Consider the following 144,179-nt stretch of genomic DNA (forward strand, 5'->3'; position numbering starts at 1 on the left):
AAATTACCTGAGGACAGTTTTCAGAAACTTTTTCAAAAGATTTGAATTTCAGAATCTTTTTCAGATATTTGACTACTTTTTTCCTCTTCTTACTGACTAATAAATGAGGTAATGAAATGTAACTATTTGATATTTGGCCTCTGTGTATCTGTCTCTCTTAGAAGAAAATTTGGGGAAATGTTGACTATGTGGGGAGGACACCAGGAGTAGTAATTCTTCTATGGACTTTGTGTTTTTCTCTCTCCTTCACATGTCTGTGTATAAGCAGGTGGTCATCCAGCATTTCTTAGATGTAAAAAGGCATTCTCTCTGAAGCTTCCTGCTCCACAACCCTACTCACTTTGACCCCATATGGCTCTCTAGTGGAAAATATCTACATAGAGAATAATGTTCTGTTAGAGCGCTTAAAACAAAATGGCAGCCAGGTTTTTAAATACGCATATCAGCTTGGATTTGGAATGAATAGATGCTCCAATTATACTTGCAATATAAGTAGAAATTGCAGAAATTCATGGTTTTCCTAAACAAAGAAAACTGTAGGTACGTTGTTTGGTTTTAGTAATTAAATAATTTTAAAAAATAATTGCACATTCCTTTCTCTTCTTCAACTAGAAAAATTGGGATATGTTTCATGTTGGGGAATGAAACCCACTTAACAAATGTGTAGTCCACTCGTTCCTCAGGGATATATGTACTGAATTACATTTCCACTTGCACTACTTAATTTAGGAATTGATTGAATGCAGTCAGGTAAAGCGTGAGGCTTTTTCTTCCCCCTACACGTGAATGTGAGTGATAGAAAATATCAGCAAAGGAAATATTGGTATACAGATAATACCTGGTTGTAATACCTATTAAAAGAAAATGCACTTCTGTATTATTAAGGTAAAGCCTTAATGCTATGCATGCCCTTTGACCCAGCAATTTCACTTCTGGGAAACCATTACAAGGAAATAATTAAGAGCGTGGATAAAGCTCTTGGAGCCCTACAGTTGCCATGCAAACAAGGCTAGGCTGGCCTCGCCAAGGATGAGAAGTCAACTGGTCATCCAGCTGTCACAGTTGTCCTTGCTGTCCTAGTCAATATCAGCCACCAGATTTGCAAGTGAAGCCATCTGAGACTTTCCAGCCAAAGATGAGTCCCTAAAACTGAAGTCACATGAGTGATCCTATAAGACCAGCCGCAAAATACCCAACTGAGCCTTTCCCAAATTTCTGACCCACAGTATCACCATTCCAAACCTTTATGTGTAGTCTATTTCATTTGCCTTTAGAGGTAACCTTGATAGTAAAGATTCTGTTACCTACATCTCCAAAGATCCTATTAAGCAACCAGTGGGTATATTGGAAGGCACCAATGGAATGACCTGAGATGTCATAAATGCCATAGGTAATTATATTAGTTTGCTAGAGCTGCCATAATGAAGTACCACAAACTGGGTGGCTTAAACAACACAAATGTATTGTCTCACAGTTTCAGAGGCTAGAAGTTCAAAATTCAAGATGTTGGCAGGGTTAGTTCCTTCTGAGGGCTGTGAAGGAAGGATCTGTTCTAGGCCACTCTACTTGGCTTGTAGATGGCCATCTTTTCTCTGTGTCTCTTTCCATCATCTTCCCTTTAGGAATGTCTGTCTTTGTGTCCAAGTTTCCACTTTTAATAAGAACACCAATCGTATTGAATTAAGAACCACCCTAATGAACTCTTTAACTCAATTACCTCTAGTTTCAGTAAATACAGACAACTGTAAATAAATAGTTATGTGTTGAATACTATATAGGTACCAAGGTAGGGAGACAGACGGTGCACAGAAAACAAACTTTCTGTCTCTTCTGCTTCATCCCTTATCTCTGTTCCAGAAAAACTTGTCAGTTGGTGCTCACGCATCACAATTGCAGAAGCAGATTTCTCCCACAGCAAAAGAGTCTGGCTGCTTGGACCTCCCTCTATGGGGGCTCAAATGGCAAAAACCATATGCCAGCCTTCTGGGCCAGTAGAAGGGACAATAATTGAGGGCATCAGGTACTCAAGATCCAAGCTCTGTCACTCACCAGTTCTGACTCTGTACAAATGGGATGGAAAGTAATTCAAGACCCTTGTCTCTTCTTCCCCATTGGATTCTGCTGGGAAGGGCTCCAGTGTCTTCTTCCCATCACCATTCTGTTCATTCTTGCTCTTCCTCTCAGCTATGGCACCCATGGCTTTTCTTTTACTTCTCCATCCATCTTTGCTTGTGGAGAACTCAGATGACTCCATGAAGATAAATGGTTTTGGCAATAACAACAACACAACTACAACAGCAAACAACAACAACACAACTACAACAGCACAACAATGAAACTACTACAACACAACACAACTACAACAGCACAACACAATACAATAGCACAACACAACTACAACAGCGCAACACAATACAATAGCACAACAACACAACTACAACAGCACAACACAATACAATAGCACAACAACACAACTACAACAGCACAACTACAACAGCACAACAAAACTACTACACGACAACAACACAACTATAGCAGCATAACAACAACAATACAACTACAACAGCACAACACAATACAACAGCACAACAACACAACTACAACAGCACAACTACAACAGCACAACAAAACTACTACACGACAACAACACAACTATAGCAGCATAACAACAACAACAATACAACTACAACAGCACAACAGCATGACAACATCACAACTACAATGGCACAATACAACAGAACAACAACACTTGCTGAATGCTTTCTAGTGCCAAGCACTGTTCTGCCTGTTGTAAATGTATTACGTTTTCTAATTCTCACTGTCATACTAAGAAATAGGCATTCTGTTTATACTCATTACATACATGAAGAAACTGAGTCACGAGTTCAAGTGACTCTTCACAGTCACACGACTGTTAAGTGGGAGAGCTGAGATTTAAGCCCAACTCACACTATTACCCTATATAACAAAGAAAGAAAAGAGCTAACACTGTAGTAAACATCTCTTTCCTGGCAATGAAATGGGTGATATCCCCCCATGCTCCATGTGTCTTTTTCCACATCTATTACCACCAGATGTCCCTTTCTGAAGGGGGAAAACTATTTCACTGGAAAGCAAAAACATCTCGTGGCTTCCATGGTTCCCCAGGATTTCCAACCTTTTTCTTCAGTATTTTCCAACCTTTTTCTTCAGTATTTTCCAACCTTTTTTCCAAGACCCACTGTAAATGAGCACATGAAGATGTCACAGAGGCAACGGCCCAGGGACTGCAGCAACCCACACGTGGTTGACCTGAGCCCAATCGAGGCACTGTACCTGCAGTTTTGAAACCTGTGGGCAGACATTTCCCATCTTCCCAGGAGGGCTGTTCCCAATTCCTTCAGCCAACAAGAACCCTGAGGGTGCTTCCTCCATCAGCTGGCGAGGCTGCTCTTCTCATGCACCCAACACCACTTACGACAAATGATGGGTGAAAATGACCCAACCCTGACCATCAGTGATAAGGAGTAGACCCCAACAAACAAGAAGATTGTTTTCTCCACTCAGTCCCTTAAAGGAAGAAAAGGGCGCTTAGGATCAATGATACATCTACTAAATAATGATTGAACAATGCATGCTTATCCTAAGAAGAACCATGAATCTTCCTTTTTCTTAGTAGATACCACCAGTTCTGACTCCTAACCATTCAGCAGCCACATCACCTTCCCAATGAAAGTGAACAAGAGAGGCAACATGGACTTATCTTTGGTTTGCAGAATATTCAAGTGTCTCCCACATCACCAGCTTTCTAACCATCTCATCTGCCAGCCATTAGTGGCTGAATATGGGGTCCCATAAATGCAAAACTTAAAAGGACTGACTGCCCTGAATTGCAACTTGTTGCTTCTTTTCTTTAAAATTCTAGCAACTCAAGGCTGAACTCTTTACTAGGAAAACTATCCCAGGACTCTTCCCTGTCTTGGACCCCTAGACTAGACCAAGAAGGTGAGCACACCATGGTATTTCATGCAGTGTCTATCTTCTGAACGTGGGAATAGGAGAAACATGCTGTTCTGAGAGAAGAAAGCCACCAGACAATACAAGAGGCTTCCTCCCACGCTGGGCCATCTTTTTTATTAGATTTGGGAAGTTAGTACAAGGAGATAAGTTAGGTTCAGGCTATTGTAGCTGCCCCAGACAGCCAATTAGGAAGGGTCAACTTAAGGATTACTATGTACCAGAGACTTAGAACCCTATTGCCCAAGAACTTATGATTCCACAAATGAAGAGAAGACAAGCAACACACACACACACACACACACACACACACACACACACACACACACACAAGTGATTTGATAGTAATTCAAGGCAAACGTCCTTCCAGGTTGACTCTGATCCAGCCAGCTGCACAGCCAAGTGTTTGTCAAGGGGTTGAATCTCTTCCAATGTTTGTTTTCTCTTGTTGTTTCTCTCTCCTACGTCATCTCTTGAATTCTGGTCTCTGTCATGCAACCGCACTTTGTCCCCAACATTACTTGTTTCCTCTTTCGACAAGTACAAATTTAACATTTCACATTTTTAAAGCAAATATTTTCTCCATATCAAAAAATGACAACATCATTCTTCTGATTGCTCCAGCCAAAACTTGGGTGTCATCTTCCTTTCCTCTTATGTTTTCGTCATAGCTGCATCCAATTCCATATTTTAAAAATATATCACAATCTGACAACTTCTTCCCTCCCCCTCCCCTCTTTGGTGTCAAACTCCTCCTTTCCCTCCTCCTCTCCCCCCATCGCATCCATCTCACCTCGGCTAAATGGTCTCTCTACTTCCCTGTGGCACCCCACCTACACTGTCTGTTCTTATACCAAGGAGTCATCATCAATAATACCAGAGAGATGCAAAGTCCTTCCAACTCTCCATGATCTGGTTCCCATTACCTCTCTGACTATATCCTGCCTCCCATAGTGCAAAAGAATTTCATTCAATCAAGCAAGTAACTGAGGAGCAAATGGAGAGGCAAAGGAGAGACACAGCGTAATCACCAAGAAGGCTGGACAGTGAGGAGGCTGATAGATAAGAGTAGGACTTCTGTTTGCAGAAGAGAGAAGAAACATCATAGAGAGTGGCATATAAGCCTGTCTCTTTCCCTTTACTCCTCCGCATGAAAATGAAATCCTGCAGTAATCATATTCATTGTGTCAATTTACATGTACGCCATGTTTCATAAGATCCCTTGAGTAAGGTAATTAACACGCCCTGTTCTTCAATTGTTTGTCCCTTTCTTGCCTTCCTGTGAGTACTGCAGCCAGCAGCATCTCTGCCGTGGCTGGGACCTGCGTCACTCTGTCCGAGGTGTGCAATGGGTAGGTTCCTGAGGCTCTTGACTAGTGTCACCAAGACCGTGCCTGATACACTTATTTTTGTCCCTGCCCCCTCTCTTGTACAACTTCCCCCTACTTTAATAGAAAACCCTTCACCATTATAACTCTTCTGTTTCTCTCGGCATTCTCAGCGGGAGTGGAGGGATACCTTTACAAGCACAGGCAAATAAATGGTCCTAGGCTTTACTAAATTGATTAAATGAATTGCTTGTCATCCACACACTTCTATAAGGCAAATCATCCAAGCTGATGAGACAGATGAAGGGTTAAGGGGGTCATAAGGACAGGTTGGGTCCTGGGGAGAGGGGTCCTGTGTAAAAAAAATGAGTAAAACAAAAACAAATAGATAACACAGACCCAGTGAAATAAAATACCAAAAGCCAACATTTGCCCAGAACTTTACAGTTGCAGAGCACTTCCACAGACAAAGACTATTCTCACACTTTGCTAGCCCATTTATGGATCATGATTAGCAACTTGACTGTGGTTGCATAGGTTTCAAATCCTGAATTTTTCTTCAGGACAAATTTTGGGAGGCAGCTTTACCTTAAATACATCTATCAAAATTAGATATGCTAAATTTCCAAGATTTTGAAATCAGCCTTTGTTTTCCACTTTTTGGCATTTCTGAAACTGGGATGTACCCTACAATTGATGTGTAAGTTTAATCTGGCAGTGATTCTTTCTTCTTCTTCTTCTTCTTCTTTTTTTTTCCCCTTGGAGGGCTATTATTGGATCAATGGTGTGTGTTACAGTCAGCAGCATCTTAGGATCAAGGAAACAGAGTGTGCACACTTGTGGGAAATATGAGCATGGATGTGTGTACTTGCTTGTCTGGGTATTTCCACTCATTAGCTCCTTTTTACTACTAAATGCACACCAACACAGCCCTAGGGTCCTGGTAGGGCCCATGGTCCAGACTCCACTAGCCAGCCTACAGTCTTCAAGGAAAGCTACAGCCCTACACGATCAGTTTCTATTCTAAAGGGAGAAGCCTCCATAAGCTCCCAGCATCATCAATAAGCCAAGAAAACCCTGCGATTATCATTGTTGCTATATCCCTTGGTGCTCAGAGGATACCCTCAGAAGAGTTCAAACTCTTAGAGGTCCACGTTCCTCTCTGTGCCTTGTCCCTCTCTCTGTCAGCTCAGAGGGACAACCTCTCTGATCTGGCACAGAAACTCTCTCTTATCTGGCACAGAGGGGGACAGAGTCTGAGCCAGCACAGAGAGGGACAAGGACACAGGCCACATGCCTCTGTTCTGGGTTCCTATTGGAGACACCAAGGCCAGGTACTAAACTTATGCAAGAGGGAGCCGTCTTCTGCAAGTGAGGAAAAGGCTTCAGCATTTAAGCAGGATTTCTTTACAAATTCCTTAATTTCACCTTCCTGAATTTTACACTGAATTTTGTCAGTTTATAAATTTGCACTATAGCTCGGCACTGGGAAGAGGAGGGGGGCAGATAATCAAACCTACGGGCGTTTTACACACAGACACTGAAAAATAAAGACCATTAGCAAAAAGTATAATTAAATTAAAATGCCAACTTGCCAAGGAAGCTCAGTAAATGGGAAATATATCAAACTGTGATAATACAAATGGGCTATTTCTCAAGATGTGAGAATGTCAATGGAATAAACTCTGATAATTTGCTGACTTTTTATGCTGAAGGTAGAGTAATACCTTAAAAATAAATGACCACAATAACACACACACACACACACACACACACACACACAAAACCGTGCAGTATGTGCACAACTGTTTAACCATGCTAATATCACAAGCCTAGGAGCCCCCAGGGCTGGAAGATCTAGAAAAATCACTTAAAGCCCAATTTCTCCTTTTGGGTGAGTTGGCCAGACTCCAAATCCCAGCAGAAATTTTTTATTAGTCACTGGATCTACTTTCTTAGGTCCACTCAGCCTAATTTATTTTGAATGCGTGTTTGCCAGTTAAGTTTAACATATCCAGTTAACGATAGCTGAATATTCTCTAAAAACAATCTTATAATGAAGCTACGGTTCTTTGTAGAATATTGAAAATTACTTTTGGCATGCAAGTTCGTTTCCTTAATTCCTCTTTTAGTGTGCAAATAACCTTTGAAAACCTGCTTCTAGGTGTTTATGTGTCAGGACAGTATCAAAAATTATTCAATTGCCAAGTCACATGTCAACACTTCTACTACAAAGCCTCTGAGAACCCTGATTCTCACTACTCTGCTGCCCTCTAGTGGAAACCTGACAAATCCTCGCCTTCATTTCAATTTATTTATTTCAATGGAAGCATCGAATGGAAAACTCTTTGCATCACACCTTGATGGTAAGAGGCACTTTAGAAGTAGCAAACTTTAAATGACCTGAAAACTGGAGACTCAATTGAAATCCCTTGGAAGAACATTTAACGGAGGTGAGGCTGTCAAATATTTTCTAGTTATTTATCTAAGAATCACCTGCAGCTACAGCCATGCCTTGGAAAAAAAAGACGGGGGGCAACCCCTATGTTCATGTGATGGGCTCAATAGACTGTCTGCTCACGGGATGTTTGGGAATGGCTCAGTCTCTCAATTCTAGAATCACAGTGCACAGGCCAGAGTGTCAGGGGGAGAAGGGACATTTAAAGTTCAGTCATCCTACTGCTGGATGATTTCAAGCAACATAACTGAAATATTCAAATTCTTAGTTGAATTAAAGAAAAATCACTACATATATAACAGTACAGCAGGTATGCAGTTATCACAATGACGTGCAATTGATGAGTCATTTCATTTCCTTCCGTCATCTGATGAGAAGACAGACGCCCAAAGAGGGGAAGGGACTTGCCTAGCACCCACAACTAATAGGTGGCATAGCTGTCACCAGAACCCGTGTCCTGTGATTCATAGTTCAGGTATTTCCCTGTTACAACATTACAACAGGTGCCTTCAAAATTTATTTTTTACTTCTATGTTCGCAGCATGTGTGAAACACATTTTCATAATGTTGCAATGGACATTAACAAGTAACCTGACAAATAAGAACTGAATTATGGAACCTTATGGAACAATTACTTTTAGGAATAAATTAGAGTGGATTCCAGTTTATTCCCATAACTGCATCACTCTTGGAATCCATGAGTGGTTTGCAAGTGGTGCAAATACAGCCACGAGGAACTGTTCATGTGAGAAATAGAAATTTCGATTCATAAATACTGATGTGTGAGAAATGTAACTTTCTTTAAAAACTCAGTTTCTATTTAGACTCCCATCTCACTGAGTGATGGAAGCTTACTTTCAGTTGATTCAGTGTTGGTCTGTCTTCCCACTTTATCTGGATTTGAGTAGAGGGACCAATGTAGTAGGAAAGCACCAGAGAGACAGGTGCAGCCCTAGTCCCCAGTGTCATCATTTCTTCAAGGTGGCACCCGTGAGATTTCCTCATCCCTGTCAGGCGCTCCGTCAACAGTCTTGAGGCCTGCCAACCCCATCAGCTCCTGAATTAAACCCAGCATGCCCCCAGTGCCTAGGAAACTTCCACTGCTTCCCCACCATGAGCTGCCCTGTTGACCCAGGCATGGCACGTGGTTGTGTACACCCTGGAAGTTTTGTCCCCACCCCCAGTCTCTACTTGAGAAGAAGCATGATATTTTTGCTCTTGGATCTCCTCACTGATGTGAGGTTTCCATTGCCAGCACACCCACCATACACCCCACCCACCTAAAAACTGCATTTATGTGGCAAAAGGCAAGGCCATTCCTCAAAGACCCACCAGCATCAAACACACCTCATTCATTAATTCGGTCAATATTTGTTGAGCTTCTTCCCTTTGCACTGAAGATAACCCCATGAGTAGACTGACCAGGTACCAGCCCCAAAGGGGCTCACAACTTAGTGATGAGCATACCATTAAACAAGCAAAATGTACACACAATGACCTCAAGAAAGAGTGGGAAGAAAGTGATGAGGGGTGGTGAGGAAGGATCTGACTTCAAGCTGAGTGGGTGAGAAAAAGCCTTTCCAAGGAAGGGACATTTGAGCAGAGGTTTGCATAAACGTCCAAGCAGGTTCATTTCTAGTCTTGGAGCATGGAATCTCTCCTGGAACTTATCTATTCTTACAAAGAGGAAAAGCAAAAACATTTTATTATTGTGTGTTAGCCTTCTTGTGATCCATGAAAGTGGAGTTCTTAGCAGATAGAGTACACAGGGTCTCACAGAAAGTACAGAGAAAAATACCAGCTCATATTTCAAAATATTATTTCAGGACACATCCACTCTGGGCAGGCTTTGGGAGGGACATCCCTCGTGACAAATTATCTGCCATGTGTGATGAGGAGGCGAAAATAAGGCTGATAAATTGTGTAAAACAGCGTGGAGTTTCCTCAAAAAACTAAAAAGAGAACTGCCCTATAGTCCAGCCATCCCACTTCTGGGTTTAGATCCAAAAGAACTGAAATCAGTGTATCAAAGAGATATCTACACTTTCATGTTTATTGCAGAACTATTCACGATAGCCAAGATATGGAATCAACTTAAGTGCCCATCAACAGATGAATGAATGAAGAAAATGTGGCATATGCACTGTTGAATGTTATGCAGCCATAAAAAGAATGAAATCCTGTCATTCTCAGCAATATGGATGAGGCTGGAGGGCATTATGGTAAGTAAAATAAACCAGGCACAGAAAGACAAACACTGCCTGTTCTCACCCATATGTGGGAGCTAAAAAAGTTGATCTCATAGAAGCAGAGAGTAGAATAGTGGTCACAGGAGCATGGGGAAAGGAGGCGGGGAGACAGTAGATGTTGGTTAACTGATAAAAAATGACAGCAAGGCAGGAGGAATAAGTTATAATGTTCTATAGCATTGTAGGATGACTATAGTTAACAATTTACTTTATGTTTTCCAGTAGCCAGAAGGAAGGATTTTGAAGGTACTGAACAGAAAAAAATAATAAATGTTTCAGGTGAGAAATACACTAATTACCCTGATTTGAATACTACACATTGTTTACATGTGTTGAAATACTATTCTGTATCCCATAAATATGTACAATTACTACATGTCAACTAAAAATTAAAAAAATAAGGCTGATAGGATCACTATTTAGTCAGACCCCTGGTGGCTCAAGCCTTCCTTGAGGTTTATTTTTTGCCTCTGGAGAGTAGAGACCTCAGTCACTGTTGCACCCTCATGCCCATGCCCACCCAGTCCTCTGGCATGGTGGCATGGCCACAGTAGGCACCCATCCGAGAGGCCAACCTGAAGGAATGGATCATACCACACTCACGCAAGCAAGAGTCTGAGTAAGGCACCTCTAACTCAGGATAGAACTCCTGACTCCAATCAGGAATAGCCTCCAGAAAAGAAAAGTGCTTTTATGGGGACCTCCGCCCATTTGTTAGTCATTTATCCACATGAATCCTTAGGCCAGGAGTCCAAAATGCACATACTTTTGGAGGCTTAGACAGGTGACATAAATAAGAGAAGTGGGATGGCTGAGGGATGATTCTTCACTTTCCCAAAGAAATATCTTCTTTGCCATTTTCTTTGACTTGTTCTTCGCTCTTGTTGGTTCATTATTCTGTATGTTATAGGGACAAGGGAAAAAGAAAAATTTATATTCCTCTTTACTATTGGGCCATGAAAGAATTACAAATGACAACTAATTCTATGCCTCGATGGCAGAAAACCACCAGGGTGAAGAGAAGACCCTGGTGAACTGAACAGCATAGGTCTCATCTAAATAAGGAGGAGCTAGAGCTAATCATCCCCTCATGGGAATATGGACTCAGTGTTGCCTGCTGTTTTTTTCAAAAGAAGCTGGAACCTAACTATTCTTGTGAAATAGCCTAATATATTTACATGCACAATTCATACATACTCTTTTAAAACCCTGTGCAGGAAACAGGGGATACATTTTTGGTCCAGATTCAGGGTATGAATCAGCAATTTAGATCCTGAATTTTCATCATATTGTTCAGCTCTTGGGGTATCAACCAGATGTAGTAGCAGAAGTCTTGGCCTGTGAATCCAGAGGCTGGGGTGGGCATTCTCCTCTGTAAAAATGTGGACAACTTGTACTCCTCCCTGATCATCTCCTTAACTTCTCCAAACAAGGAGAGATTAGATGACCAAATTTATTTTTATATGCACATCTAGAGTGTAAACAGCTATCATAAATAGACTTTAAAATGCATGTGGCTTAAAAAATAAACAAATGAACAGAAGTTTCACTCTCCGTCACAGAACAGTCCAGGGTGTGACAGCTGGAGCTTTCCTCCACCCTGTGATTCCAAGATCTACTCTCCTGTGATTATGTTGGCTCCCATGGCCTTGCCATCGTCTACCTCTTGCTGCTCTCACAGAAGAGGTATGGTAGAGGAAATGAACACCTGCTTCTTGAAAATCATGGCCCAAGATCTATACAAATCATTTTTACTTACATTCAGTTGGTGAGAACTGGACACACAGCCACACCCAGGTGCAGGGTGTGACATGACTACACTGTGGAAGGGAAGAACAGATTTTAGTGGATGTCTAGCATTCTTTGCCACCTATCCTTCCAGAAAACGTTGCACATGAATCCAATATATAAAACGGTTCATCATGTAGCTGTACAAGATGAAGACAGAATAAGGAATTCCTAAACTCCATAATGAAAGTTGCATCACTGCTCAAAATATTTTTTGGTCATGGAGAAAGAAGATGTCTCTTTGTTGCACTGACATCAGGCTTGGCCATGTGACTCACTCTTGCCCAGTGAATGTAGCTAGAAGTGATGGGTGCTATTGTTAAACAGAAGCTTTGAAAGCCATGGTCCACCACTCTTCTATTTTCCTTCTGAAGGGGGACCAGTATGTCACAGAAAAGAGCTTCTTTTTCAGTAGAATTAGAATGAAGAAGATAGGAAACAAAATCAGAGCTGCTTTATGATAGTCATGTCATATGAATGAAAAATGCATCTTTAATTTTGCAGGTCATTAAGATTTGGTGCCATTTGTTACTGCAGTATAACTTGGCTTAAGCTGACTGATACACTCTCATGTCCGGTGTCCTCTTGTCTCATTAGGGGCCTGGGAAGCATCTCCTTATAACTTCTAGGACTTGGCAAAGTATTGGACCCAATCATTGCTGAGATCTCTCAAAGTCCCAGCATTCCTTGATTCTGTCTTCATGTGGTAGGGTCTCTATATTCCTAGAGGCTTTGAAGGACCTTTGTATTCCTAGAGCCTAACACTATGCAAGGTATAAAGTAGGTGCTCAGTAAGATTGCTGAACATGCAACATATTGTTTTGGCAATCTCCTGCAGCATGAAATTTTCTAATCAATGTCCCTCCCCACAGGCCATTCCTAGAGCGCCCTTCTCTCCCTCCCTCCACATGGTAGACTTCATATTTCAAGCCAAACTCAGGTGTTCTCTTCCCTATGACAGCCTCAGACCAGAGTCCGAAGAAGTGTGTCCCATCTCTGGATTCCAATAACTCTGAAATTTCTCTAGGCTCTTCCATGCTATATTCTTTTGGAAGCAATGCTTGGTTTAGTGATTTTTCATTCTCTCAGTTTCTAGGATATTGTCTGATTCAATAATAAGTCTCAAAATGTGCTTATTAAATAAATGAATCAATATAGTATTTCCAAATTTGTCATGATATAAAAACTTGAAAGAATTTGCTGTCAAATATGTATATTAAAATATAACCTTTATGTGATTTGAAGACTTTAATATGGGAAAAGTAATACCTTTTGTGTGAGATAAATTGTCCTTCTCAAGAACCTGCCACTGTATTATATTGTAAGGTACGTGTTATATATAAATTATAGCATTTGCCATGCATCTCCTCAGGCTAAATACTGCCCTTCCAGTCATATTTAAACAAATGTTTTTAAAGAAACTTTTCTCTGGGAGCAAAAGTACACCAAATCATTTACACTCTAGTATAAATTAGTTAATCAGTTCACAAGTTTTCTTCTCTCTCTCTCTGTCTCTCTCTCTATATATATACACACACACATATGTGTTTGCTATCATTTTAAATCTATTTGAATCTTTAGTTCTTAAAATTTCTGCCTTTTTACAAACGATGCATTCCTGAGAATGTCTTCCCAAGATTGTGCTTAAGTTTGGACTTTGGAAGCCATGTGGATTGCTGTGCTGTGGGGTTTGAATCTGTCTCCACCATCTACTGGTTGGTAAAGCTGGCCAAGACAGTCAAATTTCCTAGCTCTCATTTTCTCAAAATGAGATAATTGGTGGCTAATAAATGGTACATCAATCCACATGTATTAATCACTATGAAGGAAGAAAATGCATTTAGAATTTAGATTGATATAAATCATGGCATAAAATACAAGTTTTGGAGGCTTCTCCTTATATTGAACCCACCTGGATGAACTAAACAAAGACACCCTTACTCAAGAGGCTGAGGAATAAGGATCACTAAAGTCCAGGAGTTTTATACCAGCCTGGACAACATGGCAAAATCTCATCTCTACAACAACAACAACAACAACAACAACAACAACAATAATAATAATAAACAGGCATTGTGGTGTACTTGTGATCCCAGCTACTTGGGAAACTGAAGCAGGAGGATCTCTTGAGCTCAGGAGCTCAAGGTTGCAGTGACTTATGATGGTGCTAGTTCACTCCAGCCTGGGCAACAGAGCAAGACTTCCTCCCCACCTACCCCCAGAAGAAAAGGAAAAGAAGATGTTCTGAATGAGAGAGGAAGGTCTGAAACAAAGGTAATGAAAGCCTCTAGAACTTTCATTTACAAATCCAAGCCACCTTTTCTTCTGTAACTAAAACAACAGAAATATTTTCTTCTTTTTATTCAACTCCACCATCTTTAAATTGGAGACTCAATGAAACTGAAACTCCTGCCCTTCCAGAACTTAACCTGTTAAATGACTGTGCTTTCTTGCTACAACAAAAAACAATGTGGTACAAAGAAAACCAACCCTGGTTGGAGCACATATTTTTTTCTAAGGAGATTGATGAATTGCTTCACTGCATCCAGCAGAAACTGGAAATGATAACTCTTTCCCCCAGTCATAATGACTAACTGTTAAACTTGAAAGGATAAAACAAAGGAAGAATCTTGTTGCCTCCCCTAAGTTACAAGCACTACAAGTGGGACTGACACCTTTCATCTTCTCACTCACAACAGCTGGCTTCTGAGGAATAGCCTCCGGGGATGACAGGGTGGCTGGGGTGTGCTGGGGGTATCGTGCGGAGAAACAGCTGTTTCTCAGATTTGCTAGAAGGAAATTTTAATCAGGGTCAGGCTGAAATTGGTTTGTGCAGACTTGGGCCTAGTCATTCCTTTATGGGAGGCAAATGGCAAGGTGCTTTCTGGGTTACAAAAACTCCAAACTCCAAAGTCATGCTGGGACCTGCTTCATTCCTCCCCTAAGGCATCCGTGGACTGGCTTAGGTCCTTCTGCTAACTTAGGTTACCTGGCAGCTTTATCGTGTATATAGCAAAAGAACCTCTAGGCACACATGTTTTGCTGGCCCTTCTATTGAAAGGTGATGCTACTAGCCTCGAACAAAGAGATAGGCAGTGAGCACAGTTTAGACTCTGAATCTCCCAGTTCCCAAATGCGACGGTTAGTTTTATGTGCCAACGTAGCTAGGCTATAGGACCTAAGTATTTAACCAAACAATAATCTGGGTGTTCCCGTGAAGGTGTTGTGTAGATGTGGTTAACATCTCCAACTAGCTGACTCTAAATAATGGAGATGACCTTCCATAATGTGGGTCAGCATCACCCAATCGGTTGGTGGCCTAAAGAGCAAAAACTGAGGTTTTCCAAAAACGAAGTTGTGCCTCAAGACTCTGGCTTTAATTCTTGCTTGAGTTTCCAGCCTGCCAGCTCGCTCAGTAGATTTCTTTTTTATAATAGCTTTTAGGGTACAAGTGGTTTTATGTAACGTGGATAAATTATATACTGGTGAATTCTGAGATTTGAGTGCAACTATCACCTGAGTAGTGCACATTGCACCCAATGTGTAGTTTAGTGTCCCTAGTCTCCCTCCTACCCTCCATCTCCTGAGTTTCTAAAGTCCATTTATGACTCTGTATGCCTTTGCATACTCATAGTAATAGCTTAGCTCCCACTTATAATTGAGAACATTCAGTTTTTGGTTTTCCACTCCTGTGTTACTTCACTTAGAATAATGGCCTCTGGCTTCATCCAAGTTGCTGCAAAAGACATTATTTCATTCCTTTTGATGGCTGAGTAGTATTCCATGGTGTATATGTGCCACATTTTCTTTATCCACCCTTTAGTTGATGGGCACATAGGTTAGTTCCACATCTTTGCAATTATGTATTGTGCTCAGCACATTTTGGAATTGCCAGACCCCCAGAATCACAAGAGCCAATTTGTTAAAATAATTCTTTTAACATTGACATATATACATAAAACAAACATAGAGTTCTGCAAAACTAAAACATTCTAAGATGATAGTATACTATTTCTAGAACATTGCAAGTTTTTGCCTGATCCTGAGGTCATGAGGAATGGCTAAAGTCAGAGTGGTTAAAGAATTCCTTGATTTTTTTGCATAATTTTAGGGTCTTTTCCTGACTCCTTTTCTGAAAAACACAGAGAAGCCAAGATGGTCTGCCATTTATTGCTCCAAGGAAGAGAATGCATGACAGAGATAAAAACCTGAATCAATACTTAGCTTTTAAGTTTCAAAAGTCCTACCCTATGTGATCAGAGTGGGTTTGTGCATGGAATGGAAAGATTTTAGACTACAAATGGGGAAGAATTAAACACCTCTTTCTGTTAGCCATGCCTGCAGATTAGCTAATGATGCTTTGGCCCGAGTGGGGAGTTGGAGATGAAGAAAGTTTTGAGAAGGCAATATGGACTCTGACGAAGATCAGCCCTGTGCTCTAAACTCATCCCCTCCCACCCCTTCTCAGATCCTTTCTAGCTGTAGGGAATTCAAGGACAGAAGGCACAAGAGCCTAGCTTCCAGGTTAGAAGCAGGAAGGCAGTCAACCTTAGAATGAATAGCCATTCATTCATTCATTCATTCATTCAACAAATGTCTACTGAGTCTCTGCTGTGTGCCAACTATTGTCCTAGGTGCTGGAGTAGACAAGAAGGACCAAGTCTTCACCCTATGAGAGCTCACATTCCAATGCAGGCTCACCCTGTAAGAGTTCATATTAAAAGTTCTCACCCTATGAGAGCTCATATTCCATTACAGTGTTCCTCAACCATGGCTCTGTTGATAGCTTGAACTGGATTGTTCTTTGTTGTAGGGGCTGCTTTGTGCATTGTTGGGTGTTTAGAGGCATCCCTGGCCTCTACTCACTAGATACTTGCAGCAATCGCTCAGTTATCACCAACATAAAGGTCTACAATATGCTGAATGGCTGCTAAAGGTGGTGGATGGAATTAATGAACCCCAAGTGAGAAGCACTCTTCCAATGAATAAACACACCATAAATACACAAATAAAATGTTACAATACAGTGTCTAGTAAAGGTAAGTGGACAGGAGATAGCAAGGGATGGGGGCTGGTATGGTCAAAGACGATCTATCTGAGAAAATGGTATTTTAAGACTCCTAAATGAAATGAGAGAGCAAGCCACAAGAATATCCTTCAGAAGAGCTTTCCAGGCAGAAGGAATTGCACATTTATAGGCCCTGAGAAGGGAGTGTGTTTAGTGTGTATGAGGAACCGGTAAGAAGTCCAACCCAGTTTTGTATTACTCTCATTTTTTTCTAATGATTTTATTTAACCTTCCTGGAAACATTCTAGATGCTTAGAGTGTTCCAAGTGCAGAAAGCAAGAGGAAGAGTAGAAGGAGAAGATGTTGCAGAGGCTCCAAGGGCCAAATCAGGTGTGCCACATGAGGACGCTGGGCTTTATTTTAAGTATGATGGAAACCTGATGGAGAATTTTGAGCAAGGGAGCGATATGACCTGACTTGCTTAAAGGGGTTATGGGGGACAGGAAAGGCCTGGGAGCAAGGAGATAGTTTGAAAACCACTATAGGTATCCATCTGAATTATGATGGTGGCCACATTTGGGTGAGAGCAGAGAAGGTCATGAAGAGTAGTTGAATTCCAAGTATGTTCTAAAGGAAGGGATGATAGGATTTATGAGGATTTGGGTGTGATATGTGAGAAAAAGAAAAGGCATTTAGGAATTTTAAGTTTTGGGATGGATGGTGGTGTCATATACCGGGGGGTGGGTGACATTTGGGGAGAAGCATGTTTGAGAGGGTCATAGGAGTTAGGTTTTGATCACATTGATTTCAGAAAGCCTATTGAATATTTCACTGGAGATGTCAGTAGGCAGTTAGACATATAAGTCTAGAACTTAGGGAGTGGGTGGGGCTAGAAATAAAAATTTGCAAGGCATCAGTATACAGCAGAGTTTTCAAGAATAGGGTGAAATGGCTTACAGAGTGAGTAAAAATTGAGGAAAGATACAAGGATGGACACCTGGGGCACTGCAGCATTCTGAAATGACCCAGAGGTGTGGCTAGGAAGATACACTCTTTGATGGCCTCACGTTATTATGGCATGGGAGCGGCATAGTAACCCACACTGTCAAGAGAAGACAAAAGTCCAAGACAGGCCAGGACCAAAAAGGTTCTGTCAGTGGAAAGTACAGGTGACTCAGCTACCACTTTCATGAATTAAAGACAGCAGTCATCAGTGACCAGCACTTTTCAACACTGTCACTGTTGTGTACAGTAAGGAAAGACAGAGGAACAGAGATCAGGGGAAGCTAAGTGAAGACTACACAGAGAATCTATGCACTTTCTTAGCAACTTTTATATAAATCTAAAATTATTCCAAATAAAAGAATTATTATTATTTTTTTTGAGACAGAGGAGTCTCACTCTTGTTGCCAAGGCTGGAGTGCAGTGGCGCAATCTTGGCTCACTGCAACCCCCTGGGTTCAAGCGATTCTCCTGCCTCAGCCTCCTGAGTAGCTAAGATTACAGGCACCTGCCACCATGCCCAGCTAATTTTTGTATTTTTAGTAGAGACGGGGTTTCACCATGTTGGCCAGATAGGTCTCAAACTCCTGACCTCAGGTGATCCACCTGTCCCAGACTCCCAAAGTGCTGGGATTACAGGTGTGAGCCACCACCCCCGGCCAGTTTATTATGTTTTTATAAACAGGAGACAGTGTTTAAAAAATTGAAGAACAAGAAAGACTCCAGCTGCCTGTATCCTAATTAGAATGAGCACTTCTTAAATATCTACAATTTGCTGGGTACTGTGTAAGGCTTATTATCTGCATTTGCTTTAATAATTTCCTAATAACAATCCCCTAATAATCCTCTTGAGTCTGGAACATTTCACATTTATATAAGAATATAGAGCCCTTGGGAGACTAACCAACTTTCCCAAGTTTACAAAATATGGAAAGGGCAGGGCAGAAAATGCAACCCAGATTTGTATGAGTCTCATTTTTCTCTAATGATTTTATTTAACCTTCCTGGAAACATCCTAGATGCTTTGAAGACCAAATAAAAGCAATGGATATCTTGCCAGAAAATATATATGTACAAAGAATGTTAATTACCATATCAGGAGATTCATGGATACCTATACAGTATCCAGTAACCACCAGTTAAAAACCCATGTACCACGCCCCCCTGTATCTGAGATCTCAATTAGACAAAAGAAAAACAGATGAAGTGAAAGAGAAAGAAAACAGAATGGTATTCAAAGCCTTCTTTTGGCAGAGTTTAAAAATTTAAGCTTAGCCGGTGCCAGAATTCTCAATGTATTTACTGTTTCCATGATTTAAAATATAATAGAAAGCTGAGGTCTTACCCTGGTCTCTAACATGATCCTGGGAACATCTGGAAGGAGAAAGCAGCACAGGTGAGTAAAAGTCAGACACCACTGTGCCCTGGGCCATGGCATTTTCTGCTGCCTACATCCGGGGCTCCAGCAGGATACCTGGCCCCAGGCATTATTTGGAGAGGTGGCTAACATTAAACAAATAAGAAAAATCACTAACTAGGCCAGCAACACCTGTATCTGGAGACACACGATCCCAGCACACCTGCATGCCAAGAGCATTAGCTCATTACCGAACATATCTGAGCACCCTCAGAACACGTGGTCCTCGGTGACAAATTCAATTGCACTTGGCACAAAGCCATGGCGTTATTCACATGCCATGTCTCTGGGCCTTTGCCAAGGTTCTGCAGGATGTGGGACTCATTGAACACAAGTTGTAGGCCCTGCCCACAAAAATGAGAGGACAAGTAGGAGAACCAACGGAGGCAAAAACGGGACAGGGGATGAGAAGTAAGAGAGCAAAGTTACTTCTATACCCACATGATTATTTTCATTATTATTATTATCAACTTCCAATAAGTTCCCAAATTATTCCCATCCTCAGTAAAAATTTTCAGATTTTACTCATTTGGTTTATCTTAGTTCTCTTCACACCCAAAGACAAACATACAAGCATTAAATTTTTGGCACTCAAAAAAACACAATCAAACCTTATGAACTGGCACCTGTAAGACAAATTCAGCCCTTTGGAGGTGGTTTGCTCATTCTTCACTTTCATTCCATTTGGGGCAGCGGGCAGTTGTGCATTTCTAATTTGAAACTCTTGAAGCATTTTCTGCCTCCTCAGTTTGCCTCAGTTCCCACCTGGCCCACTGTGCTCCAAAGCCATGTGGATTTGCCACTCCATCTTAGAGAGGGCCAGCCATGCCCCTCTTCTCCTGCCTTTTCCTTTTCGTAAATGTGGAAACCAATCTATTAAGGAATAAAAAGATCACAGAAATTAAAAAGGAGAGGGAGGTGCCAGACCCAAAATCTGTCTTCTGGTGTGCCATCCTGTCAAAAATTGCAACATTAGGGTCCCATTCCTTTGGGTTAAGAATTTGTCTCTCAAGGAGCTGAGCAGAGAGGGGACAGCACAGACTATATCCCCAGAAACCTCTGCTATCTACTCAGAGGTGCTGCTCACTTTGGCATCTTGAAAATATTGTAAATCCTGCGGGCATGGTGGCTCATGCCTGTAATCTGAGCACTTTGGGAGGCCGAGGCGGGTGGATAACCTGAGGTCAGGAGTTCGAGACCAGCCTGGCCAACATGGCGGAACCCCGTCTCTACTAAAAATACAAAAATTAGCCAGGTGTGGTGGCACACGCCTGTAATTCCAGCTACTTGGGAGGCTGAGGCAAGAGAATTGCTTGAACCTGGGGGGCAGAGTTTGCAGTGAACTGAAATCATGTCACTTCACACCAGCCTGGGCGACAGAGCGAGACTCCGTCTCAAAAAAAAAAAAAAAAAAAAAAAAAAAGAAAATACTCTAAATTTGTGATTTAAGATGTGTGTGGGTGTGTGTAAATATGCATGTAAATATATTTTTATATATGTTATACATATACATATATATTTTATATACACGTAAATTCTCTCCATGGTCTCTCTTCCTCTTTGAGGCTTTTTTTCCTGCTTCTCCAAACCTCTCCAGGTTTTTTATTCAGATGTTGCTACTTGTAATCCTAACTCCAAAACATATCTATGTTTACTAATATATATATATATATATATATATGTGTATATGAATATATACTCATATATATTTTTATTTATAGATTAATATATAAGAATATATATTCTTATATATATTTATATATATAAGAATATATATTCTTATATATATTTATATATATAAGAATATTTATTCTTCACATATATATGAAGAATTTTTTTGTTGGAAAGATTTCAGATAGAAGCAGAGCTAGTGATCTGGCTGAAGGGGGTGGCGTAACACAGAGCCCCTCAGATCTGGCCCATCTGGAATCTTCTTCGTGCAGGGCTGTGCACTCACCTGTCTGCTTCCCTGAAAGACACTCCAAGCTCATTATCCCTGAGTGAGCGATTTTCGTGTTTTGAGTGCCATTTAGCTAAGCTCTTTGAGAGACAAATCCTTAACCCAAAGGAATGGGACCCTAATGTTGCAATTTATGACCAGATGGCACACCAGAGGAGGAAAGAGTTTGGGCCTGGTACCCTCCTCCCCCTCTTTAAACCATATGCCTAAGACTGGCAGTGACTCTGGGAAATGAACCAGTAGGGTTATCTTTTCCCTATGATATCAAATTTTACAACCCAGTCTGAAGGATCACTTTATTTCAAGAAACAGATACTCACTTAAGCTAGCTTTGGCAATAAGAAATTTATTGGAAGGATGCAGAAAAATCTCGTGAAACCTGTTTGAAGAACTACAGCTGGCCCTGGAAAGTCACCAGCACCCTCTCTTCTTTATCTCCTTATTTTGGGGACCACTTGAGCTCTCGCAGCTGTTTCTTTTTGCAAGCCTTTTCCATTCTCCCCATGGTCTCTCGTTCTCTCTGAGGCTCTTTTTTCTGCTTCTCCAAACCTCTGTGAATTTTTTTACTCAGATGTTGCTATTTGCCATCCCAACTGTTTATGGCCTCAGTTTCAAGGCCATCATGGCTGGCTGTATTTTTCCAAGCCCTTCATGTTTTTGAAAGAAAGACACTGATTGGTTCAGCTTAGGTCAGGTGACTCTCTCAGTCCAATCAGCTTTGGTAATAGGGCAAGGTCAACTGGAACAAAGAAAGTTACTCAGAGATAAAGGCTTCCATAAGACCACTAGGAGCATTCTGAAGAGAGGGACAGCAAGCTTCCTGAATCCGTGTTTCTCCTCCTTCCTACCTCACAGGGTTGAGGATGGAACATGGCACTCTGGCACAAGAACCACACATGAGATTAGGGGCAATAAGCTTCAACAGTTCCCCACCTACAGCACAGAAAATGCACTCCTCTCCAGTGATGGAATTTCCTCCATCTCTCCCCACCCTGCTGGGGCAAGTGCATGGGATGGACTAATTCAAAGCCTCTAGGGTAGAAAGAGAGGAGAAAGCTACAGGAGGCAGGACCAAGCTCAATCAAAGGAAGTGCAATGTAGCAGTGAAGGTGACTGTGGAGAGGACCATCCCCAAACCTCCAGGCTGGGGCTAGATGAAGAGGAGCTCCCTGCAAGGTGCAGGGCACCATGGCAGCTCCTGTGGCTCCTTCCTTCCCCATGTTGAGAGGTGAAGGCAGCTGGGCTTCTGGGTAGCTGGGGACTGGGAGAACTTTTGTGTCTAGCTAAAGGATTGTAAACGCATCAATCAGCACTCTGTAAAATTGCACCAATCAGCACTCTGTGTCTAACTAAAGGATTGTAAATGCACTAATCAGTACTCTGTAAAATGGACCAATCAGCAGGATGTGGGCAGGGCCAAATAAGGGAATAAAAGCTGGCTACCTGAGCCAGGAGCAGCAACTCCCTGGGGTGCCCTTCCAGGCTGTGGAAGCTTTCTTCTTTTGCTCTTCACAATAAATCTTGCTGCTGCTCACTCTTTGGGTCCACAGTACCTTTATGAGCTGTAACATTCACCGCAAGCATCTGCAGCTTCATTCCTGAAGTCAGTGAGACCACGAACCCACCAGGAGGAACAAACAACTCCGGACATGCCCCCTTTAAGAGCTGTAACACTCACTGCAAAGGTCTGCAGCTTCACTCCTGAAGTCAGCGAGACCACGAACCCACTGGAAGGAAGAAACTCCAGACACATCTGAACATCTGAAGGAGCAAACTCCAGAAACACCATCTTTAAGAGCTGTAACACTCACCGTGAGGGTCCGCAGCTTCATTCTTGAAGTCAGCGAGACCAAGGACACACAAGAAGGAATAAATTCCTAACACAATGGGTCTGTCATCTCATAAGTCACACATTATTTAGCAGGTTAAGAAAGATTCTACATCTTAGCATACCTGCTTCACTTGGCCCATCATTGCTCCATGCTTTATTAGGGGAGGTAGCAGCCTATACAGTACAAGCTAAGAATAGCCAATAGAACCCCCTTCCCCCAAACCCCTTCCTGCCTGCCCTCCTGAGGTAGGAGAGCTCCACACTCCAGCTATACTTTAGCCAAGCTAATGTCCAAGCAGCAAGGGGTGGAGAATACAGAGTGCCCAAGATATGATAGGAGATAAAACACAATCCCACAGGAAATCAGCTATAGGAATTATGAAACATAAATCACAGTTCTCCTTGTTCTGTGACCATGTCAACAGTGCAAATTTTATATCTAAATAGAAATGAAAAGCAAATAACTCATGGGATGATCTACTTCAATCATGCCATAATATCAACCTTTAACGAGAAAGGTGTGCATATGTGTCTGTGCATATGCATGTGGGGAAGAAGGCAACTGGAATGTGGTCAAGCTACTCCCTGAAATTCCACCATGTGTCCATACTGGGGCTAAAACCACAAGCATAAGATTTTGGCACCTGTATATACAATTTGCCTTTTTTAAACACCTTCAATTTCTAGAGTAGGCAATTGCTCAGTTCTCTTTCGGTTCTAAAGAGAACTACTCTGGTGCTAACATGGCATATTCTCATGCCAGCATTCTATTTTCCTTTGCTTTCTGGCTGATGGTGATCTCAGAGGTGAGTCCAGAGTAACCCTTCTGGGAGTGCTCCCCAAAACATGCACTCGGAGTGACATTTCAGGGAACTCTGGATAATGCCTATGAGGTACTTTGGGAAGTATTCTCTTCGTCTCTGGGCCCCTAAGAGCTCAGTCATGGACTGCCATGGGGTGGGCGTTATTGGTTTGAGTTGTGTGGCCCACAGGGCAGCTGTTCTGCAACAAAGAGAGGCTTTTAAAATGCAAACACCATGGTACTCCCCACCTTCATCTGATAACAAACACCCTTCAGTGACTTCCTGTTGGTCCTCTGGGATGGAGATGATGGGTGATGGGTCCATCTTCTGCTAAAGTGCCCTTACCCCTCACTGTGCTTACCCTTACCCTCATGCCCCAGCCTTGTGGCCTTCTCCAAGCTCTCAAACAACCAGACACCCTCCTGTCACCACCACAGCTTTCCCCCTTCCTTCTCCTTGAAATGCCACTGTCCTTCCCTTCCACCTTCAATTCACATCTACTTCTCTTTCACATCTCAGATCAATGTGACTTCCTCACCTACACCCTGATGGGGTCAATCTCTCCTTTTAAGACCCTCAGAGCACTAAGCTTCTTTTCTTCCTCCTACAGTTAGGATTTTCAATCTCTACTTTTCTTTTTTCTTTTAAGAGATAAGGTCTTGCACTGTTGCCCGGGCTGGAGTGCAGTGGCACGATCATAACTCACTGGAGCCTTGAACTTGAGTGATCCTTCTACCTCAGCCCCCTGAGTAGCTAGGATTACAGATTGGAGGGAAAGTTCCCTAGGGTATCATCCATGTCTGTCTTGTTCACTGCTCTACCCGGGGCCAATAACAATGCCTGATGCATAGTAGATCCTTATCAAATATGTGTTGTATGAATGGAATGAGTAAAAGAAAGAATGCTCACATGCCAGCTCTTATAGACAAGGAGAGGCTGGACACAGTGGTTTATGCCTGTAATCCCAGCACTTTGACAGGCCAAGACAGGAGAATCCCTTGAGCCCAGGGATTTGAGACCAGCCTGGGCAAGATGGTGAGACCCCTTATTTATAAAAATTTAAAAATTAGCTGGAAGTGGTGATATGTGCCTGTAGTCCCAGTTACTCCAGAGGCTGAAGCTGGAGGATCACTTGAGCCAAGAGTTGGCTGCAGCCGAGAGGCTGCAATGAGTTATGATAGCACCACTGCACTCCAGCCTGGACAACAGAATGAGACCCCAAATCCAAAAAACAAAGAAACTGAAGAAGTGTAAGGGAGACACAAAGAAGAGCTACATATGCAATCTTAAATCTTGTAGTAGACATATTCCAAACAAAACAGGTGAAATTAACTTTATTTTACTTTTTTACCATACTCAGTCTTTGAAATATGGTGCATATTTTAGACTTAACACAACTTCTCAATTCTAATGGTTACTATAGCAAATAAAACAGCTCTAAATTGATGAGCAACCTTTATCTTGAAGTCAGTGGTCACTCTGAAGACTTAGATGGTGGCTGTACCTTTAGAGGTTTTATAGGGGGCAGCAAATTCAACCCGTGGGCAAAATCTGGCCCGCTGAGTGTTTTTGTACAGACTGCAAGCTCACGAGGTTATATATACATATATATATATATATATATATATATATATATATATATATATATATACACGAGGTTAAGCGATTCTCCTGCCTTAGCCTCCTGAGTAGCTGGGATTACAGGCACGTGCCACCACGCCCAGCTAATTTTTGCATTTTTAGTAGAGATAGGGTTTCACCATTTTGGCCAGGATGGTCTCGATCTCCTGGCCTCATGATCCGCCTGCCTCGGCCTCCCAAAGTGCTGGGATTACAGGCGTGAGCCCCTGCACCCGGCTGGTTTTATATTTTTTAATGATGGGGGAAAAAATCAAAAGAAAAATAGTATTTCGTGACACATGAAAATTTTATGGAATTCACATTTTAGTGTCTGTAAATAAAATTTCATTGAAACAAAGCCATGCCTATTTGTTTGCATATTGTCTACGCTGTTTTGTGCTGCAGCAGCAAAGTGAAGTAGTTACCTATGGCCTGCAAAACCTGAAATATTTACTATCTGGTTCTTTATAGAAAAAGTTTGCCAACCCTTGGGTTTAGGGTTGCCAGATAAAATAGATGATGCTCAATTAAATTATTATATCAGATAAACAGCAAATGATATTTAGCATGTCTCAAATATGCACGGAACATTCTAGTACTAAAAACATATTTGACGTATGTCTGAAGTTCAGAGGTAACTGGGGATCTTGTAGTTTTATTTGCAAATCTGGCAACCCAACTGGGCTAGAATATAATTATTTACTCACCGTAAAGACCTGTCAATATCTCATTGACATAGAAGAGCAAAACGTAGTAATGAAAAAGACTTTCTGCTCTTCAAATCAACCATGAACCTTTTGGAAACCTTCACTTTAGTTTGAACTCAGTTCAAGGGCACTTGGAGTGACTAAGACTCAAAAACAGTTATTAGGACAATGACTTAAACTTTATTTTATTCATGTTCAAGAAGATGAGCTCAGTCAGGCCTAGGTTAGAAAAAAACGCCTAAGAAGCATTCTTGTTTTGTATTAAAATAGTTAGAAATATATTCTAAATACATGTTTTTCAAGCACATATGCCTATATCTTATTAGTAGTAGTATTTCATGCTTTTTATAGTCAATTTTGCACTTTTAAGATAGGAATCAGCATCAAGGAACAGAAATCCGATTCATAACCTTTACACAGGGGGTAAGGGAGTCCACTTCAAAGAGCTTGACTCTCAAATATCCTCCAGGAATAAATTAAACCAAAGTCAAGGGTCACCTACAAAAATTAACTTTGGCTTCTTCTTCGTTTTGCTGAAAGCCAACCCTACAATTGCCTGGAGACGTTGAAAAGAAATGTTCCCTTCAGCCGAACATGAGTAGGCTTATGTAAGACACAGGTAAGTTCTCCATTACCGTCTGGGCCCTGGGCCGTTAATATTTGATGCACTCCTCATCATCTCTGTTTGTGTAATTTGTCAACGCCCAACAGGTCCTCTGCCAGCTATGCATTAAAACTATTTTCAAAATATGTCATTGTCAGCCCTTGGCACACTCATTACTTATTAAGATAAGAGGCCGGATGAGGCAAACAGGAGGTGGCTTGCTTACTTAAACACACTTGACTCAACTGCAGAGGAATCAAGCTATCTAGAGAGTCACAAGATGGAATGGCTTCTAGAGCCCTTCCCCTCTTTATTGGACAGATGGAGAAACTGAGGCCCAGAGAGGGGAAGGGCTTGCCCAAGGCCATACAGAAATTTTATGGCAGAGATGGAAACAGAACCCAGGTTACTTAAGCTCTCAGTCCAGACCCTCCACCACCATTATTACTACATTCTCCTGTGTGCACACATTTTAAAAAGAGGAACAACTTTCCAGCCATTATGTCTTTGAACATCAGGGTCAACCAAAATAGCAATTAAGACAGTGTTTTTCAAGTATTTATTTTCAATACTTGAAAATTAGTTTTTCAAGTATATATTTCAACCCCTAATGATACTTAAGATGATTTAAGATGTCAGACACATAAACTTTTAAAATCAAATATTTTTATTTTATTGCATCACAAAACATACATCAAAGTTATGATTGAGGGGGATGTGCACCAAACCCATGAATTTGTAAGTATTATTGCTGAAGTCAAAGCCAAGGCATGAATAGGGATTTAATTTAAAATCAATTTCAATATCATTATTACACAACACATATTTTCAGTAACATAACACATGCATCTTTTAAAAATTACTTTATATCATCAACTTCAGTATTTTAAAGATAGGTGGGCTGGGCGCAGTGGTTCACACCTGTAATCCCAGCACTTTGGGGAGGCCGAGGCAGGTGGATTGCCTGAGGTCAGGATTTCGAGACCAGTCTGGCCAACATGGTGAAACCCTGTCTCTACTAAAAATACAAAAAATAATTAGTCAGATGTGGTGGCGTGTGCCTGTAATCCCAGCTACTCAGGAGGCTGAGGCAGGGGAATTGCTTGAACCAGGGAGGTGAAGGTTGCAGTCAGCCGAGATGGTGCCACTGCACTCCCAGCATGGGTGACAGAGTGAGACTCTGTCTCAGAAAAGAAAAAAAAAAGTGTCAGCATTCAGGAACTAAAATTAAAACACTCGCACAACTCATGATAGCACAGGTGTTTACAGACAGCAAGAGTAATAAAGGTGATATTGGAAGAACCAATGTTTAAGGAAAACTTAAGTTATAATATTTAATTAAAAATTATTAACATAAACCAGCAATACTTAAAAATTTATAATGTAAAAGGGTGTAGTTATAAGTTACAACTGTAAGTTAAAATATAATACCTAAGCATACTATCACACATGAAAAAGAGAAAGTCCTAGAATATAAACTATTAAAATGGTCCGTGTTTAGGCCCAATGCCTCAGCCTTTGCTTTAACTCCCCATTTCTGAGGTCCCAGTGTTCACATTCTCACCGATTCCCTGTGACATAGCTTACTCTTAGATAATTCAAACTAAGGTGTTCAGACTGTCCTGTATCAATGTACTCACCATTCCTGAAACAACTGCTTTCATATTGGAGGCCCATGGGCCTTCTCCACTCAAGCCAATGAAATGAAGCATTAATGGTGGAAATTCCAGGCCTCATCTAGAAATGGGAAGAGCTACTGGAAGGTTCAGCAGGCCTGCAATATCTGCCTAGATTCCTTTTTGTCAAACCAGTCAACACAAGGCCAACCAATAGAATCTCAGTGTATTATATTTTGGTCAGAAGAGTGATATCTGATAGAGGCCACTTCAGAATCCTAATGTTTTCTTTATAGAAACCTCAAGACCAAGAAAAAGAGTAAGGACTAGTTCTTTGCAGATACAGCAATAATGGATGATTTGAGGTTACATGGAAACAAGATCATTGGAGACTTCCTTACCACAGCCACAGTTTTGCTCAATTTAAGCCTACACAGAGCCTACTTCTGCAGGATGTGCTGCAATTCTTGTGTGCTCTGTGAGGAAAACAACATCATCTATCTTATTCCCCATTGTATGCCCAGCTTAAGAGCACAAAGAGGGCATGCAACAAAAATGTGTTCAATGAATAAATGAATGTTGAATGCTTGCTAATGCATTTTTTAATTAATTAACTCGTTAGTTAATTTGTTAATTGAACAAACCTATTCTCAAAGTGTGGGTCAAGTTCGCTCACTCCATCCACAGCTATTACATGCCTGCTCAAGCCAAGCTAGGGGTGTGTTGAAATAATAAAGGCCTCCAGGCTCTTCCTTTGGGGCTCATTGAATATTTCCCGACACTTGACAGTTTATCAAGCGCTTTCCTGTGGATCATCTCATGGGGCTCATGTCTACAAAGCAAGCATGACTGCCATTTGACATTGGTGACAGTGAATGTCTGATAAATCAGGGATCTTGTTTCAGGTCACTCAGCTAGCAAGTGATACGGGCAAAATGAGGACTTAAGTCTTTGTACTCTAAATCCTGTTCTTTCTTCAGAAACCAGTGCCGCTCACCTTTAACTTCCTTATGAAACACTCGTAGATCTTGTTAACCTGAAGACACTGCTCCAGCAGGTCTGGGGGAAGGGGCCTGAGAATCAGAATTTCTAACAAGCTCCAGGCACTGCTGCTGCAGCTGATCTGTGGACCACACTTTAAGCATCAGGGCTCTTAACGAGACCACTGCTGTCTCACCTGACTCCAATCATCCCATATCTTACAGCTACTGGGGCCCAGAGGAAATAAGTATGTTAAGTTTGGCCCTTAATCTTGTTAGAGATAAAATTCAAAATAAATGCACAAAAACCTAACTGAGCTCAGCCATACACACTGGATCACCAAGGGTCCTGACTTTTAAGATTTCTACCTCTAGAAACCGAGACCACTGTAACTAAAATAGTATGGCATTAGATCATCAGGCTCAAAGTGCAGCATTGCCAATTCCAGCCATGCAACTTTGATAAAGTTATTTACCCTCTCTGAGGCTGGGAAAGGTTCATTTGGAAAATGGAGGATGTGTTAATACCACTAGAAGAGATGGTAGAAAAGTTTAATGAGGTGAGATCTGCTTATTCCTAAAATGGGTCTTTTCGAGGCAGTTAATGCGATCTGCTCTCACTTAAGCTAAAACAGGGTCACCCCTAAGGGGTGCACAGCACCAGACAAATATTTCCTGCAGGGTCTCTGCCTATACAATGAACTTCTTTTTTAAAAAATGTTTTACAAAATTCATAGGCTCATGTGAAATATAGTTACTTATTAATGAAGATTGAGAATAATAGGTGGAAAAGAGGTATTTACATAGTTGTTTTTTAATCAAATCAATGCAGAAGATTCTTCCTAGTGTGTCCAGGCACGATCTCCTCCTATTCAGATTCAAGAACCATCTCTCCATGTTCCTTTTCATCAGGTGAACAATTCCTTGTTAATTTTACATTTCTGCTGCAAGAAAAAAAAATAGCAACAATTATTCCTTACACTGCCATGGCTCCTTCTTAACCTGTTTGCTTTGAAACAATATAGATCTTCACCCAGCTGCTGTCTCCTAACTCTAACTATTAATGCTGATTACAGCATTACTTACACAGCTGCATCACCTTCCAATGACTCTAAGAGGTTGCCACTGAGCTTTGTTAATAATGACCACAAATCCAAGTCTTACCCAATGTATGCAGACCAAGACTATGATGATTAATGTTCTCTGTGTGTTAAATTTACTGTTCCAAATTGAATGGGTTAAAAAGTAGAACAACCCATCTTCCCACCGTGTCTTCTTTTGAACTCTGTAGATTGCAATTGCTGCATTTATAGAATGTGATTGCTTTTAGTGTTGATTGGCCTCTACCTTCCATGTAACTACCACAGGGAGCATAGGTGAGTTTCTATGGCCAGAGGAAGACAAATGAGATGTCCCTTTAGTGCAAGCCATGTTCATCCCTTGCCTCATGTGCCATAGGACTGACCTGGGAGGGCAAGACTATCACATCTCCTGAGGCAGGAGAGGACATGTGAGTCCCTGTGGTGATACAGAGCCGTGGTCTAGGGAGCCCGTGAAGAAGACATGTGTGACCGCTCCTGACACCTGATGTGGAACCTATGGAGGGGATGGGGTAGCCAACCCAGGTGTCGGAGTTGGGGGCCCACCATTCTTAGGAACTGATTCTCTACATGAATGGTAGAGAATACTTGCATGGCTTACATGTGTCGCTAAGCCCAGGGTCTGCAGGGGACTCTCTGTAGCCAGAGCTACACTGTCCTATGTCTGCTGTGAGAATTACCCCAAATCAAGGTGTCAGCACCATTCTGGCTGCAGAACCTCATACAGTTATACCTACAGTGGGAGCAGTCAACTTCTTGGCCACCTTCCTGGAAGCTAGGTGGCAGATTGACCCCACATGTGAATATTTGCAATTAGACATTCAGAAAGTGCCCTGAACAGGAGGAACCTGGACCGGGTCCATGGGAATTCCCACTTGGCTCAAACACCCCACCAGACTCATCCCAGGCACAGATGAAGGTATTTAAAATTTTTCTAGCATGTTGTTTCAAAGCAATGGGGCTTCTGAAGGCAAGGCCAGGGCAGGGGTTCCCTTCTCCGACCCTAATGATTTTAGGGCTGTGTAATGGCAGGAATGGGTTAGAGAGGACAGAGGCTTAGCTCTAGACTTCTCCTAGCATCCTAGGGCAGACTTGGCACCACCTGGGGGTGGTGGGGAGCCCCTCTCCTCTGAATGTCTGTTCTCTGCTAATAGCAAAGTGGACACTTAGAGACCAAAGGGACATGGGCCCCCTTTTAACAGCCTGCTGGGGTCAGGAGTGAGGCAGGCTCTGGGCAGTGATGGATTGATCAGGAAGGGACTTTAGCCTCTGCACAGCCCAGGTGATGGGTGATTCCCTGCACAGGATAGGCTGATGGGAAACCCTTAGCTAGGCCTGCCACACCCAGAAACCACCCCTGGGTGGTGAGCGAGGGCCCACAGACTGCAGGAAAGTAGAATTTCTCCTTAAGCAGAATAAACTTCCTGTCCATTTAGATAACCATCTGATGAACAAGAAGACAGCTTCCATTCTTGAGGAGCTTCAAATTAGATGGGAGTGGCGGAGGGGAGGGAGGGAAAATTTTTAACAACAACAACAATAATAGACCAATGGAATAGAGAGGGAGGGGAGAACTAAGCAAGTATTATTTGGCCGCCACTATTGCCAAGCCTTATGTGACCTCAGTCCTTCATTTAATTCTCCCAATAACCCTGGAGGTGCTTTCACTAGTCCCATTTTGCAGATGAGAAAATTGAGCTCAGCAAAATTTCAGTAACTTCCCCAAAGCCACACAGCTAACAAACGATACAGTCAAAATGAGAATGCAGCTTTGTTTCTTAATCCCTGTCTGTTTACATCTCTTTTTTTATTATTATTATTGTACTTTAAGTTTTTAGGGTACATGTGCACAACGTGCAGATTTGTTACATATGTATACATATGCCATGTTGGTGTGCTGCACCCATTAACTTGTCATTTAACATTCGGTATATCTCCTAATGCTATCCGTCCCCGCTCCCCCCACCCAACAACAGGCCCCAGTGTGTGATGTTCCCCTTCCTGTGTCCATGTGTTCTCATTGTTCAATTCCCACCTATGAGTAAGAACATGCGGTGTTTGGTTTTTTGTCCTTGCAATAGTTTGCTGAGAATGATGGTTTCTAGCTTCATCCATGTCCCTACAAAGGACATGAACTCATCATTTTTATGGCTGCACAGTATTCCATGGTGTATATGTGCCACATTTTCTTAATCCAGTCTATCATTGTTGGACATTTGGGTTGGTTCCAAGTCTTTGCTATTGTGAATAGTGCCGCAATAAACATATGTGTGCATGTGTCTTTATAGCAGCATGATTTATAATCCTTTGGGCATATACCCAGTAATGGGATAGCTGGGTCAAATGGTATTTCTAGTTCCAGATCCCTGAGGAATCGCCACACTGACTTCCATAATGGTTGAACTAGTTTACAGACCCAACAACAATGTAAAAGTGTTCCTATTTCTCCACATCCTCTCCAGCACCTGTTGTTTCCTGACTTTTTAATAATCGCCATTCTAACTGGTGTGAGATGGTATCTCATTGTGGTTTTGATTTGCATTTCTCTAATGGCCAGTGATGATGAACATTTTTCCATGTGTCTTTTGGCTGCATAAATGCCTTCTTTTGAGAAGTGTCTGTTCATATCCTTTGCGCACTTTTTGATGGGGTTGTTTGTTTTTTTCTTGTAAATTTGTTGGAGTTCATTGTAGATTCTGGTTATTAGCCCTTTGTCAGATGAGTAGATTGCAAAAATTTTCTCCCATTCTGTAGGTTGCCTGTTCACTCTGATGGTGGTTTCTTCTGCTGTGCAGAAGCTCTTTAGTTCAATTAGATCCCATTTGTCAATTTTGGCTTTTGTTGCCATTGCTTTTGGTGTTTTAGACATGAAGTCCTTGCCCATGCCTATGTCCTGAATGGTATTACCTAGGTTTTCTTCTAGGGTTTTTATGGTTTTAGGTCTAACATTTAAGTCTTTAATCCATAGTAAATTAATTTTTGTATAAGGTGTAAGGAAGGGATCCAGTTTCAGCTTTCTATATATGGCTAGCCAGTTTTCCCAGCACCATTTATTAAATAGGGAATCCTTTCCCCATTGCTTGTTTTTGTCAGGTTTGTCAAAGATCAGATAGTTGTACATATGCAGCATTATTTCTGAGGGCTCTGTTCTGTTCCATTGGTCTACATCTCTGTTTTGGTACAAGTACCATGCTGTTTTGGTTACTGTAGCCTTGTAGTGTAGTTTGAAGTCAGGTAGCGTGATGCCTCCAGCTTTGTTCTTTTGGCTTAGGATTGACTTGGCAATGCGGGCTCTTTTTTGGTTCCATATGAACTTTAAAGTAGTTTTTTCCAATTATCTGAAGAAAGTCATTAGTAGCTTGATGGGGATGGCATTGAATCTATAAATTACCTTGGGCAGTATGGCCATCTTCACAATATTGATTCTTCCTACCCATGAGCATGGAATGTTCTTCCGTTTGTTTGTATCCTCTTTTATTTCATTGAGCAGTGGTTTGTAGTTCTCCTTGCAGAGGTCCTTCACATCCCTTGTAAGTTGGATTCCTAGGTATTTTATTCTCTTTGAAGCAATTGTGAGTGGGAGTTCACTCACGATTTGGCTCTCTGTTTGTCTGTTATTGGTGTATAGGAATGCTTGTGATTTTTGCACATTGATTTTGTATCCTGAGACTTTGCTGAAGTTGCCTATCAGCTTAAGGAGATTTTAGGTTGAGACAATGGGGTTTTCTAGATATACAATCATGTCAGCTGCAAACAGGGACAATTTGACTTCCTCTTTTCCTAATTGAATGCCCTTTATTTCCTTCTCCTGCCTAATTGCCCTGGCCAGAACTTCCAACACTATGTTGAATATTTGTGGTGAGAGAGGGCATCCCTGTTTTTTGCCAGTTTTCAAAGGGAATGCTTCCAGTTTTTGCCCATTGAGTATGATATTGGCTGTGGGTTTGTCATAGATAGCTCTTATTATTTTGAGATATGTCCCATCAATATCTAATTTATTGAGAGTTTTTATCATAAAGAGTTGTTGAATTTTGTCAAAGGCCTTTTCTGCATCTATTGAGATAGCCGTGTGGTTTTTGTCATTAGTTCTGTCTATATGCTGGATTAGGTTTATTGATTTTCCTATGTTGAACCAGCCTTGCATCCCAGGGATGAAGCCCACTTGATCATGGTGGATAAGCTTTTTGATGTGCTGCTGGATTCAGTTTGCCAGTATTTTATTGAGGATTTTTGCATCGATGTTCATCAGGTATATTGGTCTAAAATTCTCTTTTTTTGTTGTGTCTCTGCCAGACTTTGGTATCAGGATGATGCTGGCCTCATAAAATGAGTTAGGGAGGATTCCCTCTTTTTCTATTGATTAGAATAGTTTCAGAAGGAATAGTACCAGCTCCTCCTTGTACCTCTGGTAGAATTCAGCTGTGAATCCATCTGGTCCTGGACTTTTTTTGGTTGGTAAGCTATTAATTATTGCCTCAATTTCAGAGCCTATTATTGGTCTATTCAGAGATTCAACTTCTTCCTGGTTTAGTCTTGTGAGAGTGTATGTGTCGAGGAATTTATCCATTTCTTCTAGATTTTCTAGTTTATTTGCATAGACGTGTTTATAGTATTCTCTGATGGTAGTTTGTGTTTCTGTGGGATCGTTGGTGATATCCCCTTTATCATTTTTTATTGCATCTATTTGATTCTTCTCTCTTTTCTTCTTTATTAGTCTTGTTTGCTAGTGGTCTATCAATTTTGTTGATCTTTTCAAAAAACCAGCTTCTGGATTTATTGATTTTTTGAAGGGTTTTTTGTGTCTCTATTTCCTTCAGTTCTGCTCTGATCTTAGTTATTTCTTGCCTTCTGCTAGCTTTTGAATGTGTTTGCTCTTGCTTCTCTAGTTATTTTAATTGTGATGTTAGGGTGTCAGTTTTAGATCTTTCCTACTTTCTCTTGTGGGCATTTAGTGCTATAAATTTCCCTCTACACACTGTTTTGAATGTGTCCCAGAGATTTTGGAATGTTTTGTCTTTGTTTTCATTGGTTTCAAAGAACATCTTTATTTCTGCCTTCATTTCATTATGTACCCAGTAGTCATTCAGGAGCAGGTTGTTCAGTTTCTATGTAGTTGAGCGGTTTTGAGTGAGTTTCTTAATCCTGTGGTCTAGTTTGATTGCACTGTGGTCTGAGAGACAGTTTGTTATAATTTTTGTTCTTTTACATTTGCTAAGGAGTGCTTTACTTCCAACTATGTGGCCAATTTTGGAATAGGTGTGGTGTGGTGCTGAGAAGAATGTATATTCTGTTGATTTGGGGTGGAGAGTTCTGTAGATGTCTATTAGGTCTGCTTGGTGCAGAGCTGAGTTCAATTCCTGGATATCCTTGTTAACTTTCTGTCTCTTGATCTGTCTAATGTTGACAGTGGGGTGTTAAAGTCTCCCATTATTATAGTGCGGGAGTCTAAGTCTATTTGTAGGCCTCTAAGGACTTGCTTTATGAATCTGGGTGCTCCTGTATTAGGTGCATATATATTTAGGATAGTTAGCTCTTCTTGTTGAATTGATCCCTTTACCATTATGTAATGGCCTTCTTTTTCTCTTTTGATCTTTGTTGGTTTAAAGTCTGTTTTATCAGAGACTAGAGTTGCAACCCCTGCCTTTTTTTGTTTTCCATTTGCTTGGTAGATCTTCCTCCATCCCTTTATTTTGAGCCTATGTGTGTCTCTGCACGTGAGATGGGTTTCCTGAATACAGCACAGTGATAGGTCTTGACTCTTTATCCAATTTGCCAGTCTGTGTCTTTTAATTGGAGCATTTAGCCCATTTACATTTAAGGTTAATATTGTTATGTATCAATTTGATCCTGTCATGATGGTGTTAGCTGGCAATTTTGCTCATTAGTTGATGCAGTTTCTTCCTAACCTCGATGGTCTTTACAACTCGGCATGTTTTTCCAGTGGCTGGTACTGGCTTTTCCTTTCCATATTTAGTGCTTCCTTCAGGAGCTCTTTTAGGTCAGGCCTGGTGGTGACAAAATCTCTCAGCATTTGCTTGTCTGTAAAGTGTTTTATTTCTCCTTCACTTATGAAGCTTAGTTTGGCTGGATATGAAATTCTGGGTTGAAAATTCTTTTCTTTAAGAATGTTGAATATTGGCCCCCACTCTCTTCTGGCTTGTAGAGTTTCTGCCAAGAGATCCGCTGTTAGTCTAATGGGCTTCCCTTTGTGGGTTACCCGACCTTTCTCTCTGGCTGCCCTTACCATTTTTTCCTTCATTTCAACTTTGGTGAATCTGACAATTATGTGTCTTGGAGTTGCTCTTCTCAAGGAGTATCTTTGTGGTGTTCTCTGTATTTCCTGAATTTCAATATTGGCCTGCCTTGCTAGATTGGGGACATTCTCCTGGATAATATCCTGCAGAGTGTTTTCCATCTTGGTTCCATTCTCCCCATCACTTTCAGGTACACCAGTCAGATGTAGATTTGGTCTTTTCACATAGTCTGGTCTTTTCACATAGTCCCATATTTCTTGGAGGCTTTGTTTTTTTTTATTCTTTTTCTCTAAACTTCTCTTCTCACTTCACTTCATTCATTTGTTCTTCCATCACTGATACCCTTTCTTCCAAATGATTGAGTCAGCTACTGAAGCTTGTGCATTGGTCATGTAGTTCTCGTTCCATGGTTTTCAGCTCCATCAGGTCCTTTAAGGACTTCTCTGCATTGGTTATTCTAGTTAGCCATTCATCTAATTTTTTTTCAAGATTTTTAACTTCTTTGCCATGGGTGCAAACTTCCTCCTTTAGCTCAGAGTAGTTTGATCATCTGAAGCCTTCTCTCAACTTGTCAAAGTCGTTCTCCATCCAGCTTTGTTCCATTGCTGGTGAGGAGCTGCATTCTTTTGGAGGAGGAGAGGTGCTCTGATTTTTAGAGTTTCCAGTTTTTCTGCTCTGTTTTTTCCCCATGTTTGTGGTTTTATCTACCTTTGATCTTTGATGATGGTGACGTACAGACGGGGTTTTGGTGTGGATGTCCTTTCTGTTTGTTAGTTTTCCTTCTAACAGTCAAGACCCTCATCTGCAGGTCTATTGGAGTTTGCTGGAGGTCCACTCCAGACCCTGTTTGCCTGGGTATCAGCAGCGGAGGCTGCAGAACAGCAGATATTGGTGAACAGCAAATGTTGCTGCCTGATCGTTCCTCTGGAAGTTTTGTCTCAGAGGAGTACCCGGCCGTGTGAGGTGTCAGTCTACCCCTACTAGGGAGGGCCTCCCAGTTAGGCTACTCAGGGTTCAGGGACCCACTTGAGGAGACAGTCTGTCCATTCTCAGATCTCAAGCTGTGTGTGGGAGAACCACTGCTCTCTTCAAAACTGTCAGACAGGGACATTTAAGTCTGCAGAGGTTTCTGCTGCCTTTTGTTTGGCTATGCCCTGCCCCCAGAGGTGGAGTCTACAGAGGCAGGCAGGCCTCCTTTAGCTGCGGTGAGCTCCACCCAGTTCGAGCTTCCCAGCCGCTTTATTTACCTACTCAAGCCTCGGCAATGGCAGGCACCCCTCCCCCAGCCTCGCTGCTGTCTTGCAGTTTGATCTCAGACTGCTGTGCTAGCAATGAGTGAGGCTCCGTGGGTGTAGGACCCTCCGAGCCACGCATGGGATATAATCTCCTGGTGTGCCATTTGCTAAGACTGTTGGAAAAGGGCAGTATTAGGGTGGGAGTGACCCAATTTTCCAGGTGCCATCTGTCACCCCTTTCTTTGACTAGGAAAGGGAATTCTCTGACCCCTTGCACTTCCTGGGTGAGGCGATGCCTCGCCCTGCTTCGGCTCATGCTCACTGCGCTGTACCCACTGTCCTGCACCCATTGTCTGACACTCCCCAGTGAGATGAACCCAGTACCTCAGTTGGAAATGAAGAAATCACCCAACTTCTGGGTCACTAACATTGGGAGCTGTAGACTGGAGCTGTTCCTATTCGGCCATCTGGGCTCCACCCCCCTGTTTACATTTCTTATTTGTTTTTGTTTTTTTTTGCTTTTTCCATGCTCCATTGCCTCCCTTACTATACCTGGTCCACCTGAAACATATATTTGGAATGTAATGTTAGTAGAGATTGTATGTATAAGGTAGGAAGAAAAAAGAGGAAGAAAAATAGAAACACATCCAGAAGACAGGGAAGTTGAGCTGTGAGAGAAGGTTGGGGTTTTGGCAAGAAAATATTGGGGAATATTTATAAGAACAAAAAGAAGATGTTTGTCAACCTGTTTGTTTTTTAATGGGTAGTTTCTTTTGCATAGAAAAAAAGACTTTGCATTGCTTCATCAGTTTAGATTATTAGAGGTCTATAAAACATGGACCACATGTGGCAAAATACAAAAGAATAGTGGACATAAAGTCAGAAAGCCAAGCCCAGCCCTCCTTACCTTGGGGAAGTCACTTTACCTCCATTCATTTATAAAATGAGAATAAAAATTATCTGTGTAACTTACATAGAGTTAAGTTGCCTCATGGGGCATAACATCACGTTATTTAAGTGTCAATCTGGCCAGGTGTTGTGGCTCACACCTGTAATCCCAGCACTTTAGGAGATGGAGGTGGGTGGATCACGAGGTCAGGAGTTAGAGAACAGCCTGGCCAACATGGTGAAACCCCATCTCCACTAAAAATACAAAATTAGCCGGGTGTGGTGGCACACACCTGTAGTTTTAGCTACTTGGGAGGCTGAGGCAGGATAATTGCTTGTGCTCAGGAGGCAGAGGTTGCAGTGAGATGAGATTGTGGCACTGCACTCCAGCCTGGGTGACAGAGTGCAACTCTGTCTCAAAAAAAAAAAAAAAAGTAAATCTAACAGCCTAAATATGCTGAAAGGCAACTTTGTTCTTTACTGAAGTTTCATTAAAAGATAAAGAATCCCACTCACACCTTATAAAACTTATAAAATTCTTTCCCAACTTCTCTTTTATTATCCCCACCAAAGAGCAGCTGCCTTCAATCTCTAGTCTTTCCTCCTTCAAAATTCCAACGCTCTCTCAAAACAACCTCCACTCCTCTTCTCTCCTCCCCTCTGCTTCTCTTCTCTCCTCTTCTTTCCTCTCCTGTCCCCTTCTCTGGTTATTCTTCTTTCCTTCCTCCTTCCTTCCCTCCCTCCTACACTTCTCTCCTCCCATCTTACACACATTGTCTACTAAAACAACCTAGGCTGCCAGATTTCTCCAGTTCTCTGCCTCACCTATAATCACAGACATCATAAGAAGAGGGTTAGGCACTGGGCAAGCTAATGGAGACCTCTTTTCAAAAGACCAAGCATAGAGGAGATAGTGAATATACACATGTCACTGTGTTTTATCCCTGTCACATGGTTATCATGCTAGGCTGTTATGAAGGTCAGATGACATTATGCTACCAAATGCTTCCACCAGGAAAGGATATTGATTATTCTTTTCTCCTATGTGATGACCCCTCAGCACACTTTTCTCCATTGTGCTTTAAGAGTTCCATACTTCAATTTGTATTTGGAAATATGCCTATAACTACTATATCCGAGAGGAAAAATATCTTTTCCTCTATCTTCCTATGTTCAGTATCTGCAGGTCAGTGAATTAAATTGAAAACAGGCAGAAGCAGGATAAAAATTTATTGATGTAGCTATATTCATACACATGAGGTGCTCAAGGATTAGTAAGTCAAAGTGGTGGTTAAAATTTGGGGTGGATACACCTAACTTAGTAGGGAAAAGAAGGAGGGGGAAAGGCTCCAATGGGAAGGATATGAGGGTTTCTTTAGGAAAGACAAATGGGTTTTTAAAAGAACAAATGAGAGATAAGAAAGTTTGTGATAATGTTTGCCTATGCAGATACCATTGGTCTTTCTATCCACTTTAGGGCCATAACACTGCTCCAGGAAGAGAACTGGGGTAAGTTTTATTTGCATTTTTCATTCCAAGAGTGGATTCAGTCTGAAGTGGCAATTTATACAAGCTTCATTTTCCAAAAGTTGCTGCTTTTAGTCAAAGAAGGGAAACTCCAAGAAGGCTTCTTTCTGCATCTGTCTTCAAATCTCAGATGTCTTCAGCTTAAAATAGTCATTATATTAATGACATCAAGAGACAGAGTAAAAAGATATTTCTCAACTTATCCTTTTTTTAAAAAAAGTTTGAGTAAATGATAGTACAAGAATATAAAGATGTCAAAATCATGATGATAGTTCGTGAGTTACCAAGTGAGAAATGTCATCCCCAGCCTGTTATGAAACAATGCATTGATAGAACAATCTGAATTAACATCTCGACTCCTGACTGGGGCTGCAACTGAGACAGATGGTGAGGCCTGAGCTGTTGCTCCTTTGCTCTTAAAGAAGAAAAGGCAATCACGAGTCTTCTCTCTAGCAAGCACAACACCCAAGACTACCCTTTTTATATCCTATGAAACTTTCAAGTCTTGCAGCCTCCAGCGTCCCTTCCTCTGAATTAACACAATAACATTTTTGCCTTTATTAGCTTTTCTGACACATTAACTCTCACATCTGAATTACTGGATAGGTAGAATCTGCCATACGTAAGCCAACCATACTGGGTGATTATAAAGCTGTGGGAGATTAGAATTCACCCTGGGATTCTTTGAAGAGATCTCAATGTTGATATGAGCCGTAAACATCCTCCTTTTCTTTCCAGCTAATTACTGAAGTGCTATCACCTCTCTGATAAGATACTAACAGTGATCGTGGCTGTGGACCTAATTAGGAAGCTCCCCAAATATTTCATGTTGTCCAGGGATGCCATAGTATTCTTCTAGACTGTGTCAACACAGCTGGGTATAAAAAGCAATGCTACTACTTCCAAACTCCCTGTTGATGGGGACAACTTGGTTTCATCATCAATAAGAATACAGAAATTGTTCAGTCCTCAATTCTTAAGACCATAACTGTCTTTTAAATGAAACTGTCACATCACCTCTTAGGATTTCTAGGTTTCTTGTTTTCTTTTTTCTTTTGCTGCTTCTGGAAATTTTGCTGAGAGGTTTGTAATTTCTTAAACACAGAGGCCGTAGCAATAAGGACTTTAAGCTCATGATAAAAAAATACATTTAAAATACACACATACTGCCAGATTGTTTTTGTTTGTTTGTTTTGATGCAGTGTCTCACTCTGTCACCCAGGCTGGAGTGCAGTGTCATAATCATGACTCACTGCAGCCTTGGACTTCTGGGCTGAAGCCATCCTGCCTCCTTAGCCTCCCGAGTAACTGGGGGTTACAGTCATGTGCCACCATGCCTGGCTATTTAAAAAAAAAATTTGTAGAGATGGGGTTCCACTATGTTGCCCAGGCTAGTCTCAAACTCCTGGGGTCAATCAATCTTCCCAACTCAGCTTTCCAAAGTGCTGGGATTACAGGTGAGAGCCGTGCTGTGCCTGCCTTTTTTTTTTTCTAATCTTACTTTGGCTTATTTAGAAAACTGATTGTTTTCCAGGCAACAGAAAATATTTTTTTTTCATCATCTTTGACTTAGGGCATTGTCTTTGCTTACCTGTACATTTTTTAGAAAAGTTGCAAGGTTTTATAGTTGACCTAGTTCTTCATAAATACCTTTCAGGCAAAATTCAGAAGTATTAATGAAATACCAAACACTCCATTATCTGAAATTTGGGAAAAAGGATAAAATACATACATTTCTGGGCAACATTTTTGGAAAAGTTGCTCTTGGTGACTGAATTTTAATCACCTGTTTAGAGATTTCAGTTTTCCCATCCCAGTCCTGAAGACCAAGAAAGTATTCCTAGCAAGCTGCACTGCCTCACATTTTTCTGAGTCTTTGTATTTTCTAAAGGACTTCCACATGTATTATAATGTTTAGGTGTCACATAGGCTGACCAAGGTACCAGTTTGTCCAGGACTGTCCTGGTTTTAGCACTGAAAGTCTTGTGATCCAGGAAACCCTTCAGTCCTGGGCAAATTGGGATGGTTTTTACTGTAGCACAGCCACCTCATGAGTTAGAGAGGGAAGAGTTTATGACCATTTTAGACTGCTAGCAAGACTAATAAAGAAGAAAAGAGAGAAGAATCAAATAGACACAATAAAAAATGACAAAGGGGATATCACCACCGATCCCACAGAAATACAAACTACCGTCAGAGAATAGTATAAACACCTCTATGCAAATAAACTAGAAAATCTAGAAGAAATGGATAAATTCCTCAACACATACACTCTCCCAAGAGTAAACCAGGAAGAAGTTGAATCTCTGAATAGACCAATAACAGGCTCTGAAATTGAGGCAATAATTAATAGCTTACTAACCAAACAAAAGTCCAGGATCAGATGGATTCACAGCCGAATTCTACCAGAGGTACAAAGAGGAGCTGGTACTATTCCTTCTGAAACTATTCTAATCAATAGAAAAAGAGGGAATCCTCCCTAACTCATTTTATGAGGCCAGCATCATCCTAATACCAAAGCCTTGCAGAGACACAACAAAAAAAGAGAATTTTAGACCAATATACCTGATGAACATCGATGCAAAAATCCTCAATAAAATACTGGCAAACCGAATACAGCAACACATCAAAAAGCTTCTCCACCATGATAAAGTGGGCTTCATCCCTGGGATGCAAGGCTGGTTCAACATATGAAAATCAATAAACATAATCCAGCATATAAACAGAACCAAAGACAAAAACCACATGATTATCTCAATAGATGCAGAAAAGGCCTTTGACAAAATTCAACAACTCTTCATGCTAAAAACTCTCAATAAATTAGTTATTGATGGGACATATCTCAAAATAATAAGAGCTATCTATGACAAACCCACAGCCAATATCATACTGAATGGACAAAAACTGGAAACATTCCCTTTGAAAACTGGCACAAGACAGGGATGCCCTCTCTCACCACTCCTATTCAACATAGTGTTGGAAGTTCTGGCCAGGGCAATCAGCCAAGAGAAGGAAATAAAGGGCATTCAATTAGGAAAAGAGGAAGTCAAATTGTCCCTGTTTGCAGCTGACATGATTGTATATTTAGAAAATCCCATCGTCTCAGCCCAAAATCTCCTTAATCTGATAAGCAACTTCAGCAAAGTCTCAGGATACAAAATCAATGTGCAAAAATCACAAGCATTCCTATACACCATTAACAGACAGAGAGCCAAATCATGAGTGAACTCCCACTCACAATTGCTTCAAAGAGAATAAAATACCTAGGAATCCAACTTACTGCGATGTGAAGGACCTCTTCAAGGAGAACTACAAACCACTGCTCAATGAAATAAAAGAGGATACAAACAAACGGAAGAACATTCCATGCTCATGGGTAGGAAGAATCAATATTGTGAAAAAGGCCATACTGCCCAAGGTAATTTATAGATTCAATGCCACACCCAATCAAGCTACCAATGACTTTCTTCACAGAATTGGAAAAAACTACTATAAAGTTCATATGGAACCAAAAAAGAGCCCATATTGCAAAGTCAATCCTAAGCCAAAAGAACAAAGCTGGAGGCATCACGCTACCTGACTTCAAACTACACTACAAGGCTACAGTAACCAAAACAGCATGGTACTTGTACCAAAACAGAGATATAGACCAATGGAACAGAACAGAGCCCTCAGAAATAATGCTGCATATGTACAACTATCTGATCTTTGACAAACCTGACAAAAACAAGCAATGGGGAAAGGATTCCCTATTTAATAAATGGTGCCGGGAAAACTGGCTAGCCATGTATAGAAAGCTGAAACTGGATCCCTTCCTTACACCTTATACAAAAATTAATTTAATGTGGATTAAAGACTTACATGTTAGACCGAAAACCATAGAAACCCTAGAAGAAAACCTAGGCAATACCATTCAGGACATAGGCATGGGCAAGGACTTCATGTCTAAAACACCAAAAGCAATGGCAACAAAAGCCAAAATTGACAAATGGGATCTAATTAAACTAAAGAGCTTCTGCACAGCAGAAGAAACCACCATCAGAGTGAACAGGCAACCTACAGAATGGGAGAAAATTTTTGCAATCTACTCATCTGACAAAGGGCTAATATCCAGAATCTACAATGAACTCCAACAAATTTACAAGAAAAAAACAAACAACCCCATCAAAAAGTGGGCAAAGGATATGAACAGACACTTCTCAAAAGAAGACATTTATGCAGCCAAAAGACACATGAAAAAATGCTCATCATCACTGGCCATCAGAGAAATGCAAATCAAAACCACAATGAGATACCATCTCACACCAGTTAGAATGGCGATCATTAAAAGTCAGGAAACAACAGGTGCTGGAGAGGATGTGGAGAAATAGGAACACTTTTACACTGTTGGTGGGACTGTAAACTAGTTCAACCATTATGGAAGTCAATGTGGCGATTCCTCAGGGATCTAGAACTAGAAATACCATTTGACCCAGTCATCCCATTACTGGGTATATACCCAAAGGATTATAAATCATGCTGCTATAAAGACACATGCATACGTATGTTTATTGCGGCACTATTCACAATAGCAAAGACTTGGAACCAACCCAAATGTCCAACAATGATAGACTGGATTAAGAAAATGTGGCACATATACACCATGGAATTCTATGCAGCCATAAAAAATGACAAGTTCATGTCCTTTGTAGGGACATGGATGAAGCTGGAAACCATTATTCTCAGCAAACTATTCCAAGGACAAAAAACCAAACACTCATAGGTGGGAATTGAACAATGAGAACACATGGACACAGGAAGGGGAACATCACACACCGGGGCCTGTTGTGGGGCGGTGGGAGTGGAGAGGGATAGCATTAGGATATATACCTAATGCTAAATGAGGAGTTAATGGGTGCAGCACACCAACATGGCACATATATACATATGTAACAAACCTGCACGTTGCACACATGTACCCTAAAACTTGAAGTATAATAATAATAATAATAATAAAGAAAAAAAATGAAGTAAAGTTGTATTATATCACTTCCCCAAAGTCACAGAATATGTCTTTTTACTATGGTCCAGTTCTTTCTCTACTGAAATCTACACTATTAATCTTTCTTTGGGTCTCTGCGTTCTTCATGGGCAGGAATTTTATTATTTATCTCTGTATTCCTGCCCTGGGACAGCTCCATGGTCTGAGGAGGCTCTCCACAAATGTGTCCACATGTTTGTTGAAAGAAACACACTGTTAAAATATTGGGGATGATGGTTTTTCTTTTTAAGGGCTACAGTATAATTAATGGAGATCAAAGTGAAACACTACAAAAAAACTGAAATGAAGGGAAAAGCTGTTATCCAGTTTGGTCTTCATCTCGCCTCTCCTACCACAGTGCTCCACCATCTGGCTGCTACATTTCTTATAAGAGTTATCATCAACCTCTTCTAGATGTTGTTTTTATAATTATCCATGTTAAATATATCAAATCCAGTCACCTGTATCTTGAGAACTTCTCTCATTTCACATCCACATCTCCATTCTTACAGCTGAATTCTTATATGAGACCTTACTTCCCACCCTCCCTCCATTTCTGCCTTCATTTTCTCTCCTTTCCAGACTCATCTTCCTAAAATCTTCCTCTGCTATGTCACTCTCGTACTCATGAACTCACAATGGCTCCCTATTGCTTACCAACCAGTTGACATTGTCTTCTTATCACCCAAACTCCCTAAAAATCTCTTCCTGACCTACTTGATCTTATTTCTCACTCCTTCTGAAGTAAGCCTTCTATCTAAATCAAGAATCTTCCTCTCAATACTCTTATCCTGCCTCTGAGCTTGAAATATTTATGAAGCATCTGACAGATAGTTGGAAAAATAGATATAAGACCAGAGAGAGTAGGAGCTGGCTCTATTCTGAGTGGTGAGTACTTGGGGTCATTGGAGTAGATGAGGTCACCCAGGTCACGTATCTAAACCACAGCTCACAAAGAGGTGGCCTTTGTTCTGAGTTCAATTTTTATTAGGCCCCCCAGATAATTTTAAAAAGAAACATTGAAGTAGTTGGTAATATTTTCAAACACGGCCTTTTATATAAAAAAACACATTTCCAACTTCGTTTGAAAGGGTTTTAGACCTGGTCACCTGCGGCCAGTCCCCTCACCTGGCCACAATTAGCTGGACATGGTTTGTATTTGAAGTGAAATCCATGATCATCGAGTTCACACGAAGTCTCCTTTCCCCTTCATCTTCTCTACTTGGAATCTGTGACCCTTTGTGTAAAAGAAGTATAAGAGAGAAGAAAGGTGGAAAGAGAAGTCAAAGAGAAAGGGGAAGGAAGAGAGAGAAAAGGAGAAAATGGGAATGGAGAAGCACAGACAGAAGTGAAGAAACCCAAGAAAAGTGGGGTGTACAGGCTTTACTGCAAAGCTCAGAGTCTGAAGGAAGGAATCAGATGCTTAAGCTGGGCCAGGAGTAAAATTCCACCAAAAAAGAAAAAGAATGATCACATCCAAGATGACATTGAAACACATGGTCAAAGACTGAGAAGCTATGAAATCAGAGCCCATCTGAAATACACACTTCCCATTACCTTTGTCTGTCTCCACCTGTGAAGGCTTCAGGCATGTCGGGCATCAATTTGCATATAAGTGCCTGCCATTAGCAGTATGCTCTGTCTTTCATTTCTGTACATAACGCTCACTCACTGTCAAAACTAACACCTTCACACCAGGCGTTTCCCTTTGTCCACATGCTGGCCTGCTGTGACCACAGCCAGAAAATCAGATCTGCTTAGATGAGGGTAAAAATCACATCTGCAATGGAAATATTGTCCCCTCCACTATCCACTCAGGTGGCTCATCCAATTATGTCAGTATCTTTCCTTCCCAGGAGGTGACCTTCAGAGCATCATGGCTGCCATAGCCATGCCCACACATACAATGCAATATTTCAAGATGCTCACAGCCTCCAAATCTAGGTTTTCTGTAACACTGCAGGCTGTTTGGAAGTTTCAGAAAAGTGTCAAGAAGGCGAGTGATTTGGACTATAGAATGTACAGGTGCAACAAGGCGATGCTATCAGACAAGCCAAGAGTTAAGACATAAAATAAATCCTGCTTCAAGATAAAGTGGAAGAGTGGCTGGGCTCTCTAACTCGTGTTTCTCGGCACAAGGCCTTCATTAAATAAATCCCGATGAAGTGATGGATTGGATGAATAGAATTGCAAACTGGATACGCTGCCTACTGTTGAAGAGATAAACAGAGTTTTCATCACCTATTTTATCCTCTAAATGTTATAGTTCGCCATTTCCAACAACCTCTGACAAGCTCTCTTATTAGCCTAACAGGAAAAATCTTGATAAACAAGTAAATATGGTTAGATCCTTTTGGGCTGTTTGCCTAAAATCTGGATTCATTGATCCATGCTCACGCTTAGATGGGAGGCACTGACTGTTGTAATCTACATGTAATAGGCATTATGAGATTTAAGAAAAATAGCTCAGCTGCAGTTGAGTCAGTTTAGGACACATCATTATAAAATTCCATTATCGCCGCTACAAGTTGGACTATTTGTCATCACAGAAGAGATGACAAGCTCAGAAATACTACATTTGTTATTATCAGATGATAAATGATATTCCATTAAAGCTGCAATACATCATCAGCAAAACTGCAAAGAAGATATCAAACCTATCAGGACTTGACTTATCATTTAATTTTCAAAAGCTGTCAACTAAAATTCCAAAGGCTAAGCATTTTCATTTTTAAAGTTCATCTTATTTATTTTCCTCATCTGTTAGTCTAATTTCTGTGATATGGCAAAAGTAACTGATTATGTGCAATGTATAATTCTCTTCTTTTGATTAGGTAATATATCAGGTGTCACTTAGGTATTAAAAATTAAATGACAGATAATAAAACAAGAGAGTTCCATAAAACACATCTTATTTTGATTTACTCACGTTTTGAAATATAACAGCAAAGGACAGGTCAATATTTGTTAAAGGCACACACATGCGGCAAAAAGCATATTTACCCATTATTAAGCACTCTTTCATGCCATCTATAGGGGAGCTGAACATGCTTTTCTATCTGGTGTTTATAAAATCTTTTCCCAGATGGACAACTATTCTTTAGTTCAATTCTATAAATCATAATCACATATTTCTTCTATATGTGCAAGTGCTCATATTTTTTCTGTTATTTTCATCACTACCAACATTAAGCACTCAAATGCTGACTGGGACAGGAACAATTCTTATCATTTTTTACTGGCATGAACATAAAGACACAACATTTCAATTTATGTGTGTCTTGCTCACACCCACAGCCTTGTAGACATACTAGAAAATATTTCTGGACCACCTGAGACTAGCTATAAGAATAGAATCAGCACATTTGGGAGCTGGAGGGCAACTTTGAGATCACCTGAAAGGCTGAGAGAAGGGAAGGAACTTGCCCGAAGTCACACCGTGAGTAAATAAAAATGATTGAAAAAGCCATGATCTTGGAAGCCTATTCTAAATTATTTGCTATAACACCATGCTGATTTTCAGAGTCCTACAAAAAATGTGATGCTTATTACTCAGTTTTTGGCTAAAAGTCTGGCTTATAGTTGGTACTCCTTAAAGATTTTTTAATAAAGTGCTCATACAAATGGATGGAAGGATGGATGGATGGATAAGTAGATGGACGGGAATGGATGGATAGACGGATGGATGGGTGGGTGGATGGATGGATGAATGAATAATTGCCTACTTCTCTAATCCACCATATGAAGGTCTTGTTCATGTAAATAAAACCTCCAGAGCCTAACCCAATCCCACCTTTTAAAAATATAGAATGTAAGATATTTTCCACAGAGACTGTGCCCATGACCTCTCAGGTCTTGTAGAGCACTCCAAGGTACTCTAAAAAAGAATCTCTTTGCCCAACACTGAGCCAATCACAAGTATATGGCTTCACACCACACAGGGAAGCAAAGGAGCTGGTGCTCAGAGGCACCTTCCACTACTCAGGGATAGTGACACAACCACATGTCCAAATACGTAAAGCTGCAGTTATATCTCACTGGCCCTGTGAGGCACTGGGGATGCCACACCTCTGTGACACAACAACGTACAGGCAAAATGAGAAAAAGAAGGGAAATAGAGAGAGTTTCCCAAAAACCAAATGAATTCATCCTCCTCCTCCACTACTTTTTCTTCTTCTTCTTTCTTCTTCTTCTTCCTCTTCTTCTTCTTCTTCTTCTTCTTCTTCTTCTTCTTCTTCTTCTTCTTCTTCTTCTTCTTCTTTTCTTCTTCTTCTTCTTCTTCTTCTTCTTCTTCTTCTTCTTCTTCTTCTTCTTCTTCTTCTTCTTCTTCTCCTCCTTCTCCTTCTTCTTCTTCTTCTTCTCCTCCTCCTTCTTCCTCCTCCTCTTCTTCTTTCTTCTTGCTGTTCTTCTCCTTCTTTTCCTCCTCCTCCTGCTCCTTCTCATTCTTTTCCATGGTACAATATACATAATATAAAATTCACTATTTTAACCATTTTTTAAGAATTCAGTGACATTAATTACATTTTCAGTGCTGTGCAACCATTGTTACTATTTTCAAAACTTTTCATTATGCCAAGCAGAAATTCTGCACCCATTAAGCATTAACTCCTAATTTCCCCCTCTCCCAAGTCCCTGAGAACCTTGAATCTATTTTCTGTCTCTATGAATCTGCCTATTTTATATATTTCATATAGGTGAGATTATATATTCGCTCTTTTGTGAAAAGGACTGTCTTTTTAACTATTAAACTGATATACATTTGTTGCAAATACATGAAGTAATATATTAATTTAGAGTAAGAAATAAATGTCTCAAACTTATCTTTCCAGCCCATCCCTTATCGTCAGATGTAACCTCTGACAAGAGTGGCGTGTGCTCTTCCCTGTGTTTTTCTAGGTTTGGACACCTAAGTTGTATCATGACTTCTAGAACAGGCTCTGGAATCAGACTACCTGAATGTATGATGCTGGGAAAGTTATTTAACCTCTTTAAAACTCAATTTTTGCATTTATAAAATGGCATGGACAACAATACCACTCTCTCAGCATTGTGAGCATGAAAGGAGATAAGGGTTTTATTTTTTTTAACATTTTTTGTTGTGTTTTTTTTGTGAGACAGAGTCTTGCTCTATCATCCAGGTTGGAGTGCTGTGGTGCCATCTCGGCTCACTGCAACCTCCATCTCCCAGGTTCAAGCGATTTTCCTGCCTCAGCCTCCTGAGCAGCTGGAACTACAGGCACATGCCACTACACCGGCCAATTTTTTGTATTTTTATTTTTAGTAGAGACAAGGTTTCACCATGTTGGCCAGGCTGGTCTCAAACTCCTGACTTCAGGTGAGCCATCTGCCTCAGACTCTCAAAGTACTGGGATTACAGGCATGAGCCATCATACCCAGCCAAGATAAGGGTTTTAAAAGCACTTTGCACAGTGCCAGGTAAACACTAATAACTTATCAAATGGTAGCTGTGTATTACATGGAACTTTGGTTTTTAAAAGCAAAAATGTGATCACATTATTCACGTTGTTCTCCATCCTGCTTTTTAAACTCCTCCTTACTGGCACATGTACGCCCACCTCATACTTTCTTAACTGCTGTATAATCTTAAAGCTCTATAGTTTGTTTGCAAATACATCCTTCTGGTATTTTAATTTTATTTTATACAATTACTGGAGCTTGGCATTCTGGAACCAGCAGTGTTCCCAGGTGGGTCAACACAACTTGAGGATTCTAAAAATAATGATAAAAAGGAGAAGATGAATCATTTAATGAATTTCAACTGTGTTCCAAGTATTGTGTTGGTGACTGTATAAGTCTTGTTTCTGGCCCTCACCACACTGTTCTGCCTCCGTGGAAATGATCTCAAAGGTGAAGGGCCCCGTCTCCTGCCTGCAAGCTGGTGGATGCTTCTGGCACTTGGAGAATTCCACCATCCAACAGCCTTTCACTGGGCCATGAAACAGTCCTCAGTGGAACTCATCAGTCTTAGTTTGCTTTGTGTGCGTGTGTGCGTGTGTGTGTGTGTGTGTGTGAAGTTTTGGTCCTGGTCCAAGGAGTGGAGAGGAGAGGGTGGTGGAAAGATGGCCAGTAAACAGGAATTTGAGAAATGTGAGTGAAGAGATACTCAGTGGGGAAACGGTGGGGTCAGGACCTCCTGAAGATGTGTTTCAGAGAAAGATAGGAGATCACTTTTTTCTTTCTCTAGTTTACCTTCTAGTTTCAACGGGGAAGCTGAGAAGCAGGGTCTTTTCTTATTAAATGAGTGAGATCTTACCCAGAAGCGTAGGCGAAAGACAGGCAAGCTTTAAAGCCTGCTGCTGTATTCCCAAGCTCCTGTGCGGAAAAAATAAAGGGTCCCTGTTAAGAGGAAAGTTCAGGCTATAGTTTCCCAGTACTCTTGCCAGGAAGCTGCTCATGTTGAATGCAAAAAAGTTGGAGCAATCGCCATCCAATAGCCCACAGGGTCCCAAGGCGGCCCTGTCTAGCAAGGGAGAGAAAAAGCGCATCTACCGTACCATGAAGGCGCGGCAGCGAGGATGGAGTTCCTACCCCATTGTCCTACTGCCCCCAAAGAGCAGGTTGTTAGGCTCTTAGGTCAGCTGAGTGTGATGGTCCTTACTATAGTTAAGAATGGTTTTACCTTCTGGGACTGGGCTGTCCACACAGAAATAACTTGCTGGTCCTTATAAAAAATAGACATAGACAAAAAACAATTACCCTCTTATTTTTTAAATATTAGATATTGAATTTAGATATTATATTATTTATATGAATATCTGTTTTGAATTTTTATGTTAAAACATAGCATTATTATTTAGTATTATACTTAGTACTATTATGATCACTATATATTAATTAATAATTAATCATATCGTAATATTAGTGCTATATTATACAGCATATATTATTATATACTACTAATATTTATTATAATATAAGATATAAAAATATCGTTATATATAGTTATAGTAATTATTTATAATACCAATTTATTGTATACTAATCCTAGTATTATATAGTATAATTAATTAATACATATTAAAATACAATAACTATATATTAATTAATATATAGTAATTATAATTACTATCTTAATATCAAATACCTATTAATATCTAAATTCAAACTCCTGACATATAGTTTAGTTGCATCAGTCAGCTTTATATTTAAAGTTTCCGAGCTTCTTCTACTTCTGATGAAAGTCTGGTGAGCAAAGATACTCTTCATAGACAGGAACATTTTCCTGGAATAGCTCAGGCCCAGGAAAAAAAAATTTCCCAGAGGCCCCTTGTCAAGAGTTAGTTTTTTAATTGCCTGGGGCTCCATTTATCCTCTTATCTTCTAAAAATTCTTCCCAATTTTCCCAGCCATATTTAAGTCCCGCTAACTCCATGAAATCTTCCCACATCTTCTCCAATCCACAGATTTCTTCTTTTGATTAATTCTCACAAATGCCATATTCTAGGAAACATTGTTGGAGCATTTACCCTTTCTCTATTAATATTAGTTTTGCTGGACTGTAAGTGCAGCAAAAACAGTGACGGTTTATGATTTTCTGTCGACATCCATTACACGACCTAGAATCATCTCAAGTGTATACACAGGACTCAGTAAATATTTGTGGGTTCTAATCTCAAGTCAATAAGAACAACAAAAATCCCTACTTGTAAAAAAAAATGCCCATTTTTTCTTTTTCTTTCTTAACCCAATAATGAAATCCTTGGGAAAATATGTTTACATAGGAATCTTAATATTGCCATGTCAGTTTGAGAAAAGGATATTCTTTATTTGGTGTGTCACTGGATTTGTGACAGTTCTTATGAACCATGACTTGAAATGAGATAGGTTAGTAAACATTTGCGAGTTTTTCTATGGTCTCTAAACAGAGCCCTTTGAAAAGAGCAAACTCAGATTCTGGCAAACTTTAGATAACTTCAGACAGAGAGAGAAAATCTCTGTCCAAAGCAGTATTTACCAAATTTATTTGGAGTTATTTGTAAAAGAAAAGGTTTTGATGGACACAGAAGGCTTGAGAAATCATGATTAAACAAAGTTATTTGTGTTTCTTCATCACAAAATTTCTCAGTACTTTTAATATGCTAATAACTTCTAAGAAGGAAAGCATTTCCCAAACTTAATGAAATCCTCTTCACCTGAGCCCTCTCCATGGAGTGTCTATGGGTCTATTATTTTGCGAGTCATTTGTTTTTACCTCTGCTCACTCATCTGTCACTCACTTGGTACACAGCCCTCCATAGAGGCCTTTTGACTAAGCACAAGGGTGCCCTGATTTCCATCAAGACACGAGTAATGCTAATTCCCATCCACTCCAACCCCATCCCCTATCTTTGTAGAATCCTCTTTTGTAATAATGACAGTGTGTTTAGGAGACCTTTGTTTAGCTAGAGAATTTTTTTTACTAAGCTTATTTTGCAAATTAATATTTTTCTTTCTTCTTTTTTTTTTTAAACAGACGTGGTCTTACTCTGTCACCCAGGCTGCAGTGCAGTAGCATGATCATAGCTCACTGCAGCTTCAAACACCTGGGCTTAAGCGATCCTCCCACCTCAGCGTCCCAAGTAGCTGGGACTACAGGCATGTGCCACCGTGGGTGGCTCTGTAGATTGATTTTTTGATGGCATAGCAAATCCTATTTCTCAATTGTCATGATGGTATTTATGTGTAGTAAATATGTCAATATGAAGTTATTATACAATAATCCATCCAGTTGGCATATAAGACATGTGTTTAGGCCTGCCAAAAATGTAACTGCTGCTCTCAGAACCAGCTGCCCAAGTACAGAATGGGGAAAAGGGGTGATTAGGAGTTGACAGCAAAACAGTAAAAGCCTACAGTTCTCCACTGAGTTTAAGGTAAATTTGTGCCACTATGATATTACTAAAAACAAATACAAATGATGACTGGAGGCTAAATTAACATGTTTATATGTAGAAATTAAAGTACTTTTGCAGATCACTCAGGTACCAAGCAAGAGGAGGGACTGCCCACTCTATGCTGGTCAGACCACTGATGCAGAGTTCTGTAATCAGTTATGAGTCCTATATTCTAAGAAGCCAAGTGACAATTGTCAAAGTATAAAGAGGAAAATGAGGGCAATCAAAAGGCAGTTGCACAAGGAACATTAGATCTGGTACAATGTGGACATTTGTAAGGCTGTCAAGGGAGCTGCCTTCGGATCTCAGTGCTAAGTACAAAGTCAGAGGGTGGATGTTACAGACAGACAGCTTCTGACTGCACACAGGAAGATATTGTCAGAGGCATAAAAAAAAAGAAGGTATGGCCTCTCACATTCATAAACATCTCATCATGAAGGATATTTAAACAACTCCTTGGCCTCTACATTTGAAAGTAGATTTAATCATAAGGTAAAGATGGAACCAAGGCCACTAGCAATGTATTTAATGTAAAACTCTTTGCAGCTCCTCTAGCAAAGGCAGATGTGCCAAAAATGTTCGCCCAGGCCCTGTTCTGGCAGGGTGGGAAATGTGTACTTGGTTCCCCCACTACCTGTGTGCCTTGGATCAAAGGAACTTGCTCCAAGGTTCTGTCCCAGCTCTGAGGTCTTTTAACAAATATATGATAGACTCCTACCAGCTTGTCATGAGGTCACCTAGTCATGACCTCGAGGAAGTCCCATCTTGTCTCTGAGCCCTGATTTACAACTCTGTGAACCGAAGACGTTGAATTAGATGAGCCTAAGATTCCCTCCTGTTCTGACATTTTGTGATTTTATAGACATGCATGAAGCAGAGCAGGAGAAAACCTTAGAAACCCACTTACTTTAGCTAAAACAATTTAGCTTTAAGAATCCTCCACTGAAAAATATACCATTTTCATCCATTCTCAGTTCAAAGCATCAGAGTACAGATCAGGGTTTTTTTTGTAGTAAACAGGGATTCAAGGAAATAAAACATATTCGGGAAGTTTTATTTTATTTTATTTTTATTTTTTTGGTTTGTTTTTTGAGACAGGGTCTCACTCTCTTGCCCAGGCTGGAGTGCAGTGGTGCCATCACAGCTTACTGCAGCCTCAACTTTCTGGGCTGAAGTGATCCTCCCACCTCAGCCTCCAAAGTAACTGTGACTACAGGCTTGGCCCTCCATGCCTGGCTAATTTTTGTAATTTTTTTTCTTTTTGGAGATGGGGTTTCGTCATATTGCCCAGGCTGGTGGTTGAGCTCCAGAGCGCAAGTGTTCTGCCCACCTCAGCCTCCAAAAGTGCTGGGATTACAGGCATGAGCCACCACACTCTGCCTCAGGGAACTTTTACAAAGCAAGATGGGAAAGATGGGTCAGGGGCCTGGAGAGCAGGATATGAGCTCTTTGAGGAACAAAGGATTTGGGAATGGGAGTGGGGCTTGGAGGGAGAACATTTCCCAGTCAGTCCCAGCAAGGGTCGGAGTCCACCAAACATAACCCGAAGGAAGTGAATAGAAGAAGCGGCATTCCAAAGCCATTTCTGGGCTGCCTCTTAACCATAGCAGGAAGCCTTCTCTGATAACCATTCCTCCTCTGGCTGAGTACCATTGTGTGATGTCTCTGTTGCTGACACTGTTTCAATTTCCCTAGCTGGACTAGACTGTCACTTGTGACCAGTTTCTACTCTCTACAACTCTTGGATGTGATGGGGAAGGCAAACCTGGAGTTTGGAGTTCCAAAAGATACATGGTGAGCTGGATTTTCTCTACCATCCACCTCAACAAACTAACCCTAGACTTCACACCCACCCCCTGTAGCTGAGCTGAATGGGTCCTGCCCATTCTCAGGGACTTACCCAGGAGCTAACATGTGCATAGATCCCACCTGTAGATCCTGATGGGTCTACCCGGGCTTGAGCTCAGGGCTAGCTGGAAATGGGAGCCAGTACCCTTCCATGAGCAGCACTCTACCAATTTAGGAAAAGAGCTGCTGGAAGATGGACCAAGGTTTGCTGGCCCCTTAGGTCCCCTTGCAGTGGTTTCTTAAAGGGTTCCAAGTGGGTTTGGGCCTACCTATCCACAGCAATACCTCATGTGTGACACTCTTCATTGGCCCTTTTCCTTTCCTATCATGTGAGACTCCCTAACAGTGTTCCTTGGAATCAGCTTCCAAATAAATTACCTGTTCGCAAGTCCCCATCAAGGGGGCTACTTTTAGAAGGACCACAGCCTAGATGCCCATTAAACTCCACAAAGGCCATTTTGGATCCTGCTGGATGCAGCTATATTGCTAAGTCCCGTTTCATGGAACTTACAAGGGAAAACAATGGCAGGGCCCCAGTGGAAGTTGCTGTGAAAACTATAGCCCTGGGCACCATGTTCATCCCCCCACCCCCATCCCATGCATTCATCTCTGTCTTCTTTTTCAAATTTGATTTTAAATATTTACAGCATCATACATCTTCCCCCACCAGATATTACTAATGAACTGTTATTGTCTGCAAAATCTCCCAGATGAGTGATGGCCAACTTAAAAAGAGCATCAATGTTTTATTCGTAAAATAGAAGCTGGAAACAGAGAATGCTTATGCGCTTTTAGGCCTTTGATCATTATTAATATTGATACTTCAGTACAAAGAAGGCACTTGGGCAATTAGCAAAATCAAACAGAACTGAAGATTCTATATAGCAGCAATAAAAATTATATAAATATGTAAATGCTTACAAACGTTTAAATCAATAAGTAGGGCACATTTCAAGAAAATGTAAATGTTCAACCTGTACATTTCAAGAAAAATGTGGAATGCGAAATGCCTTTTCTGAGGGTGAATATCTCAATGGCAAAGAAGAAACTCCAGATACTGCACTATCCTGCCAGAGAGAGGGCTGTGCCACTGTGAAATTGTATTTCTGGATTGCAATGAAATTTCAGAGACCCTCATGGCCATTAACATCAGCCTTCTGGAGTTGACTTGCATTCTGTCCCCATCTGCCCTGCCTTTCTTCTCTTACTGCTTGTTCACAATGTGAACCCCAGATGGAGGTTCCTCTTCTGATTCTGACAGGCAGCCTGGTTTAGCAGACAGCAGAGGGTGCCTCTTGGTGACTGGATTCTGGGAGCCACAGAAATTAGAGTGAAAATCTTAGCTGGCCTTTCCAGCTGTGTGACTTGGAGCACACTAGTTAGTCTCTCTGAATCTCAGTTTCTTTATCTTTTAGGTGGAGATAAGAATACCAACCTAATGCAGACCACATGCTTAGTGTGGTGACTGGTGCCTCATAAGTGCTCAGTATGAGTGGCTATTCCCTGCCCAGCATACAGTAAATGAGCACAATTTCTACAGATTCTGCAGGCTCTGCTTATGGCAGGACCTGCATTTTTAAATGGTTTGTCTTTGCCCAGTGAATCTGTGATCCCAGGTATCCAAGCCTAGATGAGATCACAGCATTCAAGTAAGCTAGAAAATTCTCATCACCACAGATTTAAGGCTTTTACTGGGAATAGTTTCCTTCTAGGTCGATAGGCAGTGGCTGAGAGCCCATGCCCACCACTCAGCCTCCTTGAAGTGGCAGCCAGCACAACTTCTCCAGATGCCATTTTGCTAAGTAGGAATTCAGGAGGATGAAGACCGTACTGGGAAAATGAAGCAATGGAGAAATACTAGAGGGTGGGAGTCAAACCCTTGGGTTCCCCTCCCAGACCCACCACTCATGGCTGTGTGACCTTAGGATAAAATAAGATAGCCAGGGTCTCTAAAGAGTGAACCTGGCGTCTAAAAGTCCTGGTCTAGAAACTCAGCTTTACTACATCCTTATCTGTGTGTCTTAGGGAAAAAGGCCTATCCTTTCTTGGCCTCAGTTTCCTCATCTGTAAAAGTTCAAAATGCCTGGTATATGGAGAGTGCCCCGGGCAGCAGCAGACTCATAGAAGTGTTCATAGCCATTATTGCTCGAGCCTTGTTTCCTCATCTGTATAATAGGATGGTCATCTCTTGCCCTGCCTACCTCAGAGGCCTCCAGAGAAACTCTTCATAGGCTAGCTCTTCATAGGATGAAATCATCTACAGCCTCAAATGATGATTGATGTTCTTACTGTTTCTGCAGCAGATTCTGGATTACCACTTGAAAGATCATGCTTCAAATTAGCACTCACCAATTACAATAATGAAAGAACACACATATATGATTTCATTTAACTGTGTCCTAGTTGAGGTCATTGACCAAGTTATGGAAACCGATCATCTTCTGCCCTCATGACAAGTTCATATCTCTCTATTCTTCCATTTTGCTGCAATTTTCTGAAACAAGAGGCCCAGTCCTCTCCAGAGGGAAGAATCTTCAGCTAGACCTTGGGAACAGTAAGCAGAAATACAGGCATCCTGGGAAATGGTCAGCTTTCTGCTGGGATGGGGTAGGAAAGGAAGGTGGTGATATTCCCAGTGCTACTGTGCCCTTCCTTCCGGGTTAGGCTGATTATAAAGCAGCTAGATTCAGTCACCAAGCTTAACAGTGTGGGTGACAGAATAATTTAATGTCTTCTCCAGGAGGGCTAAGTAAGCCCCAGCATAGACTTTTCACAATCACTGTGCAGACAGAGCCTGAATGCCCCTGGCTGTTGAGCATGTCATGGGACACAAGAGGTTGGCTATTTGCTAGATGCTCTCAGCAACTAAGAAATTTCCACCCTTCTCTGATTTTTTCTAGGTCTACCTTGAGACTGAGTCACTTGCCTCTGTGTCCCCTAAAACAGAGCACAGTATGTGGCACATATGCATAAAACAAGTGTTTGTTGGTTGAAGAAATAAATTCATGTACTGGTGGGGGATGAGTATGGCAGAAAGGATGAATGGATTGATGACTCCTAGGCAGAAAGCAACAAAAATAGAAAAAGAATATACTGAAATGTCTTGGAATGTAGTCTAGAGGCAGTGCTCCTGGATTGCAGATCATGTACTAAGCTAACTGCAAGGAACCCTGCAGTATTTGGCTACACAAGAGGACCAATTCTATAGAAGCTCCAGCAACTGGATATAAATGCTGCCATGCCCCCTCTGGTCCATCTATGTGCCAAAAATCTGAGGCAGAATGAGATGTTGGGAGTAGGATGAGGGGCACAGGATGCATTGCTGACTATCACTTTCCAGCCCCAAGCACCAGGCTCCTTCTCTTCTGCCCTCCTGTCCTTACTGCTGCACAAGTGACTCACCTGTATTGGACCTCCAGGGCAAGGCAGAAGTCATAGAAGCCCACTCTGTCACAAAGATAGAAAATTGAAATAATAAATGGGGGCTTTGAAGGGAGAACATAAAGAGGATGAGTAGAATTGTAGCCTCCACATGACTTCCCTGTTCCAGCTGTACCTCCAAGGAGCCCCAGGACCCACTTCCTCTTTCCACTATTCTCACCAGGCTTTGGCTCAGTCAATTCCCATTTGCAGCAAAGGATGCTTGAGTACCACAAGGCACAATGTTCCCCTTTTAATCTGTGTAATTCTCAGGGTTCAAAGCAATCTTTAATAAGCTAGCTATTGGTGCTCTTTTCTCCTTGGAGAGAAAATAAGTAAATCTCATAAAGATATTTGCCTTCTAAACACCTGATCTACTCGTTTCTCTGGAAGTATTTAGCCAAAACCTATTATATGTCTTCTCCTTTCTCAGCGAGCTGGATAAATGGACTTTGCTAAGGACCTGGATGCCAGGAGAGAGAATTATGGAGGTGATGATTAGCATGCTTCCTCATCCATGAGGCACTCTGTGCCTCCAAGTGATGGGTACCAGACATCTAGATCTCCACAGTGGGTTAGGAAATCAAAGGTTCTCAACCATCACCACCACATACCCCAGTGAACCAGCTACCCTGGTAACTAGATACAAATTCTGTCACAGTCCCTTTGGGGTTTAATTTTCACAGGTCTCTGGTTACAAATCATCGAAATTTGAACCAGTGGCAGTGCACATACAGTTAATTGAGTCATTTTTTCCCAGGATGTCAGCTTTTGTTGCTATTTCTATTCTGAAACACTGACTCACACTGTTAATTTAAACTGTGTGTGTAACCGTGGAGATTTCATTACCTTTGGCATTCTTTTTTTTTTCTGTCCTAGAAAATCTAATTTCAGAAAAGAGAGTAGGTAAAAGTCACTTCCATACCCTGCACTCAAATCTTTCATATACACAAAAGTTTCCATTGGTCTACTGGAAGAAATCCCCACTGGTGCCATTTTCTACTTTGTTGCCTAATGAAATAAGAAAGGTGTGGCTCTGAGAGATGCCAGCCGATGTGCCATTCCTGCCAAACGAGATAGAAGAGCCAACTCTGCAGCAACCTTAACTCTGAGCTGTGGCTTACCAGTCCATAAGAGAAGAAAGTTGAACCAGGTGATCTCTAAGGAAATTTCCTGCTTGGACATTCCAGAAAAATCACCCCATGGTAGCCTTTTCCTGAATGTGCATCACAGAATACTGGTTTAGTCCTTCACTGGGCCATTCAAAAGGTATTTACTGAACACCTCTTTTGGCACCATGGGGTGTCTAGACGCTTGTAAACTGCAATGGTCAAGAGCATGATTCTGGTGTCAGAGGTTTATGTCTGAGCCCTGGCTTCACATCACTTACTAGCTGCATGAACCTGGACAAGTTCTGTGCCTCAATTTTCTTATCTACAAAATACAGTAATCATCATATCTGCCTCATAGGGTTATTGTAAATATGAATGAGTTAGTTCATTTATTATAAATATGAAAGAGTCATGTGTCAAACTGCTTAGAACTATGCCTGGTCTGTAATAGGTGTTGCTTTTTGTTGTTGTTATAACACTGGTGAGCAAAAGCCAATGCAGTCACTCTCTTCATAGAGTTTACAGTCTTATATGGGAGACAGATATTTATCACACATTCATTCAAACAAAGATAAAATTGCAATTATGGCAAGTTTTATACATGTATATTTTGCTATAAGAGCTTATAATATGGATATTTTGACCCAGGGAGGGAAGGTTTCCCTAAGCTTGAGCTTAGATGCAGAGAATAATACAGGAGTTACTTCAAGGAATGGAGGGTGTATTTTAAATATGGGCAATATTGAAAAAAATAAAAGAATAAAAGGAAAGGCATTTCAGGCAGAGGAATCAGCTTGTTTAAAGGCCTGTGGAAGAAGGAAGCAGGTGCAATGTCCTGATGTGGATTCTCTGTCCTCCTGGGTACCTAGGTACCTGCTGGTATTGCATGTCCCTGACTCTGTGAATGTGGATGTGGACATGTGACTTTTTCTGCCCAATGCAATGGGAACATAAATGTGTGTGTATGCACACCATGCCTGCATGGAAGCCTCAAGAGCTAGCGTGCAATTGGCTATGCTTTCTTCTAGTGCACACACACTCCTGCAGGGTGCCACTTCTAATACATACTGGATACGTACTGTGAGCAATAAATGAGCCTTTGTGCTTTTAAGATGCTGTGATTTGGGGGTTGCTTGTTGCTGCAGCTTAACCTATCATACCCTGATTCATAGAGAAGGTAAATAAAACTGGCAATAAGAGAGTAAAGAGGATGAAGGGGTAAGGTAAGATAGGGCAGTGTTTAGGGTCAATAGTCAAGAGCTTTGTTTGTCAAGTTAAGGAGAGGTGATGCCATCCTAAGAGCAAAGGCAAGTTACTGAAGGATCTGAAATGTGGAGAAATGATGGGAAAAAGGGCAAAGAGTAAGGAAGCAGGAATAAATAGACCTGGGGAGTCAACTGCATGGCGCAGGCAAGAGACCATGATAGTTTTGCTATAGCGGTGGTAGCAGACAGGAAGTAGTGGATATCTTTGAGATCTATTTGGGAGGTTGGAATTGATGGGACTTTGGTGATGGACTGACTACAAGCAGTGAAACAGGAGGAGGCTTCCATATTGCTGGCTTGTCCAACTGGACAAATGATGGGGCCACTTACTGAAATGGCTCATAATAAAAGAGGAGCCAAAAGCAGGGTTTCAATTAGAAAACTTTCTTGTGTCCAAGAACAGTTTCTAGCAGAAGGCTTATGCCAACATTAATTCATCAGCAAGAAAAGAGTTAACTTTAACTGACAGTGCAGGTATTTCTAAAAACAATTCCAAGTACTCTATCATGCAAGCAAAGAATGTGCTTCAGAAAAAAAATTTCTCCCCCAACAACCCAAAGGAAAACATCCAGAAAAAATATTATTCCTGTCATTTTTGTAGAGGGGGGGATTCTTCCTCATGATATATTATGATAAATATATCATGCCTATTAAGAGTCCAAAAAGGGAAGTAAAATTTGTTTGTTCTATTTGACTTTATTGAAAGTAGTAGAATCAACACGAAACTTTCAGTCAGAGGAGCCTGTGTTTGAACCCAAGATTTTCCACTTATTAGCTGGGTGAACTTGGGTCAATTATGACATTTCTATACATCCCAATTCACTCATCTGTACTACTAATACAGAGAATTAATGTCCATATCTCAGCTGATTTTATCAGATAGGATAGTATATATGACTTGCTGAGTACCTATATCCTTAGGATACAGAGGCACTCATTAAATGTTAACCTCTTACTGGAGGGATTATCTGATAGAGTTATTAACAGGGGGTTTGTAATAGAGGTGTGAGACCTGGATAAGACCATTCACTTCTCTTTCCCTGTGAAGATCTTGTTCAAAGAATTCTAAATAGAAGATACAGTAGCTAATTGGGATTATGACTTCTGCTTCAATTCCTTCATATAGAGGTTAAAACTGGGTTGAACCACATTGCTTAAGCCAAAAAACTAAAGTAGGGCTCTGGCTTTCTGCTTTTGCTTTGAATCTGAGGTGGCTAGTAGTCACAGACAGCAGAGAGGAATAGGAAGAGAGAGAGGGTGGCCAGTCCTGATTGGGAGGCTGGCTCTTTCCAGACGTTCCTGCTTTGTGCAGACAGAGCATGCAAGAGGAAAGTTGTATTTCCCTTTGATCCCTTACCTAAGTGAGTCTGTTACCAGTAACACACAGGCCAGTAACATTAATAAGATCTACTGGTTAATCTAAGAGCTACTATGATTTTGAAATGCCATTGAGCATAAATAATTTTTCTCAAATCCCTGAGGTAACTGTAATATAAAATGAAAATATCAGGGATTTCTACTGGTGAATACAATCACATGTACCATTAGTACCATTGCAGTTTGTTATGTACATTCACAATAGAAGATTACAATTCTAATAGGTAGAAGTTAGCAGAGGTATTTTTTTCCTCATCCAAGTTTATTCCTGTACCCTACTGGGATTCTACCCAGGTACCTACCTGCTTCCCCACCCCACCACAGTGTTCAGTGCCTGCAGAAGCCTGTTTTTTTTTTCTTTTTTTTTTTTTTGAGACGGAGTCTCACTCTGTCACCCAGGCTGGAGTGCAGTGGTACCCTCTCGGCTCACTGCAGCCTCTGCCTCCCAGGTTCAAGGGATTCTCCTGACTCAGCCTCCCGAGTAGCTGGGATTACAGGCACCCACCACTATACCCAGCTAATTTTTTGTATTTTTAGTTGAGATGGGGTTTCACCATGTTGGCCAGGCTGGTCTTGAACTCCTGACCTCGTGATTCACCCGCCTCAGCCTCCCAAAGTGCTGGTATTACAGGTGTGAGCCACTGCGCCCAGCCCATTTTTTTAATGTAATAGTTTTATTCAGGTGTAATTAACATACCACACAATTCATCCATTTAAAGTATATAACTCAGAGGTTTTAGTGCCTTTCAGAGAGGTGTGCAACTGTCACCACGATTTTAGAACAGCTTTATCATCCCCAGATGAAACCCCATACCTGTAGCAGTCACTTCCTCCCCACTTTCACCCAGACCTAGGCAACAACTAATCTACTCTACAATTTTGCTATTCTGGACATTTTATATAAATAAAATCATACAGGCTGGGCACGGTGGCTCACACCTGTAATCCCAGCACTTTGGGAGGCTGAGGTGGGCAAATCGCTGGAGGTCATGAGTTCGAGACCAGCCTGGCCAACATGGTGAAACCCTGTCTCTACTAAAATACAAAAATTAGCCAGGCATGGTGGCAGGCACCTGTAATCCCAGCTACTCAGGAGGCTGAGGCAGGAGAATCACTTGAACCTGCGAGGTGGAGCTAAGATGGCGCCATTGCACTCCAGCCTGGGTGACAGTGAGACACCATCTCAAAAAAAAAAAAATTGTATAATATGTGGTCTTCTATAACTGGCTTTTTACACATAGCGTGTTTTCAGGCTTCACTCATGTTGTGGCATATATGAGTACTTCATTTCTCTTTTTTTGCTGAATAATATTCTGTTATATAAATACAACAATGTGGTTTATTCATTCATCAGTTGCTAGACATCTGAGATGTTTCTGGTTTTGGCTATTATGAATAATGCTGTTATAAATATTGGTGTACAAGTTTTTGTGTGGACATAATTTTCTCTTGGGTCTGTATCTAAGAGTGGGATTTCTGGATCATGTGGTAACTCCATGTTTAACTTTTGAATAGTCATTCAAATATTTAAAGTGACTGTACCATTAATTATTCAAATATTCAAATAAAGTGACTGTACCATTTTACATTTCCACCAGCAGTATATGAGAGCTTCAATTCTCCACAACTAATCTAAGACTTGTTTTACCTATCTTTTTATTATAGCCGTCTTAGTGGGTGTGAAGTGGTATCTTATTATGGTTTTGAAGAGCATTTCTCTGATAGCTAATGGTCCTGCACATCTTTTTATGCACTTATTGGCCATTCGTTTGTCTTCTTTGGAGAAGTATACATTCAAGTTCTTTGCCCACTCTTAAATTGGACTGTCTTTTTATTATGGACTTGTGTATGTTCTTTATATATTCTAACATAATTTTTTTATCAGATATTTGATTTTCAACTATTCTCCCATTCTGTGGATGTCTTTTCATTTTTGATAGTGTGCTTCGAAGAGCAGGATTTAATTTTGATGAGGTCTAATGTATCTATTTTCTCTTTTGTTCCTTGTGCTTTTAATACCATAGCTAAGAAAGCTTTGCCTAATCACAGATCATGAAGATTTACTGCTATATTTTCTTCTAGTAGTTTCATAATTTTCACTCTTATGTTTAGATATTGAGTTACTTTGGGTATATAGTATGAGTAAGGGTCAAACTTTATTCTTTTATCTGTGAATATCCAGTTTTCCCAGCACCTTTCCCTGAAAATACTGTTTTTCCCCATTAAGTTATCTTGGTACCCTGATAAAAAATCAATTGACTATAAATGTAAAGGTTTACTTCTTTATTTAAGACTTTGTTTTTTTCTAGCTTTATTGAAGTTTGATTGACAAATAAAATTGTATGTATTTAAGGTATACAATACAATATTTTGATATATGTATACATTATGTAATGAATACAAAAATCAAGCTAATTAGGATACCCACCATCCCACAATCTCACATATTTTTATAGTAATCTCATTATTTTTATAGTAAGAACACTTAAGATCTACTCTCTTATCAAATGTCCAGTGTACAATAGGTATATATTAATTATAGTCATCATGGTGTGCATTAGGTATCTAGAACTTTTTCATCTTGTAACTGAAAATTTGTACCCTTTGAACAGCATTTCCTCATTTCTCCCACTCCTTTGCCCTTGATAACTACCATTCTACTCTCTTCCTACGGGCTCATTTAAAAAAAATTCAACATATAAGTGAGATGATGCAGTGTCTTTCTGTGTCTGGCTTATTTCATTTACCATAACGTCCTCCAGCTTCATCATGTTGCAAATGGCAAGGTTTCCTTCGTTTTCAAGACTGAGTAATATACCACATTTTCTTTATCTGTTTTTCCAATGAGAGATACCTAGGTTGCTTCCATATTGTAGTTATTGTGAATAAAACTGTAATGAACAGGGAAGTGCAAATGCCTCTTTGACATACTGATTTCCGTTCCTTTGGGTATATACCCAGACACAAATAAATTATTGCTGGATCATACGGTATTCTATTTTTAGTTTTCTGAGAATCCTCCATCCTGTTTTCCATGATGGCTGTACTAATTTACATTTCCACCAACAGTACGTAAGGGCTCCTTTTTCTTTTCATAGTAACCAACACATTACCTTTTGACTTTCTGATAATAGTCATCCTAACAGATATGAGATGATATCTCAGTGGGATTTTACTTTGCATTTCCCTGATGATTAGTGATGTTGAGCACCTTTTCATATACCTACTAGTCATTTGTATGTCCGCTTAGGAAAAATGTCTCTCCATGTTCTTTCTCATTTTTAAATTGAGTTATCTGGAATTTTGCTGTTGAATTGCTTGAATCTCTTATATATTTTGGATATTAACTCTTATTGGATATACAGTTTGTAATCCATTTTCATCCATTACATAGGTTACCTTTTCATTTTGTTTATTGTTTTCTTGGCTGTGCAGAAACTTTTTAATTTCATGTAGTCCCTCTTGTTTTTGTTTCCTGTGATTTTTGTGTCATATCCAAAAAATATCATTGCCAAGACCAATATCAAGGAGATTTCCCCCGTGTTTTCTTCTAAGTGTCTTACATTTAAGTCTTTAATTTATTTTGAGTTGAATTTTGTTTATGATGTCAGATAATGGTCCAATTTCATTCTTCTGCATGTGGATGTCTAGTTTTCCCAACAACATTCATTGAACAGACTATCCCTTTCCCACTGTGTGTTCTTGGTGCTTTCTCAAAGATTAATTGACTATATATGCCTGGGTTTATTTTTAGGTTCTCTATTTTGTTCTATTGATCTATGTGTCCATTTTTATGCCAGTATCATACTGTTTTGATTACCATAGGTTTGTAATATAATTTGAAATCATTATGTGTGATGACTCCAGCTTTGTTCTTTATGCACAAGATTGCTTTAGCTATTCAGGGTCTTTGTGGTTCGATACAAATTTTAGAATCTTTTTGTATTTTTTCTATTTCTGTAAACAGGGATTGCATTGAATCCATAGACCACTTCAGGTAGCATGGGCATTTTGACAATATCAATTCTTCAAATCCATGAACACAGAATATCTTTCCATTTATTTGTGTCTTTTTCAACTTCCTGCATCAATGTTTTATAGTTTCCAGTGCATAGATTTTTCACTTGTTAAATTTATTATTTTATTCTTTTTGATGCTATCATAAATGGGATTGTTTTCTTAATTTCTTTTTCAGATCTTTATCTTGTTCCTGATCTTAGAGAAGTTTTCAGGTTTTCACTGTTGACTATGATGTTGGCTGTGGCCTTGTCACATATAGCCTTTAGTATGTTGGTGTTCACTCCTTCTATACCTAAATTATTGGGAGTTTTTACATATGTAGGTTGAACCATCCTTGTATCCCAGGAATAGATCAAGGAATAGATTCCACTTGATCATGGACTGTGATCCTTTTAATATGCTGTTGAATATGGTTTGCTACTATTTTGATTAAGATATTTTGCATCTATGCTCATCAGGGATATTGGCCTATAATTTTTTTTGCAGTGCCCCTGTCTAGATTTGGTATTAGGGAAATGCTAGCCTGATAACATAAATTTGAAAATATTCCCTCCTCTTCAATTTTTTTTGGAAGAATTTGAGAAGAATTGGTAGTAGTTCTTGTTCAAGTGTTTGGTTGAATTTATCAGGAAGACATCTGGTCCTGAGATTTTCTTTGTTGGGAGATTTTTGATTATTGATTCAATTTTCTTACTCATTATTGATCTGTTCAAATATTCTGTTTCTTCATGCGTCTGTCTCTGTAGGTTGTATGTTTCTAGAAATTTATTCATTTCTTCTAGCTTATTTGATTTGATGGCGTATAACTGTTCATAGTAATCTCTTATTATCCATTGCATTTCTGTGGTATCAGTTGTAATATCTCCTCTTTTCTTTATAATTTTATTTATTTGAGTCTTTCTTTTTTCTTGGTAAGTTAAATAAAATCTTGTTGGTTTTGTTTATATTTTCAAAAACACAACTTTTAGTTTCATTGATCTTTTCTATTGTTTTTCTATTTTCTATTCCATTTATTTCTGCTCTGATCTTGTTATTTACTTCATTCTTATCTAGTTCTTTGGGGTTTAAAGTTAGATTTTAAAAAATATTCCTTTATTCTTAATGTATGCATTTGTTGCTACAAACTTCTTTTTTGAACTGCTTTTTCTGCCTCTTATGTTTTGGTAAGTTGTGTTTCCATTTTTGTTTCTCTCAAGACAGTTTTTAATTCCCTTTTGGTTTCTTCTTTGACCCATTGGTTGTTTGAGAGCGTTTGATATCCACATATTTGTTAATTTTTCAGTTTTCCTCCTGTTATTGATTTATAGCTTCTTACTACTTTGGTCAGAAAAGATACTTGATATGATTTCAATATTCTTAATTTTTTTGAGACTTATCTTGTGGCTTACATGTGATAGATCCTGGAGAATGTTCCCAGTATACTTGAGAAGAATGTATATTCTGTTTCTGGTGGTTGTCATGTGTGTATGTCTGCTAGGGCCATTTGGCCTAAAGTGCCATTCAAATCTAATACTTCCTTATTGATTTGCTGTCTGGATGATCTACCCATCATTGAAACTGGGATATTGAAGTCTCCTACTGTTATTGTATTGTTATTTATTTATCCCTTTATATCCGTTAATATTTGCTTTATGTAGTTATATGTTCCCATGTTTGGTACACATACATGCATAATTATTATATCATCCTGATAAATTGGCCTCTTTATTATTATTATATAATGACCTTCTTTTGTCTCCTTTTACAGTTTTTACTTAAATACTATTTTGTCTGATATAGATATCCCACTCTCTGTTTTCATTGGCATAGATATCATTTTCCATCCCTTCACTTGCAGCCTATTGTGTCCTTAAAGCTGCAGTAAGTTGCTGAGGCAGCTTATATTTGGGCCTTGTTTTTCTTATCTACTTAGCCTTTTTATATATTTTGATTAGAGAATTTAATCCATTTATATTTAAAGTAGTTGTCGATAGTTAAAGACTTACTATTCTAATTTTGTTCATTGTTTTCTGGCTATTTTGTAGTTTCTTCATTTCTTTCTTCTTCTTTTACTATATTCTTTTGTAATTTGATGATTTTCATGTCACAGTATGCTTTTTTTCCATTATGTTTTATGTATCTACTATAGGTTTATGATTTATGGCTATCATAAGGCTTACATAAAACATCTAACAGTTATAACAGTCTATTTTATGCTTAAAACAAGCTAACTTTGATCACATACAAAACTCTATATTTTACTTCGCTTTCCACATTTTATGCTTTTGATGTCATAAATTTCACATTTCTAAATTGTGTATTCATTAACAAATTATTGTAACTATAGGTTTTTTTAAATAATATTGTCCTTTCACTTTTTATTTTTTGATACAAAGTCTCAGTCTGTCTCCTGGGCTGGAGTGCAGTGGCACAATCATAGCTCACTGCAGCCTCAAACTCCTGTGCTCAGCCACCCATCCTTTAACTTTTATACTAGTTTAAAAGCAATTTACATACTGGTATTACAGTATTAGAGTATTCTGATTTTGACTACATACATACCTTTACCGGTGAGTTTTATATTTTCTTATGTATTCATGTTACTAATTGGTATACTGTCAGTTCAGCTTGAAGAACTCCCTTTTATTGTTTCGGGTCTAGTGGTGATAAACCCTCTGAGATATTGTCTGCGAAAGTTTTAATTTCTCCTTCATTTCTGAAGGACATCTTTTCTGGGTAAAGCATTCATCCTTGACAGGTTTTTTTTTTCTCTTTCAGCACTTTGAATATATCATCCAACTCTCTCTTGGCCTGCAAGGTTTGTACTGACAAATCTGATGCTAGCCTGTTGGAGAGTTCCTTGCATGTGACAAGTCTCCTTGCTCTTACTATTTTCAAAATTAATTGTTTTTTGTTTTTTGATAGTGTGATTATAATGTGTTCTCTTTACAATTAACCTGTTTAGAAATCTTTAAGCTTCATATAACTAAATGTATATATTTCATCCCCAAATTAGAAAAGTTTTGTCATCATTTTTTCAAATAAATTTCTGCTTCTTTCTCTTTCTCTTTTCCATCTAGAACTCACATAATATATATTAGTTCTTTTTATGATATTCCATTATCCTATAGACTATTTTTTTATTCTTCTTTGTTCTTTTTAATTTTTTTTCTCCTCTGACTGGATAATTTTAAGTGAACTGTCTTCAACTTCACAGATTCTTTTTTTGTAGCTTGATCAAGCCTGCTCTTTATGCTATTTATTGCATTTTTTATTTTATTCATTGTATTCTTCTGCTCCAGTATTTCTGTTAAGTTCTTTTTGCTTTATAAATTCTATCTCTTTGTTGAACTTATAATTTTGTTCATGTAGTTTCTTTATTTCCTTCAGTTTTTTATAAAAACTATTATTTTTAAGTCTTTATTAGGCTATTTGCAGATCTCCATTTCTTTGGGGTCAGCCACTGATTATTGCATTCCTTTTGTGATGCTATGGTTCCTTGATTTTTTTCATGTTTCTATTTTTTTTTTTTTTGATGGAGTCTCACTCTTGTCACCCAGGCTGGGGTGCAGTGTCATGATCTTGGCTCACTGCAACCTCCTCTTCCCGGGTTCAAGAGCTTCTCCTACCTCAGCCTCCCAAGTAGCTGGGATTACAGGTGCCCATGACCATGCCCAGCTAATTTTTGTATTTTTAGTAGAGATGGGGTTTCACCATGTCGGGCAGGCTGGTCTTGAACTCCTGACCTCAGGTGATCCACCCACGTCAGTCTCCCAAAGTGCTGGGATTACAGGTGTGAGCCACTGCACCCGGCCACTTTTTTTCATAATTCTTAAAGTCTTGTATTGCTGTATGCTCATTTAAAGAAGCAGTCATCTCCTCCAGTCTCTACTGACCAGGTTTTAGAAGAGAAACAACTTCCTCAGCCAATCTGCCTAGGAATTCTTAGGTTCTCTAAGATATTTTCTATGGGTGCACATGCTTCACACTTCTCCTCTTTTGGATGGTAGTTCTTAAGATTGTATTCCTTTTCTTGATGCTAAAAGATCATGCCAGGGTCTAAGAGTCTCCTGTTTGTTTTTCCTAAAGAAGTGTCCTGAAATGCTCAATTTTGTATGCATTCTCCAAATCCCACAGAGTCAATCTGGCTGCCTGTATGTGTCCACAAGATATCTGAAAAAGCTCACACTTGGCATCTGCAGGAGTGCATGCAGGGGGCTGGCCACAGGGGGAAGGCATGTGTGAGACACATAGAGCATTGGGAATCTTTGTGGGTCAGTTGGTGGGGTTGGCCGACTAGACATTCCAAGAGACTGGTGAGCAAGCTCCCTGATGGAGTCTGGGATCCACTGCCGTTTGTTGACTTCTGAGCCCTGGTTGCATTGAGAACCTGCCTCTCTTCCCTATTGCTAACCTCTCTCAATCACTCAGCCATGCCAATCCCCTCAGTATTCTGAGTGGAGCAAGAAATAAATGGGTCTTTGGGCACAGTGTCCTGCAGAACTGAGGAAGCTAGATGCTTACTCACTGCACTCTAACTTTCCTCCCCAGGAAAAACTGCAGGCCAAGGGGGTGTCTCTTAACACTGATCTGTGCAGCCTTGGGAGAGGTGATACAGATAAAGTAAAACTGTTTTTCTTATGCTCTTTAATATATCTATTCTTGGAGTTTTTTGCTTCAATAGTGTGCTAAACTTCTCCACTGGACTCCTATACTCCCACAAATGTGCTCTTTTTCATGAATGGTTATCAAAAATCTTTCTATACGAAGATAACAGAGAAAACTTATATTTCACCATTTTGCTGACATTCTTCCACTTAAAGAAGCCAATTTTATCCTCACAACAGTCTTATGAGGTAAGCACCATTATTTTTCTCATTTTCCAGAGAAGAAACCTGGTTCAGACATGGTAAGTTATTTGTTAAACATCAAATACCCAGAAAGAGGTGAAGCTGGAATTAGAACCTATGCATGTGTCGCTACAAGCCCTGTGCAGCTTGAGATTCAGCAATAGCCTTGATTCTGGCCATTCAGCCAATCAATAGACTTAGGCTTGATTTCTTTCAGAACCGAGTTCTTCCATATGATATACAGGTAGAGGAGTTCGGCCTATCAATATTTCAAGGTACTTAATGTCCTAGAAATATTCAAATGTTGTTGACACATTGAAACGTGTTTAAGCATGTTTCAGTGGGGAACTAAAACCTCATAAGAGCATTACTTTCTCATTGCCAACCTCAGTGTTAGCCCTTAACTGCATTTAGCTGTCCAGTGCCAATAGACATAAAAGCTCAAAAAGATTTCAGCAGCAGAAACCTCCCTCTTCCCCAGGTGCCTACCCTCAGGTTAATGGAAAACAAATTTTTAAACTGGCATTTTCAAGGACTTCTCTGCTTGATTTGCTATTTGAAATATCAAAATATTGTAAACTTTCAAAGGTTGCTTTTCTGATGACAAGCACAGAGATTAATGGATTTTTTTTTTTACTTTTTTTTGTTGTTGTTTGAGATCTAAAGGGTATTTTACATCCCTGAGAAATTCCAAGTTGCCCTCCAAGCTCTTATCTGACATCTAACCAATCTTTGAGTTTGACTAGGCTTATCCAGGATATAACTATAGATTGTTCATTGTCAGAGGAAATATTTTTGCCCCCAGAAGTATATATGTATGTCTCTCAGAGGATGCTAGAGCATAAATGATCAATCAGAGAGAACTGTGTGCTCATTCACAAATGCCAGTGCATACTTTTTCTCTAGCTGACTGCCAGGTTTCTCTCAAAGTTAAAGAAGAAAGGAAAGTTATAAGTTCTTACCTTACTTGGAGCGTGGCTAAACAGGGGTCATAAAAATATACTGATAAATTAATACCAAATTTCCAAATATCTGTGATATTCTTGTTTATGTTCTTGAATTATTATTAATGGTATGCATGGCTTAATTTCCTATGGAGTATAAAAGCATAATTGTTTTTATCATAGGGTCATAATTATCCATTGTCACATTGCCTTAGTTTATCAGATTAGCTCTTATCACACCTAGGAGATAATAAAGTAAGAAATGTTAACAAGACTAGGAAAATTGTGTTTGCTTATTCTAAGATGAAAGGAGAAAAGAAATGTTCATTACCTTGAGTATTTTCCAAGTGGACTCTTGCAGATGGTGCTCATAATTGGGAGACACTGGAAAGTTAGATATATTGAAGAGACTAAGGAATATAATACAGGTAAATCCTGTAGCACAGTGCTTAACTGTGGTAGGTCTTGGTAATTAATTGTTTTCTTTTTGGCTATACATAGAAAATATTTGCCAGAGCTGAGCCGGTTTGATCTGGCTTGTCCCAGGGAAGATAATTGTCAAGAGAGTTCTAAAGATGCCCTTACATTGATGCCATGTTGCTTCCCTCCCAGGAGGTGTGCAGAACCACTTAGGGCCATATAGTTTTCTCCTAGACTATGTAACCTACAAGGAGATTCCATTAAGGGGTACTTCTTAGACCTTCTAAGCTCCAAAAGGTCAAGGACAAAGTCTCTTTTTGCTCGCCATTGCATCTTCTACAGCACCTGGCCCAAAATAGGTGCTCAAAAATATTTTTTCAATATAAGAATGCTGAGTATGGACAAATCATATTGAACTGAACTTCTGGATCAGATGTCACAAGATAAACTATGTGCTTCATTGTCATGTGCAGGGGAAATTTATGTTTGGGTTCTGGGACAGTCTCATTCTTCTTCAATTAAATGGCAAGAAAGCATACCACTCATTCCTAGTTCTTAGGAGACCAAGAGTTCCCTTCAAAAAGGAGCTCTCCTTAGTGGTGTTTACCGAGAATTCCACTGATATCATGCTTGATAAGACTCTCTGACAGCAGAGCTTCAAGAGATCTGACCATAAAATCCTCCAAAATATGCAGATATTAAGCCCCTGACTCATTCAGGCAGTGGAAGCGTAATTTCCACCATCTTGACTCTTCCTCTCCTCCCTAACCTAGGGAAGGTTTGAGGAGTTGACTGGGAGTAAGTAATTTGAAGCTATTGATAGCATGGAAGGGAGAGGGAAGAGAGGCATCTGGTTCTATTATTTTCTGTCCATGCAGAAATTCTCTTAGACACAAGCCACCTTCCGCTTTTTGGCCATTGTTCCACATAGGTCTCGATTTTCCCTTTGGCTCATGCCTCCTTCAGGTTGGGTGGCTCTCAGGCTACTTGAGACATGCTTAACATTGTGAGATTTATTTTACTTCTTCCATGACACTGGGGCATGGTTATCTCTGCTAGCCTGTTTCAGGCCCTTCTTTGAGTTATCCAAATCCTCCCCTCTGTGTCCTCCTTGACCCTCACTTCCATTCCTAGCCCAAGGAAATTTTACCTAATCTAAGGAGAAGCTGACTCAATGCACTTTTTTTTTTTTTTATAACATTTTGTCTTCTCCGTGTTTCTCCCACATCCTAAAGGCTTAGTCCCTTAAAAGAAAAACCTGGAAGACATTCACTTTTCTTCTCTGCTTTCCACTCTTTCATTTCCTCTCTTCTATGGCTCCTTTTGGAGCAGAGAAAACCTAGCTTCTCGAATGAGGTGGGGTGATGTGTTTAGGGTGGGTAGGGGGAAAATAGAGGGAAATTGTGGTAGATATTTTTTTGAGAAGATGGCCACAATAAACCTTTCCATCCCTTTGCCCTGTCCCCCTGCAATGTGACTGCTGCTCCCTCAACAAGAGGTAGAATCTATTTCCCAACCCCTCTTGGATCTGGGCTAACCCTTTGTTTTACTTTGACCAACAAAATGTAGAGGAATTGATATTGTGTGATTCTCAAGGCTAGACCTCAAAAGTCCTTTCAGCTTTCACTTTCATTCTCTTGGCATGCAGTGGCATGATGTGAAAAAAACCAAGCTAGTCTCCCTGAAGAAGAGAGAATGAGTGAAGAGAGAAACTCAGCTGATGGCCAGCACCAACCGCCTGACATGGGGTGAGGTCATCTTGGACTTCAGCCCAGTTAAGCCACAAAATCACTGAAGATGCATGAGCTCACCTCAGGCAAGACCAGCAGAAAAACCCATTGCTGAGCCCAGCCTATAAGGCTTACCCACAGGATTATGAGAACACAAAATTACAGTTATTTAGGCCGCTAAGTTGTTGCACAATTTTTTATGAGGCAAGATACTTGATAGAGACATAAACACCAGGAAGAAAAACATTGGGTAATGTCTCAATGTATTATTACAGTACAGCTATGCCTTAAATTTTACTTCCAGAGATTTTAGCATTTTCTAATGTCACACTTATGGATTATATGTTAGGAAAGTTTACAACATTTAGAATTGGGGTTTCCCCAAGGACAGTGGGGAAAAAGGCAGAGGGTGGAAATGGCAGGGATGACATAGAAGTAGCAATAGTTTCTGAGAAGTGTAGGGAATAATGGTCAACTCAGCAAGAATATAACTGATATGCCTAGTATATGCCCATGTCCATGGTACTGGGATGCCAAAATAATCCCATTCATCAAAAATTTATAATCTACTTGCTGGTAGGGTGACAAATATTAAAACCAGTTTTCCTTCAAAACCAGAGTTACATCTTCTCAACTAATTGTGTATGTATGTTTCATGTTGAGAACATGTCCCTAGGGGTCTGCCTGACAGGGCACACACTGCCTCTTCTATCACTTTTGGTATATTACTGTAGCTCCCAGAGAAAGAGCTATCATCAGGAAGCATTTATAATACGTTCGTTGAAATATACCCAATAATTTACTTTCTGTGTAACTTCTATTGATCATGAAAACTCTTATGTGATCTGTTTGTTAGGTCTGGGCTTCCTTGATGATATTGATCAAGTAGATTCCTTTGTGAAAACCTACATTGATTAGTTTCCTGACAAGCTGTTAAGGCCACTTGCAAAGCTGTCACTGGTGATACTTGCAGTCGGAAGAGTGGGGCTCACCCATAATGTCTTTCTGAAGGAAGATTGAATGGAAGATAGATGAATGCAGACAACATTCTCTGTGCTGGGTAACCACTCAGTGATTCATCTCCCAGCTCCTTTTTCTATGGGGAGAAAATTAATATCCAGGCAGTGAACAATCTCTACAACAACCATGATTTGCAGGTTTGCTGAAAAATCCACATGAAACACAGAAGGCTAAGGGGAGACAGGTCTGGTCATTTTTAGCTGCCTTGTTCAAGCATACCTTTGGCAAAGCCATGCTCCTCTGCTCCTCCTCAGAATGGCAACTGCTCAAAACCCCACAAACAGCACTTAAAATCTGGATGGAAGACAATAAATATGCTTTGTCATCAGAAATTCAATGTGAACATGGGAAGGGTTAGAACAATAGGCCTCAGTGCTTTTTGACAAAAGAACACCAGATCACAAGCACAATGGACAGTTGGCAATGCTCATTTCTTTACAACTGAAATTAATTAATAACTTGTGCACTCAAAAGAGAACAAGAAGCTATATTTAAGTGCTGCATGTTACAAGAGCTAAGCAAGGGTCTCTAGTGTTGAAGGACAGAGGGAGGAAGAGGGTAGCTGGTAAAAGAGTCTGACTCTAGCTGGAGCAGCTGTTCCCAAAGCATGTGCTTTAGAACTTATTCCCCTGAAATGGTCTTCAACAGGGTTCCATGACTGACTAGGTTCAACAAACGTTGGAATTCCTATTAGTTTATCTGAGAAATCCCAGATAAAAGAAGTCTTCTTGGCTTACATGGGGTAGATATTGGTTAAGCTAGTTGTCCCTTGGGTCTAGTTGATAGAATTATTAATTCAGTCAGTGATCATTTCATTAACTCTGTGTTAACATAGTTTAGGTTGCTCACCTAAAAAGAATGACTGAGGCCCTAATTCTGTCACTCACTAACAATGTGACCTCGGGCAAGTTAGGTACTCACTCTGAGCCTCTGTTTTGAGGATTAAATAAGAGAATATGTGTATAAGTGATTATTCACCTGAAGATAATAGATTAACATTGATTATTAATTCTAAAAATGAACTTGTGCTTTCAAAGATGCTATTTTAGTATGTAGAATATTCCTGTTATTAAGGCAATGCCTCTATCTTTAAGGACGGAGCAATTGTATAAGCTAGGATGCTTAACCAATGATGGGACAAAGAAACAAAAAACAGATTGCACATCTAAGTAAAAACTGAAAGTATTACAGAAAGGGATTATTTTCTTGTTGATACCCAGTGGACAATAGATACAGCAAAAATGAAGTCAGAGCTGTTGAGTTAGTGGTTTTGTTTTTATCATGGGCTTGTTGACTGCTATAATAGAGGAGACCATGGGAACACTTAATCTTCACCTAATAGGCAAGAGGCCTGAAATTTTCTTCTATAGGTCTGTAGAGTTTTGTCTGACAGCAGCCATTCTGAACTTTGCCTTCTGTTACACAAACACCAGAGGCAGAAAGACAAAAAAGCAAACATTATTTCCCAATGGGATCCTCATCTGGGAAAGCAGTAACTTTTTCTTTTTTTTTTTCAAAAAGAAGGTAATCATACAAATCAATAATTTCTATGATAAATTATCATAGAGAATTGAGACTAGTAGTTAAATTCCAAATTTGTAAAAACTATAAAATAATTTTACAATCCCTATGTATTACATAAACCTCCTACTACTGTCCTGGGTGGGATCCGATAAAAAGGCATCTCTGTGTCCACTCCATAGCTGACAAATCTATGATTAGTAGTTATTTATCCAAGGTCACATAGATGGTACCAGAACACTCAACTCAAACCTGTGTCATGGACCCACCAAGTCTAGTCCTTTTATTAATCTCTAAAAAGTATAGCAATAACTCAAATTCAGAAGGCAGCAGAAGGAAGAGAGGTTAAAAATTTGCTCTGAAACTGTTGGGTTAGAGCCATCTTAACCCTCAGTGGGTTAAGTGATAGATGAGTCACCAGGGAAATGGGTGCAAGGGAGAATCTATCTCAGGAGAAATAAAGGTAAAGTCACCACAATCCAAGACTAATAGCTCTAGGATTCTCCTCTTCCAATTTGGACCTAACAGCCTCTCCCTTTCCTGAATTTTCCCAGCTCTCGCCCAAATTGACTATGAGCAGAACACTGCAACAGACTGTTCTCTGTACATGTGTGCAGCTCCCAAAATATCTGACATCACAGTTTTCAAATAGAGAAATAACAGTTTTACTTGTCTACTTGTTTTATTTTTAAAAATCTTTTTGTCAGATGAAATCTTTTGTCAAGTTACAAAATTGACATGTGTCTACCACAATCCTTAAAACCAGTGAAATAATATAAAACTATGTAAAGAAAATGTTAATCATACTTCTACCCCCAACAAGAGTAAATAATATGGCAGTCTGGTGTCTTTCTACTTAAACTTTTTTATTTTTTGTTTTGTTTTATTGAGGCAGAGTTTCACTCTGTCTCCCAGGCTGGACTGCAGTGGCGGGATCTCGGCTCACTGCAACTTCCGCCCCCTGGGTTCAAGCAATTCTCCTGCCTCAGCCTCCCGAGTAGCTGGGATTACAGACGCCCACCACTGCACCCAGATAATTTTTGTGTTTTTAGTGGAGACAGGGTTTCACCATGATGGCCAGGCTGATCTTGAACTCCTGACCTCAAGTTAATCCCAAAGTGCTGGGATTACAGGCATGAGCCACCACTCCCAGACACATCTTTTCACATTAAAAAAAAATTGAAATAAGGGATTTGGAGTTGTTATTGCCATTTGATGCCTTTCTCACATGACAATGCATTATCAACAGTCCTCCAGGTCAATAGAGAGAGGCTTATCCATTTCAGGAAACATTTAATGTTCCATAAGAGGATTATACCAGACTTTATTCAGTATCTCCCTCATTAATGTACATCCATGTGTGTGTGTGTGTTTGTACTTGCCTTGACAAATAATGTGATAAACATCCTTGTTTATTAAAGTCCAGCTGTTGTTTCATTAGGATAGATTCCTATAAGAGAGTTTTCTGCGACAAAAGCTATGGATATATCTTAAATTTAAGATATGTTGCCACATTACCAAAATAAAACCCAGGAGGATTAAAGATTTAAATTTTATACATAAAGTAATAAAATCTTAGCTACACAGAAGGGCTACCACCAGCTACTTGAAGCCTCTGATTATAAATCCTAAGTAAATGTGAATCCATATGAAAACAAAGATGAAATTCTATCCTTGAACTAAAATTAGACTTTCAGATGAGTTAGGGAGATTGGGGGAGGGAGAGAGAGAAAAAGGAGCCCACAAAACCTCAGGCATTCTACTTTAATTATGACCCAGTAGAACACCAAGATGCAACGAAGTACCATCATTTTGGGTTTCTGGGATGAAGTACCAAAAAACTTAGATTTATTCTCATTCAAATTTTGCTATATTCCTATAAATCAGCAGATCTAGTGTGGTTATCTGGTCTGGTGGTCCCAAAAGCTGTGTCTGAGGAACAGTCAATGGCCTTGTTCAGTTATCTACAAGGACTTTGTTATTCAGAGTAAGATTTCCAAAGTGAGGGAGAATCTGAGTCATTCTAACTTATAGAGAAAAGTCTAAAACCCTGTATGGGGAAAACAGAAAGGAGAAAAAAGTGACCAAGCAGATGAGAAACCAGAAAAGAATTGAAAAACAACAAAAAACATGCTGTTTTTGCTGGAGAGTGATCAACATGACTTGCTGAGTTTTCTACAAAACCTTCAGAATACTCTACTTTATTTGCTATTCTTTAGAGTCTGACCTGTATTGGAAGAAGGGCAGGAGATGGTGGGAGAAATAGGAAGAAGTACCCACTCTCGTCTCAGGGTGGGCAGGAGCTTCCCAAGGGAGACTATCACATTTGGCCAGAGTTTGAAGTGTGGCTCACAAGTTGGATTAAAACTGAAACCACATTCCAATCTTAAACCCCTAAACCTCTCAATTAATCATAGTTTACAAAGAATCTAAAGAGAGGAAATTTTTAACCAACTGATCAAAGCAGCACTCAGAATGGAACCACTGATTGAATATTGACCTCAGCAGGCACTGTAATTGCATCTTATTGGCAAATCATTACTAGTTTATCTTAGTGATAGAAAGCACAGATTGAAAGTAGAGAAGCACTTACTTCTCGGGTCAAGTGAATAATTAGCAGGGAAAAATCTCTCTGGCCTTTTAAAACATGGCAGAAGTGTTAGGTAAGGGGGTGAGGACTTCCTTGCTGGGAAGATTAGAGGTCAGTTTAGCCGGCCTCCCTGTAACTGTGATAACAGTATCTCCACTACCATCTGAGTCCTCACCCTCTCTTCAAAAATACAATTCTAGTCACATCCTCCACAACAAAACTTCCTTGACATCCCTGACCCTCATCCACCCCCGTCTCCCTCTATATTGTTCCAGCACATTACAGTGTACTGGTCAGGTTCACGCTATGCAAAATATTCACTTTTAATCTTCACAACCACTCAGTGAAGTGCGTATTAATAATATCACCACTCTATCACTGTTTCTGTGCTGTTTGGCTAAGATCAAGTGGCATAATACAACTACCCTAGAGATGAAGAAATTAGTGCATAGAGTTGGCTAAAATTAAAAATAAATGTAATAAAAATAAATATATAGAGAAGTTCAAATACACCTTATAACCCCAGTACGTAAAGATGCACTTTCTAAGAAGTATGCAGTAAACTTTGCCATCTACTTCTTATAAAAATTGGCAAACTTTTTCTATAAAGGGTCAGATAGTAAATATTTTAGGCTTTGCAGATCAAAGAGTCTCTGTCATAACTAATCAACTCTGTTGCTGTAGGGCAAAAGGAACCCTAGACAATAATGAAATGAATGGGCATGGCTGCATTCTAATAAAACTTCATTTGCAAAATCAGGCGAGAGGCCAGATGGGACCCATAGCCATAGCTTGCTGACTGTGTTTTAGATAATAGACTCCTTCCAGGCTCAGCATTATTTCCAACAGGTATAAATGCAATCTCTAGTAAATGCAATCTGATTCCAGAATGTAAGTTGGTCATGACCTTCTATAGGAAACAAGACCATCTTCTGCTCCTCCCCCAAGCATTAACTAGCTCTGCTAGATGATTGTTCAGCCACAGCTCAAACATCTCTAGTAACAGAAAGCTCATGCCTGCACAATTTACTCATTTTCATTAAGGGACAGATGAAGATTTGGAGCACTTTTGTATTAAGATTTCTGTTTGTTTGACTCATATAACACTAAATTTATAACTTTCCAAATATTGAAATCTTAATAAAGTGAACACCTTCTGTCCAAGAAGGCACTTGAAAATTTTTTTCTACTGAGCAGGCTTGTGTGGGGTATCCTAAAAATATTCATACCTGTGAACATATGAACGTTCAGACTTTAAAAAACTCTCACCCAGCTAGAAGGATTAGTAACACTGATTTTATTTGCATTGCTCCAGTGAAAAAGCATGTATGAAATACATATGCATGCATATGGCAGGTATGCCTACTCAGACTATTTTTTCTATTGTTTCCTTAGAATAAGAATAATAACCAGAGAAATTAAGTTTACCTTGAATTTCCACAGATGGTAAAGTTTCCTACAACAACACCTACCCATCTTTCTTTTTATCCAAATAGTCCCTCAACACATATTTATAAGCATCTACATTGTGCTTGATTCTGAGAAAGAAACAAATACACATACATATTATAGTGTGACCTTAACATCTAGTTGGAGAGACAAAGCATAAAGTTGCAAAAATTTTCAAACCTGCATATGGCCTCTTGGTCCCATGCCAGTCAGAGCACTTCTGAGAACTTTTGCTGAAACTCAAGTGCTAATCAGCTCTTAGAAATGTTACTAGTGTAAAAGGCTGTATGATGAATATATTTTTATTTTGGCCAAACATAATAATGATGATTTGCATTTATATATTGCTTTGTAAACTTTTAAGTCACTTTAATTTGTATTATTTTTATATATCCTCCTTGTAGAAAAGAGATATGGTAAGCAATATTATCCCCGCTTTATAGATCGGGAAACAGAGATCCAAAAGGGTGTTTTTGCCCAAGGATGCAAGGTAAGTAAATGGTAGTACTGTAACTAAAACATATCACCTGATCTCTAACTATTAGCCATTCCCATTAGACAAAGCTATCTCTCTCCTGACAATATAGATTAAACATTTATGAATGCTGCTGGAGTTCCAATAATACAGGCTTGGGTTCTAATCAAGGCTGGAAAGAACAGGAAGTCTCTCAAGCTAGCTCAAATGAAAGATGGAATGTATGTAAAAGAACCACTTGGAGCAGAAAAGCCATAGGGGCATACAGGTTTTATAGACATGAAAATTCTCAGTAATAGAAGAATCTCGCTTCATCTCTCAGGGTGGCCTCTCCCATTTCTGCTTCTTGGTCTCCTCTATCTCTCACCCGCCAGCTACTTCTTAAAAATGGCCTGACCTGGCCACCAGCCACTGACCTGAATCTAGAGGCTCTGCTGCCCAGGCTCTCCTTCTATGACAATTGCCTCTAATTATCCTCGTTCAATTACTGGGACAGATAACCTGGAACTTCACCAAGTCTTTCATGGTGAAGGGTTGAGCGTGAGGTTTATCCTGCATGTCCTTACAGAGGCTGCAGGCAGGTTCAGCAAATTGACCTTCTTCATGGGTTTATTGAAAAAAGTAAATGAAATGTTCCAACTAAGGCACTTACAGCAAGAATAACAATAGCCTGAGACATAGCAAAAGGCCAATAAGTAATTACTCCAGTCAAGTTGCACCAAATATTTATTTTACTTACATGAATTCAACCATGAGAATCTTGCACTGGAATGGAGTTGTCCAGGGAACACAGAGGCAGACTATAACAAAGATGGAAGAGTCTCGTTAATCACTCCAAGAAAACAGCTGGTAATAGCCAAACCCCTTTTAAAATTCACCCCTCCCACCCCCTCCCCCGACCTCAACAGGAATAACTGAAAGTAATTAAGAGTGGATGGTAAAATAGAAAGGAGATTCAGGGTATGTGTGGCTGTAAAAGTTGGGTTAATGGCCACAGATGTGAAGCTCTCTGCTTCTTCCACCTCCTCTTGATTTCTCCATGCCTGTGTTGACCCATCCTTATTGGATATCAAAGAAAGAGCTCTAACTTTTAACCACTTCCTAGTGCCTGGCACACATTTAAAATAAGTGTATATTCAATGAAAAACAATGAAATGAATGAATGGACAAACAAAAGAGAAGTCCAGGGCTCTCTGCCATCATTGTATAGGATGCCTGCAGGAAACTTTCAGAGTCATTCTGACTTTAGAAAACCTGAAAATATGAGGGAGTTGACACCCCACAAGGCCACCCTTATCCAATGAGGGACAGAAGCTGGTGGGAAGATAAACCTCCCCTCTGAGGTGCATTCCTCATGGCTCCTCTGTGCATCTCTAAGGGATCCACTCCAGTTGTTCACAACAGTGAAGAGCTTGATAATCAGCTTTACTTAGCTTTTCCTCCTTTCCTTCCACTCCAAAAATGCCCCACTCTTGTTCTTTGAGAACACTTCCCAAAATAAACCAACTGCATGGAAACAACTGTGCTAGGCTCTGTTTTTGTTTGTTTGATTGAGGCTTTTTTTTTGTGGGGGGCATTATAGGGGGGAAGGGGATGGGATGTATATCACACTAATGAAATTATTTGCTTGAATTTTCTCCTCTCAGTATATACTCTCCCTGGGTATTTCATTCTCTCCTGTGGATTTACCACCAGCTACATTCCATTGATTTCCAAATCTATAGCTGTAGCCAAGACCTCCTTGCTGAGTCTTAGACAAGTCAACTAGGTTTTACATAAGAAATTTGACTTTAATATGTGTAAAAGTGAATGTTCCAACTCACCACCTACTGTCTTCCTTCTGCTATAGTACACATTTCTATCCAAGGTATCATCATAAAGCTTATTATTTGGATTAAAAAATGCATACATGCTTGTATTTTCATTCTCCCCTGTATTGACTGTATGTTCCAGCAGTGAGCTCAGGCTAGAGGGAGGAAATGAGTTGCAATTGCAATAGACAAGTCTACGGTTCCAGTACTTGAAAAAGAGAGCACAAGCATATTTGAGATAGATTTGGGGAATAAATGTTCCTGCAAATGGGCAGAACAAAGAAGACTTAGAGTACTTACACAGTTTTTTCCTACTCACATAGCAAGATCATGGTTGAGAAAGTTTGGAATCCTGGATTGCTGACTACTCTCTGGTCCAATATTCTTTTTACTATACAATTCTCTTTTGTCCTGAATTTTTATAAGTTTTTTTCCTAGAAATTTTAGAAGAAGCTCAAGGTAGCTAGGAAGCTACCCTTTTGGAGTAGCAATTATATCAAAGTACAATCCAGTTAAAACCCATTAGATTGAAAAAAAGCTGGTCAAGGAAGCAGAGAGCAGGACCCATCATATCTGCAGAATGGAGCTATGAACTAAACCGTTTACAGACCCTCGTGAAAACCAACTGTAATTCTTGCCCTTGAGCTCCAAAAGATGCCCTCATATCCTACCAATACTGTTTATGTCCTTTCTTTGGAATCAGAGCTGAAATCAAAGAGGCCTCTTAAATCCTGACCTAGTATATTTCAAAATGCCATAGTTTCTTTTTATGACATTCAAATTAAATCCCTAAATTGAAAGTTTTGTAAGGTGCTAATTACAGCTAGACACTTATTATTTTGTTTGTATGAATTTATCTAACTTGTGGCCCATAAAATTATCCTGTATATGGATATCAAAGGGCAAATATTAATCTTTGAGTACATATAACAATAATGAATATATAATAGACATCTCCTACATAATAAATATGTTGAAATGTATAAGGTGTGCTGCTCATATGAATCTAACAACTTTTCAATTATTTCATGGAAATCCTAATAATGAGAGAGTTAAATTATTTGAGTTGAGATTTTTTTCCAGTTGGTCTATTTATCTTTTTCAGAATAGGGTACACATCTTCCAACCCCTCTAATGTTTATAAAAATCATCCAGTAACATATTGGATTACATTCTTTCTTATAACACCTTTGGACAACTTTCAACTTGGGCTGTTTTAGCTAAAATGCAGCTTAAGTTATTTTAATAGAGAAGGGTAACTTGCCATTGGAGCAGTTAACTGTTACTCAATTTGTCATAAATTGAATAATTGGGAAAGTGTTTAACATATTTTAAAGGAAAAGAACATTTTAAACAAATTAGTAGCAAAACTAACATAAATATGCTAACAGCAAAGAACTCCTACCTGCTTATTAGGTGAGTTATTAAAATATTATTGCATGTGCTATCCCCAAGTTAGCACTTACAGAATTTGATAACATTAATATTCTACCTTAAAGTGCTATGCTTAGCACTTTGCAATTTATAACATGATGTAATCTAATAGTGATATTAATAGAAGTTAAAATTTGGTTAATGCTAAGTGCTTTACATGAAACATCATTAGATCCTCAACAGCACTTCATGAAGTATGTTTATCATTATCCCTAAATTATAAATGAGGAAACTACAGCTAAGAGAAGGTGAGAAACTTACTCATGTCTGCCAATTACAAATGTATAAACTCTTTAATTCAACAATCCCACTTCTGGGATATTTTCCTACTGATACTTGCAAATATGTAAAATTACTTATGTATAAGACCATTTACCTCCACGCTGTTTGTAATAGAAGAGACTGGGAACAGTATTGTGTTCATAAATAGGTTAAACAAATTATAATATATCCATATAGATATATCTCACAAGTGGAAAAAATAAAAACAATGAAGGAGCCTTCTATGTGCACATAGAGAATGGACTTCAGGATACATTTTTAAGCAAAAAAAGAAAAGTGCAATATGATGTATATAAAATGCCATCTTTTATGTAAAATATGAATTTCTATGTTTTGTCTTCAATTTCATAAATCTGGAATATACATAAGAAACTAAGAACAGTGGGTACCTATGGGTGCATGTCACAGGGAGGGGATGGCAGGGGGAACTAGGCAGATATATGATAAAGTTAAGACAAAGACGTGTCACTGTTTGAAATTTTTTAATAAATTATTGAGTTTTAACACATATGAGTGTATTCCCTGGCAAAATTTGCATGAAAAAGGAAAGGAAATAATAAATGGAGTGGGGAAAGTTAGGCAGGGTAAGCAGGAGAGAAATTCCCCAAAATGACACAGCCAGCAAGGACCACAGCCAGGTTTCAAACCCTGCAGGTCACCCTAAAGCCCTGCTTTCAAGTACTGTCGAATAGTGACTCTGAGTTCTCACAATAATTCCATGAGATAGCATAAAAGAACAAACAGAACCTGAAAAAAAGGTGTTCTCAAGATTACACAAACATTAAAACTGCAAATATTGTTTTCTTCCTACTACACCACAGCCACAATAATGAACATGACAATTATACTGTAAAAATATTACAAAATTTTGACTTGGTACTAATTCCAACTCACTTTCCCTCCAGTATGTTTATTTCACAGGTAATTGTAGAAGACCAAAAATAAGCAAGGGGGTTTTTAAAGGAAGTATTAAAGCAGACAGTCTGTGTGTTAGTTTCCTGTTGCTGCTGTAACAAATACCCCAACCTCAGTGGCTAAAGCAACACCAATCTATTATCTTACACTTCTGAAGTCCAACATAGATCTCAACAGGCTGAAATCAAGGTGTCAGCAGGGATGCATTTCTTTCTGGAGTCTTTGGAAGAGACTCTAAAGGGCTCTCAAGAAATCCCTTTCTTGTCTTTTTCATCTTCCAGAGTCTGCTCACATTGCTTGGTTCATGGTCCCTTCTTCCATCTGCATTGCCAGCAAGGGCAGGTCAAGTTATTCTCACATCATTCTGACCTGTTTTTATTTCCATATGCCTTTCTCTGATTCTCTCTTCGGCCTCCCTTTTCCATTTTTAAACCCCTGTGATGACATTGAGCCCTTCTAGTTAATTCAGGATAATTGCCTTATCTGAAGTCAGCTGATTAAAAACCTTAATTCCCCTTTGCCATGTAAGATAACATATTCATGGGTTGCAGGGATTAGCACATGGGCATCTTGGGACCATCAGTCAGGCTGCTACAGCCCCTTATGCAACTTGAAGGAGAGAAGCATGCCTGCATTGAGCCGTGTATTTTATGGGATGTTAGTGGATAATACCTAAAAGTAACAGTGTGTTCCCTTGTCAAGTATGTTTGGGGAAACTGGTTTAAACCAAAACCAGGTTGCTTTACTATAGGACTGCAAAATTGTTAATATGTTAATGTGCATGGTGAATCACCATTTTCTGAAAATATTTGATGTGGAATTCTCCTTAATAAATTTCAAAATACTGGCCCTTTCTAAAAATTTTAGAATAAAATGTTAAACATATATATTTTTTTCTTTTAATACTTGGCTGTATTTTCTTTGCTAAAGTTGTATTAGATGTTTGCATTTACATTTTTAAGTAAGGTTAGGTTATGGCTTTCTTTTAGGGTGTAATTTCTATTCGGTTTTGGTATTTTTTTCAAAGGAATTTGGAAGATTTGGCTTCTTGAAAATATTCTTGCATTATCTGGATAATTTAGGTGTTAGCTGCCCTTAAACGTTCAAAAAGAGTGCCCTATAAAACCATTCATCCATGGTATCATTTTTAAATTTTTATTCATTAATTATATATATATTTTACAACATATAATTTATACATATTAAAATTATTAGACTTCATTTTAGAGCAATTTTAGGTTTAGGGAAAAATTGAGGAGAAAGTACATTGAGTTCCCATAGGCCCCTTCACTCCCCAATACAATTTTCTCTATTATTAACATCTTGCATTACTGTGGTATATTTGTTTCAACTCAAGAGCCAATATTGATATATTATCATTAACTAAAGTTTGTGGTTCATATTAGGATTCATTCTTGGTGTTGTGCATTCTACTGGTTTTGTCAAATGTATTAATGATATGTACCCACCATTATAGTATCATACAGAATAGTTTCACTGCCCTAAAAATTCAGGGCTCCACCTCTTCATTCTCCCCTCCCCTCCCTCTGCACAAGACCCTGGCAAATGCTGATCTTTTGACTGTCCTCATAGTTGTGCCTTTTCCAGGTTGTCACATAGTTGTAATCATACAGTACATAGCCTTTTCAGATTGGCTTATTTCACTTAACAATACGCATTAATGTTCCTGCACATTTTTTTGTAGCTTGGTGGCTTATTTCGTTTTATTGCAAAGTAATATTGCATTGTATGGACTTCCCTTCATTTGTTTATTCATTCATTTATTGAAGGACATCTTGATCATTTCTGTGTTTTGACAGTTACAAATAAAGCTATACAGACACTAATGTATAGGTTTTTCTGTGGACATAAATTAATCTATTCATTTGGCTAAATATCCAAAACAGCAGTTGCCGATTGTATTGTAAGAACATGTTGAGTTTTGAAAAAACTGCCAAACTGTTTTCTAAAGTGGCTGCAGCATTTTGCATTCCCACCAGGAATGAATGAGAGCTTTTGTTGCTCCACATCCTCCTTATCATTTGTCAGTGTTTTAGATTCTAACCATTCTAATTTATAGATGAGTAGTGGTATCTCACTATTGTTTTAATTTGCAGGTCTGTAGTAAACTATAATGGTAAGCATCTGTTTGTATGCTCATTTGCTACCTGCATATCTTTTTTGGTGAGACATCTGTTCAGGTCTTTTGCTCATTTTTAAATTTGGCTGTTTTCTTATTGTTGAATCTTAAGAGTTCTTTATATTTTGGATACCAGTCCTTTATTAGATATGTTTTTTGCAACTATTTCCTCCCATTCTGTAGTTTGTCTTTTCATTCCCTTGACAGTGTGTTTGTAGAGCAATTTTTAATTTTAATGAAGTAAGTCCAACTTACCAATTTTTTTGATGGATCACAACTGATGGATCACAATGTTGTTTTATGGATCACTAAGAAATCAGTGCCAAACCCAAGGTCACCTAGATTTTTTGTTGTCTTCTAGGAGTTTTATAGTACTGTAGTTCACATTTAGGTCTATAATTTATTTGAAACTAATTTCTGCAAAAACTGTCAGATCTGTATCTAGATTCGTTTTTTTGCATGTGATGTTCAGTTGTTCCAACATCTTTTGTTGAAAAGACTATTATTTTTTCATTGAATTGCCTTTGCTCTTTTGTCAAAGATCAGTTGACTACCTTTGTGTAGATTTATTTCTGGGTACTCTATTTTGTTATATTAACATATTTGTCTCTGTTTTCACCAATACCACAGTGTCTTGACTACTCTAGCTTTATAGTATGCCTTGAAGTTGGGTAGTGTCAGACCTCAAATTTTGTTCTTCTTCAATATTTTTTGGCTATTCTGGGTCTTTTTTTAATAATCTGCTTGTTGACAACCATAAAATGATTTGCTGGTACTTTGGTTGGTACTGTATTGAATATATTGATTAATTTGGGAAGAACTGACATCTTGATGATGTTAAGTCTTCCTATTCATGTACATGCAATATATGTTCATTTATTTAAATATTCATTAATTTTTCATCAAAGTTTTGTCATTTTCTTCATATAGATCTTGTATATATTTTATTAGATTTATACCTAACTGTTTCATTTTCTTTTATAGTGCTAATGTAAATGGTATTGTGTTTTTAATTCAAATCCCAACTGTTCTTTGCTGGTATATAGGAAATCAGTTGACTTTTGTATAGTAGCCTTGTATCCTGCAACATTTCTATAATTGCTTAATAGCTCCAGGAGTTATTTATTTATTTATTTACTTATTTATTTATTCTTTTAAATTTTCTACATAGACAATCATGTCATCTGTGAACAAAGAAGGCTTTCTTTCTTTCTCCAAACCTTTATATATTTTATTTCCTTTTCTTGTCTTATTGCATTAGCTAGGGGTTCCAATATGATGCTGAATAAGAGTGGTGAAAGCAGACATTATTACTTTGTTCCTGATCTTAGAAGGATACCATCTATTTTCTCACCATTATGATGTTAGCTATTGATTTTTTTGTGGAACTCTTTATGAAGTTGAGGAACTTCCCCTTTATTCCTAGTTTACTGCGAGTTTTCATGATGAATGAGTGTTGGATTTTGTTAAATGATTTTTTTTCCACAACTACTTATTTGATTTAACTGATTGTATAATTTTTCTTCTTTAGCCTATTGATGTGATAGATTATATTCATTGACTATTGAATGTTGAACTAGACTTTTATACCTAGAATAAATCCCACTTGGCTATGTGTATAATTCTTTATATTGTTAAATATGATTGGCTAATATCTTGTTGAAGATTTTTGCTTCGATGTTTATGAGAGATATTGGTCTTTAGTTTCCTCTTTTCATAATGTTTTTGTCTAGTTTTGGTATTATGTTAATGCTGGTGTCATAGAATGAGTTAGGAAATATTCCTTCTGTTTTCTGGAAGAAACTGTAAAAACGTAGTAGCATTTCTTCCTTAACCATTTGAATTCACTAGTGAACATGCAGGTCTGGTGCTATCTGTTTTGGAAGGTTATTAATTATTGATTCAATTTGGTTATAGATATGGGCCTATTTAGATAGTCTATTTGTCTTTGTGTGAGTTTTGGTTACATCATTCACAAAGTTGGTTCATTTTCTCTAGGTTATCAAATTTACATACAGAGTTATTCATAATCCTGGTATCTTTTTAAATAGTAGATCTTTGACAAATATTTACATGTATTTTCTGGTTATTGAAATAGTATGGATGCTTCCTCGGTTTATCTTTGTTGAGCCAATTTTAACAATTTATCTCCTTAGGAAGTTATTATTTTGATCTACATTTTTAAATGTATTGGCATAATGTTGCACAAAATATTTCTTCTAGCTCATCTAATCTCTTAACATTTATATTTCCAGCTTCTGTTTTATTTTAAAAGTTGTAGTTCTCTTTCTTCTTGTCTCTTCTTTTAAAGACTTTCAAGGAAGAGGGGGTAATTTTAATGCTCTGAAGAAGTTTTTGGTTATTAATTGCATTTTGTTTTCTAATTTATTAAATTCAGCTGTTATTATCATTAGTTATATAATAATTATACTTGGATTGTTTTGGTGTTATCTTTAGTTTCATAAGTTAAATATTTAATTTATTTCAATTTTTTATATCTTTCTTGTTTAATAACCAAAATATCCACAATGAGGCTACATACTTTTGTAAATGATTTGTAACCTTGGGTTTGAGTTGTTGTAAGGTTTGTATGTTATAGGATTTCTTAAGATTTTCTTTATGGTAATATGATAAATATTGACAAATGTTTCCATAATAAAAAAGAATATGTATTTGCTATAGATTATTCAGTTTTGCATATATTTATTACATGTGCTGGTTAATAGTTTCCAATTCTTACTCTGCTTTCTCTTCACTTTCACTACATTTAAAGATCTAATTCTCTTCACTTTCTAGAAACACTTTTTAGAGATTTTTTACTTCAGAAGTCTAAACCCAGAGGATCCAGACATATGACCAATCACATTAGATTTTCAAAGTTTGTCCTAGCTGCCTTTCTCAGATGGAAGAATATGTGATTGTTCTGATGGCCACTGGCAGTTTCCTGCCAAGGGAACACAGACTGATTGTTTACTGTATAAACGAGTTGCTGGGACACACTGAATTTTCTGGGGTAGAATTTGATCTCCACACAATATAAACAGCAAAGCAGAGAAAAGGGAAAAAAATTATTTTCTTCTGTGTTTCCAAGGAATGAGATTTCAAAGGCGGCAATGTAGCCATCCCATGAAACAGCCAATAAACACTCAACAGCCAACATCTCATCTAGATTTGTTCTCTGTAATATCCTCATCAACCTACTACTCTGCATCCCACCATCATCTCTGGTCTGTCTCAAGGTCTAATTAATTCAGACCAGGGCCCATGTAAGAACTTCCTAACTGATGGTTCTGCTTTCTGTCTCTGTTCCTTCCTGTCATTTAACCCCAATAACCTATATTCCTAAAGCACTACTCTGAGAACAGCTTTCCCTTAAAATCTCCCTAAACAATGAAGCCAAAACTTCTTAGACACCAGATTTCCTTGAGAATAGGACCAGCCCTCCTTTCTAACCTTTTCAACCTACCCCTTTCCATTAACCCTCATGATATCCCAGTCATAAACTCATAAACTGCATACCCATTTTTTACTTTGTCATCACGAAACATTGTCAAGCTGAAAATCTTTTGTTTCCTACATTAAAAATTGGGATACCTAAAGTCATAGTTCCATAAGTACCTTGTGATGTACTAGGCATTGTAGTGAATGTTCTACATGTATTATCTTCACTTAATCTTCACAACATTTTGATGCGATAGGCATTGTTATTATCACTGGCCATTTAACACACAAGGGCATGGACACTTAGAGCAGTCAAGTCTGAATCCAATGCATACTTGGTTAAGTGTTACGCTGTACTCTTCCTTAATTACCCTGCCAGGACCAAGAGAATCCTTGCAGTCTAGACTAATGACTCACATAAAGTAGGCACTCATTATATAGTGAATAAATGGTTGAATGACTGAGGAAATGTGAAAAGACATCTTAAAATGCTTTAGAAATGGTAAATTACTATGCAAATATTATATGTCATCCACAAAATCACTATTATTAAGCTGCTTTTATGATGAAAGTTGATACCTTTTTTCATTTATTTCTATGCCTTGTATTAATATTTGCTAAGTGAAAACATTGATCTAGGTTTTTGTCAATTGTTTTTCCTCTAAAGCCAAGCAGAAACTTCATCTTCCATCATGTGAACACCTTGTCCAATTGGCAAATATTGACAGTAAGAAAACATCATGTTGAAATTAGCCTTCTATTCTTGTATATTATTGAAAAATCAGAAGTACAAGACCATAGGCTGTAGAGGAGCTGTGTGCACCCACCTGTGTGTGTGTGTGTGTGTGTGTGTGTGTACGTTTGCCCAACATTTTCAAACATTTAGTTTTACTACATTTACTCTTTCTGACCCGGTACAATCTCAAACTGCATACAAGCAGCAGATGTCAGTGTTGTGCAACTTTCAGGCTGACTGCTTGCAGAGGCAAGCTGTTCTTTGTCGCCTAGAGACAGAATCAACAGTCATTTGTACCCACAAACAAACACCCTTAGGTGCTAGGTAAATCGTAGAGGTCCCCCATAAAGAAACTGTAATTTGAGAAATTACACAGCAACTTATAAAGATGTAGTTGTGATTCAAAGGTTGCAATGGATGGGCACAGCATAAATAGTGGAACCTATCGTGTTTTGCTGGCCGAGAAGGAGATAGGGACACCCAGAAAGCACTGGTTTGGCTCCTTTGTCACAACTGCTGTGAGCCAAAGCAAAGGAAGGTCAGACTAAATCGGCCTCGTTTGATGAAAGAACAGTGTTTTCTATTTGCAACCCATGTGGTCAGATGGCCAAACTCCTAATATGTCCTCAAAGCCCAACATAATCTGGTTTCTGACTGCTTCTATAGCTTTCTTGGGAGCCACTCTTTCTCCTTTTTCTCTGCTGCAGCCACTGCATTCTTCCCAGCTCACAGGCTCTGCTTGTAATGCTCTTGCCACATGCCCCTGTCTCTCCTTTAGTGTCTACTCTTCAGATCTCAGCTCAAATGTCCCTTTATCCTGAAAGGTCAGGCTCCATACATCAGGTCTTTCTTTTATGGTCTCATAGTACCCTTTAATGCCCCTCCATAGACTTATCACAATTTTCAATTATATATGTGTCTGATTCTTTAATTAGTATCTGTGTACCCAGCTCCAATAAAAGTGCCAATTCCATAAAGGTAGATTATGTGGCTGTTTTGCCCATTACTGTTTCCCTAGTACCTAGCATGGTACACGGCATATGGAAGATTCTCAACATATAAATGTTAAATAAAAAAAATGTTAAGAGGATGAATGAATGGATAAATAAGTAAATTGGTGAATGAACAAATACGTGAATTGATTCCATCTACTCTTCCACTGAATAGACATCCATGTACCAGTGAGCGAATACAAGGTAGGCTGGCTTAAGAAGAGGAGAGTATCTCAAATACCTGGATATAGAGTGATCACTGTTGTTCCAGGATTCTGAGAATAACTCAGCAGGTTGAGAGACTGACCTGCACAAATGGATTCTGACTTGGGCCTACATTCTGGTGGCAGAGTTCGAGTTCTCCCCTGCAGCAATGAATTTCTGTCTAGCACTTCTGAATGCAACCATCACATACTGGTCTCCTATCAGTAAAGAAAGGGGATCAGGTTGCAAATATGTGAGGAATACAGGCCTTTCTTCAGAATCGTGTATTTGGGATGTATCATGTGACAGAGAAGAGCTTATAGACAAAGATAAAGAGAGATAAATGGGTTGATTTTTTTCTTCTAGGGTATACACCCAAAGGGGAGAATAATCTAGCTATTTTTCCTTCTTCCACAAGATGGGGCAATCGGAATGAATTTAACTACAAAGGCGGACTCACCAGTAAATGTCTTTTCCATGTTAAACAGCCCTATTCGGTCAGACCAGAAAAATGCAGCTGGTTTTGAACTTGTTTATGCAACTGTGTAGCATTTCCTGAAAATGGTAGACCTGGGGTAGACAACAGTTAGGCTGGAGGGGAAAGCCTAGGGCACTTGCCCACTCTATATTGGAGTCAAAGGGTGCTGCCCAGCTTCCAGAACCCCCAGCATTCCAGCCCCAGGGAGTTGCAAGGGTCTCTGGCTCAGAAACAGCTGCTGCAAAATTGAGCAAATTTACCATTCAGAAACATTTTCTTACATTAGAAGGAAATTCTAGATGAGATATAATGATGTCTACTTTGAAATAAATTATTGTAATATAATCAATCACAGTGTACAAATTCTAATTCTTAATATTAGTCTGCTGCTTACAGTCTGCAAGATGATTTCATTCAGTGGAATATTCCACAATGCATTAAATCAGGCCGCACATAAAATAATTATGACACTAGAGTTTTATTATTCTACCTATGACCTATGTGCACATAACCCTTCTTGCTTCTTCCTGGTTATAGGTCTATTACTAGATCATTATAAATTTTTCTTTGGAAAGAAATTAGTGGAAATGGGCTTGACAACAATTTCTAGATTAAATTAGCACTGTTCAGAAAGATAATTAATATTGGTATGGTACTTTTTTGATCATTGTCTCATTTGATTTTCCCGACAATCTGTAGGCTAAATATTACTTTCATCATCACTCTTTCACAAATATATGACATGGGATATTTACTTATTCAAGTGTCAATATGGGATATTTATTTACTTAAGTAGGCACAGCAGGTAAAACCTGGAGATAGCCATGAACATGGCCTTCAGGTTCCAGTTCTGACAGGTCATGGAAGAGAGTAGGGAAAAGAGAGAAATTAGAGAAGGGAACTAGCACATGCTTTTATGAGGGCTAAATACACATTGTATAAGGTAGGAAACCCAGCCAAAGTGGCTTAAACCTCAAAAATAATGGATTGGCTCCCATAATAGAAAAATCCAGAAGTTCTAGTTCCAAAAGATGTCATCATGGATCTAGTCCTTGAGGACAGCTAGTTTCACCTGATATTTTCAGTTCATCCAGGTTATTTCCTTGTGGTAACAAAATAATCTAAGCAGGTTCGTGTCTCATAGGGTCCCACTGAACCACATTGTTCTGGGGAAAAGAGTGTCTCTTCCTGAAGTTCTCTCACCTGTGACTCACCCTGTCATTGGCTCAAACGGGGTTAAAGGTCCATTCCTGAACCAATCTCAGCTGGGAAGATAGGCATGACTTATCGTCTTAACCCAATCAGAATTCCTACGCTGAAGCCAATTGCACTCAAACTTTCCTTGCTAACAGTGGGAGAGCTGTACATTATACAAAAAGAAAGCCAGGAGAAGGAGAAAATGGAGAAATCATAAAATATATCTACATTTTTTGGAGTTTAACAAATTAGAAAACATTGTCTCTTTTAATATATAAAAATTTATAAGAGTACTAGAACAATCCTGGTTGATACACAATTATTTTTTAAAAGCAATAAACCATTGTAAAATGTTCTGAAGAAGGCCTTAAGCATTAGCTTTAGAAAACTTAAAAACTAAATTTATAGATATTACACTAGCAACACCTGATGCCTAAAAAGCAGAGGATTGCTCAGTAACCCTGGAGAATTCAGACATTTAGAGCAGGCAAGTGTTAAGAGGTGGGAAAAAATACCAAAAACAAAAACATCCACTTAGGTTGAAAACTTGCTAGGTCCTTTATATAAACATCTTCAAGAAGTACTATCCAATGAAACCTCCAAGGGCACTCTGTCTCCTCAACCACTAATTTTTTCAAGCACCTCTGTCCTCATTACTACAAGCGTTTGGAGTGATAAGACCTCCCTATCTCACAGGGTTTTGTGACAAATAAAGGCAAGAATGTGCATAAAAGGCTTTGTTAATGTAAATGCTCACAAATGTAAGAATTATATTGATGAGAATTTTATGTATAGTTTTTAAGATGCTGTAGAAAAAAAAGACATACCTACCAAAAAACAGGTTCTACATTGACCTTAACAAAATAAATGGATGTCAGTTACATATAGCTCGCTTGCACCAACCTCCCATTTTCCCACTTCATCAATCTCAACTCTCTCAGATCTTCGCCTAATGCACTCCACATAGTACACTCTGAACTTTTTGCACAACCCAGATGGTATACATGGATCCATATGCCTGTTTTCAAGATTGGCTAATTGGCCTCATTTGCACAATAAACTATTAAGAACTCTCTAATAAAAGTCGACAATGTTGCCACACTTTGTTAAAGAGCTAAAGGTTCTGAAATGCAATGCCTATCATCACTTTATAAAAGAGCTGAATTTGAGAGAAAAAGCTCTTACAAACCCTTATTGAAGGAGAATTTTCCCAATGGACACAGTCTTAGGAACAGTTGGGACCAGGGACTCCAATGCCACCAGGATTCTCTCTTTTTCCCAACTCTGCTTCTCTGTTTGCTGGCTTCATTCTTTCCATGCAAACCAGCTTTCACAACATAGTGAAAAACATGGCTGTCTAAGCTTCCATGGCTATAAACTTCTATCTCCTATTTCCAATTTGAAAAATTCCAGGAAGAGATTGGCATACATTGGGTTGGATGTCCAGCCCTTTATCAATCAATCATGTCCAGGGTATAAGGTCTGATAAATGCATTGTAACTGTAAACAAATATTTGTAGTTGGGAATGTAAGAGCTCCCCACCAAAAAGAGGGCCTATTTTTACAAAATAAATGAATAGTTTGTCCTGGTAGTGGTTGTCCTGGGTAGGCAAAAGATTAGTGTCCACATAAAAAGGCAGAGTTAGTAAAGACATGAGTCTGCCCCTGTAAAACAGTACCAGTCAAACATTTCCCCAGGTCCGAGATTTGTTTACTCTATAATAAGAAGAATAAACCTGCCCATTCCACCAAACTGTGGCAACAATCGCCTGAAACGTGAGTGCATAGTAACTTCAAAAATATTACAAAATTTCAAGGTATGACTGTTGCTATTACTATCTATATAGGTTACTAAATTTCCCATTTTTCACACTGATGCCTGGAGTCAGACTGACACAGCAAGTAGTTTGAATAAACTGAAGCTCATCTAACATCACAGGCTGTGAGTACACTCCTTCTCAAGCCATATTGCCGTCCAGCTGTGTGTGGTTATTATGCCAAGTTCATCAAGAGATATTTGAGCTTCTCAGGGAGCAGGAGGAGGGGAAGACAGAATGAGACTCAGATGGAAGGAAATAACTCAACCAAAAAACCTCTGATTAGTCTACTTCCTAGAGAACTTCCTTCTACTTTCCAAACTCTTAGTCACTGTTCTATCTTCCAGACAATTATCAGCTAATTAATTTCCATGCGGACAAAGATCGCTGTTTAATAGGTCAGCAGTGTATCACCTTGAAGTGAAAATCAGCAAAGGAAAGAAGGGTAAATGATAAAAGGCATCAATAGTATGATGTCTGTCCTAAGTCAACACTGGGAATAGGGATTCAGTCACTGGGCACCAACTTCACTGCTAATGAATGATGAGTGACTGACTATAATACTAAGGCTTGTTATTTCTGTGCTACCCTTCCCTTTACATAATATCAAAGGGAAAGTCCCCAAATAATGACAAAACACACCACTTATATTGCACACTATAATTTCCTAGGCATGTTCCCATATGCCATTTATCGAAAATGGTGTACTTACAGTCTATTAGAAACATTGCTGAACTTGGGAGCCTTAAGTACTTGCCACTTAACCAGTTTGGTGGCCTTGGGAAAAGTCTTGACTTCCATTTCTTCATTTGTAAATTGGGGATAAGAGTATGTTTTTCAACATCTTAGCATGAGGCTTGACTGCAAGGATTTATAAGTTATCTGTAAAGTGTGACATAAATATGAAGAGTTTTTCATAAGGCCTAGTGAAAATCTCAGCAAAGGACGCAATGAAAATAAAGAAAACCTATGTTTGAACTTAATAAAACTCGGATTCAAACGATGCCAAGGAGTTGACCCGAAGTCACCCACAGGTAGCTGAAAGGTACAAGTCTTCCAGTTCCAAGCCCTCTTTCCTATACTGCCTCACCGATGATCCACCAGGGGTGAACGTCAATATCTTTCCTCTGAAAATATATGTTTTATTCTATTATGTAAGCTGGGAAAAGAAAATGTAACTGAAGACATAGAATGAGTCATCCAGCAATTAGTTACCCTACATAATGCCACTGATAATACATAGAACAATGGCTGTATTGCTTCAGCACACAATCTGTCTCAAGCACCAGACTAAGGAATTTACATGCATTAAATCATTTAATCCTCAGAATTAGCCTATAAGGTAGGTATGATTAATGTCCCCATCTTGCAGATGAGGAAGGTGAGGCACACGGGAATTAAGTATCCTGCCCCAAGTCACTTAGTGAGTGGCAGAGTGAGTATTCAACACAGACAAATTAGCTTCTGTGTCTGTAATCCTACCATTATGCTAGGCCATCTCCCAAGGACACCAAGCCTAGTGCACCATCTGATTCTACCTTTTAAAAACTCAAACAAGAGAAAGATGGATTTTATCCAGAGTTTTGAGCTGTATCTCATGTATTTCCAGAGGTTTTCCCACCAGTTTCTGGCTTCATACTGTCCAGCATTGATCTCAAATATCCATCTTATCAGCATTGATCTCAGGGGTTTAAAATCATTTTGAAGGTGATAAAGTGAAGCACTTGTCCTTCTGGACAGCCCACCTCCTGTCTTGCTTTGTTAGTTTTAGTAAATGTGTGTTCAGGCAAAGTCAAAGGCCCCGAACAGAGACTCACCAGGCTCAGCACCATCCTTGCCTTTCCCATGTGGGAAGAATGCTTCTCCAGAAACAAGGTTGGCCTCGGAAGTTGGCTGTTGCCCAAATGGCAGGAGAGAGCGGCATAAGGGAGTCACACTGAAAGTGATTTTAAATTACACAAATTCAGCAAATACAGAAAGAGAAAGAAAATTTAAATCAATGATACTAGACCGTGCTATACATTAGAATCACCTGACAAAGCTTAAAAAACAACTATCAAAACTTGGCCCACTCTGGAACAGCTAAACTAGAATGCTTGAGGACAGCACCTTGCTTTAAATCCTGCAGGCATTTTCTACACTTGGCTGGTGAACTTGAGATGGGAACAACGCTCCCTTTGGTCTCAGTTCCCAGGGGCCTTTCACAGTATGACCATCTCGCTGCACTGAGTGTAATTCATAATACAGTGTAAAATTGTATTTAGCATATTAAATTATTATATGCTAAACATTACCGAATATATTATACATTTATAAATATATTTAGGTATATTAATTTTTTGTTTTGTTTTGATTTGTTTTTTTGTACCAGGACATCAGTGAGTACAGGCTTAAACTCAGAAGTTGCAATAGGCTTTGCTACTGTTATCAATTTAGCTGAAGGACAAATAGAGGAAATGTACCTAGCACACCATCTTAAGCTAAGTGGGAGGCTAGGCAACCACCTAAATACACATCTTTTTTTGTCCCCTCATCTATTCAGGACAAGTATAGCTACTGCACATGAGTACCAATGTGAGTTCACCATCTTTATATGGAGAACCTGCAGCCTCAGTTTGCTGCCAGTCTTTAGCCTTTCTGGTCTCATGAGTCATCCCCAAACTCATTGTTGTCCCTTTCCAGGAATAGTGTCACAGATGGGAGTTAAACAGCACACAGGTAGACATACCAACTCTGTAGTTTCAAAGAGCTGGTACTGTAAGAAGACCTGGTAGCTTTTGACTCAGTTCTATCTCTATCTCTATTTTTATCTATCTCTATTTATCTCTAAATCTATCTATCATCTATCTATCTATCATCTATCTATCTATCTATCATCTATCTATCTATCATCTCTATCATTTATCTATCTATGAAGAGAGATATTACCAAGCAAGTAGGCTGTGAATACCTCTGTATTTGCAATATTTTGAAGAGTACTAGCTGCTGTGAAACCTAATCTCTAAGGGAGTTGCAATTTTGCAATTAAAATTAAAAATTTAATTCTGCCAGTTAGTTCTACTGAGATTCTATCAGTAAATTTAGCCTTCAGCCTGGCCGACGAGAGGTTCTGATTTAATTGGGCAATAGCAAGATAATTTAAAGATGCATGAAGCACTGTAATGCTTCTCTGGGGAGCACATGCGATTGCTTACTTCTTTGTGCCCATTACACAGAGGCATTCGGAAAAGACCGGTCAGAGTTTAAGAGAAAGGTGGTGCTGCAGCAGATTAAGCACTACCAGCACCGACCTGACTAGGGGCTTTGCTGGCCCTGTCATTAAGGAGCAAGACCTACACCTGGGCTCCTGAGGCTTCCTGGCCAGGAAGATTCCTAAGACTCCTGCCCTGGGTTTTGAAGGCCCCAGCCAGCCCTAGGTTCTTACTTGTCAAAGGGCACACATAAGGATCTCAGTCCTTCACACTTGGCGGTTACTGTGGCTGTGTGTCTCGAAGATGGTCCCTGCTCGCCGCTGGGCAAGAGGCCCTTCCTAAACGTCAGTTGTCAACATGAAACCAGTTTTGTTATGGGCAAAATGGTGTTTCCTTCTCCCAGTACCAGCACTTTGCTAAACCATATGTCCACAGGCCACACAAGTCTTATTTATTTATTTGTTTATCTTTCCAGAAATGAACTCAATGGTTCTGCTGAGACTCAAAGGCCAAAAAAAAAAAAAAAAAAAAAAAAATTATAAAAGCTGTAGAGTACAAATAGTCCTGTTTTAAAAGCAGGGGGGTGGGGCCCCGCCTGGAGAACAAAGCCCTACTTTGAAGACTTAGCGATTCTAATTTGGAGCCATTTCCCACTCCCAATTCCAAATCTGCATCATTAAACCATGAAAGAGTGAAGAGTAATAATTGTGAGCACGCTGAGTATTTCTTAATGATTTTCTGTCTTATACCCAAAGCAAATAAGCCAAATGCTTACTCAAAGCCTAGAGGGGGAGTAGGGTGGGACTTGGTTTTGCAATTTCTTTTTTTTTTTCTATAGTCTTTCTTCTTCCACTGAAAGTGTCTATAAAATTTTTAAAGGAAAGTAGGTTGCTAAAATGTACTTAATTTGCCATGATAGATTGAGTCCATGCTTCAGTGACTGTAATTGAATCTGTGACCTATTTCTTTAGTAAAGTAGAAATAGTCTCTGGGGTTTTTGTCACTACCATCTTTTAATGAAATTCAAAAAGACTGTCAAAATGTCTACACTTTTTCTACTGGTTGTTAATGTTATTACTTTACAATTTGTTACTTTTTAATTAATCTTAATAAATGTGTACACACTCTACCTGGTCATTGGAAATGCTAGACATTGATTCTTCACTCTTTTAAAGCCAAGCAAAATTAACAGGACAGAAAAGGCCCGGCAGCCAGGAAAGGTCTTCATATATATTTGGTTGCGCTTTTAAAAATATTTTGAGGCATCAGTTTAAGGATCTGCCTCCAAGAAGAGGGGGTTGTGGAGAGTCAACAGCAAAAGGCTGAGGGGCTCTGCCTGTGGCTGTCCTCTTGATGCCACCACTAACTGCTCCCACTTTGCTTAAGGGCTGCATATGTGGCAAGCCGACAGCCTGGGGGAGCAATATTTTATTGACAAAATGTAAGAGAAAATATGTTCGGCTGCTTTTAAGCAGTGGTGTAGGAGGGTGTTACAGAACCAGATGGTCTAAGTTAGTCTTTCATTTGCCAGGATGATGGGAAAGCACTGCCTTGCTCTGCAACTGAAATGGTGGTGGCCGCTTTGCCAATGGACGGTTGGCTGTGATTTCCAGGGACAGTTGTTCTTCCAGAAGCAAAGTGCCCAAGGCTCTGGGTGAGCTCTGAAATTCATCTCCTACGGTGTCTGGGGTGGGAGTGGGGAGAATGCCTTCAGGTCTTTGCCATGATGGTGTTAAAAGGGAAGTTTTGCAGCAGTTCTCAAACGTGGCCCCAGATCACAGCATCACTTAAACTATTAAATCTGAAATCTGGGGATGGGGCCCAGCAATCGGTGGCCCAGCAATAGTTCTGTTGATGACTCTTTTGTGAACCATTAGATTAGAGAAAGGAATTAAGGTGGCTGGAGCCTGGAAGTGGGGGTAATGGATGGAAGATGAGTCACATTAGGGTCAGATTGTGAACTATCAGGAGTGCTCATGTTACCTAACTATACTCAGGACTTTGCTATCTCTTTGCCTGTGATATTCCTTTGGCTAGAAAGCATCATCTCCCACTTCCTGTTTACCTCTTCCCTATCTCTATTTTTCAAAATGTTAGCCATTTTCCAGTGGCATTTGGAGTGTCTCTTACCCTGTAGACTTTTCTGACTACTTCAAGAGCATTTGGGCTGTCTCTTCACTGAAACCCCAAGGCTGTGACTTTTCTTGCAGCACCTAGATTTTGCTTTGTTTCTCTAGAAAACAAATCTTTTGAGGGCAGGTGGTCTGCCTGGTCATTAGTGGATGCTCATAATGCCTATTATGATGCAAGCAACACAAGAGATGTTAAAATGACTTTTGAAACATAGAGATTTTTATTCAGTTGAATATGTAGACAACCACCAGCTAATCTCTATTGGCTTGGTAAGTACTCCAGTTCTCCCCTTTGTCTGGTAATCAAAGTAGACTTCCACTCATGAACCAATGAATGGATCACATGGTCAGAAGGTTCTAGAAACACAATGGTTCAGTTTGACACACACTTACTGAGTAGGCTGCCAAGTCTAGTGCTAAGTGCTTGGAGATAAACAAAATACAGTCCTTGTCTTTGTAAAGCACACATTTCTAATGGAAAAAGAACACATAATCAGATCATTTCAATGTCCTATGATAAGCAGAGAGCTACGCACAAAGACTGATGTGAGCACAAAGCATGACCTCCCTCAGATACCACTCTGGAATTACAAACAAAGGTTTACTGTAAAAAAAAAAAGTATGAGTTAAATCTTGAAGAATGAGGAAGAATAGCAAGGAAAAGAGAGTATAGAAGGAAGTTCTAATAAAGAGAACAGCACAAAGGCATGGAGGTGTAAACAGTGTCTTTGTAAGAGGGGGAGGGCCTTATGAATGGTGTGTACTCTGGCATTGGTAGACCATAAATTTCTAGTTGGAGACTAGCAGAAGGCTATGTTGCAGAGCAGGGAACCAGTCATAGAGGGTGTTGTAGTCCATGCTAGGAAATTTGGAATTTATTCTGGAAGACTTAGAGAATAACAGGAGTAGTGGTTAGATTTGCATTTTAAATAGATCATTCTGGCTCCAGAGGGAGGAAGGGTTCAAGGGGATGAGGCTGGATGGTGACAAGAGAGGACAAGATGAGCCCTGGGCATTTGCAGATTTCCCCAGGGACACAAAGTAGCATTCACTCTCAAATCAATGACAACAATGAGTTCTTTCTCATTAGGAGGAAAACCTAAACAGAGTACAAGTCTGAGTGAGACGCGGCAGGCCTTGCTCCTGGTAAATAGAAGGATAGCCAGGCTGGTTTGGATAAGAATAAGCTCATCTTGTATGAGTGGCCACTCTGCCCCACCTCATTTGATTAACAAGAATTTCCAGCCTGTGGACTTGAACCTAACAGACCATGATGGCTTGAACAGGCATTCATCAATCACTATATCTCCCCAAACCTCCAGACAGACTGACTTGGAGTGATAACAATTCCCTCTCTCATTCTTGCCATCTACACATTTATAATTTCCTAGTACATTTCACTTGATCAGCCAAATAGCCATTTTTTTACATACTTTCCTATAGCAAATGCTGGAAAGAAAAAGAGGTGTTTTCACCTGCCTGTTCTTCATAACTACATGCAATAATAATCACAGCACTGGCATTGCTGCTGAGTAATTTAAAGTCCCAAAGGCAGTTTGTTCCCATAATCAGGCCCCTGAGGTCCTAGGTGTGTGGAGAGAGAAAAGAAAAATCCTGAAGAATCTCATCACTCAATGGAAAACTAACATTTAAAATGTTTCTTATAGGATTTTGTGGTTTAGAAAATACTCATCACCTGCATTGTCCTAATGATTTATGATGAGTGGGATCATAATTTGTGAGTGCTGGTGTCCTCTGCAGGAACACAGGCTTAACATCTTGTTCAAGGGTACCAGTTGGTAAGCTCCAGAATTTAAACCTAGGACATGGATTCTACTGCCTTACTCTGCTCTTCACGTCACACTGGAGCAGAATAACTTGACTCAGGATGGTTGGAGAAAGAGAGGTGGAAGAAGGCTGAGAAAAATAGTGAAGATGGAAGACTTTGTTTTGGGATCTTTCAGAATCTCTACTCTCAAGTGGTCCATTTTCTTGGACTACTATCCAGAGATAAGATGAGAATAAAGAGACAAAAAAATTGACTTCCTATTTAATCAGTGAGAAACCCCACTACCTATTCAAATTCTAGTTTAGCTTCAAGACCTAGCACAGACTCGTAAACCTTCTTTCACTATTAGAGCTTTCAGTCACTTACTTTTCCTTAGAACCTATGGAAAGAGATGGCAGACAATCCAGCATTTAATGACATCCTGCCACTTGCTGTTTACTGTTAGCTGTGCTTCATCAACAATACTAAAACCTCTGCTATACAGAAAAATAAATCCACCAGAGTGGTTGAGTCTTCCAGATAACTGATGGTTTTCTTTCTTAGGCCCGAGCATTTTTAAAAGTGCAAATATTTTGGCAGGAAGCACATTTATGGTATATCTTATACGTCTCTGTCTTTTTAAACATGTTATGCTAAGCATGTTTTTGCCATCCATTATTGCACTGTGCCTTATTACTGGGTATCCCTGTACTTAATGCCCTGATAGTCTGAAGTGTATTGTCTTTTATCTATTTGTTTTTCAAATCTCCTCTTACTGGGGAGGCTTTCAGCCATTACTGTGCCTCCAATGGGAATCTTATTTTTTTTTTCCTTCACTCTGACACGATCTCAGCTCACTGCAAACTCTGCCTCCTGTATTCAAGTGACTCTCCTGCCTCAGCCTCCTGAATAGATGGGATTACAGGAGCATGCCACCATGCCGGGCTAATTTTGTATTTTTAGTAGAAATGGGGTTTCACCATGTTGGCCAGGCTGGTCTCAAACGCCTAAGCCCAAGTGATCCACCTTCCTAGGCCTTCCAAAGTTTTGGGATTACAAGTGTGAGCCTTCGTGCCCAGCCTCTAATGGGAACCTTCTCTCACCTTCCAACTCACTGCTCCTAAAGCATCATGAACTGGGAAATCGGAAAGTCATGATTGTTAAACACATGGGCAAAGTATGAGTAAACAGGTCTCCAGTCAGGGCCAGAGGAACAATTTCCATTATTTGGGATGATCAAAGGTTTGATCAAAGATTCATATCTCTTAACTATTTTTAGTTGGAGAAATTTCCTGAATAGCTGAGCTCTGAATAGGGGAAATGTTTCTGGCGGTAAAATTCATCAGGTAATGTTTTTACAGTATCCAACTCAGTGCCGAGGGCACAGCAGACACTAAACAAGGGCACAGCAGACACTGAACAAGTTACTTGGTGACTACAGTGTCCTCAACTGCAAAAAGTGTCCAATAATGACCAATAGAGTATTTGCATCACCTGCTATTTTGATTGCCCTCAAGATTTCAGGCAGCATCATTTTGATATGGTATCTTTGTAAGCAAACTTAAATTCTCTTTGGAACATGAGTACGTGTAAGCAAAATGATGTGGTCCAACTAACTTTGAATAAATAGTGCTGCAACATCCAAAGACACAATGGATTGAGTAACCTCTAAATCAACTGCCCTTATAAATGAAGATAGTCAGTGTTAAACTTAAAAAAATCTGAATGAATATGCATATTATACTTAAGATTGTTCTGGTTAATGTAAAGAACAACTGAGGAAAAGAATGAAACTGAAAAAAGAAAATGACATCCAAACCTTTCTTCAGACAGACAACCTCTGTGTCAGTTTTCAGGGTTCGTCATACTGTTTAATTTCAAATCTTTATGGAGAGGATATGGGGGGAATATCAATAAATGGCTCAAGAATAATTTTTCTTGTTCTGTTTTACTTTATTACATCATTGTATCAAGCGTAGGGTATCAGTGAGTTTTGGAAATTATGCCACCCAGACAAACCAGTGCAGTGATGACGATGGAGATTTCTGGCTCCTGTAGTCTTTGCCCACCCTCCTCTGAACCTGCTTTTTAGAATTTTAGAAGAATTGAGAGGAACTCTAGAAACTACAGCTTTGACCATTCAAAGGCTATCATCTGGGAAGTTTTAATGGCTACATGGCTAGACTATCATATTTTTGCCCCAAGCTACTAATTGAGTCTCAAAGGTAGCATTCAGCATCCTTTCCTACCGAGATCTCATTATGCACGTGTAATGTGAGTAAACAATGAGATTCTATTAAATTACTTTCCTCCCCTTAAATTAGCCTTAATACAGAAAGGGAGGAGACAGTGTGCTTATTCTTACAGAGATCAAGTAATTAATTTTGTAGGTTCTATGAAATATTGAAGGAAATCATGCAAATGAATTTGCAAACAATTAGAGCAGAAACTACTCAAATATGTGTATTTATGGAAAAAAGATATAAAGTGAATACAGATCAGTTCATTAGTCTCATGGAGTTTCTTCATCATGGTAAGAGTGTTGTACATGTGACTAAAGTGCTAAATAAAATTTTAGATAGATGTTTATTAATTGCTAGATGTTGACTTTTACTTTTAAAATCACTTTCAGAAATTCTAACATTGTGTTCGGTTACCATTTTAGTCCAATCTCATACCTAGAAGAAATTGTGTTCATAACCATAATACGCTCCCCTCCTTTATTTATATAGAATTTCAGGGTTTTCAACTTACTTCATAATCCAGGGACATTACAAGCACCTCAGTTAGAAATGCTATATTTTTGCAAAGCAAAGCTTGAAACAAAAATATTTTGTGGTTAAACATTCATTAACTAGAAAATGTAACCCACACAAAAAGCACAAACCCAGAGCATATCAGATAATCAAGGTTTAATCAAGGTTTATTGTAGTATCTATTATTTAAAACTAGAAGCTAAATACATAAGAGCATCTCTCTGGTTTTGTGCTTCAAATATTTATACACGTGTTTCCAAATGCTCCAGCATTAGCATTAGGGAAATATAATTTACAGAAGGAAATATCTACATATTGCTCCTGTCAACTTCTGGGTATTTTCCCCACAATCGTTTGAAATCACTTGAAATTAGTCTTGTCAGCATCCAACCTTGACCCTAGGACAGGGTTTCTTCTCCTTAGCACTATGGACATTGTGGACTGCATAATTCTTTGTTGTGGCAGTGGCTGTCCTGGGCATTGTAGGATATTTAGCAGCATCTTTAGCCTCTACCCATAATAAGTCACTAGCATTTCTATAGGTGCCAGTAGCATGTCTCTAGATATTGCCAGATGTCCCCGGAAGAACAAAAATTTCTGACACAAAATAATGACTAAAGACATGACATCAGAGATCTATGGCACAATAAAGAGAGCTCCAACATGTATAGTGACTGGTAGCTTATGGCGTGGGGAGGGATGACAGAAAAAGAAATTAAAATACATGATTAGAAGATTCCTGAATTAAAGGAAAGAAACACTTAATTGAGAATAGAAAGGCCTGTTCACATCCTGAAGAAACACCAAGATGTAGTTTGGTAATAAACTTCAAGGATTAAAACAAAACAAAACAAAGATACAAAGGAGAAAAATATTCTGCCTCAGACTTAACCAAATAAATGCGATAAGATTATCAAAAAAAATTTCTGTTTATTTGGGTGAGTTACCAAAATGAGGCATTCTTCTTTGCTTAAGAAGTGGGGCCCATGACACAGGGGGAGACTCTACTTTGTTAGATCGCTGCTCAAATTCTGGACCACAAACTTGGGCATTGGTGGTCGTTTTCTATTCCTAGTGGATACCCCCAGTGGATTCACTCATTAGAGGTTGTCTGAATGCGTATTATTTCCCAGGAGCATGTCAATTACCCCACTCTCTTACCAACAATGCTTTTATATATGGCCGGAAGTGTCCATTTTTATCTTCAATAAATTTTAATATTTACTAAGCTTGTATCTTCACTCGTTAGGAAAGAGCAGGCTTTTGTTGATTAATTGCGCATTCCTTCTTCTTATATATTGCCTCAGTGCATGTTGCCCATTTTCCTACCATTTTCTTTATTTTTTAAGTTGGACTGCAGTTGCTCTTTGTGAACTGTCAGATGCGTTGAGAGAATGGGCTTCTCCGGAGTGTATTTTATCTTTTGAATTTGTTTCTGGTGTTTTGCTGAACCAAAGGTTTTCATTTGAACGCGTTCAAATCCTTCAGACTTCTCCTTCACAGCCTCCGGGTATCTCATCTTCCTTGGAAAGGTCTTTATATCACTCTGGGATTATGATATTCTTATACTTTCAGTATTAACATGGCTGAACCGCAACCGATGACAGGAAATCGGATGCTTCTGACCCAGTGAGCAGAAGAACCCTGGGAAAAGGATGACATTTTTTTCAAAGGGCTAAAAATATAAAACATACAGACCAAACAGCAGAAAACTGAAAATCCAAGGTCTAAGGCAGCGCTTCTTGCCTACTTGTAATTTGTGAACTGATAGAAAGGACACAGAAACATACCTTAAGGTCCACTATCAGTTATGCTGCCTTATGGTATATTATGCATGCGTGTCTGCACATGTATATACACAAAGTTGGCAAGTTAATGATGTAAATAGGCTCTTCTACATGCCTAGAAAGAGAAGAAACTCTGACTAAGCCCATAATTCTTTCCAATTTGGCATTCTTCTAAGTACCCAATACCAACATCCCATGGTATTCATCATCAACTGGGACTCTCAGATTAAACTTTTTTGATTCTGAAATTTTATAACCATCTACTCTATTCCCCCTTCTTTCCCCAATAGTCTAGTAAAAGCCCAAAATAGAGACTTTTCTAAACTACTGCTCCTGATCTCAACCCCCTACCCTACCTCCCTGGATTAAGTTCCTCTTGATTGATGGAGTTTGGTTGTCTGGATTCTGCAAGCTCAGCTGTCCCAATTTATAGTCTGGCTCCAAGCCCCACCCACTGCTGAATGACCAGGGGCAGTGTGATGTTGAACCTAAAGGTCTCTATTGTGACATACGTAGCTGGTACAAAAGAATGTTTGCTTGCCCTCTTGAAGGTCTTGAACACTGCTGGAAGCCTACTAGATATTTAATGTAATCACCATGATAATGGCTAAGATTTATTAAGCATCTGCTATGTGCTTTATGGTGCTAAGAACTTCTCATGTATTTACTCATTGAATCTTCACAAAAACCTTATGAAGTAGGTAAAATTATTATATTATCATTCCCCAATTTAGAGTATAAGTTAATGAAAGTCCCAAATAAAAATAACTCAAAAAGCCTTTTCCAAAAAAAGGGAGAGGATCCATTTGATCCATTGTAAGAAATTCTGTGATAGTTATTTATGTTAAACTTGGCTACCCCAAGCAATGAATGACACAGTGATAAAACAGACTCTTGTCTGGAGCTTTTCAAACTGTAAATGATTAATAATGTTCATTTCTTACTAAATGCCTTGAAGAAAGCAGTGCCCCTTCATGAGGGAGATAAGGTATACATAGAAAGGAGCAGAGAGTGGAATAAAAGGCAGGGTAAATCACTTTAACACTTGCAAATAAGAGAATTCACCAAGGAGGGCTTGGAGGCTGTTAAGATTTCCTCTAAGACAAGTCTCACCTTACATCACCACTGGGTATTTCCTAAGGCAGGGATTTCACCCATTCCATCTTTGGACTAGCAGTGTCTGTCTCAGGGGAATGAAGAAGAGTGGGAGGGATGATCCCATCTCTAGTCTTCACATGGACTAGAAATAAGTGTTGTGACATAAGAGCTTGTGAAATTTCTTTAATTCCCCCAATATTATCACTGTTTGGTTCATGTTCTTATACTATGCTAATTTTCCTATAGGAAAAAACAGTAAGACACTCAAAAGAAACCATTTGCTGGTTTTGAGAGGCAATAGAAAGGGTCAGGTAGATAATTCTGTATCTAGTGCCTTCATTTTCTGTTACTACATAATGAATGACTACAAACTTAGTGGTTTAACACCATAAATTCATTATCTCACAGGTTTTGTGGGTCAGGAGCCTGACATGTTTTAGCTGGGTACCCACAAAGCTGAAAACAAGATGTTGGTCATTTACATAATCATCTGGAGACCAACCAGATAAATGTCCACCACCAAGCTCCCCCAGATTGTTGGAATAATTTATTTTCTTGTGACTGTATGACTGAGGTTTCCATTTTCTTGCTAGTTGTTGGCCAGGGACTTCTCTCAGCAGCTAGAGGTTGCTCTCAGGCTCTTGTCACTTGGCCCTTTGCACAGGTAGTTTAGCATGTGACTGTTTAATCCTTCAAGACAAGCAGAATTTCTGTTTCTTTCTTTATAAATGTCCTGGCCTTTGAAGAACTCATTTGATTAGATGAGACCCATCCATGATAATCTTTCTTGTGATTAACTCAAAATCAACTTCTCTGGGACCTTAATTACGTCCACAGAATCCCTTCACCTTTATCATAGTATGCAACCTAATCATGAGAGTAAACAGCGCGAACACTAGGGGGGCAAGAATTGTGAGAGGCATCTCAAAATTCTGCCTACCATGGCTGTGGACCCAGAACTTTATTAGGGATTAGAGGATGCACCATGAGAAAGCAACTCAAATCCTTGAGGAATGCAGAGAGAAGGCATAAGGACATAAGGGAGGTGGTGGCCTGGAATGAGACAGACAAAACTGTGTTTGCCTGCCAAAGGTGTCCCTGCTGTATCTGGAATGCTTCACTAGAAGCAGAAGGAGGAGGGAGCTGCAGGAAAAGTTGAATATTTATAACTTTCAGACTAAGGTTTTCTTCTATATCTGGCCACTCATCCTAAGAAGAGGAACCACATCACTGGCTGAGCCCAGACCTAGGAGGGCAGGTTATCTTATCTTGCATTGCAACTCTGATCAACTGATAGAGTCTGCATGCAGTGTCACCTTGAGAAATATTCTGAGACTGTGTTGTGGTTCAGCAGGAAAGAGTGTTGTGCTTGATTAGCTATGTCTTTCATGAACTCTGGATGGTGAATGGAAGTATGTTGAACAAGTACTGGTTATTCATGACTTAGACTGTACACATCACCCGAAGACATCTCAACAAATATTAAAACAAAATACAAATGCTTAGGAATATACACTGTATAGAAAAGAGATGACCTTTATAAGATTGTTTTGAGGACTAAGCTCTGATTTTTATTTTATCTTGCCCAAATTCCTATCTAAGGGGTCTGGGGAGTCATGCCCTACAAACCATGAATTCTCATCAGATGGGTTTTATTTAACCCTGTATATTGTAATTTACTTTCCAATCTGACTCTGGCATAACAAGGAAGAAAATCAAAATGTTTTACCCCAGAATATATTTCCTTGCCATACCTTGAAATTGTCCTGCAAAGTCTCTCGTAAGAAAAATCCACATTCTCTAGAGAATCCCTTTTCCCCTTTGTTTTTTTTCCCCTTCCTTTCCAGATCCAGGAGACAATCAACTAAGAGCTAGGCACCCTTTTAGGTCCGATAAGAAACATTTTACAACCTGCCCTCTCTGAAGTCTGCTATCTGAGAGCTTCCTCCTCACAATAAAACTTGGTTTCCACAGTCCTTTATCTTAACCTGAACATTTCCTTTGATTCCAGATCTTCAGATAAACTCAACCAATTGTCAACCAGAAAATGTTTAAATTTACCTATAGCCTAGAAGCCTCCACATTTTTTCCCACCTTTCTGAACAAAACCAATGTATTTCTTAAATGTATTTGATGTCTCATGCCTCCCTAAAATATATAAAACCAAGCTTTACAACGAACACCTTGGGCACATGTTCTCAGGACCTCCTGAGGACTGTGTCACGGGCCATGAGCATATTTGGCTCATATTTGGCTCAGAATAAATCTCTAAAAATATTTGACAGAGTTTGACTCTTTTCATCAACAGTTTCTTTGCTTCTCATCCCCCAAACGGTCATTTTTTCTACTTAAAGTCTCCCATTGGGAGGTTGTTTACTTATAGACCCAACCCATACACGATTTCTTGGGAAATACCAGGTAAATGTAAAAATGTACAGACCTCAAAGAGTGATGAAGTCATAAAACAGAAACCCTTCAATGTTTGAAAATAGTTTTATAAGAGTGAACAGTCTATCGACTCACCATTATGCCACCAAAGCAATATGTAAATGTGTATCTTATTTCCCAGTGCTGCTTAGAAGCCACAGAAAGAAGGAGGTGCCCATATTAAAGAAAGGATTCATTGAATGACTTCCTGAAGAGTCGGATGAGCCACATCCCATTTAGCAGATAGAGAAATTCAGGGTCATGTCTGAGTCTGTAGGCCTCCACTAGATCTTCTCATTTGATCAGATCAAGTCTCCTGAGCATTTTAATATTGAGAACATTTGCAGTCCTCGTTGGAGTAATTTCTGCTTTCCCATTCCTTGGGGCTTGGCAAGAAGAAGTCACCTGATTTTTACAACTTCGTGGCATTTTCCCAATCATGAAAATGCCCTCATGTTTCTCACTCATACAACAAACAAAGGCAAGAAAGCAAATCCATCTGCAGAATAGTGCCATATGAAGCTAGATTAAAATGCTAACGGGTGAGCATGCACAGAGAAAACAGCACACTGCCGAGGGTTAAAGAAACATGGATTTCATCCAGAAAGGCCCTTTGCACCACAGTCTCTACTACCCAGCTCTGTCTGAGGGGCTGGAGACAAAGAAAGTAAGATAGAAGTGGATACCAAACTTTTATGCCTCCTAGTCCCAGTTATAGCTCCTTTCAACACTTTGGTTTGTTTTTTCTTGGAATGAGGCTATGTAAACCCTGAAGAAACAGCGCCTGGCAATGCTTTCTCACAGAAATTTCGCCCCTTATATTTCTTCCCCCTCCAACCCTTTATGTAATAGAACTACTTTGGTATAGACAATAGGTTGCAATTATCCTTCGGAACTGAGCAAGGAAAGAATGCACCAAGATGGGCACGGGAGCAAAACTAAACACATACCCTTAAAATACTAAGCAGAATGCATGCCTCTGATATTCTCATCACTCCTGAGCCAAATTATTTAGTTTATAGCTATTAGATGCATCAGGACAGTTCTTCTGATCCCTGTGCTATTCCTTGGGTATCGAATTTAGCAACAACATATTGGTGAATTAATTTCAAAGATCTTTGGGAGAAAACAGAATTGAATCCAGTGAACTCAGGGATGAATAATATCCCTGAATTTGGAAATGAAATGTGTTTCCATTAAGAAATTGCTTCAGAAATGAAGTAGAACAAGATACATAAATTCCAAGTATCTCTCTTAACAGAAAGACTTGAGAAATGTGTTTAAAGAAACATATTAATTATCTGTAGCTATTCTAAATGCTTCTAAAAACAAACAAACAAAATGTCTATGCATTGTGCCATTGTGTGTTTATTGAGTAAGCCCAAGCTCTTACTTAGTGTGCATTGATTCTTTGGTTGCCATGGCAGAGGGAATGGTTTCTGTGATATGACAGCAGTTGCCATATGTTCAGCTTCAAGCCAACTGATTCCATCACAAAAAGAAAAGAGAAAAGAAGGAGATGTGCAGCCTCACCTATTCCAAGGGTCCTAATAGGACCAAGTTGTCATATAAGCTTCTGTTCCGGGCCTGACAGTGAATACATGCCATAGCCATGTCCTTTATGCAACATATTTGCAAAAGATTTTTACATGGAAGCCACTACTCCAGTATCCCAATCAGCATCTAACTCAGATACAGTCTTCTATAAGTTAAAACATGGCCTATGAAGCGATTTTTTAAAAGATTTGTAGTCAAGAAGAGACACATTCTTTGGGGGAGGATGAGGCAACTGGAGTCGCCAATGACCTTAGAGAGCTGGAACTTGAGACACACAGAGGGAATGTGTGAATTCTAGGATCACCAATGGAATCAATAAGCTTTTACCTGTAGGGGATAAATCCTGGAAGAATTCTAGAGTTTGAAACTGTCTGGACCATTTGAAGCAGCATCTCAGAGGGTGAGTTGGGCATATTCTTGCCCAACTCTCTCTCTCCATAAATAATTCCAGGCTGAGTGTTTCATGGTCTGACTCATTGTGACTATCATGTATGTGGTTATGTTGCCAATTAGGATGCCAATATTCCCACTGTCAGAGCACTAATGAGTGTTTTTAGTATTCAAGAGATTACTTTTTGGTATTCTTCCAAGGTCCTGTGAGTAAGTTGGCTATTCACTGATAGAGAAATTTATTTTTTTCTGGAACTTTATGGTATGCATTATTAAATCCTTGCTACAACAATCTAAATGATCCTTGAGGGAGTCAGAGCCCTTCCAACTGCAAGCAAAGGACTTTTGATGTTGAGATATGGCCCCAATGGTGCTCTTCAGTAATTCCTATTTTCTTTACTATGGAAACCTGTAAGAATATCCAAACTAGCAGACTTAAGCTAGGCAATCTACACTAATAATGGTTTTGTCTTTACCATGGTTAAATTGTGTAAAAGTTGCAGATGGCAACGCTGAGCACTTTGTACATATACACAATAACAGGGCTGTTATTCTTTTATCAGGTCACCAAATCAACCAGACAGCCCACTCCACATATGGGCAAATGGCTTGAAGAGACACATTACCAAAGAATTCCCAACAGTCAAAATGTGTTTAATCTTATCCACATACATATCTCAACATATCTTAATATCCATATCCATATCTCAATAAATCAAAAATGTGTTTAATCTTATCCATATCCAGAGAAATGCAAATTAAAACTATAGAAGGATACCACTATGCACCCACCAGTTTGGCTCAAATTTAAAAGTTCAGCAACATCAAGTATTACTAAAGATGTGGGGAATTCAGAGCTCTCATATGCTGCTGGTAGGAATAAAAGTTGCTGCCGACACTTTGGAAAACAGTTGCACATTATCCAATAAAATTAAAGAAATGCAAAAATTCTTACCTAACAATTATACCCTAAGGTGTGTGTACAACTGTCTATTTACACCAATGAGGATGCTCCCAGCACCATAGCTTGTAATAGCCCCAAACAGAAATTTCCCAAATGCCTATCAGTATTATTGACAATTGGCCCAAAAATCCATTTATCATCATTGAAAATGAACAAACTCCAGTTACACTTAAGGACATAGTAAACTTGATAGGGTGGGGGGAGAGAGTTGCTATCAAGAAGAGTAGGCAGTTGGTGGCCACACAGATTTTTATTTGTTATGTGTACGTATAAGTTTATATCTGGATTTCATTTTGTTTGGTCTGGCGACAGTATTTGTATTGTCTGCCATAGTGAATGAAGTATTGGACATCTAACTGTTCTTATCAACCAGATCGTAAGCTCTTGAAGAAGAAATATATATGTGTGTGTGTGTGTGTGTGTGTGTGTGTGTGTGTGTGTGTATGTATATATGTATATATATATACACATATACATATTTCAATTTACTCTCCAGTAAGTTATATTTTCCAGTTTAAAAGAAAAATCAGTATCCAACAGGGACCATATGTTCAGCTTCAAGTCAACTGATTCCATAGCAAAAAGAGAAGAGAGCAGAAGTTGCTGTGCAGCCCTACCTATTCCAAGGGTCGTATTAGCACCAAATTGTCATATGGGCCTCTGTTATGGACCTGATAGTGAATACTTCTTGTGATAGTTTTCACTTCTTGTGAAAACTTTAACTAAAAATTTGGAATGTAATTCAAATAAATCTCAGTAGACACATAGGAATGTAGTTTTCATTTATCTATTCCAACCCTTATTGGATCTGCTTGTTTGTGTACCTAACAATTCTTTGGGGTAATGAGTGTCACAGAGACACATGTAAAGAAAAATTGACCAAAAGACAGTTCCGAGAGCTAGGGTTCTTTAGAGAGGTAAAGAAGAAGAGAAATGTTATTGCATCCTTCTTCTGTGAGGTGGCAGTAACTCGAGAGTAGAGGATCCTCGTCAAACCATGTGTTTCCTCTGATGAAGTCTTGTTATGATAATTATTATCACTCCAGAGATGTTGATAATTATATTTAGACAGTTTTTAAAGCAATATTGTATAATATTTTTCCCCATTTAACACCAGCATCAGAGCTGATGAATACTCAGTCAGAAGAAATGCAGGCCTGCAGGTTTGTCCACAAAGTGTTCCCATCAACCGTGTAAGTGAGTTTGATAATTTATACATTATATTAGGGGGGAAACACACTCTTTTGCAAAGGACTGGTTCTTGGCGCATAATCAGTTCCCATTGAATTTAAATGACTTTTGGTCCTACACCAATGCTGATAAAATACTTTCAAATGTACAGAATATTAACCAAATGTTTATATTAAACAACTCCTTTCAGGTGAAAATGCGCTCGGCGAAGCATAGCTCCCTGGAGCAAGTTAGTGAATATTAATGTTTAGCACATTATAAGGCTCTACAAGTACTCTGATGTTGGAGGCCAAGGGGGAGATAAACGAGCAAGGTTGGTGCGTGGGCCCTGCCAGGGGAAGGTACAATCACATTGGACATAACCTCACCGAGATGGAAATGGAGGTTGAAATACATGCAATAGGGGCTGCTAGGAACTAGGAGGCAGATATGGACTGAGAAGGAGAGTACCAGGCTCTCCTGCGTGTTCCCCACTCAATTCCCCCGAAGACCTAGTCTGGTTTCAGACCTGCCCAGGGTCCCATCAGCAGAGAGATTTATGGGGCATGCCTCATAATTAATACCAGCCAATTTCCAGTTAATCATGGCCCTCGATTTCAGGTAAGTGAAGGCTGCTTATCATGAGAAGCATTCGGACTTAGTTAAGTGCTACAGTATTTCAAATCTGCCAAAGCACACCGGCCATTTCCAATGATCATTGTTTATCTGCAGGTTTCAGGAAATCATATAAATATGCAACTCACAGTGCATATACACATATTTCAGGGGGGAAGACAGCTGTTATCAACCAGGCTGAAGGTCAAAACGAAAATTCTTTTGCATATCTCTTGGTGGGTAAAAGGCCAGACTGGGGACCTTGAGACCCAGGGACAATGCCCAGCTCTGAATAGGACATCGGTGGTATTTCAGTGAGCTAGCTCACATCTTCACTTCTGTTCCTCCATCCATAAAATGAGGATATGAATATTTCAGGTAACCAAGGTGAAGTGCTTTAAACAGCTTGGAAGACCAATGCTAAATAAGCATATGGTATTATTTTTTAGTCTTGTGTTAATAATACTTTAGAATTCAATGCATGTTCAACATTTTGTTGTTGTGGTTATAGTTTAATTTTATATTTTAGTAGCTACTTTTAAAATTAGTAAGGCTAAATCTTCTCAGATTTATTGAAGTTCCAAATGAATAATGATAAAGGGAAACCAAAGTTATTATTCCCATTTTACAGATAAAATAATATCAGGCCTGAAAAATCTCTCTCTAGAAGATGTTGTATGCATCTTATAGCCTCTGGAATGGCTCTCATATAAATCATCCTAAAATATTGGTTCTAATTTTCAAACACTATTTTCAGAAAAGCAGAGTACAGAATTTTCCATAAAATTCAATTCTAACCTCTCTACCTGTATCCATATCTTTTTTTTTTTTTTTTTTTTTTTGAGACTGAGTCTCACTCTGTTGCCCAGGCTGGAGTGCAATGGTACGATCTTGGCTCACTGCAACCTCCATCTCCCAGATTCAAGTGATTCTCCCTGCCTCAGCCTTCTGAGTAGCTGAGATTACAAGCACCCACCACCACACCCAGCTAATTTTTGTATTTTTACTAGAGACATGAATTCGCCATGTTGACCAGGCTGGTCTCGAACTCCTGACCTAGGGTGATCCGCACAGGCGTGAGCCACCGCACCTGGCCTCATATCTATTGAAGACTTGTAAACTTGCAGATCCTGACACCATAGAACCTGGTCACACAGTAGCCATGCTTGGCACATGAAATAAATGTTAGGGCCTAGAGAGGGTAAGTGACCAGCTCAAAATCAACACAGCTAGGACCTGAGCCAGGATTACAACCCCCATTCGAGTGTCTTCCTTACTATGTTAAACCCCGTAGAGTTTGTTCTCAATCAAGAATCCACCATGGCTTCATGCTTTGCTTGATTGCAAGGCAGACACAGGACAACCTTCAGCAAATTCTGATTGAGTAGCAATGTGAAAGCTGGAGTAGAAAAACAAATAAGTATAAGATATTCTCCCTTCTTCTTAAAGAGTTTACAACTTGGTTGAGAAAAATGTTAGGTGTTCAATACTTCATTCACTATGGGAGACATTACAAATACTGTCACCAGGCCAAACAAAATGAAATCCAAACATGTGGGAGTAGACTAGTGATTTCCAATGTATGTTTTGAAAAATAGTCCCACAAGATTGGCCATGCCTAAGTAAGTAAGTAAATAAAAGTATAAATACCTTTTATGATTAAATAAGTTTGAGGCATCACACACATTGTAGAGTCACAAGACGCAAATGGATTCAAGTGCTCTGAGATGTCCCACAGTAAAGGAACCTATTGAATAATTTCCAGTTTTGTGTTTCTCAGACTCATAAAGCCTTTTCAAAGCTTTCAATTGACTTGGCCTTTTCTTACTTCATCTATGGAATTCTAACCTCTAACTGAAAGTGTAACTATAATTTTATGTGCTTCATGTCCTGGTCATCTTTTAATCATTGGCTCTTAATACAATGTCTAGCATGTGGTCCCTTGCATCTATTTGTTGAATGAATACATAGCCTGCTTGGTGCTGTGATGGAGAACAGGATCACTAAGTCATGTTCTTTGTCCTCTAGGACGGCTCTCTCAAATGTTACTGTCTATATGAATCCACCTTGGGATATTAGTAAAATGAGTTTCTGATACAGAAGATCTAGAAAGCGCCTGAAATGCTGATATTCTGTCTCCCAGGTAAATCCAATATTCCCAGCCCCAGGGTCACTCTTTAAGGCCATAGTAGATATGAGCTCTCACTCTAGCAAGAGATGTATGCCATGAAAAGATGTGACACTTGTCACCATAGTTCAAGAGCAGTTCTGGCCAGGCACGGTGGCTCACGCCTGCAATCCCAGCACTTTGGGAGGCTGAGATGGGCGGATCACGAGGTCAGGAGATCGAGACCATCCTGGCCCTCATAGTGAAACCCCATCTCTACTAAAATACAAAAAAAAAAAAAAAAAGAAAGAAAGAAAATGAGCCAGGCATGGTGGCACGTGCCTGTAGTCCCAGCTACTCAGGAGGCTGAGGCAGGGGAATCGCTTGAACCCAGGAGGCGGAGGTTGCAGTGAGCCAAGATAGCATCTCTGCACTCCAGCCTGGCAATAGAGTGAGATTCCATCTCAAAAAAAAAAAAAAAGGAAAAAAAAAGTACAGTTCTATGGGAAGACCAGGGTAGACATGATTTATTCTGCCTAGGCGGGTAGGGAGACAGTGGAGGAGGATCTTGTGAATGTCATGGGAGGGGTGCTTTGAGATGAGCTTTAAAGAGTGACTGGCATTTTGCCAGGCAGAGGAAGGAAGGACATACAGGTTAGTCAACAGCATGAACTAAGTGGCAGAGCAAAGTACTGTGTCCTACACGTTCAGGAAGCAGTGAGGTAGGAGCACGTAGTACTGAGGGAGTCAAGAGATAAATTGTAGAAGGGACATTGAACTGAATTGTGTTATGGTTTGGATATTTGTCCCCTCCAAATATCACATTGAAATTTGATCCCCAGTGTTAGAGATGGGACATAATGGGAGGTGTTTGGGCCATGGGGGTGGATCCCTCATTAATGACTTGGTGTGGTCCCTGTGGTAATGAGGGAATCCTTACTTCTTTAGTTCATGAGAGAGCTGAGTGTTTATAAGAGCATGGCATCCCTTTCCTCTCTCTCTTGCTCCCTCTCTCACCATGCTACACACCGGCTCCTCTTCCTCCTCTACCATGATTGGAAGCTTCCTAAGGTCCTCACCAGAAGCAGATGCTGGTGCCTTGCTTCTAATACAGCCATACAGAACCATTTTTCTTTATAAATTACCCAGCCTCAGGTATTCCTTCATAGCAACACAAAATGAACTAAGACAGCATTGCATTTTAAAAGTCCAAATGTTGAATAGTAGAATTCCAGAAATAATAAACTGGCAGGAAAGAAACTTTGATAAGTGGGTAGAAATCTTCTTGCTGCCCTTTCATGAAGCCATGTGGCCTGCATGGACACTATCTGCTCCTGGATTTAGCCCTGCTTTCAAATTTTAATGGGATGTCAGTGAGGTTTTCAAAATGATTGATAAGACATAATCAACCCCTTTCACTGGTTGAAGATTATGCTGTTTTTAAAAAGCACTTAGCATTTCAAGGGTTGTTTTATAGGCATCTGCACAAACCTATGAAGCAACAAACTTTATTTAGCAGTTATCGACAGACTACTACTGCTTACAGGGTTGTATTCTTCCATTCTGTTTCAGATTTTAGCCCAGCTGTTCTGGGATCTTTTATTTCAAAAACTGGAAAACCAGGGCTATTAATAGAGTCAGGCAGCTAATTTAAATCTGATAATGTGCTGACACTTGGCTGCATACTTCAGCACAGATGCCCATGTGTGCAATGTGTATTTATTTCTGTACAAATGTGTACATGCATATGTATAAATAACAGCAAATACTATGAAGTCAACACTTATTATTTAACAGGACCACCTGGGAGTTATCCTGTGCCTCATAAATAGAACACTATTTGACATGTAAAAATCTTCTACAAGGTGATTGAAGCCTGCAGGTTTAAGGGTCAGAGTTATTATAAGTGGGAGCATTACAGACACACACAGTACTTCTTCTGGATGGAAGAGAGACCCATAGAAGACCAGAACATTTTAGCTAAACTTTACTTTCCTCATATGCCTTATACTGTAACCAAATTACTTACTATTGTCCATACATAGTATATAGTTTTCTTCATCTTGCTTATGTTATTTTCTCTGTGAATTAGATAAGAATCTGGGCTTTAAAATTAGCTTTGGGTTCAAGTTTCAGCTTTGCCAAATTCTAGCTATGCGATTTGGAGCAAATTACTTACTAAACCAAGTCTGGCCTCTCATCTGTACAATGGAGCCATTCATTTTATTTACATTGAAGGGCTTTTATGAGGATCAAATGAGATAATGCAAGTAAACACTCAGCACAATGTACAAATCTGATTCATGGTGACAGAAATCAGAGTGTTTTTCTGGAGTGAAGGGTCATGAGGTTTCACTTGGATAGGGACATAAGGAAACTAAAGCAATAAATATCTTGTATCTTAATGGGGGTGGTGGTTACACAGATATATTTTCCCCATCTAATATATAGGTGTGATGATGATGGTGGTGGTTATTATTATTATTCTCCCATCTCCATATCTAAATGCTATTTATTTTTCAAAGTTTAGCTCAGGAACCATTTTTTTTTTCATGTAGTTTTCACAGTCTCCGTAATTGGAAGAGATCTCTTTTACTTTGAACTTATTCTTTGCATTTCTAAGATACAGTCTTCCTGGTGTTAAGATTTAGCTCTTTGTATGTGTCTCTTACCTCCACTAGCTTGCCTGTCCTTGGTAAGGTGTCTCTGGATGGTCTTGGAATCCTGCATAGTATCTAGTAGAGATCTATTTACTCTTTATCCTCCCATTAAATCATTGTGCAAAGGGTGAATTCAGTGTAACCCTACATAGAACTGCCTTGAACTTCATTCTAGTACCTCAATACATCCAAAGCCTTCTCCAGGGTTTCCACAAGCAAAGTTTCCTCCTGGCTTTGGCTATAATTTCCATGTATGTTGACTCTGTTACCTTCATCCAGTCATAAAATTCTATGCTACTTTTTATAATTTACACAAGCACATATATTCACCTTAGGCACGTACGTGCGAAACAAACTTTACTGAAGAGGTGGAGAGTAGGGTTGCAAAGATGTGGGACTCATGCCACAGCAGTGCCAAGAGCAATGAGCAAAGCCAGCCTGTTCTCACACATCTCCCAGCCTCTCTGCCACCAGAGGCTTTATGTAGCTCTTCAGCCTTGTGCTGCACCCAGATTTCCACCATCACCCTGTCTCTTCTCTGTTCCTCTTTGTCTTTTCTCCTTCCTCTCAGGAACAGAAACAAATTCCTTTCTTTGTTGCAGGTGGAGGAGTTCAGCTATTACCTTGACTTTGCCGAAGTCCTAGGCACTCCCATGCCCTCAGAGTCTCATTTTGAATCCAGGCACTTAGGGATGCTATTTTTCCACATCAAACAGCTTCCTCCCAGCCAAAGAATTCTGGTGACAGTAGTGAAGATAATTTTCACTCCTGCTTACAGAATGACAAAGCAAAAGCAAAGAGGAGAAGAATGAAGTAAAGACAACCAAAGGAAAAGACTGATGGCTCCTTAAGAATGATCTTGATAAAGGAATGGTGGCTGAGGGGTCCATCTCCTAAACCACCCACCTTACTGACTCCCTAGAGCAATGCCATACAGAAAGCTGCACCTTGAGGGGAAGACACAAGAATCCTGGAGTGGAAAAAAATTGGGTAATGATGACAGCCTTCGAGGTCTTGAGAGTAAAGCAGAAGCAAAAAAAAAGTGTTATTTTTATCTTTTGAAGATGGTTCCCTCTTAAGACTTTTGCGAATGATTAAGATTTCAATTATGTTCCAGGAAAAAAATAAGATTTTTGCTTGACAAAAAAAATTTTTGTCTAGAACAGGTGGGAAGGAAGAGATAGTTTAGCCACATCCAAGAGACCTGTAAATTGGGTACAGTGAAGTGAATGGTGTACCAGTCATAAAAGAATGTTAACTGGAGAAGTCTCTGCTGTCTTCCTGTAACTGAGGGGGGTGTAACCATCCTTGTGGAAGCGTCCACTTTTATTGAAGATTGGCTAAATAAATCTGTGCCTACTGAAACTCAAGCCATTTCAAATTGGTCTGTACTTATTTAATTTATTAAATCTTTAATACATAATATTGAGCACATATTATGTTATTGACACTGAGTACAATAGAGAATGCAGTCAGGAAATGAAGCAACCTTAAAGACCAGAGGCTGTCAACCTTGACAGCATATTAGAATCACCTGGAGAAATTTTATGACCTTGATTCCTAAATCACACTTAAGTTCAATTAGTCAGAAGCTAGGGGTGGTACCTAGCCATAAGTAGTTTTTTTTGTATGTGTTTTTTGTTGCTGTTGTTTTTAATTGCAACTCAGTATTGAGAAAAAAAAAACATGGAGATAAGAGATGACTACATAGCCGTTCACTGTCATGATGGAAGATTGTCTAACAAGCCTACCCAAAGACTATCTAATTCTTTAGGGGAATGTACCTTCATTTATTTTACTATTTAGTAGGATATTTACTTAGGATATTACACAACTCTGTAAAAGCAGATGTTGCCTTGCAGAACAAACAGAGGCCCAAGCTTATTCAAATAGAATAGAGCTTGTGTTTGTGTAATTCTAACAAGTTCTTGGGTGATGCTGACACGTGCTGAAGTTTGACAACTATTGGAAAAGTCTGATAGCAATGCAATAGATTCTGGTACAATAACAATGCAAATACTTTTTTCACTAGTAGAGCTGCAAATAATTTCTGTCTAATTCCAAGATTACAGGGTTTTTGCTCCATAGAACATTAACCAGTTTTGTATCTCACCTAGCAATCTTATTTCAGCATTCTTTCAGGACCTATGTCTACTTGGTCTTTCTAGTTCTCTTTGAACCAGTTGAAACTTATCCTGCTGGCTCCCTCCTTAAATGAATTAAATAACTTTTTGGCAAGTAGTCATTGTACATTTGTATGAGATTCAAGCTTTCAACTTTTGAAAATTATACTTTGACACCAGGTGATACCAATGTGCATCCAAGATTGAGATTCACTGCTCTAGAGAGAAGCCAAAATCCTGGAAGGCATCCAAAGAGAAACCACTGTTTTCTCTATCCCAAGCAGAATCATATAATTATTCTTGAAAACTTTTATGAGTCCCACCTGATAACAATAAAAATTAATATTTACTGAGTGCTTACTAGTGCCAAGCACGCTATTCTAAGACCTTTACACCCATGATTAAGTCCTTTAATCATTACACAAGCTTATAAGAGAGGTTCTCTCATCTGCATACCAATTTCATAGATGAGAGAACTGAGGCACAAAAGTTTAAGCCACTTGTGTATACTGACACTGTTGCTAAGTGACAGAGCTTGAGTTCATACCTAGGAAGTACTGCCTGTGCCCTTCAGGGCTAAGACATACCGTACTTCAGGGATTGAGGAGATCTACCTTTAGAGTTATTTATCCAGATTCATAGACACCCACAACTGGATACCTGAATTACTGAAACAATCAAAGCCAGCCAAAAATGCATACTCTTTTTTGTCTTTTTTTTAACTTAGATTTTTAAATTTTTCATTTTTATGGATACATAGTAGATGTATATATTTATGGAGTACATGACATATTTTGATACAGGCATACAATATGTAATGATCATATCAGGGTAAATGGCATATCCATCACCTCAACCATTTATCATTTGTTTGGGTTAAAATTTTTTAAGTTATAATCTTTCTGTTATGTTAAAATATACAATAAATTATTGTTGACTGTAGTCACCCTGTTGTGCTATCCAAATACTAGGTCTTACTGATTCTATCTATGTTTTTGCACCCACTAGCCATTCCTACTTTTTCCTCCTCTCCCTGCTCCCCTTCCCAGCCTCTGGTAACCATCATTCTACCCTCTGTCTCCATGGGTTCAATTAACATTTGTTTTAACAAAAATTTACACTCAAAGTTGGTTTCTTTGGCAGGGCTATCACGTATCCACTTATTCTTTATCAAACCCTCATATTAGGAATCATCTTCATTAGGGCAGGTGACTAACATCTCCGCATGAGAGTATATAAGTAAATTAGGATGTAGATTCAATAGAAACCCTGATTTGGTATCCAAGAAGAGACATTCAACACGGTTAGAAATTTGAAACTCTTGTCATGTAGTTCTCTGGATTCCCAAAGTGCAAAAATAAAAACAGATAAATAAAAGGGAGAAATATTTTAAATTTCTTCCTAATTTAAACTCATACCCAAATCGACATTTGGGCAGGTCCATCAAAAAGCACTTGGGGAGAAATCATCTGTGCACTAAGTGCTTTTTATACCATGAGCAAAAGTCTGAATTGTAAGTAATATTGGCAAGAACAAGCTATAAGTTAAGATGCAAATCCAAATCGAGTGTGCGGTGTTCTGGCTTCAAGCCTGGTAATTGAATTTCCAGTTTATTATCCTTAATGTTTTTTAATGTGAGTTTGCAATTCAAGGCAAAATGGAAAGCTGCTCCTCCAAAGCTTTCCCCTGAAGCACTTCCAGGAACAATTTCTTTTCAGAGTCAAGAAATGGTTTTGGGTCAGGAGTGCACTTTAACTTTTTCAAACTCTAGAAAACTCTATTCCGGGGAGACACTAAACCATGGGTCCACTGAAGGATACTCATCTGGAGACTAGGGATTCTGGAGTCCGAACCTGGCACTGGAGCTTATTATAAAAAATGGAAAAGCTGGGCTGGGCGAGGTGGCTCACGCCTATAATCCCAGCACTTTGGGAGGCCGAGGCCGGCGGATCACGAGGTCAGGAGATAGAGACCATCCTGGCTAACACGGTGAAACCCCGTCTCTACTAAAAATACAAAAAATTATCAGGGCGTGGTGGCGGGCTCCTGTAGTCACAGCTACTCGGGAGGCTGAGGCAGGAGAATGGCGTGAACCCAGGAGGCAAAACTTGCAGTGAGCCGAGATCGCGCCACTGCACTCCAGCCTGGGCGACATAGTGAGACTACGCCTCAAAAAAAAAAAAAAATTGAAAAGCTAAATGCTGTGAGCTGCTTAAGAAGCCCTGTCACAGCGGAGAGTTCCACACAACATGGGCTGACACTCGGTGCCATAGAAAGTAGATGGGGAATGTTTCACATGAAATCTGCTGCTTCAGTATGTGTACTTGGTTATTCTTCAACCGCCTGAGCCTTTTGGCTATAACAGCTAAGCCATACTTGGCGCACACTCTCACATTTTTTTTTCCCTAAAACTAGCCCTGAACAAGGCTGAGGGACTCAATCCCCTTGAAATAGCCTTCTTAATGAAGAAAGAGCTTTAAAGGTGTTAGCTAGCTTATTGTAATAATAATGATGATAATAATAACAAAAACAATAACTATAAACATAATGAAGGTCTGCCATTTTGCAAGCTGTATGCAGCTTTATGCATTATTTATTACGCATTATTGTTATTCATTATTTATTACGTAATTTATCTCTCATAATAGGCTTAAAAGGTAGATTATTGCCCTCAATTTTATATAGGGAAACTGAAGTTCGGAGAATTCAAGTAATTTTCCCCAGGTGATAGAACTAGAATGGCGGCGTGGCCAGGATGCAAACCCAAATTTGTCTGCTCTGAAGCTTGAACCCTTTATTACTAGGCTAAGGGCACAAGCTCCTCCAGTATCTTCTATTGGACCATATACTTCTGTCTTTCTTTAAACATTATTTAAATATTTGTGTGTATGTGTGTGTGTGTGTTGAATGTGTGTGTAGAGAAGAATATAAAGAAAAAGGGCAAACGTACCATTAGCCCATTACCCATCCATGTACATGGCATGAAAATCCAAGAGTAGATTAGTATAAGTTGAAAATTAAAAACTTTCCCCAAGCTCTGTCACCAGAGGTAACCACTTGTATATTTCTTATATATCCTACCAAGAAAAAGTATTCTGTTTCTCATATATACATCTGTATATCTGATTTTTAACAATCATTTAATATTTCATTAATTTATTTAACTAGTTCTCACATATGTTCATTTAAATTACGTCTTTTTGGCATTTAAAATCTCGAGTACAATAAACACTCATATATATAGTTTGGTGAAGGAACATACATTATTTTTAAACTTCTGTAGATATTCCCTCTAAAGGCATTGTGTTAATTCACTATCCCACTTTCAGACCATGAGTAGTCCTCTTTACTGTATCCATTTACTTTCATCCCCATGCCACTTGATTCTCCCACCAAGTTTATAAAGTAAGTAGAGTAGGGATGTTGATATGGTTTGGATTTGTGTCCTCACCCAGATCTCATGCCAAATTGTAATCCCCAATAATAGAGGAGGGGCCTGGTGGGAGGTGATTGGATCACGAGGGTGGATTTCCCCCTTGCCATTTTTGTGACAATGAGTGAGTTCTCATGAGATCTGGTTGCTTAAAAGTGAGTAGCACCTCCCCCTTCTCTCTCTTCCTCTTGCTCTGGCCATGAGAAAACATGCTTTCTTCCTCTTCACATTCTGCCATGATTGTAAGTTTCTTAAGGCCTCCCCAGGCATGCTTCCTGTACAGCCTGTGGAACCATAAGCTAATTAAACCTCTTTTCTTTATAAATTATCCAGTCTCAGGTAGTTCTTTATAACAGTGTATGAACAGACTAATACAGATATAATCCTTGTTTCTAGCATAAGTCAAGGCTAGAACCGAGATGTTCTAAGTACAGAAACTTTTCCTTGAACAAATTATACTTTAAAGCTTCAAAGATAAATAAAAGATCAATACCCTCTGTTTTTACCTCTGACAGATGAAGAGAACAAATATAACTGGGCTTTGTGGTTTAGAGCTCTGGGATAAGAACTTTAACCATGTTTAAAACCCACTAAAATACCACTTATTTAGAGTTGGGATAGATCCATGACTTTCTATTGTTCAAAGGCATTTTCCTTTGTAATAATTCCATGGAAAGAAAAATGACTTGAAAGCCACATTTATTAAAAAGCCCAAAGGCATTTGAACATCAATTTACATTTTTCTTTTTTATAGGAAAAAAAGTAGTTAAGTGTAAATGAATGTCAAACATGTGGTTTACATTTTCTTTAAGATGCATGTGGGCTTTAAAACCTAATGAAAATACTTTAGAAAGAACATATTCCACAATATGGTAAGTGTAAGATAGGTAGGAAATGTGGAGCACGTCAACATTCAGGTTGGGTCTTGCATAAGTCCTGCAGATAAAACAGGAGGAGATCTTTGGTCCTCTCACATGAGATTTCAAAGAGGGGGGTGTCAGGTCTCTGGACCTAGGTTTCACCCCAGCGTAGGCCTATGATTTGAGGGGCTGGGAGACATTCCATAGTTAAGGAAGCTTTTACAATTATTCCTCACCCATTTAATGAACACCTATTCTGTGCTGAAAATTAGAGATGTGAAGACAAATGAAAGACAAACTTGTTTTCAAGACCTTGAATTCCTAGTAAGGAAACCAGATATGGAAAGAGACAAACAACAATAAATGTGATTAGTGAAGTATAACATAGTGTCAGGGCAGTACAAACAGGGGCATTCACACTTGCGGGGGTCATGAGGGAAGATGTCCTGAAGAAGGAGACCTGGAGGATGAGTAGGAGTAGCTGAGCAGAGTTTGTCAAGGACATTGCAGCACAGAGACTAGCACGCACAGAGCAGAGGCATGGGAAGCTTGGCGCTGCAGGGAATGCTGGTACAGCCGTCCTCATCTATGAGTTTACCCTCAGTGATGTCAGTTACCTGGGGTCAACTGCGGTCCGAAAATGCTAAACGGAAAAATCCAGAAATAAGCAATTCATAAATTTTGAATTTTGCACCATTCTGGGTAGCATGATGAAATCTCACACCATCCCATTTTGTTCCCATTCCAAACATAAATCATTCCTTTGTTCAGCATATCCACTTTATATACTCTAACTGCCCATTATTGTATAAGGGAAAATGTAGTGCTCTAGATAGGATTCTGGACTATTGGTGGTTTCAGGCATCCACTGGGGGTCTTCGAACATATCCTCTCCGGCCGGGTAAGGGGGAACTTCTGTAGTTCCATTTGATTACAATGGAAGATGGACTGTGGAGGGAAGAATAGTTAGCAAGAAGGCTAAAGAGGCAAGCCAGGTCAGGTTAAAGTGTTTGAACTCCATTGGGAAGAGACATTAAATGGTTTTAAAAATAACTTTTTTGAGTTTTATTTATTTATTTATTTATTTATTTATTTATTTATTTATTTATTATTATTTTTGAGATGGAGTCTTGCTCTATTGCCCAGGCTGGAGTGCAATGGCGTGATCTCAGCTCACTGCAACCTCCACCTCCCAGGTTCAAGTGATTCTCATGCCTCAGCCTCTCAAGTAGCTGGGATTACAGGCACATGTCACCACACCCAGCTAATTTTTGTTTAGTAGAGACTGGATTTCACCATGTTGTCCAGGCTGGTCTCAAACTCCTGACCTCAAGTAATCCACCTGCCTCAGCCTCTCAAAGTGCTGGGAATACAGGCGTGAGCCACTATGCCCGGACCTTTTTTGTGTTTTAGAAAGACTAATCTGGACTATGGGTGGAAAACAGATGAGAGACAGGTAGTACTGAGGACAAGAAAATCAGTTAGTATGTTGTTGCTAAAATTCCATGAGAAATTATGTACTCAAACCAAGGGTTTAGCAGTGGAGGTAAAGAGAAGTGGATGGAACCAAAAGGTTAATGCTGTGGTGTCTAAGTGTGGCCAAAGGCAGAAGAAGAGTTACGGTGACCTCTGAATTTTTGACATGAGCTTGAAAGTTCAACCTCAGGAATGAACACTTAGATGGCAGTTAGATTAAGAGGCAATGCAGTTTGTTGAAAAAGACACTGACTTTAATTCATTTAATTTTCTTCTAAACATGAATAGAAGGCAATAGAAACGAGACATATTAATGACTATCCACATAACGTTTTAAAGGAATCTGATAATCTTTTAAGATTAAGTGTTAAGGACTCCCAGAAGACTCTGCAATATAAAAGAAGGAATTTTTCACAACAATTACATTTGGCAATATCATGCTCTGGAGAAGATGTAAGGTTATAAAAATTCATATTCACTGTTGGTAATGTATGTTGGTATAACCCAGAGATTTGACTTTTCTCTGTAAGCCCTAGAGAAAGTCCAGTGTATCACACATGTACAAGAATGTTTGTTGAATCACTATAGTAAAGAAAAAACCAGATATGATTTAAATGTTTATCAAAAAATGAGTGGATAAATAAATTGTGGTGTATTCATATAATAAATATTCTTCTGATATTTAAACGAGTAAACTAGGCTTAAATTTATAAAAATGGATATTTTTGAAACAAATGTTTTTAAAACATAACTCTTAAAAACCTAATTTTAATTAAAAAATGAGTCAGGGAATGATATGTACAGATGATATTAAAACGATCCATTGTATTATTTATAGGCATTTATGTTAATAGTAAATACATTAGTAGTATACACATAAAGCATGCCCAAGGTTGCCTGCTTTAGGGAGAAGAGAAAAATGAAGGATGAATATAAAAGGGCTTGAAAAATGTCTGGTTTTCTAAACTCTTTATTTAGTTTCTCAACCTTTGTACCACTGACATTTTGGACCAAATAATTTTTGTCATGGAGGAAAGCCTTGTGCATGGCAGGATACTTAGCAACATCCCCAGCCTCTACCCACTGGATGCCAAGCAGCACCTCCCCATGTCATGACCATTGAAACTATCTCTATACATTGCCAAAATATCCTCTGGAGGTGGAGGTGGACAGAATCACCTTGGTTAAGAACCACTGATTTTGTAGATTGGCATTTCTCATGTTTTTTTTTCCATATACTTGTCTCTTTTTTGAAATACTTTATAATATAAGGGCAGAGGGTTGAAGAGAAGAACATTCCTTTTGCTACTATTTTAATCAGCTATAGAATGTCTTGGTGTTCAGACATCAAGACACAAAATAGGCCCTTGTCCCCAAGAACTCCATGGTAAGGCAATGTAGGATGGAGGCAAAGAGGCCTTGGAGTGGGACAAATCTAAGGACAGATTTAAGGCAGATTTAAGAACAGATGTAAGACAAATCCAGGACTGATCTAAGGATAGATCCTGACTCTGCCATGCATTAACTTTGAGAGCCTCAGTCTCCTCATGCCTAAAATAAAGATTTTTCTTCAAGTAAGGTATGCAAGATTTTACCTTCTGGAAGTCTTTCTGAAACACAGTAAACATGCAACAAGGAGCAGTTATTATACCATTTGTTTTCATTATATGTACACACTTAATAAATCATATAAGATAGTATTGACAATATCCTCCCTATTCCCCCACTCCCTGGGTCTGCCTTCTCATTGGTGACTCCAAGGAACAGGAGAGCAGTTTGTCTCTGTCTACAATCTCTGTTCAGCTCATAAGCACTTGCATTTTGCATTCTCAGAAATATCTCTCACAGAGATGCAGAGCGGGAGAGAGGGAGAGGGCCAAGCAACATGAAACAGCTCACAGGCTCATGAAGAAGATGGTATCCGAGACATTTTCAAACACTCACTGAAACCTTCATAGTCCTTATGAAGCCAAACTCTCTCTCTTCTGTTTTCCATTTTTAAGTTTTAAGTTACCTAGATTTTCCTTGGCCTATTTGTAGGCCCCATAGGGTGGTATTTCACCACACTATTCCCGTGGGTTCTGTAAGGAAGCCCAGTGAGCCCAGTTTGCTGGAGTGAAAACGTAGCAACATGGAGCCATGTCCTCATATTATGGAACATGTTTTGGCCTCTTGGACAACCTTGTTTAGCATTTGAGCAGGCTTCCTTGGTGATAGTCCTATACCAACTGATTTTCTTCAAAATTTATGCTAGCTGTATTGTATTTTTGTTATAGAATCTTTGCAAGAACCAGAAATTTCATTTCCATTATATCCTGTTTGCTATCCTTAACAAGCTAGTTTTGGTTCAGATTGCTAAATTCAGTAATGAAAATACTGATTATTATCAGCTATGTGCCACGTCATTACACATGCCAAATTGCTACAAAGGATTTCAAGAGAGTTGAGGAAAAAGACAGGTATTACCCCTGAACCAACCAAAACACCTAGAACAGAAGGAAGCCTCTGAAATGAACCAAAATGAGTGAATGAACTACAATGAATGACTATGTCTTGGTTAAGCAGAAACAAAACATGTTTGTAAAAGAACAAGCATGAATTAAGACAAAGTACTGGAAAATAGGGCAATAGAGTGAAGACCTGTGATTTTGGTTTGATCTAAAATATCAGATTCAGAGCACCACATAATTACTTAATGCTTATTCACTCAATTCATAAAACAATCAATTGCACCTAAATTGTATCCAGCACCTGGCTAACTATCATGATGTATATACAACCTGCACCTTTCCATACACCAAAAAACAAATCACTAATTATGGGCCTGCCATGATCAGTTATTGGTGATAGGGAGAATGCTTACATTCTAGAAATGGAGTAAAATCTATCTCTATAATGTCACATAGTGTTAGTAGTAATGTATATTGATATATCATTGAAAATATTATCTCATATTCAGCTCTGTCCTCTCACATATGAAGTTACACATCATCCTTGCTTTCTATCACTTTGGAAAGAATGCAACCCAAGAGATACCTTCACCAATCTCCCTTTCCACCATAATTCATGGTTCCCAAGGTCTGTCTCTGTCCTAATGGATGAATTCTATTCACAGAAATTCATTGTTTCCAGAGTTCTTTTCATCTCTTGAAATATAGAGTATCACAATGGACCGAGGGAGACGGCTATGAGAACAATCTTCATTGCTGTTAAATAGTCACATTCACTAGGCTTTATCTGGGCTCCACATGCCTTTAATCTGCTTTGTAGAACATCAAAGCTCTTTTAATATACTTCTAAAACTGAATAAGGCAATAGAAAAGGAACACATTAATGACTATTCACATAAACTGCTACAATTTTAACCTGATTTATTATTTAGTGTACTATAAATCAAAATTAATTACAAATATTGATGCTGACCACATGTGCATAGTTTTTAATCTTTACTGCATTAACACAGTTGAGGCACAAAGAAAGATCTCTAAGTGCTATCTGAATATATTAATAGACTGTTTAGAGGTAAACTACTGTAATTCATATGATTTTGTTCACACATAACTCTCTGATGGCTCCCTTATGATACATAATAATCCAATATCAAGAGAGACTGAAATGGCTTAATAAGTATTTTCCAGAAATAAAAATTACTATCTACCCAGTGATGTCATTTTAAAGAAACAAAACTTTCCAACTTACTGTATTCTAGCAAATGGTTTTTTAAGGTTAAATTTACTCAAGTATACAAAATCAGTGTTCTACATGTATTGGGTTCATGATGGCTTGAATTCTGGAACCTGAAAACCTTAGTAACTGCTCTGTCAGGTAATAATTGAGGCACTCCAAACCATGGTACTTGGCTGCTGGAGAACATTTTGAAACTGAGATGAACCCCTTCATTTTGAAGATGAGAAAATAGGAGACTTCCAGAGAAGTTGTGTCTTGTTCAGGTCCCACTCATAGTAAAGTTTGTAAATTCTAGTTCAGGAATTGATCCTGAATTGATGCTGAGGCTGTCCATCTGAGGCTGTCTACGGTGCTACTGTGAGACCAGAAAGGCATGGGGTAGCAATTAACAGGCAAAGAACAGGCTGCTTTTTCTAGCCTGTGCTTGGAATTTCATTGATATTAATTATTCTTTGAGTTTCTTATAGGGATGTATATTTTATATATTTTTTTTCTAAAGTTTACTGTTCATGGAGAATAGGCCTTGTAGAAATAAGAGCTTAAACCATCAGTTGGCATCTTGGTAGAAATCCTGCCAAAGTACAAAGAGAATACTCATGAAACCAGTGAACAGAGAAGTAGGATGTTTAAACCCATGAGGAAGGAAAATGGTTTCAGCCAAACGTACGGAAGAACAGTCCTCCAATTAGAGCAAAGTCAAATGGATGGAGGCAGTAGACTCTCCATCCCTGGGTCTATTTAGGTAGCTAATGGCTCTCACTTTTCGAGGATGCTGTATATATCATTGGAGAATCAGCTAAGTGTTGAACTCTAAGAATTCTAAGTTTCTCTCTAACTCTGAGGTTCCATGACTCATTGAAAGCAAATTGGACAAAGTTGATGTTAGAGAGGTAAGGGGGCATTGAGTAGAAAAGTAGAACAACCCCAAAGACAAATTCTACCTACTTTGTATTTTTTGTGTAAAGTAAAATAGCTTTCGGAATAACTGAATAGAAAGAGAGGAGACCAGAGTCCTTTATCACGTCATATCAAGTGGCATCTGGAAATGAAGCCCTGTGATAGGTCCAGATTCCTATGATATCAAAGACACTACTAGGCTTGGAAGATCTAACAGAGGCATCATAGACTGGAAGCCTGCATTCAATTGCTATCATCTCTGTAAGGAGGAGTTTATTGCACTAACTCTTGGTAGAATGTAGTAAGAACACTTGTAAGAAGAGATTGAAAACTAATGACTATTGCCATTTCTCAAATCCTTTCTCCAAAGGGTATGATTTTAGTGTTTCAGAAAGCTGCAGATATTGTTAGTGCTCAGTGCAGCACACACATATTAATGAATTAAGGTATTTATTTGTTTATTTTAAACAGCCAAGCGTTAAGCTTTCATGTGTAGAGAAGCTCAGCCACCTCATATTCTAGATGCCCCTCATGGCTATTGAATGAGTTGCTAGTATAGGGCCCAGCCTGAACACACCACATGTGAGAACTTCCCAGCAAGTATACCACACATGAGTTTTAAGCAGAGGTGGAAACCAGTAATGTGGCATCGGAAGCGTATGCAATTTGAGGAATTTTTTGTTTTGTTTTGTTTTTTTATTGAGCTGGAGTCTCACTCTGTCACCCAGGCTGGAGTGCAGTGGCATGGTCTTGGATCACTGCAACTTCCACCTCCCAGGTTCAAGCAATTCTCCTGCCTCAGCCTCCTGAGTAGCTGGAATTACAGGTGCGCACCACCACGCCTAATTTTTGTATTTTTAGTAGAGACGGCATTTCACCACGTTGGTCAGGCTGGTCTCAAACTCCTGACCTCATGATCTGCCTGCCTCGGCCTCCCAAAGTGCTGGGATTACAGGCGTCAGTCACCACGCCTGGCCTGGGGAATCTTTTAAAAGAAAATGAATAAAAAAATATAGATGCAAATTAAATGTAGGACTTTAGAGGGAACCCATGAGAGTAAGTCCTCCTGCAGTATGAACTTCATCAGCACCTCAGTCAAGCCAACTCTGGGTGACAGGCATACCAAGAAGCTGATCCCTCAAGGAGACCTGGCTGACTTGAGGTGAGCAGAGCCCCGGACTTGTTGCTTCATTCATTCATGGGTCTATTTACACCATTTAGCTCCATGTGTTACTTTTGTTGAGTGGAATACTGAGAAAAAGTTTGAGAAACATTGTTCCTATTAACTTGAAGTCCATTCCATTTTCTGTTACTACAAACACATTACCTATGTTATTTTAAGTTAGAACTGAAGGGAATATCAGACCCTACTTCTGGCTGGGCACAGTGGCTCCTGCCTGTAATCACAACCATTTGGGAGGCCAAGATGGGAGTATCACTTGAAGCCAAGAGTTTGAGACCAGCCTGGGCAGCAAAGGGAGACCCTGTCTCTACAAAACATTAAAATAAATTACCTGGGCATGGTTGCACACACCTGTAGTCCCAGCTACTTGTGGGGCTGAGGCAGGAGGATTGAGGATGCAAGTGAGCTATGTTTGTTCCACCGCACTCCAGCCTCCAGCATCGGTAACAAGACTCCATCAAAAAAAAAAAAATATATTACTTCTTACTCTTCAATGAACTTTAAATCTCTTCCTCAATTTTTACCTGGTCTTATTATCTCTATTTGATAGGGAGTATATATTGAAAAATATTAGCTTTTGTCATTTTAAATGAATGTACTTTTTTCTGTCTCCCTTTCTTAATCTCCTGTTCCTTATCTCCAACTCCACCAGAAAAAAATCCCATGACATTTTGATTTCACAGAATTCTTTTTATTTTTTTGAAGAAATGGAGTCTCGCTATGTTGCCCAGGATTGAGTACAGTGGTTATTCTTAGGCGTGATTATAGTTCACTACAGCTTGGAACTCCTGGGCTCCGGCAATCCTCCTGCCTCATTCTCCCAAGTAGTTGGGGCTACAGGCATGCAACACTGTGCCTGGCTTCACAGGATCACTTTAAATGTGACTGCCATGCTTATGTCATGAGGGCTAACCACATGAGCATACTTACCTTTGCAAAAAAAGTTCCAATACCATTTTGAGTCTGTAGTCAAGATTGTATAAGCACTTAGCATCTAAACCAGAAAGTACTTATGATGCTTCATATACACTATTGTTCTGCATGTGTCATTTCCAAAATATTCATTTATCAGGAAAACTGCCTAATTACCAGGTGCCAAGGGGATGCTACAGAGAGATATTTCAATAACAATTCTTGTCCCCCATGAAGGCTACAATGGCTTAACAAAAAGATGTTGATTTTTCTGTGTCGAAAAGTCACATATACCTCATCTGAGCACCAAAGGCATGCACGATGGTGTTTCCTGCCTTTTTTTTTTTTTTTTCTAGGAAGATTTGTGAGACAGTTGAGTTTAGGACTGTAACAAACTGGCTTGGCAGGGAGAGCTTTTTCTTTATTTATTGAAATTAAATGCTAATTGATCCAAAGATGCAAACAACTACAAGATATAAAATAGCATGTATCATGAACATTTCTGCTCCCACTGGCTTGAATCTTCCTCCAGAAGCACAGATATTGACCTATAGTAAGTGTGTTCTTTGTTGAATTCTCAAATTAATGAATTAATTCATGGGTAAATTAACAACTAAAGAGGATATTGCACATTTTTGGTGGGATTTTGGTTTTAAAACTAACTTTTGAGCTACCAGAAGCTGTTACTGATCACAATATTATTCACAAGTTGTCTCATGTGTAGAAGTCTCATCCAGCCACCTGGAGAGGAACACTCGCTACTGTTGTCTGGCCCCATCAGCACCACAGGACTTTCATCTGCATTATTTCACTAACTTCTTTGAGGGCAGGTATTTTGCAAGTAAATCAATACACTCATCTAGTGAGGTTGAGTTACCTGTTTACCTGAGGACAAGAGAACATGCAAGCTTTACTGAGAATGCCATCTTCAGTTCATTGCTAGTGTTTTCCTAGCGTCTGATGCGGAGAAGAGAAGTCACATCCAAGGTCAGAGGAAAGGACAGGCCTGAGCAATTAGCAATGTCTACCATGAACACCAAACAAGGAAGTGGCAAGTAGGTGTGCCACACTTTGCTGACATTAATTGAGAGTTAAACTTTTTTCACTCTATTCTTCTAACTCCCCAGTAACTTCTGGAAAGAAACTGACATTTTTCTTCAATCCACCAGAGTCAAACTTAAGCACACCTTAGGTGCTCGATAGTAGGTCATTCATAAAATTGACCTAGCAAAATGACCTTCCCTTTAGCTAAATGGCAGAGATCATGATGCTATAATGGTAACAACAGAAGCCATAACAACAAAAAACACAATATGTTTGGTATCTATGGACAATGGTTGAATCTAAGACACATCACTTCTCTATCATGATGTATAACCTTACCTCCCCAGTAAGACCAAAGGAATTTAATGAAATAGCATTCTTCCCCATGGATGATATTATCTGTCTCTCTGTCTCTCTCTCTCTTTCTGCCCTTAATCGAAAATCACATTTGAATGCTGTGTCTTCTCATGCATCTTCAAGATTTATTCATGAGTCACAGCTGAATGCTCTATGAGTTGTATTTATGTGAACAAACACACATAAAAAAAAGAAAGAATCAGTTCCATTATCTAGATAGATGTGTGTTTGTCAGCATCTGAGAGAATATCCATCCTGGATGGTATAAGTATTCAGCCACTCTTTTAAAAACATCAGTCAGGCATTGTAAGACATATAACTACAGCATAAGCAATGACCTTTAGACATGTCTCCCTCCTATTATCTGCACACGGTGAAATAGAAACAAGTTGATATTGGAAATCTCTGTAGTATCAGTTTAGAAGCTATTTATTTCAAATGTATTCTGCTTGGTGCACCAACCATAATTTTATTAACAATAGCAATATATTGAGACATAATTCAAAGGAATTCTAACAGGTATTCATTCACTCCACCCACTCCCCCTATCCCCAACACATGTGCACATGCACAAAGACACACACACTTTTGACAAGAATCACAGGGCTCATTATTTTTACCTACCAGCAAAAAGCCTCATGTCATTTAAAATATGTATAACTTTTTAAATTAAATTTATAAAACCTTCTAGTGTACAGTATCTTCAAGGGGCATCGCTTTCACAGCAACATATTCTGCAAGCCTTGTAATCTTTCAAAGGACTCGGCCTCAGTGATTAATTGACTCTTCCCTTCTCTAAAGGACAAATAGCACTTAGAACAGAAAAGGAGCTTTATTTTGGCCAGACAGTTTCCCCAGGATTTTTTTTTAGATGTAGGTCACATTACATTGGCACTCCAGCCAAACTTACTTCCTGCTGCCGCTCCCATCAATATTGAATGACTCACTAGAAAAACTGGTGGCAGGAATGTTGTTAATGACACTTCATGAAAAAAAAAACCCATAAGACAACTTGAGGTGTGAATTTTGACAATTAATCAAGCTTATGCCAATTGGCGCTTTCCTATCATTTACCTTAAAAAAAAAAAAATCCATTGACCATAAAATAAAAGTGCTCTGCCTTCTTTACAACAGAAATCATGACACAATTTTCCCAGTAACTGTCTGAACATCTTACAAAGCATGTGTGTGAGTTGTCATCAATCCTTCCTAGGCTAAAAACATAATAGAGTCAAAATATGCTCAGTTTTCTATACCAGGCATAAGTCTACAAAATGATGATCTCGTTCCATCAACAATTAGCTTTCTGTTGCCACTGTAACAAATTACTACAAGCCTAGTCGCTTTAAGAAACGTGAATTTATTCTCTTATAGTTCTGGAGATCATGTGTCTGACAGGAATAAAACCAAATTATTAACAGAGCTGGTTCTTCCTGGAGGCTCTGAGGGGAGAATCCAAGTCTTTGCCTTTTTCAGCTTCTGGTGGCCTCCTATATTCATTAGTCTGTGATTCTTTCCTCTGTTTTCATAGCATACAATTCTAATCCCTATTTCTCTCATCGCATTGCTCACTTTTCTTCTGAAGACAAATCTCCCTCTGCCTCTTTTTTATATAGATAGTTTAGTTACATTTAGGGCCCACCTAAGTAATCCAGAATAGATATTGCCACCTCAAGATCCATAACTTAATCATGCTTGTGAAGTCCCTTTTGCCATATAAATTAACATTCATGGGTTCCAGGGATTAGGTCCTAGATATCTTAACAGACCATTATTTTCCCATCCACATCAACTAATTAAGTTGTTTGCCAAAATAAGAGGGAAATAAGATTGACTTCCTTTTTAAAATTAAGCCTTAATTCAGAAAGAGGATATCTAGAAGTCATAACTTGAAAAAAAGAATAAAAATCTAACCTGTAATATCAAGTTTAATACTTAGTATTATATTTGAAGCATAAAAATCTAACCTGTAATATCAAGTTTAGTACTTAGTATTATATTTGAAGCATAAAAATCTAACCTGTAATATCAAGTTTAGTACTTAGTATTATATTTGAAGCAGTTTATTGGAAATGAATAAGGATTAATATTATATCATTAAGAAACTGGAAGCAGAGGCTATGTACCAATCAGGGTTTTTGGTTGCAAGTAATAGAATCAAGCCTGAGCTAATTTAAGGAAAACAAGAAATTTGTTAATTTCTTGTTAATTAGTTAATCAATTTAATTAATCAGTGGGAGACTAGAGGGTTCAGCTATAACTTTGGGCAGCAATCAAGAAAGGCTGACCATAAGGAGGCATGACTTAGTTTACACAATAGGAACAGTTTGGTCTGTATGATTGTTCTGGACTTTTGATGGGGAAGCCCAAGGTGCAAAGCATGGCAATAAAGCCAAGATGCCTGGGGTTTCATCCAGGAACAAGTTTTACTAATAAATTTGAACAAATTGCTTAAAATCTCACTAGTTTCCTCATATGTAAAGTAGATAACATAAGAGTACTCAATGCATAAAGCTATGAGGATTAAGAGAGGTAATATTTATAAAAGTACTTACAACAAACACGTAGTGTTGAAAATAAATTGGAGAAATCAGGAAACTTTATTATTCTTGCAAACCAACTCATGAATGATTTATCAACTGTCCCTGAGTCTGCCTTGATGTCTTAAGATTCAAACTATGAACAAGATCATTTGAATCCATCCTTCCCTAGTTCTCAGAGGATGGAAACAAGGAAACTCTTTTATCTTTGTTTTCATAGGGAAAGCAAAACTGTATCTCACCCATTGAGCAGTGTCCCTCTAATAGGAAGACTATTTGGGCACCGAATTGAAGATAAAGAAAAGACAAATGTCTCTATAGCCCATGTTGACAGGTACAAGGCAAAATTGACTTTAGAATAGGAGAAGTCAATTAAAAGTAATCCACAGCCAACAGAAAAATACAATGGCCACTTGGCCATTTCCCCACTGTTTCCCTTTCCTTCACTGGCCTTTGTTCATTTCCTTAATCCTTGTTTATCTAATTTTTCTGATAGAAGTTTAATTTTCAATTGTGTTTCTTGGTATGCATTATAAAAAGTTTAAAAAACATCAAAAAAATACGAATCTAGTTTGTGTGTCTATTTATTGTACATGTATATTGGATGTCTGTAATTTGGATAGATTTCTTAAATGGGTGCATTTCACATTTGAAGATAAAGCACATGGTAGGGGGTTTGGAGAACAGGCTTTTTATATTGATAATAATCAAATAAAATTCTACATTCATCTGAAATGATTTTATTAAAATGTTTAAATTCAATCAGAAGCAAATCTAAAATAAAAATGGCATCTAATTCTGGATGGTGAAAGCACAGGTATTAATTATATTTTTCTAGTTTATTAATCTTTTGATTTCTCAAAAATATTTATACCATGTTAAGGCATAACAAAATAGAAAGAAAAAAAGGCCACTGAATGTATTTTAAAAGCTTGAACATTTAGTAACATGTTCAAACTCACAACGTGGAGAGAAGGAAAAAGTCTTTCTAGTTGTAAGAAACAAAATTTAATAAAAAGTGCATTAAATTAATTGTATTCGGTCCAATGAAAACAGAAAAGTCATATGAATATGAAAAAGACCACACAGCATGGAAGAGGGAAAAGGTTTGAATAATAATTACTCCAGTCTGACTTGAAACAGCTCTTTGTTTCACTCTAAGACAAAGGCCAAAGGCTTAAAAGAGAAGTAGACTTTTCCTAACATGTTGAGGTAAAAAAAAAACTCCTGTTTGTGAATACAGTGAGAATTGACCTGGTCAATCTCTGACAAAAGCAGACCAGGAACAGGAACAAGACAAAAAAGAATCACAACTCATTAAAAATTCTTACACAAAGATCATAGACAGCTTAAAACTTGACGACATCTCAAAGGGGTTAATCCTACCTGGTTAGAAATGAGAAAACTAAGGCCCAAAGAAAGTGGTGACAAGAATTACATAACCAGCGCTTGGCAGCCTAAAAGTGGAACCTAGATCTTCTGACCCCCTGACAAATGAATATCCATCCCCTTAACATGTCATACAAAGGGCTTTGACATCCAGCTCCTGCCTGCCTTCCAGTGCTGACCTCCCACAATGCATCCCATGCTCAAGTTTGGATCCTCTGGTACTGCAGCAACTCTCATTTCTCTATACCTTTGCACAGAATTTCCCTGTGCTGTGTAAAGAAGGTCAATGAGCTCTTTTTATCATTCAAGTCTGACCCCTTCCTTTGATCTTCCCAACTTCCAGCCCAAGCTGAATACCTCACTTTTTGTTCTCATAATAACCAGTACCTCCCTTTGTCATAGCCTTTATCATTTGTTTTGTCCTCTCTCCCACTAGACTGTGACCACCTAGAAAAAAGAGAATACATTTCTGTACACCTGTTAAATTAAGAGATTTGTTGCCAAAGTCCTTTGCATTGTGTGTCTAGGTACCCTCCCAGGCCCTCCTAGAGAGGGAAGAGGGGAAAAGGCATAATCAGGAAAATGATTCCCCAGGAGTTCTCAGCTTTGACATTATGTCACTATTAATCCCATCCTTGAGAAGACTGAAGTTCAGCAGAGAAGTGACTGAGAACCTAGATGTACAGAAACTTGAAATAACAGCATAGAAAGAGAAGTGAAGAAGTGAGCCAGTTTTGGCTCAAAGGCAGTAAGGACTCCCCTTTGCAAACAAAAGGTGAGATATCCCTAAAAGGTCATATTCCTACTATAGACACCTGCATTCCTAGCAACAAGAGAGCCCCTCAACCTCCAAAGGCCCTGAGACTCTGAGGCCCCCAGTATAGGAAGCTGCCTGGTGTCCACACAACTACTTTGCCCCTTAGAGGAAGTTCGCACTGGGTTCCCCTCACTCCCTGGGGTCCATGCTGCTGCAGCATGACATCATTTTGAGAGAAGAGCCAACACCAGACTACATCCTGCCCTGGGGCCCAATAATCCCTGTATCACCAAATCACTGGGGCCTCATCAGCATCTCCCCAGGTGACACCAGCTGAACCCAGGGAAGCAGCTACATCCCTGACACTTGAGCCCACACAGCACCCTCCACCCACGGAACAGGCAGTTCTGCACATTAAAGAGGCTGCTCCCAGGATAAATGGAGCCAAAGTGGGCACTCCCTGAAGCCTGAAAGAAGTCTACCAGGGATGTTGCCACTGACAGTGACCCTCTCCTCTCCAATTGTGGGGCCACCATGCACTCAGGTGTGCTGCCCAACACCCAAAACCTAGCTTGCTTCAGCCACTATGGCTACCACAGTCTGAGTGTGCCTTCTGGAGGCCTGAGAACTGGCTCTTAAAGGGCTGCTGCTACCACCACTGAGTCCTGTGCATGCCACCCAAGGGTCTGAGAAGCTGCCCACCCAGGGAAGACTACCACCACAGCTGGTGCCCTCGTGTACCACCTAGGGGTTAGAGGACCAGCCCACCTGGGGCCCCAGTCCCCAGCAGAGTCTCACCATAGCCTCCACAAATGACCACAGCCTAAGCTATTGAGGAATTTATAGACATCGCCAACACTGATTACAGCCAAAGAAATTATATGGAGACTGCACTACAATGCTCACCCAGAACTAAAGCCAAAGTACCCTACCCAACAGATACTATGATATATCTATAGTAAAATGTCTTTCCCAACAAAAGCTACTCCATAAAATTGGAAGAAATAACCTTTACACCAAAGATGTAGATATTAATGCAAGACCAAAAGAAATATGAAAAAGCAATGAAACACAATAACTCTCCAGTAAAAGACTTCAAAGAAAAGAAAAATCTATTAAAAGCCTGAAAAGAAATACAAAATGATGA

General features: G+C 39.3%; 4 long non-coding RNA genes across 12 annotated transcripts, besides 1 other annotated feature; 1 reads left to right on the forward strand and 3 right to left on the reverse strand.

Moving 5' to 3' along the window:
* Positions 1 to 10,075: 10,075 nt before the first annotated feature.
* Positions 10,076 to 19,275, reverse strand: LOC105371259 (uncharacterized). The gene is made up of 3 exons (XR_933563.3): positions 19,175 to 19,275; positions 11,791 to 11,851; positions 10,076 to 10,928 (listed from the first exon to the last, which is right to left on the reverse strand). It is a non-coding gene; the product is annotated as an uncharacterized LOC105371259 (long non-coding RNA).
* A 10,888-nt stretch (positions 19,276 to 30,163) lies between these two features.
* Positions 30,164 to 103,194, reverse strand: LINC02911 (long intergenic non-protein coding RNA 2911). Of its 9 annotated transcripts, none has more exons than XR_007065207.1 (8): positions 102,074 to 102,139; positions 99,570 to 99,688; positions 83,045 to 83,105; positions 59,536 to 59,580; positions 52,032 to 52,073; positions 51,666 to 51,724; positions 51,062 to 51,121; positions 30,164 to 30,311 (listed from the first exon to the last, which is right to left on the reverse strand). It is a non-coding gene; the product is annotated as a long intergenic non-protein coding RNA 2911 (long non-coding RNA). The 9 variants fall into 9 exon arrangements; XR_004837540.2 differs by lacking the exons at positions 30,164 to 30,311; positions 102,074 to 102,139 and adding exons at positions 98,465 to 98,634; positions 103,074 to 103,194 and having other exon boundaries at positions 50,982 to 51,121; XR_007065210.1 differs by lacking the exons at positions 30,164 to 30,311; positions 51,062 to 51,121; positions 59,536 to 59,580; positions 102,074 to 102,139 and adding exons at positions 73,432 to 73,484; positions 76,490 to 76,564; positions 98,465 to 98,634; positions 103,074 to 103,194 and having other exon boundaries at positions 51,689 to 51,724.
* A 4,547-nt stretch (positions 103,195 to 107,741) lies between these two features.
* Positions 107,742 to 109,786, reverse strand: LINC00919 (long intergenic non-protein coding RNA 919). The gene is made up of 3 exons (NR_038233.1): positions 109,743 to 109,786; positions 109,390 to 109,501; positions 107,742 to 109,243 (listed from the first exon to the last, which is right to left on the reverse strand). It is a non-coding gene; the product is annotated as a long intergenic non-protein coding RNA 919 (long non-coding RNA).
* A 171-nt stretch (positions 109,787 to 109,957) lies between these two features.
* Positions 109,958 to 123,744, forward strand: LINC02180 (long intergenic non-protein coding RNA 2180). The gene is made up of 3 exons (NR_104655.1): positions 109,958 to 110,083; positions 119,636 to 119,750; positions 122,977 to 123,744. It is a non-coding gene; the product is annotated as a long intergenic non-protein coding RNA 2180 (long non-coding RNA).
* Positions 143,157 to 143,657: an enhancer, noted in NCBI's record as "H3K27ac hESC enhancer chr16:52152392-52152892 (GRCh37/hg19 assembly coordinates)". NCBI's record gives its function as "activates a minimal SCP1, AML or CMV promoter by ChIP-STARR-seq in naive and primed H9 embryonic stem cells {active_cell/tissue: H9 hESC(naive and primed)}" and the evidence as "EXISTENCE:reporter gene assay evidence [ECO:0000049][PMID:30033119]".

Source organism: Homo sapiens, chromosome 16 (assembly GCF_000001405.40).
Source record: "Homo sapiens chromosome 16, GRCh38.p14 Primary Assembly".
In the NCBI taxonomy this organism is placed as follows: Eukaryota; Metazoa; Chordata; class Mammalia; order Primates; family Hominidae; genus Homo; species Homo sapiens.